Source organism: Desmodus rotundus, chromosome X, assembly GCF_022682495.2.
Source record: "Desmodus rotundus isolate HL8 chromosome X, HLdesRot8A.1, whole genome shotgun sequence".
Classification (NCBI taxonomy): domain Eukaryota; kingdom Metazoa; phylum Chordata; class Mammalia; order Chiroptera; family Phyllostomidae; genus Desmodus; species Desmodus rotundus.
Window position 1 is genome coordinate 8,116,056 of NC_071400.1, and position 139,496 is coordinate 8,255,551.

General features: G+C 49.7%; 6 protein-coding genes and 1 pseudogene across 15 annotated transcripts; 5 read left to right on the forward strand and 2 right to left on the reverse strand.

Moving 5' to 3' along the window:
• The first annotated feature begins 3,693 nt into the window (after positions 1-3,693).
• LOC128780010 (forkhead box protein O4) lies at positions 3,694-6,147 on the forward strand. Its single transcript, XM_053917573.2, has 2 exons — positions 3,694-5,638; positions 5,963-6,147. Exons 1-2 carry the CDS (start codon positions 4,525-4,527, stop codon positions 5,968-5,970), a joined length of 1,122 nt encoding a protein of 373 aa, XP_053773548.1. The 5' UTR covers positions 3,694-4,524; the 3' UTR covers positions 5,971-6,147.
• A 4,033-nt stretch (positions 6,148-10,180) lies between these two features.
• IL2RG (interleukin 2 receptor subunit gamma) lies at positions 10,181-14,155 on the reverse strand. The gene is made up of 8 exons (XM_024555268.3): positions 13,906-14,155; positions 13,556-13,709; positions 13,150-13,331; positions 12,805-12,944; positions 12,006-12,168; positions 11,339-11,453; positions 11,028-11,097; positions 10,181-10,682 (listed from the first exon to the last, which is right to left on the reverse strand). Exons 1-8 carry the CDS (start codon positions 14,033-14,035, stop codon positions 10,518-10,520), a joined length of 1,119 nt encoding a protein of 372 aa, XP_024411036.1. The 5' UTR covers positions 14,036-14,155; the 3' UTR covers positions 10,181-10,517.
• A 2,108-nt stretch (positions 14,156-16,263) lies between these two features.
• Positions 16,264-39,541, forward strand: MED12 (mediator complex subunit 12). 7 transcript variants are annotated; one of them, XM_053917201.2, is made up of 46 exons: positions 16,264-16,571; positions 17,075-17,179; positions 17,389-17,580; positions 17,717-17,876; positions 19,136-19,317; positions 19,499-19,609; positions 19,723-19,977; positions 20,343-20,489; positions 20,652-20,751; positions 20,876-21,012; positions 21,471-21,602; positions 21,965-22,091; positions 22,557-22,786; positions 23,161-23,241; positions 23,581-23,751; positions 23,961-24,105; positions 24,272-24,322; positions 24,638-24,756; positions 24,975-25,118; positions 25,572-25,735; positions 25,958-26,089; positions 26,511-26,738; positions 26,914-27,058; positions 27,238-27,358; positions 27,733-27,834; positions 27,923-28,048; positions 28,300-28,475; positions 28,648-28,827; positions 29,837-29,908; positions 30,352-30,485; positions 30,660-30,821; positions 31,079-31,190; positions 31,321-31,410; positions 32,141-32,250; positions 32,497-32,632; positions 33,238-33,399; positions 34,376-34,750; positions 34,957-35,107; positions 35,260-35,465; positions 35,631-35,708; positions 35,800-35,854; positions 35,930-36,017; positions 38,013-38,253; positions 38,634-38,774; positions 38,989-39,070; positions 39,266-39,541. In XM_053917201.2, exons 1-46 carry the CDS (start codon positions 16,473-16,475, stop codon positions 39,307-39,309), a joined length of 6,501 nt encoding a protein of 2,166 aa, XP_053773176.1. In that variant the 5' UTR covers positions 16,264-16,472; the 3' UTR covers positions 39,310-39,541. The 7 variants fall into 7 exon arrangements, with proteins under 7 accessions (XP_053773176.1, XP_053773177.1, XP_053773171.1 ...); XM_053917202.1 differs by having other exon boundaries at positions 27,935-28,048; XM_053917196.2 differs by having other exon boundaries at positions 35,800-36,017.
• Positions 39,542-41,185: 1,644 nt separating this feature from the next.
• Positions 41,186-63,545, forward strand: NLGN3 (neuroligin 3). 2 transcript variants are annotated; one of them, XM_024555224.4, is made up of 7 exons: positions 41,211-41,307; positions 43,851-44,507; positions 49,115-49,174; positions 50,887-51,036; positions 57,910-58,095; positions 60,391-61,180; positions 61,793-63,545. In XM_024555224.4, the coding sequence occupies exons 2-7, from the start codon at positions 44,051-44,053 to the stop codon at positions 62,634-62,636; spliced, it is 2,487 nt and encodes an 828-aa protein (XP_024410992.1). In that variant the 5' UTR covers positions 41,211-41,307; positions 43,851-44,050; the 3' UTR covers positions 62,637-63,545. The 2 variants fall into 2 exon arrangements, with proteins under 2 accessions (XP_045047226.1, XP_024410992.1); XM_045191291.3 differs by lacking the exon at positions 49,115-49,174 and having other exon boundaries at positions 41,186-41,307.
• Positions 63,546-79,155: 15,610 nt separating this feature from the next.
• Positions 79,156-79,335, forward strand: LOC112300146 (U2 spliceosomal RNA; annotated as a pseudogene).
• A 25,214-nt stretch (positions 79,336-104,549) lies between these two features.
• Positions 104,550-111,773, forward strand: GJB1 (gap junction protein beta 1). The gene is made up of 2 exons (XM_024555306.3): positions 104,550-104,626; positions 110,267-111,773. The coding sequence occupies exon 2, from the start codon at positions 110,283-110,285 to the stop codon at positions 111,132-111,134; it is 852 nt and encodes a 283-aa protein (XP_024411074.1). The 5' UTR covers positions 104,550-104,626; positions 110,267-110,282; the 3' UTR covers positions 111,135-111,773.
• Positions 111,774-122,323: 10,550 nt separating this feature from the next.
• On the reverse strand, positions 122,324-137,849 carry ZMYM3 (zinc finger MYM-type containing 3). Of its 3 annotated transcripts, none has more exons than XM_053917352.1 (25): positions 137,771-137,849; positions 135,699-136,381; positions 134,643-134,686; positions 134,254-134,326; positions 133,565-133,859; positions 133,173-133,350; positions 132,602-132,820; positions 132,158-132,308; positions 131,806-131,921; positions 131,521-131,607; positions 131,240-131,390; positions 130,823-130,995; positions 130,465-130,630; positions 129,549-129,646; positions 129,307-129,469; positions 128,940-129,052; positions 128,651-128,825; positions 128,332-128,478; positions 127,764-127,867; positions 127,256-127,424; positions 126,782-126,933; positions 125,827-125,941; positions 125,048-125,302; positions 123,890-124,007; positions 122,324-123,792 (listed from the first exon to the last, which is right to left on the reverse strand). In XM_053917352.1, exons 2-25 carry the CDS (start codon positions 136,360-136,362, stop codon positions 123,600-123,602), a joined length of 4,119 nt encoding a protein of 1,372 aa, XP_053773327.1. In that variant the 5' UTR covers positions 136,363-136,381; positions 137,771-137,849; the 3' UTR covers positions 122,324-123,599. The 3 variants fall into 3 exon arrangements, with proteins under 3 accessions (XP_053773327.1, XP_053773328.1, XP_053773326.1); XM_053917353.2 differs by lacking the exon at positions 137,771-137,849 and adding an exon at positions 137,139-137,299 and having other exon boundaries at positions 134,254-134,320; XM_053917351.2 differs by lacking the exon at positions 137,771-137,849 and adding an exon at positions 137,139-137,297.
• Between the last annotated feature and the right edge of the window lie 1,647 nt (positions 137,850-139,496).

Consider the following 139,496-nt stretch of genomic DNA (forward strand, 5'->3'; position numbering starts at 1 on the left):
TTCATGAGGACCATCTCTGGCAAGGAGAGAAATTGACTGGTTGGATTTGCCGAATCTTTGACATGTCCTCCAAACGGCTCATTCATCCAGGATCCAACCCCAAATCATTGAACAGACACTTCTCCCTCCATAAGAGGCCTAGCTGCAGAGATTTAGCATGACAAGAAGATACACACAATGTGATGCACTTTTTAGTTAGGGAAAAGAAGGAGCACGGGATGTGGGAATTGACTGAATGGATTTTGATTCACTATTAATGGCCCATGGCACGCTAACTACCTATTCCTAACTGTTTAGTGCACAGAGTTTCCTGGGGAAGAGGCTCCCCACTGTAGACTATTTTCTTTGCTTCATCTTCACATTGTAGCTGACAGAACTCACAAGGGTGGTTTTCTGACCCGGCTCCAAGAGCACAGTAACTGGAGCTTTGAATGAGACAGGAGCGGTGGTGTGCAGGAGCAGTTTCATTTATAGAAAACAGAGGTGAGAGGGGAGCAGGAAACAAAGGCTTCGCTTGCAAAGGGCCCTTCCTCCCCTGAAGGGTGAGCTTGGAGGCCTGAGGCCGCGCCCAGCACCAGCAGTACAGACTGTGCCCTCCTCGCAGTGCCTGGGCTGCCTGCCGTGCAGACGGCTCTGTGGGGAGCTGGTGTGGGCCAGTGCGCCACCCCCAGCCTGGGGCTACAGGCTGCACACCTTTCAGGAGGATGTGGTTGGATTTAGTCATGACTTTGGATTACAGAAATGCTCTCGTTTTTCCAACAGATTGTATCCCACAAGTAAACAACGTGCACAAACACATGATTTGTTTTAACATGGAATCTGCGCAGATGAAGTGCAAGGCAGGGACCATATTGAGTTGTCTTTGTTTTAAGACTCTTTGTCTGGAATGATGCCTTATTTGCATATGAGAAATATGTTCGTTTTTTTGCAGTGGTCTCTTCCCTTTCATTTTTCTTTCAAGAAACAGCTCCGGTTTTCCATTGAGAAGCATAAAATAGAGTAGAGTAGAGAAGAGTAGGGTAGAGGTAGTGGCTGAAAGGGGAGACATCGGGGAAAATTGCACATACTTGTTTAAGGGTGAAGGGGGTCAAATATACGGTAATGGAAGATTTGTTTTGGGGTGGTGAACACACAGTATAGTATACAGATAATGTATTATAGAATCGTACACTTGAAACCTATATAACTTTGTTGGCCAATGTCACTGAAATAAATTTAATAAATTTAATAAAATTAAACAAAAAGTTGAGCTATCTGTTTTCTTATTTCAGGGGGACCCTGAAAGAAGAGTAGGAGCTTCCAAGACAGAAAGGGGTGTATTTATTTTTATTGCTGCCATCCTAATTACTATAAATTTAACAGTTTAAAACCACAGCCGTGTATTATATCGTAGGTCAGCAGCTCAGCAGGACATGGTTGGGTCCTTTGGTTAGGGCCTTTCCACCCTAAAGTCAAGCTGTCAGCTGGGGCTGCAGTTCTTATTTGAGATTCAGGGTTCTGTTCCATGTTCTCTGGTTGTTGGCAGAATTCAGCCCCTGACAGCTATAAGACTGGCTCCTATTTCCTTGACACATGGCTCCTTCATCACTAAGTCAACTGTGCTATGTTGAAACCTTCTCAAGCTTTGTATGGCTCTGACTTTCCTCCCTGTTGCATCTGTCTGACTTCCTTCCCTGCCCTTCTACAACATGCAAGATTTGTTTGGCCACAGGAGGTAACATATTCATGGGTGTGGCTGGGTTGGGGGAATGGGGCAAAATTCTGCCTGCCATGGTGAGGGAGGAGGAGATTCAAGGCAGGAGGCACAGCATGAATAAAGGTATGGGCCTGGCATACATATATATGTATGTAAAGGGAGACATTATTAGTATTTTCAGTGTTTTTATAATCATTAGTATGGTTGTATTTTGGAAAGAACACTGGAGATAAGATTACTAAAGAGTTATGATGGGGATCTACCATTGGCCAGACCCATTATTCATGTTGGCAAGGAAGGGCTCCCCTACTAGAACAGTGTAACGGGTAAGTGCAAACTGACAGAGCAGATGTCTGGTGTTCAAGTTTTGCTTGGCTTTTCCATTTATTCAATTTACTACCTTGGTAAAATTATTTAATTCTGCTAAGCTTGAATTTTCTCACACACATGATGAAGATAATAATACCTAGTTTATAGACATGTGGTAAGGATAAATGAGCTAGGAATATCCTGGCATATAATCAGTGGTCAGTACATGTTTGTAATTTTTTTATTGCCTCCTTCTTTTCCTGTATCAGAAAAAAATGGTTCAGAGTAATTCACATCAAGTTGGCAATGATTTGGATTTATTTTTTCTGTTTTTTTCTCTTCCATTAGCTGTGTGACCCTCCCTTCTTCGTGTCACTGTTTTATCACTTTTAAAATGAAGGTGAGGTTAATTACGCTAATCATGTCAAAAGTAAGTTGGCGATGTCACAGCACTTTGAAATAATCACTGGTTATTTATGAAATGTGTATATTATCTAGAGAAAAGCAATCCTGATTTCTTTGAGTTCATTCTTTATTAGTCACCCTACAATGAACAGAACAGGTCCAGAAAATTTCCTGTCATTCAATCAGATGTAGAGAAAACCAATCACCATGAAGAACATGTTGGAAATGGACACCCCCCATGGGTAGGCAGAGTAACTGTCTGGTTAAGGGATATGAGTTGAATGTGAGTTGAGAGGTGCAAAAACGTCAAGTGTGCCTCCCCCACCCTACAAGTTCTTCTGTCAATCTTCTATCAAATGCCCCAAATACTGATTTCAGAGATTTTTTTTTTTTTTTTTACCGAGAGCAAGAAATCTTCATTCTAGTTTGGTTCTAGGACTAATTAACCATAAATCACGTATCCTTGCTGGGTCCCATTTGTGAATGACAAATGCTGGTCTAGGATGATCTCTGGGGTCCTTTCTTTAAGATTCTATGAACTAGACAGCTGAAGTGGTGGATTTGTAAAATTTTTTATCTTCGTGCATAAAAGTTGGACAATCAGTCTGGTGAGCAACACGTGCTCCAGAAGGACTACTCTGAGGGGCAGGCAGGAAAGGAGGCTGTTGTAGGGTTTCTGCAGGCAACAGTAGGGACTGACCTGGTTGGTTCGGGCTAGGTACGGCTCAAAGTGGTCAGTTTGTATGATATCTTCTAGGTGTAGGCTAGATGCTTTAGGACTTAAGCTACACTTTGGATAGTCCAAGCGCACCTTCCAGTACGCTTACCTTGTTACGACTTGTCTCCTCTAGTAGGTGTAACACGTGTAGAGAGGGTCTGGGTGTGTTGTTGGTATTTGAGGAGGGTGACGGGCGGTGTGTGCGTGCTTCATGGCCTTGTTCAACTGAGCACTTTATTCTCAGTTTACTGCTAAATCCTCCTTTAGTCACCGATTTCACGGGGACTTTCGTGTGGTATCCTGGGTGTAGGAAATGTAGCCCACTGCTTCCCAACCCATGGGCTGCACCTTGACCTAACGTTTTTGCGTACTACTCAAAAGCCAACAGAGACTCAAAGGGAACTTTGCCATCACCTGGGGCCCACCCCAGCAATAAGGCAAGAAATAATTGATTCTGTACCGGGAGCCTGACTAGTACTGTGAGCTTGGTACTCTGAGGAGGGGCAGTACTGGGGGGGTGGGGCACTGCCTGACTAGACGATAGGATCTGTGTCCTGGGCACTTATACTTTATGAGAGTAATTCTGTAAAACTGTAAAGAACACAAGAAATTTGGCTGCAGAAGTCAAGCAACCACTTTCTAAAAAAGAGGAGACTTAAGCTTGGGCTGGCAAAACCAGTAGAATTTAGAGAGGGGAGCTCCTTCCCAGAACAGGGAGGAAGGGAGGGAGGAATGTGCCTTGTGTATCTGAGGCACAGTGAGGAGCCTGGCCCAAATGTGGTTGAGGGTGTGTGTCCGCAAATTGGGAGAAATCAGAACAAAAGGCTTCTTCGAATCCTCTGGAGAGCTGGGGCCCAAATGCCCCGTGGGGAGTGGAGCGCCAGCTGCACAGAAGGTTCCAGCCCCTCAGCATGTTCAGAGAACTGGCTCAGGACAGGGTGGGTCAGTCCTGAGCTGGTGTTGCGCCACTGTCCTGTAAACTCCACCCAAGGCAGCACTCAAGGAAAGGGGTGGAGCTGTGGAATGCTCTTTCCCATCAGAGCCTAGTTCTTGCTGAACCAGGAGTGCGGCGTCCTGATACCCACCCCCCACCAGCCCCAAACAGCCCCCCAGAGACTTGGGAGGAGTTTAATGCTATGAGCTTTTCCAGGGTGGGTGCCCTGCCCTCTGCAGTAGGTTGTTATTCAGGTTGTCTCTGGTGCCCCTGCGCGGGCTTGAATAGCTTGTCTTCTGGGTGGGAACTATGTGTGTGGTCTCCTCCCCAACCTCCTGCCCTACCTTTGCCTTTTCTCCCCCTGTATTGGACTAGCTCTGCGTCTCCAGGAATGCCACAGTTGTGCCCCAGCCTCCCTTTAGACTGGACTGTGGCCCACCGACCCCCTGCTATCCACCACTCATGCCCCCTTTCTGTTGCCTCTGCCCTCTCCAGAACTCGATCCGCCACAACCTGTCCCTGCACAGCAAGTTCATCAAGGTCCACAACGAGGCTACTGGCAAGAGCTCTTGGTGGATGCTGAACCCTGACGGGGGCAAAAGTGGCAAGGCGCCCCGCCGCCGGGCAACCTCCATGGATAGCAGCAACAAGCTGCTCCGGGGCCGCAGCAAGGCGCCCAAGAAGAAACTAGCTGTGCTGCCAGCTCCACCTGAAGGTGCCACTCCGAAGAGCCCTGTTGGCCACTTCGCCAAGTGGTCAGGCAGCCCTTGCTCTCGAAACCGCGAGGAAGCCGATATGTGGACCACCTTCCGTCCACGAAGCAGTTCAAATGCTAGCAGTGTCAGCACCCGGCTCTCCCCACTGAGGCCTGAGTCTGAGGTGCTGGCAGCGGCGGCCGCCGCGGCTGCGGCGGTGGAGGAAATGCCAGCCTCAGTCAGCAGCTTTGCAGGGGGTGTCCCTCCCCCACTAAAGGAAAATCTGGAGCTGTTAGATGGGCTCAATCTAACATCTTCCCATTCCCTGCTCTCTCAGAGTAGTCTGTCTGGCTTCTCTTTGCAGCATCCTAGGGCTCCGGGCCCCTTGCATACCTATAGCACCTCCCTCTTCAGCCCAGCAGAGGGATCACTGTCAGCAGAAGGGTGCTTCTCAAGCTCCCAGTCCCTGGAGGCCCTGCTTACCTCTGACACACCACCCCTCCCTGCTGATGTTCTCATGACCCAGGTAGATCCCATTCTGTCCCAGGCTCCCACACTTCTGTTATTGGGGGGTGTGCCTTCCTCCAGTAACATAGCCACAGGAGTCGGCCTGTGTCCCAAGCCCCCAGAGGCTCCAGGCCCCAGTGGTCTGGTTCTCCCACTTCCAATGGTAGCACCACCTCCAGTCATGGCGGCGGCTCCCGTCCCCAAGAGCCCGGAGACTCCTGTGCCTGCACCCTCTACTGAAGCTACAAGCCAACCCAGAATGCCTCAGGATCTAGATCTTGACATGTATCTGGAGAACCTGGAGTGTGACATGGATAACATCATCAGTGACCTCATGGATGGGGACGGGGGACTGGACTTCAACTTCGAGCCAGGTACTGCACCCCTAATCACCATAGCATCTCACAGCTTAGGCCCACTCCTGGGTGCCCAGCTACTTCTACAGTCTGAGTGAGGGGGAGACTTGGAACAAGGGGGTAGGTGGAGCTCCCCGGGAATTGGAAGGAGGATGTTGTGTGAGAATGGCAGTTTCCAGATAGGACCTCCAAGCCCCTCAGCAGTGCCCATCCCTACCGGGTAACACAGGAAAGGCGGGAGAGGGGCTGTCTCTGTTTTCCTGGGCATGGGCCTTGGTGGTGGGACGTGGTCATGCCCCAGAGTGAGCCTCTTACCTTGTCCTCCATTTCTTCTTTCCACAGATCCCTGAGCCATGGCTGGAAGCTTTGTCCCCTGCCTCAGAGGTGGATCCAGGGGTGCTCATATCCACTTTTTACCCCTGACCTCACCCTGGGAATTTGGGATCCTACTTTAGAGCTAGGATGGGGTCTATTCATACAGGTGTCCAGGAATTTATAAAGATAAAGCTGCCCCATATAGGAGCTGTGGGGGGAGGGAAAAGAAGGGGGTTTATTCTCACTGTGCCAATTAGGGGGTAAGGCCCCCTCTCAGGAGCCCTCCTGGGCTCCCCTATTCCCACCCCCTAGGTTTTGTAGCAGGGGCAAGCAATGCTATTGGAAATGTGAAGTCACCAGTGGCCTTACCTCTGCCTTTGGGAGCAGGATTTTTTGTAGCATCTTATCTGAGCTGGTCCAGGCTAGGTTGAGCCTGGGGTTTGTATGCAGTGGCCTCTTAGGCCAGTGGTGGGGGGTGGGGGTGGGGTAGTGGGGACCTGGAAGGGCCAAGGTCTGAGCACTGGAGTGGCTCACCAGGCTAAATGACCCTTGGAGATCACAGAAAGGCTTTTTATAAACTTTTAAGAACTATAAACACAAATATAGAGATTTTTAATAGTGGCAAGGTGCTAGTGATGGAGAGAATGCTTTTTTTTTTTTTCTTTCTGAAGGCTTTGTCATAGTGACATGTTGCAAACACTACAGACATCACTGGGGGAAACCTGGGGAATGAGGCAGGGTCAGGAGAGCAGCAGTAGGAATCAATCCTGAGTGAGGGGATGCACTCCTATGTGGCCCAGGTCTAGAACAATGTTGGTGCAGAACTAGCTCAGAGTTTCCCTAATGAAAAAGCTAAGCCAGGCTCCCACCTTCAGCCACCTTGTGCCTAGGAGTGTGTGGTATTAGGATGCAGCCACACTCTCCCTTGACCCGCTGTGGGTTAGTGCGGCAGTGGGGGAGCACATTGAAGGCCTGGAATTAGTTTGTGGCCTGGGAAGGGGTGGGAGGGGGAAGAGAAGGAGGGAAGGATTTAGGATGGTAAAGTTAGGCACAGAGACCTCCCTGTTCAAGGCCCCTGACAGCTGTCCCTGCCCTTCTTCCCCCTTGCCTGGCTACAGGGGTTATGTGGAAGTGTGTGTGGCGGCGGGCAGGGGGAGGGGCAGGACAGAGAAGGGGGAGCTGGTGAGCTTGGCTGAGGGTCTGGGAAATGAGCCGGGATGGAGGGGAATGTGGATCAGGTTTACTAGCACCTGCCAGGGAGGCCATCTGGGGCTCCTCCACCCCAGCCCCCAAAGCAGCCCCTCCCCCCGTCCCCTTTGCATTGTCCCCTCCCCCACCCCTGCTGTGGGTTCCCATCATTTCCTGTGTCAGTGCCTGGCCTATCCAGATTGTATCATGTGCTAGATTTGAGTGGGGTAGTGTGTCAAATCAATAAATGAATAAATTCAATAAATGCCTATAACCAGCTCTGGTTTCTGCTGCCTTGCTGCCCACGGACAAGGGGGAGGGAGGGAGAAAGGCAAAGTTTTGGTGGGAGGGACTGCCCAGAGACTGAGAGGTGGGGGTGGGGGAATTTCAGCAGGGGCAGAAGGTGGGGGTAGGAGGAGGGAAGTGGCCCGTCAGCCACCTAACCCAAGCACGAGTAGGCAGGCTTTGATAGGACTCCTTTGGTGGTTTGGCTAGAAAAGACCCCACCCCCCTACTCTGTCCCTCTGTCCCTCAAAGGCTCATTGTACTAAGCTTCCCATTCTTTCCTTACCCCCACCCATGTGCATGCCCCAGCCCTCTCCCGCTACTCCTATCCACCCTCAGAGCCTCCAGGGTGCCCAAGACATACTTAGGCCTCCCTGCAACTACTGGGAGAAGGGCCCTCTTGAAAAAGGAACCTCACATTAAGTTCCAGTAATTTCATACCTAGTATTGCTGCTCTCACTTGGTCACTTTATTTGGTTTTCGTTTCTGCTTTGGAGTGGGAGTTTTAAAGCTTACCCTGAGCTTCTGGCCTGCGCCCTTACGAGTGGTCTTGGTTCCACCTTTTTTGGCCTGGAAAAGGAAAGGGTCAGTCAGATAAAGAGGTTCATGGAAGGAAGCTTTCTACAAACTAGGGCCAAAGGCAGGACAACAGAGGTGAAAGGCAGGTCTTGGGCATGGATGTTGAATTTGGAAAGGGAATTTATCCCAGAGGACCATGGTGGAGGAGTCTGGTTGGCTGGTGGGAAAAAGGGGTGCTGGGACAGACTAGATTTGGGGAGTCTTACTGCCAGGCTCCTAGCAGATTCGGCTTTAGCGAGTTTCTTGGCTTGTTTGAGTGCAAGCATTTTCAGTCGGCTTCTCTCCATTAAGGCACATTGTAAGCGCAAGGCCTCTAGAAACCAGGAAAAGGCGCCCCACGTCTGAGGACTAGTGACCTTACCCACCCATCGTGTCCCTCCCATTGTTGAAATGATCATTTGGAGCAACCCGGCCTAAAGTTAGTCTGAAGAGTGATCTGAAGATGTGTAAGCTTCAACAGAAAAGGAAGAAGGGAAAGATGGAAATGATGGGGTGGTGATAGGGAGAAGATGGGGGGAGCAGTGAATGACACACAATGCACCTGGTTTGAGCTAAGCATCCCTCCTAAAGTGGGCCTAGACCCTATTCCCCTTTTCCTAGGCTCCTGTGATCCCCCTTGCTGTATGACAGCACTCCCACCCTATATTCTCCATCACCAGCTATATATAGAACTCTCCGTGTTCCCCCTTTCTCTGCCATGCTCCTTACCGACTACTGCATGTTCTGGATTCTTCAGGAGAGGTACAAAGGCTAGGAAGGCATTCGCACGTGGGGTTCCTGTGAATACAGCAGTATGCTATCCCCAGCCCATTACCTAGTCTCCACCCTTACAAAGCCCAAGATTTCAGGATCCTACCACTCAACACTAACTTGAGCTGGTTTACCTCATTTCCTCCCCTCAGATCCATCCCTAGGATCAAGGGCGGGGGGGGGGGGGGGGGCGGGGACATGGTATGGTGAGCCTGACTTATTGCTGACTTAATGTCTCAGGCACTGCCCCTTCTTAGGCTGACTAGACATGGTCGATTAGACCTGGTTGAGGGTGCCCTATTTTAAGGACAAAATCCACAATCCCACCTGAGGGCCTTGCTCTATCTCTGGGGAATGCTTCCAACCCTCTACCTGGTTTCCCGCGTATCACCCTACAGACATAGTAGGTGTTTCGAGCTGTAAGGTATTTGTTGGCATAGTCTCCAGGCTTCTTCATCAGGAAAAACAACTTCATTGTTCCTGCTGTATCACACAAATCGATGGAGCCTGGAGGGAGGCCACAGGGGTAATTGGGGCAGCTGAGGAAGGAAAGGGGGGGCAAAAGGGGCCAGGGATCCTATCCAGAAGGGGATTCAAGGAGCTCTGTTCTTGCCAGCAGGAGGCCTTGGGGGCCAGAGATGACCCTCCTGCTTCTGACCCTTGGCCATTAGACCCCTCCCCAAACTCCTCACCTCTTTTAGACAACCCCAGTTTTCTGCGGACGTAATACAGCAGGTGGTAGACAGCACAATTGGTATTGGCAATAAAAATCTGATTATCTGAGAAGAGATGGAATGGGGCATATGACTCTTCCCTGGTTATACTGTCCCTGTGATCACCACTGCCCTCAAACCTTCCCAGCCCTACACATGGACTCCAGTTTCTCCATAATGACCCTCACCTCCATGTTTGATGTAGATGAACATGCTGTCAAGATGTTACTCTTCAGAAAGGGCCTGATGAGTCATGAAGGAGGGTGTTCTGGAGACCTTGGGAAATCCATGGGGTTGGGGGATTGAAGAGGCAGGTGGATTACATGCCGTGGGAAGCGCAGGCCAGGGAAGACAGGAGAGAGCTATGGGCAGTTGTAGATAACCCTCATCGCTAGGGGGTGGGGCCTGAGGTTGCTGTGGAGGGATTATGAGGTCAGAAGTGGGGGGCGGGGGTAGAACTTGGAATAATGATGAGAAGAACCTGGGTGAGGTCTGTAGAAGATGCATTGGGAACAGGGGCAACATGGTAAATCTAACTCTAAAATGGGCCCCGGAAGGATGCCTTAGAGAAAAGTTAAGTTCCTGGAATTGTGCTTTTTTTCTAGTTAATTTGTGGCACTACTGCTTCCACAGCAACAGTCCAGTACTCCTCTTCCCTACTCTCAGCACCATGCCCCCCATTCTTACTGTACCTCATGTTTCCCCTGCACCAACAACAGACATTCTTGATTATTATCAACAGAAACTTTATTTCTCATTGATTTGGGAACAACTGAAGGGTAAATGGAAAAACGGAAGGAGCAGGGAGGGAGGGAGGATTCTGTGAAGAGGAAGGACTGGATTGAGGGAGATGAGAAACATGTACAGGGCAAAGGGGCAATTCTTAAGGAGGAGAATATTGAATGAGGGGACAGTTATAGGGGGTACAAAATTCAAAGTCAGCCACAGTGGGGCTAGAGGAGAATTGGGTCCAAGCTGGTTGGATAAGGGGAAGTTAGTACAATTTAGGGCTCTGCGACCCTGGAGTTCTGCCAGGGTATCAGGGCTCAGGTTTCAGGTTTCAAGGTTTAACATGGGGGAGCCCAGTAGGGGCTATGCTGGCTGCAGGGGGAGCCCCCGGGGCCTTCCCCGAGAGCCCCTCCTTTGGGGGGAATCTCACTGACGTGGCAGAGCCGTTCGCTGTAGTCTGGCTGCAAGCTCTCCGCCAGTCCCTTAGACACACCACTCCAGGCCTAAAGACAGATATCTCCAGGTCAGGGGTCAATAAGGGGCAGGAAACAAAAGACCCAGGCTCTGTGCCAAGGGAGTGCTCACTCCCTCTTCACCACTGTGATTATGGAAGGGACACAAAGACCCCTGGGCTCCCAATACCACTGTTTGATCTGCCTCAACCGATCTATACTCAGCTCTTCCGTAGGTCTCTCTCCATCTCCCCTCTACCCCACAACTGGTTGGCCACATACTGACAGTTAGTAGGGGGGGGGGCCTCCTCCCCTTTGCCCAACCCCTACACTCTGTCATCCTGCAGGAATTCGGCAGTGGACAGACTGCAAGTCCCCCTATGACCATGTTCTCACCAAAAAGTTGCCATGGTATTCCGTAACCAGATCCTCTAGGCTCTTGAGGTGAGGAATTCGTGGCATCACTCTGGGGTAGGGGGAGAAAAAGGAAGCAAGAGCACATTGGCGGCGCTCTTTTATTACCCTTTTTTCCCCAGTTCTTCCATGTGGAATAAAGAGACTCCGTGCTCTCTGTGCCTGCAGCTTCCTTCCCTTCCTACATCCACTTGGGATGACACCCCTCATTCCTTACTGACCTGTAATCATGAACCTCCTCTACTATTCCCAGCCACCCCTGCCTCTTTTTTCTGGGATTCCCGAAGTCTCACCTTTCCAGCCAGCAGTACACACAGATGAGGCTAATACCAATGAGGCTAATAATAATCAGTCCCATGGAGCCAAGGGGGATGATCACGGCTTCCACTTGAAACCACGGCGGGGGCTCTATGGAGAAGAGGAAAGGAAAAGAGCCCTAGTGCTTTTCATGCCCCTACAACACACCAACATTGGTAGAGCCCCAGCTAGGTGCCCGGGACTATGCTAAACACTTTTCCATGTACTTAATCCTCACAACTCCTGATGGGGGGACCAATTAGTATCTCCATTTTACAGATGAGGAAGGACAATCAAGGAGGTTAGTGATGTGCCCAAGATCAAAGAGGCAGTAAATGGCAGAGGCAGGTTTATACCTCAGATGTGGCTGGTCCAAAGCCATCTTCACCATGCTGCTGCCTTCCTGGGAATGCTGTAGGGGTGACTTATACATTCTATCTTCCTTTTGAGGACTCCTTGGCCTTCTTCTCAACCCATCCCCCTACTGTAACAACTCAGTGACCCAACCCTACACAGAAAAACCCTGCTTCCTGGGGGTTGGGGTGGACCAGTGAGGGGAGATGGGCCATCAAATTTGGGAGCTTAGGGATAGGGAGGTAGAGCAAAAGACAGTGGTGCTAGAAAGGCTGGGGTGCTGGGCTCATGGGTTGCAGTCCATTTTACCTTTTGAAGTATGGCCGCCCCACTGGATCGGTTGGCTCCATTCACTCCAACGCTGAGCACTTCCACAGAGTGGGTTATAGCGGCTCCGAACACGAAACGTGTAGAGTTTCTGTGCGTCCACACTAGGCAGAAAGAAGCTTTGTCTGTGGTCCACAGATTGTTCCTTGGGGAGAGAAAGGGTGAGGGAAAGATGGATGTCCATAAAAGAAGGAAGAATTAAAATGGCTGCCCCTCCCCCAACATCATCTTCTGGCTCTTCCCTCCTCTCTTGACTACTCAAGCTACACAGCTCCCTCAACTAACTAGAATCTAATCCTTCTCTCCAGGTCTTCCCCCCTCCCCCAATTAAAAAAAATGATTTCATTTATTTACTTTTAGACAGAGGGGGAGGGAGGGAGAAAGAAAGGGAGAGAAACATCAATGTGTGGTTGCCCCTTGCATGCCCCCTACTGGGCACCTGGCCCTCAACCCAAGCATGCACCCTGATTGGGAATCGAACTGGCAACTCTTTGGTTCACAGGTCGGCGTTCAGTCCATTGAGCCACACCAGCCAGTGGCTCCAGATCTCCTTAAAGGCTTCTTTTGGTTTACTTGTCTGACTGGTGTTGGGAAGACTATAGGTAGGGAAACCCTAATGAAAACTCACTTAAGGAAAGAGTTGGAGAAAGGCAGGGGTGGGCAGAGGAACCGGAAGGCAGAGAACAGGAGCTTGGAATCAAGCTTTCCTGTTGGGCTGATTGAATCCTTTATCCCCACCTGCTTGGTCTTAACTGATACATTTCTATCCCCAGTCACTCACAGTCCAGCTGTGGTCCCGGTCACTCCGGTACTGCACCATGTGCTCCAAACAGTGGTCCAAGTATCTGTTGCTCCAGTTCAGCTGCAGCTGGGATTCACTCAGCTTTTGAACAGTTAGGTTTTCCGGAGCCCAGGGAATCACTGGAGATATGTGTGTGTGAGTGGTCATTCCCCTGACCTAGATAAGTCAGGATCCTGAAGGTAGTGCTCCTGATCCCTCTTCCCTTCCTCACCCCAAACCCTCACCTCCTGTTTTCTGCCCAGGTACCCTAATGGTGTAAGAACACAGCTCTGTATACTTCAATGCCCCACAATCCCTGGGCTCTTGAGCCCCCTGTCAAATTACCCAGATCCTGCAGTTTTAGCGTCTGTATGGTCTGCCTCTTAGGTTTTCGTGGGTCCTGGAGCTGGACAACAAATGTTTCGTAGAGATGGATCTCCTTTTTTTGCAACCAACAGCCAGAAGTGATCTCTGAAGAGTATAGATAGTGGCCACACTCTTGGGCTTTGTCTTTAGAGTTCTTGTACCTAGAGAAGGATTAGAAGGAAGAGGAATGCTGGGGTAAACTTGGGTGCTACAGACATCCACAGCCCAGCCTCATCTCCTCTGAACTAACTTATGACTTACCCCATAAGAAAATATTGGAGTGCCTGGAATGCTGGCCACCCTCTTTCTTGAGTCCCATGCAGTCTCTCACATCCAGCCCGCCTCCTCTTCCACCCCTGTACTATCCCCTCTTCCTTTCTCATACCAATAGCGCAGCGTCAGGTTGTTGGGCTGGGGCTCAGAGCTGCTATTCCAAGTGCAATTCATATACTCGACATTGAATACAAAACACTGAACCTCTGGGAGGGGAAGGGTGGACAAATCGAAGATTCCAGGAGGTGTAGAGGTCAGGGAGAAATCTAGGTTGGGGAGAAAATGAAGTGGGGGAGGGGGAGAGGAGAAATGATGGTCAGAAGAAGCAGCAGCATGAGGCAGGGAACCCTTCCCCCGCCCTCCCTCCAGTACTTTTAAATTCTGCCTATATCCAGTAGCAGGTTCCAGATTTCTGTATGGCCCCTTCCCACAACCTCCCTTATCCCCAAGCCCTTCCAGTACCAGGTTTCCCTCCAGCTGTGATGCTTTCATTCCCATTAGTCGGTGTGAGGAACTCTGTGGTGTGCCCCACACCCAGCAGAGGCAGCTGCAGGAACAAGAGGAATCTGAGTGGCAGTGGTCTCTTCAACATGGCGCTCTTGCTCTTCGTTCCCTGCGTGTACTGTGTCAGGAACCTGGGCCCCTCACCCACTACCCCTCCTCACCCAGACATTTCCTTCTGTCATAGCTTCCGGTGGAAAGAACCTTAGAAACCGGGGCTTTATAGAGGGTGTGGCAAAAGTGTACTATGACACAGGCTAAGTCTTCTGGGAGATTAAGTGGTTGATCTAATCTGTAGGTGTAACACCGCCCAGCCTCGAAGTGGTGTTCAGGAGGCTGAGTGTACAACACTGTCACAGACTTGAGAATCCTTAGATCACCTAGATCCTGGGAAGGATTTTATCACCACCACCACCATTCCCAACCACCTTCTCATTAAAATAATTTCATCCCATATCACGGAGGGTCTGAACTTCTTTCCCATCCTATGCTACACTCCTTCCTTGGCTTAGCCACCCTGAAACTTCTGTCAAAGCTCTACTGTCTTGGCTGGATGGAAAATACAGTCTTGGCTCCTGAGGGCACATAGATAGCTGCCTTTCCTCTGAATGAATCCCAACCGCAATATCCGTCCTTAGCCCCTGGCTGAACTGGGTTTCTGTTGACACTAGTGAGGAGGTCTGACTTAGATGGAGATTCTGGAAATGGAGGATTCCAACTCCTCATCTTCCCCTCAGTCTGCTTCCCTTCCTGTATTCTCCATCTGAGTTAACAGTATCATCCCCCTCTCAGTCACCCAGACCTGAAAGCTCAAAGTCATCTCCAATTCCTCCCTCTCTCTCACCCTGAGAATCCAATCAGCTCTACTTTCTACGGTGTTTCTCCCAGCAGTGCCCTCCTTTCCATGAGCACGGCCACTGTGCTAAATCAGCCTTTCATTCCCTCTAGTCATGATTCTTACTAGAACCCACCAACTGGCCTCCCTTTGTAAAGGCCCCCTGCTCTCTCATCCATTCTTCATCTCGTTTGCCAGATTTATCTTCCCTAAAATACAGAGCTGATTGGAGAAACTATTTACAAAAATTGCTTATTCAGCAAACATTTATTGAACCTTTAATATGTGCCAGATTCTGTGCTTACGTTGTAACCCACCCTAATTTTCTCTGTCTTAAAATTTCTCAGGGTTAGCTCAAATATTACCTCCTCCAAGCAGAATGTTTCCTCTTCGCAATCAGAATTAATGTGTGTCCCCATTGTGATTCAGTAGAATTTTGTTATTATTTTTGTTATTTGCTACTTTTATTTTCATTGTAATTTGTTACTTTTATTACAGTAGTGTGTCTTTTCTCTAAAAGACAATACCGCCATCGAAAGAATATTGGCTCAAGAGTGAAGAAAAAAAATCCTAGTCTCAGCTTTGTGACTTAGTAGTTATCTAATATCCGGCCAGTGAACAGCCAGTGCTCTTTGAAAATTAACCTCCTTGTCCATAAAATGAAAACAGTAATCCCTAACTCATGGGGCTGTGTGCGGATTAAAGGAGATAATGTCTGAAAAGAATCTGACACTTAGTAGGTGCCTCTTTTGCTAGAGCAAGGGTTATTAACCTGAAATTCCTGGAAATTAGGGGATGCATGGATGAGCTTCAGGGGGTGTAAGAATCTTCCTGGAAAGAATCGTAACATTTTGTGTCTGTCTCTACGTTCCTTTTTTGGGGGAGAAGAGCCACAGCTTCCATCAACATCTCAAAGGGATTGTGAATCAGAAAAAGTTAAGAATCTCAGTGCCAGGCCCTGGTGGGGTAGCTCACTTGGTTAAAGCATCATCCCCATACAACCTGAGTTCAATCCCAGTCAGGGCACATACAAAAATCAACCAATTAATGTACAGATAAGTGAGACAACAGATCTCTCTCTCTCTCTCTCTCTCTCTCTCTCTCTCTGCCCCTTCTTCTCTCTAAAATCAATTAAAAAGAAAGAATCTCAGTGCCAGACCATAAAGACCTTAGGGATTAGATTTAGCCTTTCGGGATTTAATAAGTGCTTTCTCAGTATACACAGGCTCTAATCGTCACAACGAGCCTTTGAAGGCTGTATAAGTACACCCATTTTTCCGATGCGGAAACTAACACTATTGAGCACCCATTCTAGGCCAAGAACTGAACGAGGCGCCCGGCAGCCAGCACAAGTCACAGCCCGGCCGCGCGGCTGCCTCCCGCCTCGCAGGTTCGCGTCCCCGCCCACTGCGCGGCTTCGGGACAGATCGCAGCTGCCGGCGGTGTGAAATCGGTCTCCGGGACGCGGAGCTCCGCCCCGCGCCGGCCCGGCCCCGCCCCGCGGAGGTCGGTATTGTCCGACGGTTTCCGGCGTCCCTCGGTTACCCTCGGTAGTTTCCGGCAATGATCGAGAGTTTCTAACGTGCCCCCTGTTGTCTCTCGGCCGCGGTGCTCGCCACCGCCGCCCCCCTGGCGGCTTCCCCTCCCGCGGAGCCGGACCAGCTGGGGCCTCCAGCGGTCCGGGCTGGGCAAGATGGCGGCCTTCGGGATCTTGAGCTACGAACACCGGCCTCTGAAGCGGCCGCGGCTGGGGCCTCCCGATGTGTACCCTCAAGATCCCAAACAGAAGGAGGTACGTCCACAAGCCGGGGTTCTCGCGGGGCCAGGGGCCAACGGTCAGCACGGGTGGAATCACCGAGGGTTTGAAGAAGGGGAGGCGGAGCGGTCTGGTGCGAGCGAAAGTCCCGAAAGGGGAAAGAGTAAAGTGGGTGCAGGAGAGTGGAACCTGGAGGGCACCGGCGTGGGGGGGGCGGTTTCTGGGTGTGACTACCGAACGACGAAGGGGTCACGCAGGCGGCGCCCCCCTCTGCACACACACCCCTCAGAAAGTTGTGTAAGGCAGCTTGTAGGCAAAGAGCGCTGTTGGGTGAGCTCTGGGTGATGGGGAACCTGAGTGACTGGGGGCTGAGGGTCTAAATATCAGGGCCTCGCGCTAAGTAACAATCTGTGCCACTCAGAGTACTCCTCCTACCTTGCCCCCCCTTCTTCCCCCCTTTTTTCCTGCCCCCCTCTCCCACCACTACTACCCCGCTGGGGAAAAAAAAAAAACGCTAAAATGTTGCTTTCCTGCCTCAGGACGAACTGACGGCCTTGAATGTAAAACAAGGTTTCAATAACCAGCCTGCTGTCTCTGGGGATGAACATGGCAGTGCCAAGAATGTCAACTTCAATCCTGCCAAGGTGAGAAAACCCTGCCAGGCTGAAGGAAAAGGCTGGAAGAATCTGAGAAGGAGCAAAGGCCATGGGTTGGGAAGACTTAAAGGGACGATGTCAGTGGCTGAGTTTTCCTTCATAAACTAATGCTACCACCTTGGCAGTTGCCCATCAAAGGCACGACCACCTCTTTCTGCCCTTTCTTCCCACCCTGAGGTATAGTTTTCTTCCCTCAGATCAGTTCCAACTTCAGCAGCATTATTGCAGAGAAGTTACGTTGTAATACCCTCCCCGACACTGGTCGCAGGAAGCCCCAAGTGAACCAGAAGGACAACTTTTGGCTGGTGACCGCACGATCCCAGAGTGCCATTAACACCTGGTTCACTGACCTGGCTGGCACCAAGCCACTCACACAACTAGCCAAGAAGGTGAGATACTGTTTCCTGTTCCTCAAGCCAAGGTGGGGAGCATGGGTACCAAGTACCCTCCTGTTGCCAGATTAAACTACAGGGCTGACAGATTGTGGTGGCAATAGAGGTCTCACTGTTTGTGATCTCCATCCAGGTCCCCATTTTCAGTAAGAAGGAAGAAGTGTTTGGGTACTTAGCCAAATACACAGTGCCTGTGATGCGGGCCGCCTGGCTCATTAAGATGACCTGTGCCTACTATGCAGCAATCACTGAGACCAAGGTTAAGAAGAGACACGTCATTGACCCCTTCATGGGTGAGTAACTCCTAATACCAAGGGTCCGTCCCACCACTGATCGCTTCAAGGAGTGATGGACCTTTGGAATTATTCTCTTTATCAGCATTCCTTCCTTCTGCTTGTATGTTGCATTCCTCAATTTAGTAAACATCCAGTAGCTTGAGTGTCTACTGTGTGCATGTACTGGACTCTAAAGAGGACCAGTACCTAATCCCTGCCCTTGGGGTGGTTATAGTCTACTAGGGATGCCAAGGCATGTGTATGAATCACATAATTACGTAGAGAGTAGTAAGTGTCAAAAGGAGGCAGAGACGTCTTTGAGACTGCAGTGGACAGAACCAGTACTTTCTTTGGAGAACAGTTGATATGAGCCAAAGAGGATGAATAGGATTTAGTATAGTAGCCCTCCCCTGTTATCCGAGGGGTGTATGTTCCAAGACCCTCAGTGGATTCTTTCTGTTTTTTAAGATTTTATTCATTTTTTAGAGAGAGGGGAGGGGAGGGAGAAAGAGGAAGAGAAACATCAATGTGTGAGAGAGAAACAGTCTCTCGTATGTGTCCCAGCTGGGGACCGAACCCACACCTGGGCATGTGCCCCGATCAGGAATTGAACCAGCAACCTTTTGCTTTGTGGGACGGTGCCCAACCAACTGAGCCACACTGGTCAGGCCCCTCAGTGGATTCTTGAAACCGCAGATAGTAACAAACCCAATATATACTGTGTATTTTCCTATACATACATGCCTATTATAAAGTTTAATTTATAAGTTAGGCACAGTAAGAGATTAACAACAGTAACTAAAAATAGAACAATCAGGACAATATACTGGAATAAAAGTTTTGTGAACGTGGTCTCTGTCTCAAAATATCTTGTTGTGTTGTCCCCACCCTTCTTGATTTGATGTGAGATGATAAAATGCCTGCGTGATAAGATGCAGTGAGGTGAATGACGCAGACATTGTGACATGGTCTTAGGCCACTGTTGACCTTCAGACAATACGTCAGAGGGAGGATCATCTACTTTGGGTGATCCTGGGTCACAGAGCCAAGAGTGACCGTGTCGACGGTTGGATATCAGGAACGGATGATGTGGATGGTTGGGAAAACTTACTTATTTTCACACTGCATTTGACTGTGCATAACTGAAAATGCAGAAAGCAAAGCCGCACATAAGGGAGGACTTCCGTGTGGTGATTGGAGTGGAGTGGGGTGGGGAACAGAAGGTTTTCTAAGCAGAGGGACAGTGTCACATAGCTCTTTCCCCGTCTTTCCCTTAGAGTGGACTCAAATCATCACCAAGTACTTATGGGAGCAGCTGCAAAAGATGGCTGAGTACTACCGACCAGGGCCTGCAGGCAGTGGGGGCTGCGGTTCCACTATAGGGCCCTTGCCCCATGATGTAGAGGTGGCAATACGACAGTGGGATTACAACGAGAAGCTGGCCATGTTCATGTTTCAGGTAGGGCATGTGGTGTGGGACATAGGATTGCGCCTGATCTTGCACTCTGCTGGTAGAGAACGGAATCTGCCTGCCACCTTGCCCCAGTTGCGGTTTCTTCAACCTCTCATGGGTTTTCTCTGCCTCATCTCTACCAGCCCCTGGGCTAAACAAATCCTTTCCCCACCCCTGGTACCCACAGGATGGAATGCTGGACAGACATGAGTTCCTGACCTGGGTACTTGAATGTTTTGAGAAAATCCGCCCTGGGGAGGATGAATTGCTTAAACTACTGCTGCCCCTGCTGCTTCGAGTAAGGCCTAGGATTTGGGGAAGGGGGTCTAAGGGAGGGTTTGAGGAGGAATAAGGTATGACAGCAGCGTCTCTTGGAGAGAACCCAGGGAGTTGCTCATCATGTCTTCACAGTACTCTGGGGAGTTTGTTCAGTCTGCATACCTCTCCCGCCGCCTTGCCTACTTCTGTACCCGAAGACTGGCCCTGCAGCTGGACGGCATGAGCAGCCACTCGGCTCACGTTATGTCTGCCCAGTCGACAAGCACCCTGCCCACCACCCCTGCTCCTCAGCCCCCGACTAGCAATACACCCTCTACACCCTTTAGTGACTTGCTTATGTGCCCTCAGCACCGGCCCCTTGTTTTCGGCCTCAGCTGTATCCTTCAGGTAGGTACCGGGTGCCCCAAGGAAGTGTTAAGAGGCATCCTAAGAGGAGTGGGGTGCCTGTCCTGGAGAATGGGTGTGATTTGAAATTGGAGGTGGGAGTCGGCACTGAGTACTTGCTTGGAGATTATTGCTTCTCATGCATGGGCTGTTAGTTCCTTTTCAGTTACTTAGCTCTTTTCCGGGGCTAAATAGGATTCCCAGAGGCTTTTTGGAGAGTGGATGAGGGAAGGGGCTCAGGGATTGAGTGATGCCACCCCAGGGACTTAGAACTTTGCATCGGAACTCTTAAGGGCTGGGTCTTAGAATGGGGTTCCAGAGAGGTCAGCGTGGTAACTGAGTTTGACGCAGCGCTTCTTGTCCGGCAGACCATCCTGCTGTGTTGTCCTAGTGCTCTGGTTTGGCACTACTCACTGACTGACAGCCGAATTAAGACTGGCTCACCTCTTGACCACCTGCCTATTGCCCCCTCCAACCTGCCCATGCCAGAGGGCAACAGTGCCTTCACTCAGCAGGTAAGTCGGGACCCATCGCCTAGTACCCACAGATCGGGAGGTGAGGTCCAATCACTCTTTCAGAAATAGTGATTTGGAGTCCAGCAGTGTTCTTTTAGGCTCAGGGCCTGGTCTTTTGTATGCCTCGGTATGTCCTTAAAGCCTTCCTCATCGATATTGCAGGTCCGTGCAAAGTTGCGGGAGATCGAACAGCAGATCAAGGAGCGCGGACAGGCAGTCGAGGTTCGCTGGTCTTTTGATAAGTGCCAGGAAGCTACGGCAGGTGGGTGCCAGACAACGGGTAGTAAGAAAGATGTTTCAGGAAAGGATGGGGTTGGTGAGGACAAGAGGTCTGAGAGCTGGACTGCATGGGCAGGTAAATCCCCTTTGTCACTTTTCCTCCATAGGCTTCACCATTGGACGGGTGCTCCATACTTTGGAAGTGCTAGACAGCCATAGTTTTGACCGCTCTGACTTTAGCAATTCTCTTGACTCCCTTTGTAACCGAATCTTTGGATTGGGGCCTAGCAAGGATGGGCATGAGGTAAGCAGGAAGGGGAACCAGACGAGCAAGTGACATTGCAAGTGCTACAGTGAATGTGGGGAAGGGATGGTGAGGCATGAAAACTGTGGGACATCTGAAGAGATGATCTTACTGGTCCTGCGATGTTTTAAGATGGGGCCCAGTCTTTTTTTAAAAAAAAATAATTTATTTGTAGAGAGAGGGGAGGGAGGGAGAAAGAGAGGCAGAGAAACCTCGATGTACAAGAGAAACATTGATCTACTGCCTGTCACACACCCCAACTGGGGACCTGACCCACAACCCAGGCACGTGCCCCAACCAGGAATCCATCCCGTGACCTTTTGGTTCGCAGGCTGATGCTCAATCCACTGAGCCACACCACCCAGGGCATAAGATGGGTCCCAGTCTTTAAAAAACTGGAACTGAGTTCTTTGTGCTCAGCCCTATCTTACACGGTCCTGTCTTCCTTTGGTCTCCAGATCTCCTCAGATGATGATGCTGTGGTATCACTACTGTGTGAATGGGCTGTCAGCTGTAAGCGTTCTGGTCGGCACCGTGCTATGGTGGTAGCCAAGCTCCTGGAGAAGAGACAGGCAGAGATTGAAGCTGAGGTTAGGGAGAGAAGAGAATGCGATTGTCCAGCAGGGGCTGTGGCAGCTGGGCTTGGAGACAGGTTGAGTTGGTAGTGGGAGCAAACTTGAGTTGTGAGAATAAAGAAGTGGTAGAGAACCCTACGGGGAAAGTTGAGGACATAAGGCAAAAGTAGAAAGGCGAGTGGGCTGATGTCAAGAGTTCCAGAAGCCATCAAGGTATCGGTTGGGAGGCAGTCAAGAAAATAGAGGTCAAAGCGGGAAGGGAATGATAAAGCTTGGGGTGCAGACAAAACAGGTGGTAGTTTAAGGATTATGCACGGAGGAAGGAGCAAAGCAACAGGTAGAAAACGAAGCCTGCAATGTGTTCTCTCATCTTACAGCGCTGTGGAGAATCAGAAGCTGCAGACGAGAAAGGTTCCATCGCCTCTGGCTCCCTTTCTGCTCCTAGCGCTCCCATTTTCCAGGATGTCCTTCTGCAGTTTCTGGATACACAGGCCCCCATGCTGAGTATGGACCCCCGCCACCCTCTGCTTGCCTTGGCCTGGACTCAGTTACCCGTCACTGCCATCAGAAAGCGTTATTAAGGGCCTTCTAGTATATTTGTGTGGCTCGGTCTCTATGCTGAATCACTTTTGGACATAATTCTAGTCTTTGATCATCTTACAGTTTAACAGAGTAGAGAAATAAAGAGAAGAACAAAACCCAGAAGGAACGATTGAAACACTTGTTAGGTATACTTAGGAGCAGAGATGCTATATTCCTTCATGAGGCGGTGTGTGGGGCCGGAGGTGGGGTAACCAAGCACACTTCCTCCCTTGGCAGTGTGTGTGTGTTCTGTTTTTCATCATTTTTCTTGTCACCCACTTTGGGCACTCTAGGGGGAGCATGCCTGAGGTGTGTCACTTTCTCTTCCTGTACATCTCTTTTTTTGTGCTTCCCCTAACTCATCTTCTCTCATTCCCTCCCTTCCAGCGGACCCCCGCAGCGAGAGCGAGCGGGTGGAATTCTTTAACTTGGTACTGCTGTTCTGTGAACTGATTCGCCACGATGTTTTCTCCCACAACATGTATACTTGTACCCTCATCTCCCGAGGGGACCTTGCCTTTGGAGCCCCGGGTCCCCGGCCTCCGTCTCCCTTTGATGACCCTGCTGACGACCCAGAGCGCAAGGAAGCTGAGGGCAGCAGCAGCAGCAAGCTGGAGGTGAGCGAGCTCTTCCTGACTCTGGGTGGTTTCTTCCCATGTCCCCATCTTCCCTGGCCCACAGAGTCCTCTTGAGAGTCCCTTGCCCAATACTGAGGACAGTACCTGCTGAGCGCTTCGTGGTGTACAAGGCACTCACGCATCCTTCTCTTTCATTGGATCCTGTCAACTACTGGTGAGCTAATATTAGCCCCATTGTACAGCTGAAGGCACCTGATGCCCGTGGTGGTTGAATGAGTAGTCGAGGCTTGAATCCAGGTCCGGTGTTTTGCCCGCTCTGGTCTCCCCTCTCCAGCTCCCCTGTCAACCTTCCTAGATGGTGGCAAGCAGCTCCCTGGGGCTAAAACAGGTCCGCTTATGTTCTGTGCCCTCAGGATCCGGGGCTCTCGGAGTCTATGGACATCGACCCTAGTTCCAGTGTGCTCTTTGAGGATATGGAGAAGCCTGATTTCTCAGTAAGTCAGAGCCTGGTATGCGATCATGCAGCTCCTGAGGGCTTCCCGTGATGCCTCTTGTGGGAACTGTTTCCTGCCCCTTCATCTCCTTTTGTTCCTCTAAACCAAGGGTGTCAAACTCATTTTCACCAGGGCCCACATCAGCCTCGCGGTTGCCTTCAGAGGGCCGAGTGTAATTTTAGGACTGTATAAAGGTACTGTTTAGCTAGGGGCAAGGAGCTCAGCGCTGCCGCTGGGTAGAAACAAGGTGCCAGGCCGGATAAAACAAGGTGGAAGGCCCGCAGGCCTTGGGTTTGCCACCTGTGCCCTAAACATTCTGTGCTTTCGCCTTTCTCTTAGTTGTTCTCCCCGACGATGCCCTGTGAGGGGAAGGGCAGTCCATCCCCTGAGAAGGCAGACGTTGAGAAGGAGGTGAAGCCACCACCCAAGGAGAAGATAGAAGGGACTCTAGGGGTTCTTTATGACCAGCCACGGCATGTGCAGTATGCCACACACTTTCCAATCCCCCAGGTACTCTTTCCCCCGTTCCTTGTGACCATCTGTTTTGAGCCCAGGTTTCCTGTCCCAGGACCGGCGGAGGGGTTGGAGCCATTCTGGAGGGTGCAGCCTGCTGGGAAGGAAGGGCTTGAGCGCTGGGCTGCTGAGGGGCATGGCGCATGCTTTTAAGAGGAGGGAAAGAGCTCCCCGTGCCGGAGTCTGACGGTGCTGCTGGGATGCAGGAGGAGTCATGCAGCCATGAGTGCAACCAGCGGTTGGTCGTACTGTTTGGGGTGGGGAAGCAGCGAGATGATGCCCGCCATGCCATCAAGAAAATTACCAAGGATATCCTGAAGGTTCTGAACCGCAAGGGGACAGCGGAAACTGGTGGGTTTGAGGCTCCTTAACCAGATCTCCCCCAAAGGGTGCCCTAGTCAGTGTTCCCTCCCCCAGCATAGGGCACTCCCAGTCACGCCCCAATGTCCTGTCTCTTGGAGTCTCCTGAGAGCTCTAGTCCTTTTGAAACTTCCCCCCTCATTCCCCTCCTCTGCAGACCAGCTTGCTCCTATTGTGCCTCTGAATCCTGGAGACCTGACATTCTTAGGTACCTCACAGTAAGCCCCATATGCCCGCCCTCCCTCTCCCCTCCCTCCCTCAACCTAGCACCTCCCTGTATGTATTCCTCTAAGGTCCACATAGTCGGTGGTCCTCAAAACCTCACTTTACTGTCCCCTTCATCCCTCCCCGACCCGTCCCTTGGCCCTCCCTTCCCATCTTCCCTGGTCCCTCCCTTCCCTCCCTTCCCCTTTCCTCCCATCCACCCTCCCCCACCCATAGCCCCCTCTCCATTCCCCTCCCCACCCCTGTCAACTAGTTTATCTTCCCTGTCCTGACTGGTCCCTTGCGACTGTCCCTTCAGGTGGGGAGGATGGGCAGAAGCGGAGACGTAACCGGCCTGAAGCCTTCCCCACTGCTGAAGATATCTTTGCTAAGTTCCAGCACCTTTCACATTATGACCAACATCAGGTCACAGCTCAGGTGTGGGCCTAACTCCAGCCCCGCTCCCACATTCTGGCCTCCTGCCCTCTTTCCCTCCAGCCAGGTTAAGCCTTCAGGTCTCATCCCCTTCCACCGCCCTCCTTTCCTGCCTCCCCCCATGCCTCTCTCCCATCCCCTTCCACTGCCCTCCTTTCCAGCTTCCCCCCACGTCTCTCTCTGTCTCTGCACTCCCTTCTCACTCCCACTGCTCTTATCAGGTCTCCCGGAATGTTCTGGAGCAGATTACCAGCTTTGCCCTTGGCATGTCGTACCACTTGCCTCTGGTGCAGCATGTGCAGTTCATCTTCGACCTCATGGAATATTCACTGAGCATCAGTGGCCTCATCGACTTTGCCATTCAGGTGGGGAAGTTGGGGAGATCAGGGTAGAGGTAGGAGTTTGTGCCGTGTAGGGTCACAAGGATAGTAGAGGCTCAAGGCAGAACCCCGGGCTGTTTGGAGGGGCAGAAAGACTAGCACGGGGTAAGGCGTGGGCAGCGGAACACGAGCTAAGATGGCAGGAACAGAGATTCAGATGTTCCCTGGGGAGGCCTGAGACACAGATTAGAGTATCGGGCACACACTATCTATCCTCCCAGCGTGGAGTTCATAGAATTGTATCCTGGAGACTGAGTAGGTCATTGATGTGGCTGACATAGTTAATAGAATAAAGGTCAGTGGCATTTGGCAACAGGGCCCATGTAGACTGATGTGGCTCCGGCAGGGAGGGGCTGGGGCCTGGCCTTGCCAGTTTCTTCGAAGGAAGCAGGGTTCTGTATAACACGTGCTCATTTCTCACCCCTCTCGCTCTGCTAGCTACTGAATGAGCTGAGTGTCGTCGAGGCCGAGTTGCTTCTCAAGTCCTCTGATCTAGTGGGCAGCTACACTACCAGCCTATGCCTGTGCATCGTGGCTGTCCTGCGGCACTATCATGCCTGCCTCATCCTCAACCAGGACCAAATGGCACAGGTCTTTGAGGGGTAAGCAGGGCTTCAGAATCACTGAAACACACGGGGCTCCGGTGAATGCCGGTGGAAGTGGTCGTGAAGCCCATGCGGGGCTCTCATGGTGGGCACATGCATGCCATTCAGGTGGAGTGGGGATAGTATTGCCAAGAGACTTGAACCTGTGTCCAGGGACTTCTGTGCCCTGGGCCCTGCACACTCTGTGCAGACCCTCCTGAACTGGCTTTCTCATGGCAGGCTGTGTGGCGTAGTGAAACATGGGATGAACCGGTCAGATGGCTCCTCTGCAGAACGCTGTATCCTTGCTTATCTCTATGATCTGTACACCTCCTGTAGCCATTTAAAGACCAAGTTTGGGGAGCTGTTCAGGTAAGAGAGGTGGCAAGTGAGGGGTTGAGAGCGGGACCTCATTCTGTCTCCTTCCCATTGTCGCCCACCTCAGGAGCAGAGCACAGCCCAGGACCCCGCTGCTTCCGCAGGGCTGTCTGGGGACTTTGTCCTCCACGTGTTCTTGGTTCCTGAGAGTGGGCCTACTTCCTTGTTGGCCTTAGCTCCAGCCCGTCTCTGTGGGGCCCACAGTTCCCTCCCTGCCTCCAGAGGCCCCCGCACCTTCCCCCCCAACCCCGGGTTCCCTTCTGGCCTAGTCCGCTTTGTCCCATCTCTCTTTTGCTTGTGCCAAGGTTCCCTGGTCCCTCAGTTTCTCATTTTTTTTCTTTTCTCCCCCTTGCTGACCATCCCCCTACCTCACCAGGCCTCCAACACTAGTATCTCCTTTCCCCTCCCCCCGCAGCGACTTCTGCTCCAAGGTGAAGAACACCATCTACTGCAACGTGGAGCCATCGGAATCCAACATGCGCTGGGCACCCGAGTTCATGATTGACACTCTGGAGAACCCTGCCGCGCACACCTTCACCTACACGGGGCTAGGCAAGAGTCTTAGTGAGAACCCCGCTAACCGCTACAGCTTTGTCTGCAATGCCCTTATGCACGTCTGTGTGGGGCACCATGATCCCGATAGGTATGGGGCGTACTGAGTGAGGAATGGGCACTGTGCTCCGGCCCCATATTGGGAGGGGTGAGATGCCCGGGACATACTGCAACCTTGGTTATTGCCGGGGTGGAGAGGAAAAGTGAATGAATCTGAGGTTTGGTGGGGCAAGGCTTTTCCTGAGGGCATTTGTACTTTTCCCCAGGGTGAATGACATCGCCATCCTGTGTGCGGAGCTGACTGGCTATTGCAAGTCGCTGAGCGCGGAATGGCTGGGAGTGCTCAAGGCCTTGTGCTGCTCCTCTAACAATGGCACTTGTGGTTTCAACGACCTCCTCTGCAATGTGGACGTGAGGCTTGGGCGGGTCCTGCTGGGGCCTGGGCCGGTGACCAGGGCAGGGTCTAGCCTCAGTAATCGAGGCAGTACAGGGCCAGAGCTTTGCGGAGCACAGGCATACTGTTCTGAGTTCTGCTTGGGCACCATCTCTCCACCGTGAGTCGTGTGTGATCTGCCCGCTTTTGCCTCCAGGTCAGTGACCTGTCTTTTCATGACTCCCTGGCTACTTTTGTTGCCATCCTCATCGCTCGGCAGTGTTTGCTCCTAGAGGATCTGATTCGCTGTGCTGCCATCCCTTCGCTCCTTAATGCCGGTAAAGTACCAATGCAGAACCCCTAGAATGGCTAAGACCCCAAATTCCAATGCGTATTCTGTGGCCGCACGCTCTATGTGCAGTGTAGCACTCCCTCTCAGTCCAGTGGTGTGCCTCGGGCGGGTGGTGGTGGGGGGTGGCCTCTTCCTAACCCCGCATTTGCAGCACTTATCTGTCCATTTTGTGGCCCTTCGAGGAATGCTCCTTCCACAGCAAACATGTGGCCGCTCCATGTCTCCCTGCAGCATTATCTTGTTTTCTGTCTTTTTGCCTGACCTCCTCTCCCCTTTTACTGCCCACCTCTCCCCTTTTACTGCCCACCTCCGCAAAGCCACAAAAGATCCACCTTCATCCCGTTGTCTCCCTTTCCCTAGCTTGCAGTGAACAGGACTCTGAGCCGGGGGCCCGGCTCACCTGCCGCATACTCCTCCACCTTTTCAAGACACCTCAGCTCAATCCCTGCCAGTCAGATGGAAGTAAGCGATCCCCATCTGAGCCAGCCAGCAGTCCAAAGTGCGGCTACACCCCCACCACCGTTTCTACTTTTGCTTCCCCTGACTTCAGCTCCCTCCCCAGACAAGCCTACTGTAGGAATCCGTTCCTCCTGTGACCGCCACCTGCTGGCTGCCTCCCAGAACCGCATCGTGGATGGAGCTGTGTTTGCTGTTCTCAAGGCTGTGTTTGTACTTGGTATGGGGGTAGGAAGGGAGTGGTGCCAGAAGTGTGTATCGGGTGGAGTGCCAGCTAAACTACAAAGGACACTCTTTCTCCCTCCTGAAGGTGGTCTCCCTGACCTTTAGGGAGGAGAGGAGGGAGAGCAGTATATTTCTGTCCCATAGGGGCGGATTTGGGGAGTTGCTGCCTCTGTGGGACCCGGGTGGGTCTCCACACAGGGTTCGGATCTCACTCCGCCCTCCCTATCTCCTGCCTGTGGACCACAGGGGATGCGGAACTGAAGGGTTCAGGCTTCACTGTGACAGGAGGGACAGAAGAACTTCCAGAGGAGGAGGGAGGAGGGGGCAGTGGTGGTCGGAGGCAGGGTGGCCGCAACATCTCTGTGGAGACAGCCAGTCTGGATGTCTATGCCAAGTACGTGCTGCGCAGCATCTGCCAACAGGTCAGTCTCACCTTCCCCCATGCCTCCTCAATGCCTCTGTGTCATGGAGGCCTGTTTGCAGCCATGAGCACGCCGCCTCTCTCCTATACATCATGGGCCTCACGAACCCCCTTATCCCTGACCCTGCCACCCGCACTGGTTGCCCCAGTCCCTTGATGATGAACTTCCTTAGGAATGGGTAGGAGAACGTTGCCTTAAATCGCTGTGTGAGGACAGCAATGATCTCCAAGACCCAGTGCTGAGTAGTGCCCAGGCCCAGCGCCTCATGCAGCTCATCTGCTACCCGCATCGCCTGCTGGACAACGAGGACGGGGAGAACCCACAGCGGCAGCGCATTAAGCGTATTCTCCAGGTAGGCCCAGGTGGTGGGGGTCTTGGAGGGAGCCGTGGGGCCCAAACCATAGGAACCGTGAGCGAAAACAGAGACGGGAGTTAAGCAGGAAGACAGACAGGGATGTACGTGAGAGGCAGTGAGAGGAACGGCTCCAGTGTCTGTTTCAAAATCAAGTTGAAAGGATCCAGATTCGAGTTAAACTGCTGGGTCAGGGTTCGGCTGTCTGGATGGAATAGGACTCTAGCTTATCCGTGGGAGGCACGGCATCTGGGGGGCCTAGGTTTTGGCCTTGGACATTTGGCATTTTGGCTGTGGCTCGGTAATGAATGGTAATGCTACTCACTAGCTACCATGCCAGAGTGTCTGCCGCCTGCAGGGTACTGCGCTCAGTGCTCTGTAGATTGTCTCATTTAGTCTTTATGGCCCTGTGAAATAGGTATGAGTGTCCCTCATACCATGAGTGTCTCTGGTCAACTCATGAAGAAACTGAGGCTGGAGGAGGTTAAGTAACTTGCCTAAGGTCACACATCTGTACCCTAAACACTTAGCAGCTTTAGACATGCAAATGACTGCAGAGTGGAAAAGTAAAGTCATTGAGGAGGCGCTAAAGGAATGAGGTCTCTTCAGCCCCGAGGAGTTAACAAGATAACATTAGCTAACAGTAGCCTTGGGGTCTCAAAAGGACTTTGAGCAGCTGGTTTGAATGGGGGAAGCAGGCTTCTGCTTTAACACCACGGATTTAGGTGAAGTGTTCAGCAGAACTTCTTTGTGCTAAGGAATGTGAGGCCCTGGAACCAGAACCTGGGGCAAGACAGGAAAGTTTTCCTGAACCACTTTTAAAAAGAGGTTAGATTTTTCTTCAGCCATTTTTGAATTATTTGGGTGTACTCTTTCCTCAAGCTGGGGCCACAGAGCTCCCTCTTAGTATGTGGGTCAAGGATGTAAGTGATCAGGAACTGGCCTCAGGTGCTGAGTGGCCTTGGGTGACTTGAGGATGACCAGCTTGGGGGTGGGGTCTCTGTCCCAGAACTTGGACCAGTGGACTATGCGCCAGTCTTCCTTGGAGCTGCAGCTCATGATCAAGCAGACCCCAAACAACGTGAGTGGTGCCCCTGCCCTCTCTTTCCCCTGCTCACTTCTAGCTCCATGTGTCAGGGAGGTGGGCCACCGTGGAAGAGCCTAGGTCCTACCCTGCAGTTCTTGAGATAAGGGGGGATGGCAGGACAGCCAATGTGTGGAGGTGATGATATGGGAGCTGGGTTGGGAGGCTCTGAGCTGTAGCGGAGGTTGGCAGGGCAGTGGCTGTGGAGGCTGTTTCTGAGGGCCGCAACTGTGAGGAGGTATGTCACGGAGAAGACACTGGGAAACTGGAAAAATATGGACAGACTGGGGGACATGACTCCCCGCAGAGTGCTGTCCCTACCCTCCCATTAATCTCCACAGATGCCTTCATCTGCCCTCATTGCCCAGCTGTGGCACCCTCCATTATCCTTCACCCCCAGCTACCTACTTAGCATCCCTGTGCCTTTCCTCCCCCACCAGGAGATGAACTCCCTCTTAGAGAACATTGCCAAGGCTACAATCGAGGTTTTTCAACAGTCAGCGGAGACAGGGTCGTCTTCTGGAAACACCGCAAGCAACATGACCAGCAGCAACAAAACGAAGCCCGTGCTCAGGTTGGGTAGACATGTGTTAGGATCCGTCCCCTTGTGAGTTTCTCTGCTGGCAGTGTAATTGATTTCAGCCACATGGAGGTAGATGCCAGGCATGCCCATCCAGAAAGGAGAGGCTGGAATCTACCAAGCTTGCCTGGCTCCTCTGTAACCCTGTGGACTCCATCTGTCCTCCAGTTCCATAGAGCGCTCTGGCGTCTGGCTGGTGGCCCCCCTTATTGCTAAACTGCCAACCTCAGTCCAGGGGCACGTGTTAAAGGCCGCTGGGGAAGAACTGGAGAAAGGCCAGCACCTGGGTTCCTCTTCCCGCAAAGAACGTGATCGACAAAAGCAGAAGAGGTAAAGCAGCCAGGAGGGGGCAGGATCAAGGGGTAGAAAGGAGAGGAGGCAGCCCAGTGAAGAAGAAAAGTTGGGGCAGAGGGGTGAGGATAAAACCCACAGAAAAGTGGGAAATCAGTGTAACAGCGGGCATCGTTAAGCAAGCAGCTAGATCTTAACATAGTAGGGTCTAGGGCTTGTGGGGAATGAGATTGGAAGCTGCCTGATCCCTAACCTATGATCCTGTTCTTTTTCTTTCCTTTTACTCTCATCTCTAGCATGTCCCTGTTGAGCCAGCAGCCCTTCTTATCCCTGGTGCTGACATGTCTCAAAGGGCAGGATGAGCAGCGCGAGGGACTCCTCACCTCCCTCTACAGCCAGGTGCATCAGGTATAGATCTTTGGGGCATGTGGCTGGGCAGGAGGGCGGAGAAGTATGTGCCCAAGATGTGAACACCTAGGGTGCTTTGGAATGGAAACAGAGAGATCCATGAGCTGTGTGTTATGCTCGTCTGTCTTAGATTGTGAACAATTGGCGAGATGACCAGTACTTAGATGATTGCAAACCAAAGCAGCTAATGCATGAGGCCCTGAAACTGCGGCTCAACCTGGTAAGAGGGGCAGCTGGGAAGAAGGAAGCAGAAGGAACGGGGTGGGACTAGAACCGTGGAGCGAAGTAGCCCCAGCCCAGGGAGTGTAAGAGTGCGGATGGAGGGCCCAGGATGTTCTGGGTCTTCAAGCATTCACCCAACTCTCCTAAAGGGTGCAGGGCCTGAAAGTGTTGAAGGAGACTGGATCCCGGCAGGGTCCCTGCCTCAGCTATCCTAGATTCTGGCTGGGCCCTAGAAGACCTACAAACCCATTTGGGAATGTTGGATGGCATCCTGTACATCCTTCAGACCAACTCCTGTCATTTTTTTTTTAAAGATTTTATTTACTTACCTTTAGAGAGAGAGGAAGAGAGGGAGAGAAACGTCGATGTGTGAGAGAAACATCGATCAGTTGCCTCTTGCACATCCCCAACTGGGGACCCAGCCTGCAACTCAGGCATGTGCCCCAACTGGGAATTGAACTGGTGACCTTTCAGTTTGCAGGCTGGCACCCAATCCACTGAGCCACACCAGCCAAGGCTAACTCTTGTCATTTAATAAGTACGGAAACTGAGGCCCAGAGATGCCAGTGAATAAAGTCATTGGCCCGAGATCATGTAGCAAGTTATAGGTACAACTGGAACACTGACCTCAGATGTCCCTAGTCCACCCAACCCAGGTTCTGATCTGTTTTCCTTAAATGTTGCACTTCACCCTGAGCCATCTGACTGATTTGCTGTGGTCTTGGCAGGTGGGTGGCATGTTCGACACGGTGCAGCGTAGCACCCAGCAGACCACGGAGTGGGCAGTGCTCCTCCTGGAAATCATCATCAGCGGCACTGTCGACATGCAGTCCAACAAGTAAAAGCACCCACCCCTCCCTGTACTTTTGTGCTCCAAAGCACCCCCCTCCCTCCACACCAGGTGCACCACCCACTTCGATCAGTGTGGCCCATGCTGCGGACTCAGGGGCCTTGGGTTCCCCACCTGGTTTCAATGCCCTCAGGGTAACAACATCTTAAGCACCACTCTCTGGTCCTGTCCAACCCCGAGGCCTTTGCCTTCACCTCTTTCTTCTCTGGTGTTCTCCCTGGCTTCCTGTCATAGCGAGCTCTTCACTACTGTGTTGGACATGCTGAGCGTGCTCATCAATGGGACCCTGGCTGCGGACATGTCCAGCATTTCTCAAGGCAGCATGGAGGAAAACAAACGTGCCTACATGAACCTGGTGAAAAAGCTGCGGGTAAGCAGAGGAGGCGAGGGCGAGGCTTGGGCAACTGCGGTCTTCTCAGCTTCCTGTCCCCTGACCTTGTGGTGGCTGTCCAGCCTCCGGGACTTGGCCAGAGCCCCCAACCTTCCCTTTCGCGGTTATTCTCTCTTTCTTATTCGTACAGCAAAGATGGACTGAGTGTTCCATCCCCCTGATTCTGTATTCTTTTTTTGTAACTTTTAAAAACATTTTTTAAAGATTTTAATTTATTTTTTACAGAGGGAAAGGGAGGGAGAGAAATATCAATGTGTGGTTGTCTCTCGTGCGCCCTCTACTGGGGACCTGGCCTGCAACCCAGGCATGTGCCCTGACTGGGAATGGAACTGGCGACCCTTTGATTTGCAGGCCTGCACTCAACCACCGAGCCACACCAGCCAGGACACTTTTTTTTTTTAATTTCTAAAGATTTTTATTTGTTTTTAGAGAGAGAGAAAGGGACCTGGCCCACAACCTGGGCAGTGCCCTGACAGGGAATCGAACCAGTGACCTTCTGGTTCGCAGACTGGTGCTCAATCCACTGAGTCACACCAACCTGTTTCTGTGTTTCGAACTCTTGTTCTGTCTTTCTGTGCCTACAGAAAGAGTTGGGGGAGCGCCAGTCAGACAGTCTGGAAAAGGTTCGCCAGCTGCTGCCACTGCCCAAGCAGACCCGAGATGTCATCACCTGTGAGCCACAGGGCTCCCTTATTGACACCAAGGGCAACAAGATTGCCGGCTTTGATTCCATCTTCAAGAAGGAGGCACGTTCCATTGTCTTTCTGCCCCCACCCCTGCCTCCCAACTCCCACCCCCGCCTTTGCCCCTTTGCACCAGAACCTTTGCTGCATTAACCTTGTAGCTACAGAGACTGCCAGGCTAGGGCGTCCATTGGGATGTGCGGTGAGAGCCGCCTCTAGGGTGTTGAATTCATCGCTTAACTTTGCTTACACATCTTCTCCCCATCTTGGGAGTCTCACCCTCTTTCCTTGGTCTGTCCCTTCACCCCCATGCACTGCTCACCACTCCTACCCACCTTTTACTGTGCTGTCTGTTTCTCAGCCCTCCACCCTCTTCTTTCCTCTGCCCCACCTGCCTCCTGTCCTCCTTCGCCTCTGCCTGCACCCCACCCGTCCATCTGGCTGACAGCCCATATATCTCCTTCATGCCTGTGTCTTTCTCCCTCCACTCACCCATCTCTGCGGAACTTTCTCTTTTCCCTCTCTGTCAGTCACAATATTTATTGAGTACCCATAATCCATGTGCGTAGTGGAGAGGAAGAAGAGGATGCAGAGTTTGAAATCCAAAGGCAAACCCATTCATGCATACATTCTCATTTCTTTCCCTGGCCTGTGTTTCTGTCTCTATGTGAGAGTATCTGTCTCTCTCTGTCTCTCTCTCTCTCTGTCTCTCTTTAACTCTCAATTTGCCTTTCTCTGTCTCCGCCTGTGTCTTTGTCTCTGTCTGCCTGGTGTCTCCTTGTTTCTACCTCTGTCTTCCTGTGAAGGTCAGTGTTGGTCTCTGTGCTCCACGCACCCATTGCCCTGTCTCCTCTTAACTCTCTCTCCCCCATGTGCACGTGTGTGCCTGTCTTCCTCTGACCATCTCCCCTGAATCTGCCTACGATTTTTTTTAATCTTTGATCGCCTGCAGATATTTCCCCCTTTCCTATAAGTCCTTAAGGTCTGACTTCTGTTTTCCCAGCCTCAGCCGCTCATTGTTTCTCCTTTTCTGGAGCAGGGTCTGCAGGTTTCCACCAAACAAAAGATCTCTCCCTGGGATCTTTTTGAGGGCTTGAAGCCATCAGCACCCTTGTCTTGGGGCTGGTTCGGAACAGTCCGGGTGGACCGGCGCGTGGCTCGGGGTGAGGAGCAGCAGCGTTTGCTGCTCTACCACACGCACCTGCGGCCCAGGCCCCGGGCCTATTACCTGGAGCCACTGCCGCTGCCACCAGAAGATGAGGAGCCCCCTGCTCCCACCCTGCTAGAGCCTGAGAAAAAGGCTCCAGAGCCCCCTAAAACCGACAAACCTGGGGCTGCTCCAGCCAGTACTGAGGAGCGCAAGAAGAAGCCCACCAAGGGCAAGAAACGCAGCCAGCCAGCCACCAAGACAGAGGTTAGCACCACCCCCATGACGCCTCTTCCACAGCCTCTCTCTCCCCATGACTCTGTGCGGTTTCTGGTTTGTGGGAGGGCTGGGGGCACGTGGGGCAGGGTTGCCTCTGAAATTACAGAAATTCACCATGTGGAACCAGCTCCCCATGACCCCTCCTAGCCCACATCACCGCTACCCCTCACCTTTCTCCTCTGCTGTTCCCACAGGACTACGGAATGGGCCCAGGGCGGAGTGGCCCCTACAGTGTGACAGTGCCTCCAGACCTCCTGCACCATGCTAACCCTGGTTCCATAACCCATGTTAGCTACAGGCAGGGCCCCATAGGCCTCTACACCCAGAACCAGCCACTACCTGCAGGTTGGTGCCAGGCCAGGAATGGGAGACTGATCTGGGCTCCTCCCACCTGAGGGAAGATGCCCCTCCTCCTAGGAGCTGTGGGTAAACAGGACACAGAGCCCCGGGACTGAGGGACAAGGAGTCTAGAGAGCTCAGCCTGCTCCCCTTTGCAGGTGGCCCTCGTGTAGACCCGTACCGCCCCGTGCGGTTGCCAATGCAGAAGCTGCCGACCCGACCAACTTACCCTGGAGTGCTGCCCACAGCCATGACTGGCGTCATGGGGCTGGAACCCTCCTCTTACAAGACCTCCGTGTACCGACAGCAGCAGCCTGCGGTGCCCCAAGGACAGCGCCTTCGCCAACAGCTCCAGGCAAAGATAGTGAGAGGGGCAGTGGGGAGGGCCCCCAGGGAGAGGGGCATTTGAGGGTCACAGGACTGAGGAGACACGTGGGATCTTCACAAGGACATGCAGAGTGGGACATACAGGACACAAGGTGGCAGGAAGCATTTCGGGAGCTTGAGTTTGTCCCTTTTTCCCTTTTAGCAAGGTCAGGGGATGTTGGGCCAGTCATCTGTCCACCAGATGACTCCGAGCTCCTCCTACGGTTTGCAGACCTCCCAGGTGAGGGCACGAGGCGGGACGAGCTGGGGAGCTTGAGGCAAGGCGCTCTGCATGCTCTTGGCCCTGACTTTTCTCTCCTCCTTCCCTCCAGGGCTACACTCCTTATGTTTCTCATGTGGGATTGCAGCAACACACAGGCCCCGCAGGTACCATGGTGCCCCCCAGCTACTCCAGCCAGCCTTATCAGAGCACCCACCCTTCTACCAATCCTACTCTTGTAGATCCCACTCGCCACCTGCAACAGCGGCCCAGTGGCTATGTGCACCAGCAGGCCCCGACCTATGGACATGGGCTGACCTCCACTCAAAGGTACCCGAGGGAGCAGGGGGCTGTGAAGGCACTGAGGTACAGAGGCACGTTTGACCTGGGACAACCTGTGTCTGGAGGCGATGGGACTAGTCAGACCCGGAGACATCGAGAATACTTCTCTGGCCACGTAGTCTTATCGCCACAAAATACCAGAGCAGGGAGGGACCCTGGAGACCAGTAGTCAGTCTCACGCCTACGTCCCCTACATTTCTTTGAGGCCCAGAGATGGGAGATCATTTACATGACTACGATAAGGGAAAATCTGGGGTTCGTAGGTACACTGCATGATAAGGAGGCATCAAGCTGATACCAGAACAGTCTTAATGCTGGAATAGACAAATGAACATGTTTGCCCGCTATGCTGAACATTAGTCAAACCTTAGTTAAGACATTGTAATCGTGTCTTGAGGCTCTGCAGCTTAGGATTGAGAACCCCGGGGCGGGGGGGTGGGGGGTGGACCAGAGGCCCTTACTTACTATTAACTGCTCACTGTGTGGTCAGACAAGCGCTCTGACTGGTTGGGATGAGGAAAGATATTTTTTTTTTTTTTAAGATTTTATTTATTTTTAAAGAGAAGGGGAGGGAAGGAGAAAGAGAGGGAGAGAAACATCAATGTGTGGTTGCCTCTCAAGCGCCCCCCACTGGGGACCTGTCCTGCAACCCAGGCACGTGCCCTGACCAGGAATCAAACCGGCAACCCTTTCGTTCGTAGGCCGGCACTCAATCCACTGAGCCACACCAGCCAAGGCAGGAAAGATATTTTTAGAAAAAAAACTATGAAGTTCTTCCCCACAAAGAATTGTCACTCTAGTTGGAGAGATGAGACTTACGCAGAAGAATATTTAGCGAACGCTCTGAGGAAAAACAGGATCAGGTGTGCGGTTGTGTGCTGTGGAATCAAATGGGAATCCAGAGAAAGCGGGTAGTGCCTGTCATCGTGGGCCTGAGTCCTCAGAGGAAGTGTCGTGAAGGGGGTCCAACTTGCGTTGAAGGACAGCTGCAGTCTGGGTTACAGAGAGGAGGAGGAGGAAGGGGGTCCAGATAGAGGACATAGCATGAGGGAAGATGTGGGGACTGGAATGAGGGCAGTGGCTGGGAGAACAGGTAGGAAAAGAGCTCGGATGGAGGTAACATCCGCGCCATGGCGGCAGTAAGGGCAGGCTGGGAGTGGGCAGGTTGAAGAAGGCCTTGAATGCTCATGCAGGACTGAGACCCAGTCCCTGAGAGGCGTTTGGGATCAGGGAAGTGGCAGTATGAGCTGGGCATGTCGAGAGATTAATATGGTACATGGGGGTAGGGTGCATAGGGAAGGCGCCACAAGACTCAAGACGGGCCGGGCGGTAGCCTGGTGCAGTGATGTGAAGATTGGGGTGAGGCAGGGGAAGGAGCAGTATAACTCGGTTGTCTTGGAGCCCCTGGAACGTTCTTGGGGATCACCACTGACAATGAAAACCTCACAGAGTGTTAACAAAATGCCTATCCTGTGCTGAGACTGTTTTTTTTTTTTTTTTTTTTTTTGGTCATTTTTATGAGAAAAAAATAGCAAAAACAGAATTGAAAAATTTTTTTTTAAAGATTATTTATTTTTAGAGAAGGGGAAAGGAGGGAGAAAGAATTGGAGAGAAACATCAGTGTGTAGTTGCCTTTTGTGTGCCCCCTATTGGGGACCTGGCCTGCAACCCAGGCATGTGCCCTGACTGGGAATCAAACCGGCAACCCTTTGGTTCGCAGGCCGGCGCTCAATCCACTGAGCCACACTAGCCAGGGCAGAATTGAAAAATTCTTAACCATGAAGGCTGTGAGACACTGAGATGGGGTATTGTTTTTGCTCCTCATTCCTCTTCTTAGAAAGCTGTCAGGACCCAAGAGGCTCTTCTGGTTAGTGACAGGAGGAGTGAATGAAATAACTTGCTAAAGTGTCAGGTCAGGACATGGGGCTCCTCCTCTGCCTGTCTGCCCACCTCGGGCCTTGATGTCTGGACGTCTCTTCATAGGTTTTCACACCAGGCTCTGCAGCAGACACCTATGATAGGTACTCTGACACCGCTGGGCGCTCAGGGCGTCCAGGCTGCCGTCCGATCGGCTTCCATCCTGCCTGAGCAGCAGCAGCAGCAGCAGCAGCAGCAGCAGCAGCAGCAGCAGCAGCAACAGCAGCAACAGCAGCAACAGCAACAACAGCAACAACAACAGCAGCAATACCATATCCGGCAGCAGCAGCAGCAGCAGATTCTGCGGGTAGGGCCCGGGGAGTTCATAGTTCACTGGAGACCTGGGAGCCCAAGGAGGAGGAGAGGCCCAGGCTGCTCCGGGTTGTATATAGAGACTGACTGAGGCAGTGCACGGAAAGCGCCCGGCAGAGTGGCTGGCGTGCCGTGGGGTCTTAGGAAATTAGTTTACCCTCCTCCCCCATTTTGTTTTCTGGGGGGTCCTAGTGGGAGATAGTTGGGGGTTATCTGCTGGAGACCCTAGATTAGGTGTCTCTCTCTGCAGCCCCCTCAGGAAGGGAGGGCAAGGGACCCAAAGTTCCCTCCCTGCTCCTCTCCCCTATCCCCATCTCTCCATGCCTGGGCTGAGCTGCCTCGCTCTCCTTAGAAGTAGCTCGTATGTTCTCACAGCAGCAGCAGCAGCAACAGCAGCAGCAGCAACAGCAGCAGCAGCAACAACAGCAAGCACACCAGCAACAGCAGCAGCAGCAGCAGCAGCAGCAACAGCAAGCGGCGGCTCCTCCCCAGCCCCAGCCCCAGTCCCAGCCCCAGGTAGCTGCTGGCCTCCAGCCCCAGGCTCAGGGACAGCTGCCCAGATTGGGCAGGCAGCCAGTGAACCAGGTTGGGGACAGTGTGCCATGGTGTAGAGGTAGGAGGCAAGGCATGGCACGCTACAAAGGGATGGGGAGAGGAGGATAGAGAAGGAAGTGAAAGGTTCCAAGTAGAAGGTTCGAGTTCGGTCTTCTACTTCCCATTTCCACCTCAGTTCCAGCGCCAGGGCCTTCAGCAGACCCAGCAACAGCAACAGACCGCAGCTTTGGTCCGGCAGCTCCAGCAACAGCTCTCCAGTAAGCCCGCCTGCCTTCCCAGGAGAGCCCCGAGGAATAAATGGGGTGGGAGGGAACGGGTAACTGAAGCAATTGCTTCTGGGTCAGGTTGTGGGCAGAGAAGCATCCCTTCCCTTGGCACCTGAATAGCTCTCCCCATGCTTGCCCACAGCCCTGCTTGGCCTGCCACCCCTAATCCTCTCTGGTTTTTCACAGATACCCAGCCACAGCCCAGTACCAACATATTTGGACGCTACTGAGCCACCTGGAGGAGCCACTTGTGACTGGATGTGACCCCACCCTTTTCTCTGAATTGTTAATCCCCTTCCCGGGCTAGCACCAGTAGTGGTTGGGGCTCTTCCCTCAGGCTCCATTTTTAATAAGTTTTTAGTATTTTTGTTAATGTGAGCCATTGAGCTGTTGGGTTTTGTATATTATTTATATAGAGACCCCAGAGCTGTTGCACCCAATACACAGAGCTTCTTTGCAAAGGGCACGTGTGAGTTCTGCATGTGTGGGAAGGGTGGGCCCTTGGGAGAGTACCAGAGGCAGGACGGACAAGTCAGAGCCTTCATTCTGTTGAGATCATCTCCCCTGTTTACCCTCCATCCCCTAAATTTCCCAATTTGAATGGGATTGCCACCTGGGTCTCTGAAAAAGGGCATTTCACCTTCTCAGCAAAATGACGCAGCTTCTGGATCACTTATCTCCACGGCGGATGTTCCATTGGGATTGGGCAGTGGCCATCGAGGCAGAAGAAAAATCAATGGAACCCGATTCTTCCACCCATCCCACATGTTGCATTTTAAACAAGCTTCGGCAGGAGGGTGGGGGGGCGTGGTAGACACTGTCTACCCTTTTTGCCACCTTGTGTGATCCCCATTGTGTACCAAGTGGTGTCCTAGACAGAGACCCTCCCTGAGAGTCACACTGGTGGGATGAAAAACCGCCCTCCGTGAGCAAGTGTCCGCATCGAATAGGTGGAGGGAGGTTGGCGTGGTCCCAGGAGGAAGAGACCAGTGAGAGGAAGCACCCTTTTCTTTCTCTGCTCTGTTGTTGGAACTGCTTTCACACGATTCACCTGGGCAGTTACCCAGGATAGTTGGTGGTCACTCCCATTTTAGAGATAACTCAAAATTTGCTGCAGAGTCACAGTTGGTACCATACAGGACAACGCTCAGCCCCCTCGCCTGCAGGTTTCAGGCCCGCGATCTAAGGCTCAACAGGGTAGCCAGCTGGTTTACTACCATGGAGTCTTCTGGTGTGCCCGGCCGGGGCTGGAAGTGGACCAGCTCCAGCCCTATGGGCGGGCATACAGGATGATTTGACAACTTCAGAGTAACATCCAGGACATATTTGCACTATATCAGTGGGAAGTGTTGAGTGTGCTGCTAAAACCAGGGGCAGCAATCCATACCTAAGTCATAAAATACAAACAAACTCCATCTCTGAGGTCCATGAAGTACGGGACTAAAACTTGTGTGCTCAAGGAATGGAACTCCCTGGTAGGGCAAAGGCAAACATGATTGAAGCTTTCTGCTGCTGAGCATTCTGAGGAGCTCCAGGGGTACAGGCTTGACTGGGATAAGGGGCACTCAGAGGGGTTGTGGGGGGCCTGCTAAGCAAACTGGATGGGTGCACCACATACAGCAACACAAGACACAAAGCCGAATCTAGAGGGGTACTCGCTGACAGGCTGACACGTCCCACCAGGAGCAGCAGAAAGGAACCTTACTGACCTTTGGGAGAACGACAGGGTAAGGGCAAAGTGACCCCCCCCATTGGTGCTACTTGACTAGTGTGGTGCTGAGGAAGGATGAGGGATGCTGAGTGAGGTGATGTGTCTTTGGAGAGTACAACTAGAGGACTCCTGCAGGCAGTGCCTCAGTTTCTCCCTTTGTTTCAAGGTCTCAAGCTTTGAAGGTAAAGTTTGGAATAGCTGCCCTGGAAGATCACCTGTTTGTGATCTGAGTAGGGTGTGTAGGGAGAAGAGGGACTGCGTGAGCAATGCGTGCCTGAGCATGGGTGGAATTGGGCCATGCCCCAGGACTTGAGCCATCTCTGGCACAAAAGGAGTTAATGGCAGGGACCGCGCCCCCCGTGTCCAGGCACGCGCAGCGCGCCCCCTCGGTGCGCGGGCACAGCAGCCAGGCAGCCGAAGAGCAGATCTCGGGGATTCGGGTGCAGAGCCCTTGGCCTGGAGGCGATATGGGTGGTCCGCGGCCCGGTTTGGGTGCTCGCAACAGCCGGGGGAACAGGTGAGGCCGCCTGCTCCGGTCTCTCATCCTTTTTAGCTGCCCATACCCTGCTCCAATCCTATCCCTTCCCAAGCTCGGGCTCCTCCACTCCCTAGGCAGTGTTCCCCATCCTTCTCAACACCATGTTCTCCATCAGCACCCCTGACACCCCAATCCTCCCCACTTCACTCCTCCACCTTCCCGAATCCTGCATCCCTGTCATCCTCCTGCCCATGGTCTCTCTATTTCCACAGCCCGGCCCGCATGCTCATCAAAATACCCCTACTGAGGGCCCCCAACCCCATTCGTGTATTGCACGTTGCCAGTCCCCCCTCCCCCGCAGTGCAGCCCCATTCCTTTTCCATCGGAGCATCTCACAACCAGGCTCCCTCCCCCATTCTCTGCAGCCCCCCCCCCAACAGAGGCCTTTATCCTATCCTCCCTGTTTCAATGCAGCTCCATCCCTCAATTCCGTCCGGAGCCCTTGTAGCCCCCAATACTGCGGTTTCCCATGCCATTGCATTCCTGCACAATGTCCCTCGCCCAATCCTGCTCCAGCCTAAAAAGTACCCTCAGATGCCATTCTAATCCCTGGCATTGCCACCTCCCCTTGTCTTCTCCCAAATTGCAAGTTGGACCAAGATGCAGATCTTGGCTTTGGGGACTCACAGTGGGTCCTAGGGTACAGAGGGCATTTGGGGGTCGATTTGTCTAGGTGTTCACGGGGGAGGGGCTGCAGGGAATTGACTCAAAGGGGATCGACATTTGGCACCGAAGGGGTACTGGAGAGGGAGGCATCCAGAAAGGGTTAATAGAATTTGTGGGGAGGGGCAGCACCGAGAGGGTTAGTGGTGGGGGGGGTGCTGGTGGGGAAGCCGTGTGAATGAGCGGTCTGTGCCCCAGAGTTGCCATGGAGATGGTGAATGGGGGGATTGTGTGAACTCAGCTGCGGACTATCCCCCCCATACACACACACACCCACTCCCTCCTGCCCCACCTCCCTACTCCTACCCCTTCCTTCCCCTGCCCCTCCTCCTCCCACCCGGGTACATTATGGGCAGTGCCTGGGATCTAACCCCCCCAATACTTTGCTCCCCATTTCCTCTGAGATCCCACCCCTTTAGTCGCTTTGCCCGCCCTCCCTCCTTCACCTCCTTCTGCGCTCGCGCGCGCCCTCTCTCTCTGTCTCTCCATCTCTGTCTGTCTCTGTCTGTCTGTCTATCTCTCTCTCTCACAGACACACATTCTCATTGCCCTCTCGAGGTGGCCGATTGCCGGGCGGTTCCCAATCTCCCTCCCCCACCCCTTCAGGCAGTTCTTAAAGTCTTAAAGGAGAAGGCCTGCAATCTTGGAACCCAGGAGAAATAGGCAAACATAAAATTGTGTGTATGTGTCCATGCACAAGTGTCTTTGTGTGCCTGTGGATATGTGTTGACCGTGTAACTGTCAGAAGGTCTCTGAGTCTTGCTTGTGTCTCTATTTCTGTCTCCGTCTCCACCTATGTGTCACCCTCACACTGCATGTGTCTTTGGATATTTACTTGAACGGTGTGTGTGATTATATTTTAGTAAGTCTCTGTGTGTCTCAGAATGTATGTCTCTGTCAGTCTCTGGATCAGTGACGCTCTCTGTCTCAGAACGTGGCACTATAGGAGGGGATGTCTGTGAGTTTGGAATGTGTGTCTCTGAGTGAAAATTGCAGTGTCTGTTATCCAGGTTGGTCTCTGTCACTCCCTCTTTGAGACTTTGTGAGTTTATTTCTGTGAGTCTCTAAGTGTGTGTTCCCCGCACTCCGCTGTTTATTTTCCACTGGCTGAGCATCAACAATGCCTAGGGTGCTAGGCAGAAGGGTTTATGCCTCAGTTCTGGCACTCTGTGCCACTCAGAGATAGCTGACAGAAATAACCGTGACCGAGGTTTAAGGATTTGGGAGCAGTAAGCGCTGAGGAGAAATGTACAGGAGGGTCTCTGGCAAATGGCTGCCCTGCCCTTGCCCCTGCCCCTGCCCCTGCCCCCCCCCCCCGCCCCGAACATGAGGGGTCTCTTTGCCGGACCTTTTGCCTGTCTGGGACCCTTTGCCTATCTGCCACTTGCCCTTCTTGTGCCATAAAGTACCAGAGTGAGGTTCCCAATCCTGTCTCCTGATTCAGAGGTCCCTTCGTGGGCTTTGCCCTGGGAGGTGGTGGCTAGAGAGCTCAGTGGTCATGTAGCATGCCCAGGGACCTAAACTCTAGTTCCAGTTCTCCTCGGCCCTGCTGCCCCATGTGACTCTGGCTCCAGCTCGCCCCCATGAGCTCCACTGGCTGAGGATTTCAGGTTGGGCACTGAGAACTTGCAGTGGCAAGCGCTGTCACTCTGTCAATGCCCTTGGGTTTTCCAACCATGGCCAGACATATAGAATGCTTCTGACTGGCAACGGAGATTGTCAAGGGGTTCCCAGACCCATGCACCTGTGAAACCTCTCCAAACTGTGGGAGAAATAGCCCAAGCCCAGCAGGGCCCCGACAACCCACTCCGTAGCCCTCCTGACCATCCTGGATGACGAATACTTCCCTCTTTCCACAGGCCTGTCTGGCCCTGAGGGAGTCCCCTTTCTGAAGCTGTGGTGCTTGGACGACCTGCTCTCTACGTGGCCTGGCACCTGCAGGTGTCCCTCAAGAGCTCAGTTTTGAGGTTCAAGTCAGTGTGGCCATGAAGGGGCTGCCTATTGGGCTGATGCTGTGACCCTGGAGTCTGCCTTTCTTGCCAGTCCCCCTGCCCGGAACATGTGGCTGCGGCTTGGCCTGCCCTCGCTGTCCCTGAGCCCCAAGCCCACAGTTGGCCGGAGCCTGTGCCTCACCCTGTGGTTTCTCAGCTTGGTGCTGAGGGCCAGTACTCAGGCCCCGGCGCCCACAGTCAATACTCACTTTGGGAAGCTAAGGGGTGCCCGGGTACCATTGCCCAGTGAGATCCTGGGGCCTGTGGACCAGTACCTTGGGGTGCCCTACGCAGCTCCTCCGATCGGCGAGAAACGGTTCCTGCCCCCTGAACCACCCCCATCCTGGTCAGGCATCCGGAACGCCACACACTTTCCCCCAGTGTGCCCCCAGAACATCCACACAGCTGTGCCCGAAGTCATGCTTCCCGTCTGGTTCACTGCCAACTTGGATATCGTCGCCACTTATATCCAGGAGCCCAATGAAGACTGCCTCTACCTGAATGTCTATGTGCCCACGGAGGATGGTGAGTGCTGCAGCCAGGCACTGTCCCCGCCCCACCTCCCACCTGCCCCATTGTGTTTCTGGCTTGCATGTGGTTGTGTGCCCTGCAGCATGCATCTGTCTGTCTGTGAAAATGCTTCTAATCATCACTCTGCTTGGCCTCCCCCTTCCTCCTCCCTGTTCTTCCCTCTCCCAGCATTGTCCGAGCTCCCATGTGTGAGTGACACTGTTACCAGGAGGGGCCTGGCCAGGCCTGAGAGCTTTGACGAGTCTAGGGCCAGAGTGCTGGATGGGGGTTCCCCGGGGGAGTATGGGTCACTGCCAGCAGCTGCCCGCGGGAGGATGCTGGCTCGGCCAAGCCCCCTGTCGCCATTCCACCTGCCTTGAAAGGTGGTAGCTGTTTGTAGCCGAGGGAGCTGGGTGCGTGTGTGGGGCGGGGTGTGGGGACGAGCCTGGTGGGCACCGCTTAGGTGCCTCCTCTTTGACTAGCTGGTGCCTCCTCCCGCGGGGGTCACATTAAGGTAAGTGACAGAAATACGGAGGTGGTGGGACAGGCTCTCTGCCACGTGCCACCTGCAGAGCAGCTCTTCAGGCCTGAGGGTGGGGGTTGCATGCCCCTGGGCAGAGGCCTCCTGTTATTTTTTAGTTTTTTATTCATTTTACAGTAAAGCGGATTTCCAAGGAATGCGCCCGAAAGCCCAACAAGAAAATTTGTAGGAAAGGAGGTAGGTAGCGAGCCGGCGGGGAGGGAGAGAGAGAGAGAGAGGGAGGGCTGCCTGCCCACCTGCCCTTGCCCCTGAAGACCCAGCCTTCCTTCGAGTAGCCTAGGCTCAGGGGGCGGTCAGTGAGCAGATTTAAGCTCCACCTCATTCAAGGGCCCTGGCTGCCTTTTTCAGGGAAGATTTGGTGGCCTTAGGCAGGTTCAGAGCAGAAGCAGCAACCCCATTTCTTCCAATCTTCCCAGCCCCCACTTCCACCCTTAAGTGTGTGCCAAAGACAGAGCTGCTGGTTCTCCCCCTGGGCCACCTCAGAAGAGCTCCAGGCAGCCAAGGTGGGGCCAGAGGCTCTGTCCTTTTCCTGGTGGGTGAGCCACGGGCTCATCGCTCCGTGTTCTTTCCTGGGTTGATAGCATAGACTTAACTCTTCAGCCCTGAAACTGAGACCAAACTTGGACACAGGCTTAGTAGTAATCCTGCCACCCAACCCCACCCCACCTCCGGCTAGGGCATCTGGGGGGTCTCTGGGAACTATGGAGTCTAAAGGAGGCACAAGATCGTGCATTTGAAATTGACCTTCTTGCTGGAAGGGATTTGTTCCCCCTGTATGATAAATCTTCGTGTTCGAATAGCGCTTTATGTTTTCTATAAAGTGCTGTCATACTTACCTCATAAGATCATCCCCACATCTCTGGAAGCTTCTAAGGCAGGAATCGGTATCCCCATTTCATGGATGAGGAAACAGGCCCAAGGGAGTGACTTGCTGCTGCTCAAGGCCCCATCGCTGGTCTGTGGCAGAGCTGGGACCAAAACCTGGGTCTCTTGACCCTCAGGGCAGCGATCTTTCCACTGTAGCACGCGAGACAACTCCCGTCTAGGCATCCCCACCTCCCCAACTCTGGAAACTGGTAAAATGTGGATGGGTTGGGCCAAACTGGAAACAGTAACAGCCTAAGGAACTGGTAGAAAATTAGCCTGATCCCTACAATATTTTGGCAAGCTTGGAGTTTGCTTTCTTTTGAAATCCTGGAGCAAGTTTCCCCTAAGTGGGACTGGGTGCTCCCTGCTGAGTGAGAACCTCAGACAGTAGAGCCCAAGATCTCTATGTTGGGCATGCGCACTGAGTGCTTTTGATGACCACTAAGCAGTGAGTGAGGCCTGTTGCCCCAATGATGACAGAGTGTCCCACCCTATCCCCAGGACCCTACACACAGTAGGGTATCAGTAAACCCTTTTATTTTTGGACGAATGAAGAAGCATTGTGGTACTGCAGCAAAAGTGCAGGTCTGGCAGCCACAAAGCCTGACCGAGTGAGTCCCAGCTCTTCTGCTAACTCACAGTAAGACCTTAGGCAAGTGTTTTCCTTTAAGAGCCTCTGTTTCTGCAAGTGAAAGTGGTAGAAGACTGGTCTGTCCTTAACATACCATCAGCTTATCAATGAATTCAGAAAGCGGGGCCCCTTGAACCTACTCCTGTAAGTTATTTACTTGGTGGGGGGAAGGACATGACCTTAACTTTAACCATTTACTACAAGGAATGATCTCCCCAGGGTCCCAGTAAGGGACTAGGGCAGTCCAATCCAGTCCTGACACTTTGGCTAGAGAGCTAGCTGTAAGCACCATCCAGATACATTTATTGATCATATTAGTTGAATGTGGGCAAGGCCAAATGCTAGGTGTTGTTGGGATGTGGAGAAGTATGAATGAGAGAGAGGTAAGATTTAGAAATAACTGAAGGTCTGATTGCTGCTCTGAAGAAGCTCCTAGCTTAGTATTTAGTCTCATCCAGTCTAGCTAGGCCCCACAGGCCGCCTTGGGATGTGGGATTTCAGACCATGGAGGCGATCATTTGGTCATTTGGTCATTAAGCTGCGCAAAGTAGTTCCCTATCCAGGGCCCATTGGCCATTTGGAGGAAACTCATCCGCAGAGGTGGTTAGAGTTGTGTGCTTAAGGAAAGGCACGGCTGGCTGGGCTGGGATCCCGCAGCGGTATGGTATCAGGATGGAAGATGGTGGGTGAGCTGGCCTGGGTGACAGGCACGGCAGCAAGGAGTTGTTCAACAAGTGCTAAGCTGAAGGAACAAAGGCATCTGTGTGGAGGAGGCTGGGACAGTGCAGCAACCCAGGGACACTCCTGGGGGGTGGTGGGACGCATCTTCTAAAACAGGGCCCGTGGGAAGTAAAGGATTTCCTGGGGAAGACCTGCCCCATCCTCACCCCCACCCCCATCAAGTTGGAGGAAATTCATGTTTAGGGATGAGTGATTCCTTTCCTTGTGGGAGGGGGGTGCTGTCCTCTGTTTGGATGGTGATGCCCCGGGTCCTGCAGGGTCTCTGAGGGCAGTCATGGCAGGTGTTAAGATGGTAGACGCCACTGGAAGTTTGGGAAGCTGGAGGTCTCTGCCCCTTGGGCTGGGCTTGTGCCCTGGTTGAAAAGCCATTTTGTATTATGAGGGCGGTTCCTATTTTGATTAATAGCTGGAAGGGAATTCAGTCACCGGAGCCCAGGCCAGCTGAGAAAGAAGGCTCTTTGCTGCCTCCAGGCTAAGAGTATCTGGTGTCCTAGAGAAGAGGGGAAGCCCTGGGTGCCAGCAGAATGACCTCTGTTTGCACACACTGCCCAGCATCCAGGCAGTAGGTCCCCTTTCTCCAGAGCCATTCATTCTCAAGGTGCACTTCTCATGTCCTTACAACAGGAAGAAGAAGATTTGGTGCCAGCTAACCCCCAGGTCCTAAGTGTTTCTCTGTTCCCTTCTGATCTCTTCTTTTCTCTCCTTCCCTTCCCTCCCTTCCCCTCCATGCTCCACCTCTTTTCTCATTTATTTTTTCCCTCTCCTTCCCCTCATCCCCAAGAGATGGCATGGTGCAGTGGAAAGACCATGGGTTTTGGAGTCAAGCAGACCTGGGATTGACTCTCACCTCTAGCACTTTCTAGCTGTGTGATCTTGAGCAAGTCACTTGCCCTCTCTGAACCTCAGTTTCCCCATCAGTAAAACAAGAATAAAGATAGCCACCTCACTGGGGTGTAAGGATCAAACCACATGGCAGAAGCACAGTGTCTGGCACATGATAAATATTCAGTACATAGTAGGAACTATTACCATTATTCCTATCTCTGTCTCTCTCTCTTTGTCTCTTTCCTTCTCTCTCTCTCTCACCCCACCCCCATTTCTCTGTTCCTTCCTCCTTCTTTCCCTCCCTCCTCTGGCTTTCTCTAGATCTCAAAGCAAAGCTTGCTGCTCTTAGGCCTGGTTCCTATGGGCAGGAACCCCATTCACCATTAATCAGAGCAGGGGCCCCAATAAGGAAGACCAGAGGGACAGCTTCTTTTCCCATTTTCTCCTGTGAGAATCAGGGTCAGCTGAGGCTCAGCTTGAGCCTGCTCACTGGGCCTAGGGAGCTCAGGGCTCGGATCCCTGGCACCTTTCTCTGCCCTGATAGCTTGCATCCATATCCACACATGCTAGCAATGCTGCCTCTCACACTCAGTGCCTGCCCCTGCTTTCCAGCTCAGCCTGCCTGTGTACACATGCACAGCCCCTCGCAGATGCAGATGGGAGAAATCCCTTCCCTGAGTGGCTCTCTGGCTCTGTGCCCTGGCCCACCTGCCGCTACCTCCTCCCTAGCTGGGAAGGCGGCTGGTCGGTTGGTCCAGATAGGCTGTCGGGGACAGGGAGGTGGGGCAGGGAGGTGCAGGGAGGCCAGCATAGCAGGGGCCTGCAACACCATCATCCTGATGAAGGTCTGGGCCTCAGCCCACCCATTCCCTCAGTTCTTGCCATCCCTCCTGCCTGTCCTGGGCCCAGGCCCAGAGCTGGCTTGCTGGGCCACACTGCAGTCATGCTGTTTTTGAATTCTCTCTCTGTTTTGTTCTCTGTTCTGTGCTGTTGTGTCTCCCCGTGTCTGGTCCCCAGGATCCGGCGCTAAGAAACAGGGCGAGGACTTAGCGGATAATGACGGGGATGAAGATGAAGGTATTTGGGGGCTGCAGGGCGTGGCGGCTGGTGCATGGCACAGAGCCCCTCCCCCTCTCGATGGGGAGAAGCCCCGTCTGTCTGTCTGTCCGTCCGTTGGTGTGTTTCTGTTTCTGTACAAGGCCGTTGGGCTGTTCATCCATCTTTGGCCTGATTGGCCACTGGGAGATCCAGGGTGATGGACATGGCTGGCAGGGAGCGGGGGACCATAAGCAGAGCCATGAGGAGGTCCTCAGCCCACTCCCCCACCCATTCTCAGTCCCACAGTAGCAAGCGGGGATTGCTGGAGACAGCTTCCTCCCCATCTGCTGTGGTTCATGGGCCCCTGCGCCTACTGAACAGCAGGAAGAGTGGAGAGAAATCAGGGCTGTGGGAGGGTGAGGACTTGCCTGTTTCACTGAGGGGACACCTGTGTTTTCCAGGGAGACTGGCTGCTGAGACAGGGGCTCAGCAGGATGTTGAACTGAGGACTGAGGCAGTGACAAATGAAAGGGGATGGATAACAGCGCTAGCTAGAACCTCCCCAGCCTTCTCCCAGAGTGACAGAGATGGCCTTGGGGCTGCGGGCTGTGGGCTGTGGGCTTCGGGCTACGGGCTGCGGTGGGTGCAGGACAGGGCCAGAAGGACTGGGGACGAAGGCACCAGGCTGAGGCCAGGATACCACAGTGCAGTCAGTAGATGGCATGAGATCCTTAAGTGATGGCTGAAGCAGTCTTCCTTCGTCCTTGGGAAAACAGGGTGTGTTTGCTCGGCGGCACAGAGCTTTCCCTTCTACCTCCATGCCCTGGCCCTGCCCCTCCACCCGTGGAGGGGCCAGACAGCTCAGGGGGCCCACTGGTAGCTGGTGGGGCTGCGCTGGTCTGGCCAAGTGTTGAGAGGCTGCAGGTAGAGGTGATCAGGCCGAGCCTCCTCCTGAACTCCATCCTGTCTCTGCCCCCGGGGCTGCCGGGGTTGGGGGGCAGCCACTTTAAGGTCCCTCACTGTATGGCCTCTGGGAAGCTCCATCTTCATCTTAATGTGGATGGGGGCGGGGTCTCTCCTTCTTAGTTCTGCCCTTTCCTCTTCCACATCCCTCCCCAGTGGCTTCAAATAAGTCTGCCTGTTGCCCCAGGGAGAATGGGGTACACGAGCACATGGCTGAGAGACCATGTCACTAAGGTTCCCCCTACCCCATCTCTGCCATTCACTGCCCTTCCCCCACATTCTTCCTTGTTCTCTCCCTGTGCTACCCCTTATTCCCACCCCTCTTGTTTCTGTCTGCACTGGGGGGCCAGCTGCTGCCAATGGCCGTATTTCCATGGAATTGGTCTAGTCTTGGGGGTTCCAGGGCTCCCCAGCCCCTGCTCTCTAAAGCCATATCAGGTCCCAGGACTCCTGGGTGCCCAGGGCAGGGACTCATTTGATCCAGCCAAGGGGCCAGCCCTTCCTCTTCCTCCTGCCCAGCTCCTGCCTCCACAGCCTACCTAGGCCTCGCTGTATCCGGCGTGCCTGGCTGCTGGGAGGCACTTGAAAACATCTCTGAAGTCCAAATGCCTCTGGCTGATGCTTGAGCTCCAGGCTAAGCAGCCCCATGAGTCCTGCCCTCAGAGATGGCGGTGGTGTCCTGGCACCTGGGATAGCTTTGCTGCCCGCACCCCTCCCCCCCAGGGCTGGCGGGGGTGGGGGAGGAAGGGCATCCTACCCAGCCTGTGTCTCACCCCTTCTCCTTACAGACATCCGGGACAGTGGCGCCAAGCCTGTCATGGTCTACATCCATGGAGGCTCTTACATGGAAGGGACAGGCAACATGATTGACGGCAGCGTCCTCGCCAGTTATGGCAACGTCATCGTCATCACCCTCAACTATCGGGTTGGGGTGCTAGGTATGGTTCCCTGCTAGGCTAGGCTACTGGAAGGAAGCCTGGGTTCTCTAGGAGGGAGGAAAGGATGCTGGGGAGCTAAGACCTGGTGGCCTTGGTTCTCTAGGTGGTGCTAATGAGCACAGTAAAAATGCTGTTGTTCCATTACTCCTACCCAAGTGATGGGAGCTTCCCTACGGCCCCAGGCCCTTTCCTGGATGTTCAATTCAAACTTCACACTTTCTCTTAGGCCTTAGGCCAGGTCTCTGCTCCCAGGCTTTTGCTTCGCTGACTTCTGTAGGGCCCATTAATTTCCTAGTGTCCTGTCCTCATCCCTACCCACCGACATCACACAGCCCCAAACAGCCTACACACACACACACACAGATATCTCTTCTAGTCAATCACATATCCACACACCCACACATCCTCACGTGTTCACACATGCACACCGCCCTCATTCACCGTCGTGCATATGGTGATTCCTCACTCTCTCCACAAGCATAGATACATACCCATATTCGTGTAGACCCCCACATCCATATCTATAGACCCCCTCATATATACACACATTCCCCCAGAATTTTATATATGCTGTAGTCTCCCCCCAATACATATCCACATGCCCATATATCTCTGTACACTCCATATCCCTACCCCACATGTACACAGATTGCTCTCACCTTCTACACACACGCACACACACACACACAGATTCCCATATATCTCTGTCTCCACATATTTATACCCACATCTACACCCATACACATTGCACATAACCACAATCACTTTCCTCTACCCCCATATGTCTGCTCCACACAAAGACCTATACTGTGTACATTCACACACAAACCCTACACATATATACCTTAAATATACATATATATTTCTTCCACACAAACTTATTTCCCCTTACTCACCCCACATCTGCATCCATCCAACACCCACATAGACACATACATCCCTCACTTTCCCTACATAAACACAAACCTATAGTCCTCCTTCCTACACATACACGAGTACACCCATACCTGCATAGCCACACCTCCCCACCCCCCATACACAAATAGTACACACACACACATCTCATATTCCTGCTTCCACATCTACATCTATATTCCCTCACATATACACACACCCATAGACCCCCCTACTCATATACCCACATGCACACACATCCCATACATATCTTACATATATTCATGCAATATATACATACCTTACATATATACATGCAATACATACATACGTACACATTCCCCAGCCTACCCTACAAATATATACACATTCATATACCCACACCTGGCCATTCATGCACACATATCTCCACTCACCCCCACACTCCTGCACACCCACACTTATCTACCCTATATACACACACGTACACATTTCTTCTACTCTGTCCATGTATACATCTCCATTCACACCCACGCATTACACAAACACACTCTTACACATACACTTATTTCTGAAATGCCTCCTCCTACACACCCACATGCCCTTCTCCACTCGCACTCTGTCATCCACATGCTTGTTTCAGTGATTTAGGCTGCCACTCTACCCTGCTCCTTCCTTTGTGACTGTTAATGCCAACATGTGGCAAAGGTCTTGAGGTAAACAAGTGCTTCAGAGAGGATGACTAAGCACACAGGTCTTTGCTCCCTTTTGGATGGTCACCTAGGCCTCAGAGGGCACACGCAGCCCCGTATCCCTGGAGTCAGGAGGGTTTGTGTCCTCAGAGTTGCAGTGGGGGCTGTTTGTTGGGTCCGTAGCCCTGCATGCTGAACCAGCAATTAGGTATGGCTTCCTGCATGGCTAGCTGGCTGACAGGACCTTATTTTAATTTGCTTTTGAGTACATTGCTTTGCCAGTTCTAATCTCAGAGGACCGTGGTACATACAGCCTTTCAATGGTGGGTGCAGTTATGTATGCAAAAAGGCAATTTCCTCTTTTTTTAAATAAAGATTTTATTTATTTATTTCTAGAGAGAGGGGAAGGGAGGGAGAAAGAGAGGGACAGAAACATCAATGTGTGGTTGCCTCTTGCGTGTCCCCCAATGAGGATCTGGCCCTGCAACCCAAGCATGTACCCTGACGGAGAATTGAACCAGCAACGCTTTGGTTCACAGACCAGTGCTCAATCCACTGAGCCTCACCAGCCATGGTGCAATCTCCTCTTCATTTACCCTTAATACTATGTGGGATAGCAAGGCCCTGTTTGGGGGTTCAGACTGGAGAAGTGATATTCCTTGGAAAAAGTGGAGCCTGTGCCCCCTTCAGTGGCATCTGGAGACTGGGAATGGAGCACACAAGGCACCTCCCCAGTCTGTCAACAGTGCTATGTGCTCTGGGTTCCATCATGCTGCTGCTCCTCTGACTCTCTGTATTGCCCCAGACATCATGGCAGGACTCTCCTAGGCTGCACTGTCCTGCTGAGAAAGGGGAGTTGAGTCTCTGACAGTAAAAATGTCCCTTGAAGGTGGCTGCAAACCCACATTCCAGGGCTTCACATTTCCTCAAGAGTGATACATATGCAAATGTCCTCACACACAGATATACAGGTACACTTACCCGGTAGCTTAAGGCCAAAAGAAATTTTGCTACTTAATTTTGTTAGTGATATTAATAGAAAGCATTCAACTCAGACGCTTCTAAAAATTATAAATACAAGGCTTCATTCTCAAAGGTGTATTGGAAAGAATGTGCTTTGGTTCCAGATTATTGCACTGGTTAAGGATGAAGGAAATAGAGACGAGGTGGGGAAAGAGGGGAGAAAGTAAGGAAGACAAGAAAAGGAGAACAAAGAGGAAAAGGTGACACGGAAAGGAGGCAGACGGCAGACAGGAGAGACTCCTATCTGAAGTGTCAGTTGGGCGCTGTGGGCCGCACAAAAGCCTGTTGCTGGGGAGCACTCCCTATGACTTGCCGGTTACTTCACGACCCTTCAGCTCCTCTGACCCTTAAGCTTCTGCAGTGGAAGTTCTTAACCTTTTGGAGAGGCTTGGACCCCTTTGAGATTCTGATGAAAACTATGGACTCTCCCTGGAAACACACACATACATACACACACATGTAGAAATGATTTCATGGATCCCACTGAAGCTCACCCATTAAACCCAGGTTGGAAACCCCCTACTTTACAACCTCCTCTCATTTGCGCACATCTGGGCGCAGAGATATTATTCTTTAGGCATAAGCAGTTAATGATCAAAATAATACTCCCCAAACCTCAGAAGGAGTCATAAACAGATTCGGTCAGAAGTTCTTTATTACTTCCTGGGTGTTCTTCAGTGTCTGCTCTGGAACACAAATGTAATCAGTAAGCCACCGATTGGGTTCTGGATACATACAAGATGGTTTTGTCTCTTCGCTACAGGTGTAGAATATGGGTTTGTCTCTGGCACTTGGGAATTTTCCTCAGTGTAGCTAAGACTTTGTTGTTTTGTTTCCCAAACCATCCCAGAACAGGTAGCCAGTTTTGGACCTCGATTACAGCAAGTCCTCACTTAACATTGTCACTAGATTCTGTGACTGTAAGTGAAACAACATGGAATGATACCAATTTGACCATAGGCTATCAGGGGTGTCCAACCTTTTGGCGTCTCTGGGCCGCACTGGAAGAAGAGTTGTCTTGGGCCACGCATTAAATACATTGTGACACGTAATCACACACACAAAAAAAATCTCATAATGTTTTAAGTAAATTTATGATTTTGTGTTGGGCTGCATTCACAACCATCCTGAGCCGCATGCTGCCCACGGGCCGCAGGTTGGACACCCTGATACAAACGAGTTAAGTTCCTGTGGCATCTCATCAGCATTGTAACATTACAACAAAACGACGTTAAAGGAAACCGCATGATTTGAGGACCTGCTGTATGTGTATTCATTTACCCTCCCTCCCATCCACTTCTCTGGAGCACTGAGCCCAAACAGACTGTTCACTCTGAGGAGCTTCTTTAGACATCCTGGGTAATTCATGTATTTGGACAATGTCCAAGTCAGAGCAGCCACTATTATTTGAGATACCCCCACTGGGCTTGAGACCAACAAAAGCAAGGGACCCCAGCAGGATATAGGATGTGGTTGTCCCTGGGGCTGGGGAAGTAGGGGCTTGCCAAGTTTTACTCGGGGTTCCAGAATTTAATCCTACATCCTTGCTCAGGTACCCTTCAAGCAAACCAAAAGCCTGGTAAACATCAATCATTGTGTGACGCGGATATCTGCTTTTGATACCACGTGCCAGATTCCCCTGTCTTCTGTTGACAAGCAACTTGCCATGTATTGTTCTGTGGTGTAGACTTGGGCCCAAGGAGACTGGCTCAAATTCTGACAGTTTGCGAAGTTTGGTATTTCAGCCTCATTCTCATGTGCTTTGCATGGATGGCTGAGCTGCAGGGGAGCTAGCAGTGGGTGACTGCTGTCCCAGACTGCCAGCTTTTGTGGACTTGTGGTGGGTCATGTTTGCTGTATCATGTTCCTGAGCCTGCTGGATATAGCACTTCAAGCAGGACTCTTGTAGTAGGGAGGGTTGAGTCATCATCCACGTGCTTTAGTGTTTCTTTCTTATCCCAAGTTTCTTGGCAGTGGAGGGAGCCAAGAGTGATGGTTGAACCCCGCACCTCCCAGCCCCTTTCTCTTTTTTTTAGATGGTATTTATTAGTTTTAGAGAGAGGGGAAGGGAGGGAGAAAGAGGAGACAAACATCAAGGTATGGTTGCCTCTTGTGCACCCCCTACTGGGAACCTGGACCAGAACTCAGGCATGTGCCCTGATTGGGAATCGAACCGGCGATCCCTTGGTTCACAGGCTGGCACTCAATCCACTGAGCCACACCAGCCATGGCCTCCACCCACACCCCCACCCCAGCACTTTCAGGCTGTTGTTCCTAACCCAGGAAACTGGTACATGTTGGAGCAATCCACTTTACTTCATCCAAATGCAGGCCCTTCTCCTGATTAGGACAGATGTATTTGACACATTTCACTGAATGACAACTTCCTTGGCCAAGGCTAAGGCCAAGTCTGCTGCTACCCAAATGAGAGAAAGGGGAAAGAGGGTACAGAGAAAGGTTGGGGTGGTGGGGACAGGTGGGCTAAGAGAAGCATGTAGTGATATTTGCCAGAGGATCTCAAGGCTTGGACAGATGGATTGAATCTTGCTCAGCATACTTCTTGAGACCTGCAGGAGCAGCTTCAGTTTGTGAATTGGCCTGGCTAAGGAGAAGTGGGTTCCCCTGTCTAGAGGAACAAGGGCTCCTCCATTCATCCTCATTCAGGCTTTCTCTAATTCCTCCTCATTTCTTCATCGGGAACCTGGGGCTGAAGAGGGCTTGTGACTAGGTCCTGAGAGGAATAACTAAGTACTTTACATACTTAATTGTACCAAAGGTAAATTAATAACACACTTGAAGAGGGTGAAATGAGCTCTCTTGCAGAAGCTAGGAACGGAAGGACTTGAGAAAGACAATGAGGAGGTCTTGTGCCTATTTGAGACTTTTTGAATTCAGCTTCTGCCTGTGGACTTTCAGGACAGTCAGAGAGCTCTCTGTGAGCTTAGGGAGCCTCCTCCAAAATGTCCTCACACAAAGGCAGTGCCAGGTGCTGTGAATGAGCTTTTCACTGTGGGGTCAAAAAATACTGAAGCAGGTATGGGTTTCCAGAGTGTAAGAGCACCATGACTACCCACGTGGAAAGAATCCTCCCGAAAGTGTATGGTGGGAGGAGACAGAGCCTTCCAAGGAGTCTGGGGATCAGGGAAGAGGGATGAAATGAGGCAGCAGGATCCATCTTAAAATGGAAGCAAGGTGGAGTGGGGGGGGGAATATAGGACATCTCTGTGGGATAGCCAGCAGGTGGGTGGGAACGTAGTCTCCATGGCAACAAGTCTCCACAGCAGCAAATCCCAGCAGGTGGGTGGGAAGGTAGTCTCCATGGTGACATGTCTCCTCGGCAGCAAATCCCACTGGGTGGGCGGGGAAGACGTGTTTCTGTGGTAACGCACTGCACTGACTTCCCTATTTCTCCACCAGATGAAAAAGATGGTGTAACCCAGGGTTTTTCCAACTTTAACAGGCATCAGAATCACCTGGAGAGTGTGTTACAAACACCGATTACTGGGCCCTATCCCAGAGTTTCTGATTCGTTAGGTCCTTGGAGGAAGGGAATGAAGATCCGCCCTGAGAACAAGGGGAAGGGGGTGTCCGAAGCCCTGGAAAGAAGTGGAGATGGACTAACTTGTACAGGAAGGGCAAGGAGAGCTTAGGAATTATTGCCTTTTGGGATCTTCACTTTCTTCAGAGAGAGAAGGGAGGGGAAAGAGAAATAGCTATAAATTCACAATGTGCTCAGCATATTGGAGATGTTTATTTATACTCCTTTTATCCTTGTAATAATGCATTGGAGTATTTTTTATCCCTATTTTACAGAGGAGGAAGCTATGGCCCAGAGATTTTAGATAATTTGCCCAAAGCTACATGGTTAGTAAGTAGTAGAGTCAGGACTCGAACCAAGGACTATTTGAATCCAGGGCCCTTGCTTTTTTGCACTCTAGCTTGCCAGGTGCTTGAGTCATGTTGCAGATAATGCATCAGGGCAGAGGATACTGAGTCCTGGCCATGTGCAGTTGCTGCAGGTTAAGTCTCCCAGCTAGACACATCCCCTTCCAATGGTCTGGAGACCCTCTCCTTCCAAACCAAAGAATGGTGGGAGGCAGGGAGCTGATCCTTGCCATACTGATGTTTGCTGGACCTTGCAGAAGGGAGTACTGCTTTATGATAGCTAGGCGGATAGAACTAAGCTGCATGCCCACTGTCCTCACAGCCCTGACTCCTGCTGCCATTGTACCCAGGTCTTCCATTCCTCCATCTTCACTGTCCTCATGTCCTTTGTTGAATCCAGGTTTCCTGAGCACCGGGGATCAGGCTGCCAAGGGCAACTATGGGCTCCTTGACCAAATCCAGGCCCTCCGCTGGGTGAGCGAGAATATTGCCTTTTTTGGTGGCGATCCACGCCGTATTACTGTCTTTGGCTCGGGCATCGGCGCGTCCTGTGTCAGCCTCCTCACGTTATCACATCACTCTGAGGGTGAGTAGCTCTGGGGGCAAAATATGAACGAGCAAAGCACACCAGCTACCCACCCTGCACCTCAGGCCTTGCAGGCTGGAGAGTGCCCTGCTCCATGCCCAGGAACAGCAGGGGAATCAGTCCACCCTCAGCTCAGTATCCATTTGGGGAGAAGCAGAAAGGAGATGTTTCTCTAGGGGAAGAAGGAATTCTCCCAGTTGGGGAGAGAATCCCACCTACAGCTTGAGAAAGTGATCCCATTCACATCTGCTTCTGACATGGGAGTCTTATTTGGGAGAGTGGAGACCCAGTGCCTCTCTCTGAAGGGACAAGGTTTCTTTTTAAGGCAAGGAAATCTTTCGACTGGAGAAGGACATGTGACTGCAAGGTATAGTGCTAGGGTGGCAGATAGTTTTTAGATGTAAGAAACACTCCTTCTGCACCTTTCTCTCTGAAGAACTATCCATGAAAGTATAGTTCTCTGAAGAACTATCCTTGAGCAGAGAGATGGGTGAGGACTGCTAACCTGCAGGACCAGCTTTTTCTGAGGGATGGTCACCTATTGTCAGACTCCTGACCTCCTCCAGTGCAGTGCATCCCTGCTAAGGGAAACTCTCATTTTTAGCCCCAAGGAAGCCCTCTCTCCTGGACATGAGTCCCTCGACTCTTCCAGAGGGGCTGAAGAGGCCCTTTTTGTGCTCACAGGAAATCTTCTTGTCACCTCTGGACTCTAGCATATTTTGTGTCTGAGAGGTAAAGGTGCTCTTCTATGAAGTGAGGACATCTGTGAGAGAAGACATGGTGCTTTTTAAAAATAATATATATTTTTAAAAGATTTTATTTATTTTTAGAGAGAGGGGAAGGGAGGGAGAAAGAAGAGACAAACATCAAGGTGTGGTTGCCTCTTGGGCACCCCCTACTGGGGACCTGGCCCACAACCCAGGTATGTGCCCTGACTGGGAATCGAACCAGCAACCTTTTGCTTTGCAGGCCCATGATCAGTCCACTGAGCCACACCAACCAGGATGAAGACATGGTGTTTTCACTGAAATCAACCCCATGAGTTAGTGATAATCTCACAAGAAGATTTTCAGTATCTCTGAGGAAGGCCCCTCTCTCTGAGAGAGAAAAATAACTTTCTCTGACCTAGAAATTGCATCTCCATCTCTCTAGGGCCTACCATGGTGGGGAAAGACTAGGGTGGGATCTGCATCCCACCTTAGAATGTGTTTCTAGGTGATAGTAATGGGAGCAGGAGCCCCTTTTTCCACAAACGAGGGTAAGGTGACTGGCTGTGAGGGTGCCTCTGTCTGCAAAGAGGGACAAACAGTGTCTCCTCTGACTGGGGACTGTCCCTGGGAGGAGAAGGCTTTTCTTGGCACTCTGCTCTGTCTCATAGGGAGCCCATATCCATGCAGGCTTGGCTGCTTTAAGGATTTGTTCTCTCTGCCTTTCTGTCATTGAGTCCCAGAAAACAATCTCTCAAAAAGTGAGGCCGTCTGTTAAGTCATCATCTGTATTTCCCTCCCTCTTCCTGCTCATGCAAACTGCCTTTCTCTTAGAGGAATGAAATTGTATGCCTGAGACCCAGCTTATCCTTTGGCAATGTTGGGGCCAGGGAGAGAATGATACCCTTTTTTCTTCCCTAAGGAAGAATCATTCACTTTTTGTGTTTGGAGGATGGGCTCCCCTTCAACTAGGGGAAATTCTGGATCCAAGACATCAGTAGCTTCAAGAAAAGGAAAGGGTCTGTGGAGACTATGGACAGGGCACATTCCCTGGAGACTTTCAAACCCCAAGACCTTTGCCCTCAGAATCCTTCCCCAAACTCCCAGAATGTGAGGCTCGCTCCTGCCTGCATTTCTCATCTCTCATGAAAAAGACCCCTTTGTGGTGGAAGCGCCAGCTCCCTGGTGGGGCGCTGGCACAGAACTGGGCCCAGCTGGGCAGGAAGCAAGAGGGGAAGACAAGGAGAGATAAAGAGAGGGAGCATAAGGAAGCTGATGTCTGGGACCCAAGGGGTTAATCCTTCCTGGCAGTCCTTAACCCCCAAGTTACCAACCATTGCCCCAGGACAAGGAAGCAAGAAGCAGGTGGGGGACCAGTCAGGGAAGGGACCCACTGGACCCCTCCTCTGGTCCTCACCAATCATCTCAGCCCAAAGCATTGCTCCTCCTTCCCAGCCCATTCAACCCATAGGGCGTCCCCAGTAACAAAGGAATGAGGAGGTATTTCATTTGTCCCTCAGACAGGCAAGGGGGGCCTGGGCTGTGGGTGACAAGACAGATCTGACCTGGTGCTGCCTGTCTTTCATAGGGCTTTTTCAGAGGGCTATCATCCAAAGTGGTTCTGCTCTGTCCAGCTGGGCTGTGAACTACCAGCCAGTGAAGTATACTAGCCTGCTGGCAGACAAGGTGGGCTGTAATGTACTAGACACCGTGGATATGGTGGACTGTCTTCGGCAAAAGAGTGCCAAGGAGCTGGTAGAGCAGGACATCCAGCCAGCCCGCTACCATGTGGCCTTTGGCCCTGTGATTGATGGCGATGTCATTCCCGATGACCCCGAGATTCTCATGGAACAGGGTGAGTTCCTCAATTATGACATTATGCTAGGTGTCAACCAGGGTGAGGGGCTCAAATTTGTGGAAGGGGTGGTAGACCCTGAGGATGGTGTCTCTGGCACTGACTTTGACTACTCAGTCTCCAACTTTGTGGACAATCTGTATGGATATCCTGAGGGTAAGGACACCCTGCGGGAGACCATCAAGTTTATGTACACAGACTGGGCAGACCGCGACAACCCTGAGACCCGCCGTAAAACCCTGGTGGCACTCTTCACGGACCACCAGTGGGTGGAGCCCTCAGTAGTAACAGCTGATCTGCACGCCCGCTATGGCTCACCTACCTACTTCTACGCCTTCTACCATCACTGCCAGAGCCTCATGAAGCCTGCTTGGTCAGATGCAGCTCATGGGGACGAAGTACCCTATGTATTTGGTGTCCCTATGGTGGGCCCCACTGACCTCTTCCCCTGCAACTTCTCCAAGAATGATGTTATGCTCAGTGCTGTCGTCATGACCTACTGGACCAACTTTGCCAAGACTGGGTAAGGAGAAAGTGGGGGTTCTTCTTTGGGACCCCAGCATGCCGTCCCCTCTGCTCCTCTATCTAAACCTCTGCCATCATTTCCCTTCCTAAGGTATTCCCCAAATCTTGCTTGCTAAGCCTTTCACCGCCCTCCCTACTTCTTCCTTTGGAGTCTTTCATGCCATTTCTTTCCCTCAAAAATTTGACTGAGTCTCAGAACTCAGTTGACATTAGGACTGAGCAGGGGTGAGAGTCATTGGCTGAACTATGGGATTCCAGGTTAAATTGTCAGAGGCCGTGTGAAGTGGAAATAAAGTATATTCAGAAAGAGCCCTTAAAGGGCTTTTGGGAAAATTGGGCAACTGAAAGGATTGATGGATGCTCAGTAGCATGTGAGAAGAAAAAGTGTCACAGCATGGCCTTACAGGATGGGCATAGGGAAGGATGAGATGGTTCCATGAAGCTGTGGGCAATAGGAGTTCAAGGCTGGGGAAGAAGAGTATGGACAAAGGAGGGAGGGAGACCATGAAAAAGATGAAAACAGTGGGAAGTTGGGGATGAGAGGAAGAATGCTGGGCCCTTTTCTCATCTAGGTAGAGTGGTAACCCCAGATTTCCATGTGGTATTGCAGGGATCCCAACAAGCCGGTCCCCCAGGACACCAAGTTTATTCACACCAAGGCCAATCGCTTTGAGGAAGTGGCCTGGTCCAAATACAATCCCCGAGACCAGCTCTACCTTCACATCGGGCTGAAACCGAGGGTCCGCGATCATTACCGGGCCACTAAGGTGGCCTTTTGGAAACACCTGGTGCCCCACCTATACAACCTGCATGACATGTTCCACTATACGTCCACAACCACCAAAGTGCCGCCTCCGGATACCACCCACAGCTCCCACATCACCCGAAGGCCCAACGGCAAGACCTGGAGCACCAAGCGCCCAGCCATTTCCCCTGCCTATAGCAATGAGAATGCCCAAGGGTCCTGGAACGGGGGTCAGGATGCAGGGCCACTCTTGGTGGAGAACCCTCGTGACTACTCCACTGAATTAAGTGTCACCATTGCTGTGGGGGCATCCCTTCTCTTCCTTAATGTTCTGGCCTTTGCTGCCCTCTACTACCGTAAGGACAAACGGCGTCAGGAGCCCCTGCGGCAGCCTAGCCCTCAGAGGGGAGCTGGGGCCCCTGAATTGGGAGCTGCTCCTGAGGAGGAGCTGGCAGCATTACAGCTGGGCCCCACCCACCACGAATGTGAGGCTGGTCCCCCACACGACACACTGCGCCTCACTGCACTTCCCGACTACACACTGACCCTGCGGCGCTCCCCTGATGATATCCCACTCATGACCCCGAACACCATCACTATGATTCCCAATTCCCTGGTAGGGCTGCAGACATTGCACCCCTATAACACATTTGCTGCAGGGTTCAACAGTACTGGGCTGCCCCACTCACACTCCACTACCCGGGTATAGCTCCAGCCCAGAGCACAGCCTATCTCCTGGCTCCCTCCCTCCCAGATCTACGAACACACATGCACACACAGACACACACAGAGACACATACAGACATATATGTATACGCACGCACCCACACCCGACAGCAGACCCACCTGCACAAACATAGACGTGGACATGCGCCCGCATGTACAAAAACACGAATAAGGAAGTAAACCTGAACAAACCCTTCAAATGGGGACGCAAATGAGTCCTTGGGAAGCTGAGGACCCATGGAACAGCAGCTGAAGCCAGCTCCTTGAGCCTGACCAGACACTCCTGGGGGCCTGAGAGCACCAGCTGGATACCCCCTTGGTGCTCGCCCTCCGCCTCTCTTGGAACTGCACCACCAACCTACTCCAGACTTGGGAGCTGTAAAGAGCACAGTAGCTCTTTCTCCCCCAAACTTGGTCTTTTTCTCTGGGTCTTGTTTTTGTTGATTTTTTTAAAAAATGGAACAAGTGTTTTTCCAACCTGTGAGTGCAAAGAGGCTGCTGAAGGGAAAGCCCCAGGCCCAGGTCTTTCCGGCTCTGGGAACCTCAGTGCTCACATGATCCGACCAAGGAATGGGACCCCTGAGAAAGAAACAGATTTGAGTAAGACCATGGAGTGGAAGGAGGAAGGGGCTATCGCTGCATGGGGTTGGAGGGCCATAGGGGAGAACTGTCCAGCCAGCTCTGTGTCCCCATGGTGGGCTGCAGAGTCTGCAGCGTAGATTTGGTGAATGAGGTTCTGTGGAGGCTATGTCATTATTGGGCCCGGGTATAATCTGGGTTCTGCCTCTGCCCTTGGGGTAATGCTATCAGAAATTCACCCCATTTTATTTACAGTCTCTTTTGTGTCTGTCATTTCTCTTTCCAAAAGGCAGTGTTTTTTGTTGTTGTTGGCTTTTTTTTTTTTTTTTTTAAAGAAAAGTTCTTAAAACACTAACGGAAACCCATGGAGTTTGTCCTTTGTAAAAATTTTAAACACAGTGTCTTGTTATAAAAATAAAAAATCCAGTTAGCACTCCCAACTTGCCTCCCTTGCACAGGCCTTGCCCTGACAGACCTCCCAGCTGGGTGCCTCTACAGGCTGGGAACTGGCTGCCGGCTGCCTCCCATGCCTTTAGCTGATGTATGTCTGGGCTGCACTCTGCTGGGCCCGCATCAAGGCCTCTCCAGTCTTCATCAGGTTGCCGTCACCATCCCCAGGACTCTGGGTTCCTGCTGCTGAAGCCTTCTCTTAGTGCCTCGTGGCCTCCTAATGAAATGGCAAAAATAACACTCCTTTCTCTTCTGCGTGCCATCATGCTGCTGCCACCTCCACCTGCGCTGCCACCACCCCCGGGGCCACCACCCTGCCTTCATCCTGGACTAGGGGCTGGGAGGAGGTCTGACCTCTAACATGCTGAGATTCTTGCTTGTATCCAAATCCAGCAAGGTACCAGGCCTGTGGACTCCCTGACCTTGGGTGACTGACAGAGCAGGGGTCCTCTCCTCCCCAGAGATACTTGTGTCCTGTTCTGTGAGTTAGAACTGAAATAATCACTGGGGCCCTGGGAGCAATTTGTCTCCAGGATTATGATCAGTGACTCCCTATAGATCCTCGGGGACAGATTCAGTGGGGTTGCCCAGGGTTAGAATTATGGTATTTCATATTATTCTCAGTGACCTGAAGGGCTAAACCAGTAGTCTGCTCATCAAGTGTGATGGTTGGGTGGGGTTGCTGACACCTCAGAAACCAGGATTAGAATTCTTCAAAGTGACCCTGACAAAATGAGGGAGATGAACCAACACAACAGGAAGATGTTCAGAGGAGACAAACACAAGGTGGTACAAGGATCAAAACCAAGAACCAATCTACTTATATGGTGCATGGGGATAAGAGAGATGCGCACTGATTCATTTGACACAGCATAGTTAACAAAAGAACTGGAGGCAGAGGGTCAGGGTGGGTTACAGCTGAATGAGTCCATAGTGTAGAAATGGTTTCTCCTCCTTTCCTCCCTTTCTGCTTTCCCAAAATAACATGAATACTAGCATATAATAACAAAAATATAGCGTGAACTTACTGGGAAGTAATCAGAGTCTGAGTTATAGAATTAGAAGTCATCTAGTCCAACACACTTATTTTACAACTGGGGAAATGGGCCCAGAAAAGTCCAATATCATGGTTAGCATTAGAAACAGACCTGGAATGCATTCCCGAAATATATGACCTTTCCCAAGGTCCTCAACTTTTTCCACTCTACCTACCATTGGTTATGCCTATTGAAGCATTAATGGGTCTGCCCTTGGTCAATACATTTTCAGCATATGTGGAAAAGTGGGAGAGGGTCTGGAAAAGACCAAAAACAATGTGCCAAAGGACTAGGTTTCTTTTTTTAATTTAGAAAGGAGGGACATGTTGAGGTAACATTCAGTAATCGTAGAGCACATACTATGTGACACGTGTGTTATATCATCTTTAAAAATCTAACTTGTAAATAAGGGCAGGACTGCCATTGCTTCTGAGAATGATAGATGGGAAAAGATTAAGTTAGACACAAGGAAAAACTTTGATGTGGATAACTGATGATGGTACTTCGTAAGTCACTTCGTAAGTCCTCCAAGACAGTTGCCAACTTGAATGAAAGACTACTAAGAAAAACACTGCTGTTCATCTTCCTGGAAGCAGAGGGCTGGATTACATGATCTTTTTAGCTCAATTCAAAGTTGTTCGTGTTATAATCCTTTGGTCGCTCCATCTCAGATATTACCAAGCGGGGACTCCTCCCTTTTGGGGAGGGGTTGTGTGTGTATGTGTGTGTGTCTATCTCCAAACCAGGAGATTCTATTTGGGAAGGATTTAGACATTGCCTCTCCTCTAAGAAGTCAAGGTGCTATAGCAAACCTAGCTCCAATCCTATTTGGGACCCATCAGTGAGAGATTCCAGTTGGTCTTCACATCTTAGAAAGGTCTGGGTAGAAGAGGCAGCCTCCAAGGCAGGCAGAGTTTCGATCTCATTGACAGTCAGTGTTATGCCTGGGTAGCTTGAGTGTTCTTAGCCCAGTTGCTGACAGCCAGCCCTGAGCCCAGCTCAAAAACCCAAGTCCTTGTTTGAAGAGGGGCTGAGGATGTACTTGGATTTTATTTCACATTGCAAAAATCATTAGTGCCTAGACTGGGTCCAGCCTACATTCTTGGACTTATCTGGTTTCTATATTAGTCCTTTGGAGAGCTGGACACAGCTATCCTGGGATCTGAATGCGTGGTGTGTATGAAAGGTTAGAGGTTGGTCACTCTGAAAATATCCATAGAAAGGGAGTATGGTTGTCAAGATGGTAGGCCTGGCCCTGTGCTAATTTATATACTGTGATGGATAGAAGATCTCCCCCCTTGGGATGCATACTATCAGGAAGGCAAAACTGAATTATGATAAAATGAGTGAAATTTTATTAATTTAACGCATAATTTAACGTGTGACTTCAGTTGTATGGTCAAGGTTTAAAAGGCTGGAGAAATTGCAAGAAAAGCTGCAGAGGGGTTGGGATGGATGAGTGGCATAATGCACACTCCAAATTGGGAGAAAAGGCTCAGCCAGACCAATCCCTTGAGAAGGTCTAGGCATGCTTGAGTTGCAGTGAGGGACTGAGTTGTCTGAAATAGAGTGTTCAAATTAAGTGCTTGGGTATCAGATTGAAAAGGCAGGTTGTAGAGGTCTTCATAACAGCAGAAGAGTGAGGGTGTTATTGGATGAGTCATGGGACACTCTGACTTTCCCTTTTGCTAATGGTTTTAAAGAGAGAGAGAAGAAAAACCTCCTCAGCTCCTCTTTTTCTCCTTCTGTTCTGTGAGAAGGATTTCCAGAGTAGAAAGGACAGAGTGAGCACCCTAGAGAGGCTCCTAAAGGCAGTCTATTCCAAAAGAAGCTTTAGCTGCTCTGAGTAACTCCATCTCATAGTCTGGGTCAATAACAGCCCAGAGCAATTTGAGGACTTGCAGCTCAGGTTGTAGGACAGCCGGTGGTGGCTGTAAAACTCCCATAGATCAGGGTCCCCAACCTCTGGGCCATGGATAAGTACTAGTCCAGGCCTGTTAGGAACCAGGCTGCACAGCAGGTGGGCTTGAATGTAATACTCTTGAATCATCCCGAAACCGTAGCCCCCCACCCCGATTCATGGAAAAATTGTCTTCCATGAAACCAGTCCCTGGTGACAAAAAGGTGGGAGACTGCTGCTGTAAAGTAGGAAGAAGATACACAGGGCAGCTTAGAGACAGGCAAACATGGCTCCAGTTTTACAAATGGGAAGAGATGAATTCCATAAATGATAGATCAATAAGTATAATATCGATTGAGGGCAAGAGTCTAGGACAAATGATTAAAAGGATGGTTTGTGAGCACTTACAAAGGGAAGCAAAGATTGCTCAGCCCCTCCAAGGACTACAACTATTTGCACTTCCATGGACTCAGGAAAAACAAATCACCCCCAACGCAGCTCATTGCCTTTGAAGGGTGACTGGATGGGTAGATGAGGAGGATGCTACACCTACAGTGTACCTAGAGTTCAGCAAAGCATTCTGTCATGATACTCTTGGGACAATATGTAGAAATGTAGGGTGGATAAAGATAAACGTGGGCAGATTCTTAACCGATTAACTATACACAAAAGGGTTCTGTTCTAATGCCACTAGATCAAATTCGAAAATTACACATAGCTGGGAGAGAAAGCCAAAGTGGCAGAATCAGAATTCATAGACATGTCGAGAGGCTGGTATGATGGATTCACTATAGCAAAATGAAAGTTAACAGGGACATAACCTTTCTGTGGTACATTTTTCTGCTCTTATATCCAGGCTCCTAGGCATCCAGTAAAAGGTTTAGGGCTAAGGCAAAGAGAGATGTCCCACACAGAGAACTCCCGTTAGAACTCCCGTCTAAGAGAATGCAGTCCAGGAGCTGGAACCCAGAGGAAGACCCTTAGAACAGATATGAAGAATAGGGAAGCTTTCCTCAGAGACCCCCAGAAACACCTGGGAAGGGCAGCCTGGCACAGACTGCAGTTCCAGTGGATCAACTAGGAGAAGAGCTCAACAACTGCAGTGCAATTATTAATGGAAGGTGGAGAACCCCAAGACATGTGGGTAACAATGAACTCACCAGAATTGACTATCAATTCTGTATCCAGGACTAGAAAGACAATAGTGAACAAGATGGCCATGGTCTTGAACCTCAGACATGACAAATATTCAACAAATATGTACAAATATGAAGTTGGTTCCAATAAAGATTACAGTAGTGAAAAAAAGAAAGTTAACAGGGACAAATATAAAGTCACTCGTTTGAACTCCACAATGTAAAAATATCAGTGTAGAATATGACAACTGTGGCTTAGAGGATTTTAGAGTAAATGAAAGCTCATCATAAGCCATGAGTCAAAAGCGTGGTTTAGTTCCTACATAAAGTCTTGTGACCTTGGGCTGTATTAATAAGAGGATAATGTCCAGAATAAAGCAGGTGATCATCTCATGCTACTCTGCACGGACCAGACCACACCTGAGGCCCTCTGTTCAGTTGCGGTCTTCACACTTCAAAGGAGATGTCAACAAAAGTGTGTCCAGAGGAAGAGTGGTGAGAATAGTGAAGGGACTGGCAAATCCCAGGAGAAGTTTGTCCACTGTCAGCAATTCATTACTGGGTTCATGGGGAAAAGGAAGCTATAGATTTGCTCTGTATATATGTCTAAGAGCTCCAAGACATGGATGAAAGTTGTAGGAAAGCAGATTTTAGTTTGATGTAAGGAAGATGTATTTTTTCTTTCTTTTTGATAATGAAAAAATGATAATAAAAGTTTCAGTTCATGATTCCAGCCTCTTGAAGTCCTTTTAAAATTTATTAACCGGGACAACAATAGACAGACCTTTTTTATTTTCCTCTTCACTTTTCTTGTTTATTTTTTTAAACTGAATTTGTCAGGGTGACATTGGTTAATAAAACCATACAGGTCTTAATAAAATGAAATGAAATGAAGTGAAATAAAATATAAATATAAATAAAAAATAAAATTTATTACCAACATTTTCCAAACCACAGAAGAAAATTCCAAATCTCAACTTCTTAATGTAAGCATTTCACTGTGTTTAGGCAGAACTTTCTAATGATTAGAATTCTCTGAAATTAGAATGTACTGCCCATAAAGGTAGGCAGCTCTCCATCACCAGAGATAGTCCAGCAGTGACTGGGCAATCACTTCGTGTGGATGATGCAATGGCAATGAAAGCCTGTGATAAAGGACCAAACCAGATGACCATCTAGGGTTCCTGAAATTCTATGATGCTGGAAGGTCTCATGGTGAAGTATTTAGGAAAATATTTCTGGAACTTAGGTGCTGGTAGGCTGGAGGAGGAGAGACTGGAAGCAGAGATAATAATTCTGATGGTTACAACTATTTTCACCTCCACCCCCTCCTCACCCCACATCCCAAAATTACAGTCAAAAACAGCTTGGATGGCTGTCCAATTCCCCTACCTTGTGATCTGATGCTTGATTCTTTCTGAAACCACCTTGCCAAATAGTTATTTAGTATCTGCTTAAATACCTTCAGTAATGGGAAAATCTTGTCCTTTCAAAGCAAACTATTTCATAATATTTGGTCATCTTGAAGCATGATAAAATTCTTCCCTAAGTTGAGTCAAAATATGTTTTCCCATAGCACCTGTCCTTCACTCGTGATGGCTTCCTCTTACAAAGCAAAACAAAATGAATTCCTCTTCTATATTATGAACCTTCAATATGTGAAAACTGGATTCCGAACCACCACCATCACCATGTTGATCACTTTTCCAGGTTAAACAGCCCAGCAGTTCATAATACAAGGATTTTCAAGTCCTCTCAGATTCCTGGTCTCTCTCCTGTGCGTGCTGCAGGTGGCTGATGCCCCAGTGCCTGTGTGGTATTCAAACTAAAGACAGTCCTCCACTACGGTCTAAGGAGCAGAGAAGAGAGCACCACTGTCATCTCCTTCATCCTAGCCCCAGATGCAATAGCCTCTTGGGCAGTTGGTGCCAAAAATAACCAGCTTACAGGCACCTCAAACCTTTCACACAGATTGTTACAAAGTCGTGTCTCTCTCCTACCTTGTACTCAGGCATTTAGTCTGGACAAACTCAACTATGAAATTTTCCATTTCATTTTCCTGGTTCATTGTGGCCTCTTGGGATCTTCCCAAAACCAGCTTCACATCATTTACAAATTTGATCAGCACGCCATCAGTGTCCTGATCCAAGTTGTTAATTAAATGATTGGACAGGCCGGGGACCTCCCTCCAGGCTGACAAAGATCCATTAGTCACCAGCTGTGAATACACCTTACTGTCCTGTCTTCACCCCACATTTTCCCTTCTTATCCACAAGGACATCTCACACCAGGACATTCTTAAACAAAATAAGATTGTATTCTGAAATCCTCTTTGGAAACAAGGAAGTGGAAGGGAAGGGAGCAGGGAGGGAAGGAGAGAAGTTTGACTTTTAGATCTTTGCTTCCCTTTCCCCCAGTTCGCACAATGAGTCCCATGGCTTCAGTCTTCCAGCCAACAGCTCCGGCATAGAAAATCACAAGAACTGAGTTTAGGGTCAGAAAACTTCATACCCATCTCTGCCTCTTCCTAGCTGTATGACCTTGGGCAAGTTGTTTAACTTCTCTAAGTGTGTTTGCTCTTCTGTAAAATCGGGAGGCTAACACCCACCTCACAGGGCTGTTGTTAGAATTAAATGGGAAAATGGATGTGAATGTGTCTTGTAAACTGTAAGCACCATACAAATGTAAGATATCTTCATTATAATTTATTGACTGCCTACTGTGTTTACCAGTCTAGGGTATAAAAAGAAAAAAAGATAAATAAGCTACAAACAAGAAGAAAAAAGATAACTGAGATATGGTCCTTGTCCTCAGGGAGCTCACAATTTTGCAAAGGAGATATGTTCACAAATAACTATAATAGAAAGTAGAAAATAGGGCAAAGGGCACAAGCTGTTGTGGTAGTTTGGATGAGAGGAAGGTCCGTTCAAACTGGGGGATATCAAGGAAGGCTTCATGGAATTCCAGCTGCCCCTCGACAAGGGGGACAGACCTGACAGACACACAGAAATGGCTGAGAGAGGGCAGCATTCCACATGGAGGAGCCTAGGAATGGAATCCATGGTGCATGCTCGAGGTGCTAGAAGCAATCTTCTTTGCCTGTAAGAGGCCCTGAGGCTGGTCAGCCACACCACGACTTTTGTAGACATAGTCATCCCCAGCACACCATGTGAAAGAATTCAGTCCTTCATGAGGGGACCTGCATTTGAGCAGAACATTTTAGGTCTCAGGTCTCTTATTCTTCAGCTGACCTCCTTGAAGAAAAACAACTCTTCTGGAGGCTGGAGGCATATGGAAAGATCCCAGGAAATCACCTTTTTCCTAATCTGCTGCAGCTGAGAAATAAATAGGGGTGTCCAACCTGCGGCCTGTGGGCCACATGTGGCCCAGGATGGCTATGAATGCAGCCCAACACAAAATAGTAAATTTACTTAAAACATTGTGAGATGTTTTTGTGTGATTACATATCACAATGTGTTTAATGTGTGGCCCAAGACAACTCTTCTTCCAGTGTGGCCCAGAGACGCCAAAAGGTTGGACACCCTTGGTATGGGAAGGGTAGAGACTAAGGCTCCATTTAAATCCTAGAAATCTTCAGCTGGGAATAGCTCTAGCTTAAGGATTCAAGCGTTTTCATCAAAGGGAGTTATCCGCTGCTGCCACTGTATCTGAAAGACTTCTTATTTTTCAATTCCATGTGAGGAGCAGGGAGGGAGGGGAAAATAGTTCAAGGGCTCTCAAGGTCCATTTCCTGCCAATTTCTTCTGACTTAGGTTATAATTTGGTGCCACCTGGTGTCAGAGACAGAACATAACATGCTAGTATAGCTGCTGCCTCCTTCCTAAATTTAGGGCACTATACTGCCACCCAGCATCTAGGGATGGGTTAGCTTCCTGCCAGGAGGGACAGCCAGCCACTCAGAGGCACTCTGAGCTCTGGGTAATGGAAAAGAAGGGGGAGAAAGGGAAAGTGTTTCTCCAGGCCTCATGGGCGTCCTTTCCTTAGAGTACCCCCAGAAATGTGTATTTTCCCCAAGTATTACAGCATTGCTTTGCCATGTCCTCTCCCTCTTCCGCCGACTCACACACACTCTCTTATGATGGCTTGAATATCTGTAACAAATGATATATGAGATCTCCCTTTCTGAAGGGGCCAAGAGAAATTGTTGTGAGCCTCTAGGGTGGCCAAGAGGTCTGGTTCCCCATAAGCTCAGGTTGAAAGTGTTTCCTTCTGAATTCTTACCTTTTGCAACAGCATGGATGGGCCTGAAGAGCATTACGCTAAGTGAAATAACTAGCTGGTGAAAGACCAATACCATATGATCTCACTTATATGTGGAACCTAATGAACAAAATAAACTGAGGAACAAAATCGAAACAGAGGCACAGATACATGGAACAGACTGACAGCTGTCAGAGGGAAGAGGGGTTGGAGAGCTGGATGAAAGAAGGTGAAGGGATTAAGAAAAAAACATATGTACAGACAACAATGTGGTGATACCCAGAGAGAATAGGGGGTGGAGGGAAAGGGGAGGTGGGCAAAAGGGGGAGGGAATGGGGACATCTGTAATACTGTCAACAATAAAAAAAAGTTCTGCTATAAAATGTAAAAAAAAATTAAATAAAGTATTTCCTTCCTTCATACTGTTCTTCAATAACTGAGCCTAAACTCCTCAAGAAATCTGCTCCCTGAGGCTACACTAAGACTTCTACAGTCCTTCTGAAAAGTTAAGGGAGGGAGCCCTGACTGCTGTGGTTCAGTGGGCAAAAGGTCGCCGGTTTGATTCCCGGTCAGGGCACATGCCTGAGTTGCGGGCTAAGTCCCTGGTTGGGGGCATATGAGAGGCAACTGACCAATGTTTCTCTTGCACATTGATGTTTCTCTCTGTCATGAGAGTATGCTCGTGATATAGTCTTTCCTGTAAATCAGCTGGGCAGCTGCTGGATTAGCTGCCTGCTGAGCAGCCTGGCACCAAGGAATAGACAAGAGTAACTATGCTATTCACTCGCCTTTATTGAATGCAGGTTCACTCAAAGTAGAACATCAACATACATTCATAACCTACTCACACTCTAACAATCTAAGAGAACCGTAACGCACACACACAGCAATCAATGGGGATAACAAATCTGAGTCCCAGAGTCTCAGCCTGCAGGTCCAGGAGACAGCACAGTGGGCAAAGGAGGTGTCAGCGTCTTGCAAGGAAGGATCTCTGGAGCCAGGTGGGCAGCAGGGCAGGCAAAGTCCTCGGTCCAGCAGGGCAGCGCCTCCGGCGGTTAACGCCAAGGGAGATCACCGTGGTGTGGGGCAGCACTCTGGGGTGTGGAGGTCGGCTACCTCAGCAGTGGTCTGGAGCCTGCCTCAGTCATACCCTTGAGAGTGGTGGACTCCACCCTTCTGGGCCTCTTAAGGGTCTTGGCACCCCTGCTGGTAAGTGGGGAATTTCCCCAGGAGCCTATTTATGGGTGGTCCCGCTCTGCAGGCATGGCTGTTCTGGTCACGTGTGCAGATGTCTTAGGTGTCTCCTTGCCAGATGTGTCTGCTCTGACTTAGGTAGGTAGTTTCCCTCTTGAGCTAAATTGTCCTGGCTGACTGACAGCCATTTGGTTGACATGAGAGACTCCACTTTGTTTCATATACTTTGCTGTCTTGACTGGACCAGTGCCATTTTATTGGCCCTGCTGTCCACACTCTCCCTCTCTTTCTCCCTCCCTCCCCCTCTCTTCAAAAATAAAAATAAATAAAATCTTTAAGAAGCTAGGGGGGCGAGAAATGGAGCCTTGAAGAATAGAACAGATATGGTGGCCCCTTTTCCCTCTAACCCTCTTCCTGAATAGACTCAAAGTGGTCAGTAAAACTAAAACCAGATTGGTCTGATGATGTTTCACAATGGGGTCATAGCAGAGGGTAGGATGAGGGGATGGCTCGAATTGGGATGGCTGAGTAAGGACAAGACTGTGGTAGTGAAAAAGTTAATCTCTCTTCCACTGCCTCCATGTTAGGTCTGCTTGCAGTGCCTCACCATCTCTGGCATAGCCTTTTCAGGTTCTCCTGAATGCCTGCTCTCAGTTTGGAGTACGGGTGGTAGATGGGAGCATAAAAATGGCTGAAGGGTAAAAGGAAAGAATTAGCTAGATTAGAAGTCTTCAATCCTCAGATCACTACTTATATATGCTCTGGCTCTCCCCTGGTCCCTACTATACCGGCCGCCATGAATGGAGGCCCCCTAACTGGACTGCCTAAGAAGTTAACAGACCCCTTTTTATCCTGTACTGTAGATACAATAGGGTTGCAATTTTTAAAAAGTAACATTTGCTAGAAAATGAAATGATAAGAACACACACACAAAGGGCTCAATGGGTTAATTCACATAAATTTATCTGGTGCAATGTGCAGGCACCCAACCAAGTCCTTTTTGGCCAGGGCAACCTATCAAAACAAGTGAGAGGTCAGAGGTTAGACCAAGCTGTGTACACTTTAGCCTGACATAGATCTGGTGAGACTGGCGGACCCTGGTGCAATCATCTTCTCAGGTGGCCTCTGACCTGGCCCACGCTGCCTTCTATCTTGACCTCTGGGGTCCCCCACTCTCTCCTGCTCCTGGAGAGCAAAGAGCCCCAGTGAAACTCTGCCCCTTCACATATTGATTTGATGATGTTTTGAGGACAGGTGTTCTGACAAATACAAGTGTGTTTACTGTTAAAAAAAAATAGATTTGAGACTGCTTCTGAAAATCTGGATCCTATGGTAGCGCTTTCTATTATTCTCACTAGCATTTCGGTTAGTGCTATAAAGTGGCCATGTGACCTTGATAGCAAACGCCATCTTTCTAACAAACCTGCCTGCGTTGCCTCAGACTCCTCTGACGGATGCTTGCGCTATCTTTTCCTATTTCAAAGCCATGAGACCGCCCACCGAGACCCCTTTTCCGTCTGGGAACAAGGGAAGGCTCTCAAGTCATTTGTGGAACAGATGTGATTGACACGATCTGGGTCTAATGAATGCTCGTCTCCTTCCCAGCTCAGATGACTAGTTCCGCTCCCTTTCCCAGCTTCTTTTTGATGACTCATCCTTGAAATTTTTCGCTCGCACGCCTTTCTCAGGCTCGCCCCGCCCATCTCTTTTCTCTTGGCTCCTAGTTGTTCCCCACCCTTAGGGAAATGGGTTTTGTGAATCCTGTCGGGTACAGTTTTTACAAGGCACTTTAAACATACAGAAGCCAAAAAAAAAAAAAAAAAAGAAAGAAAGAAAGAAAATCGCGCAGGAAAGAGGAGGTTTATTTCCTTATAAGGAGCTTAACCTGTGACTGTGCTTTGAACTCTCCCTTTCACATGATGGGGGTGGGTTAGTGAGAAATGCCAGCAGGGCTCCTGCCTCTGTTTCCAGCCCAACTCCAAACCCCTTGCAGCTCTGAGTACCTAGCAAAGGTCAAGCTGCCCCGCTCCAACGCTGGCCTCAGTAAGGGAGGAGTCCAGGCAGGCACAATTAGGCTTGAAAGTTTCCAAACATTCTTGTGGGTCTCTTGGGCATCTGCATCAGGCATAAATGGCCAGTTTGCAGGGGACTGCAGTCCTGAAAAGGAAACAGACATTGAGTCGTTAATAGAGGAAAGAGAGAAAGGGAAGCAAAACCAAGTAGGGGGCTGAGACTGAACTAAGAAACTGCCCTAGACCCCAGTGCCTTTAAATAGGTGAATGAATGGACTTCTATGGGGACAAGGGTCCAGTTGCCATGCTGTGCCCATGCAGGTCTTCACAGCATGCATTCCTGGACAAGGTCAAGTGAAGCCAATAGATCTATAGAAGGAAGTTGGTGAGGAGCTGGCTAAATTTGTCCCCTTTGGGCACTTGTAGGCCTGAGTTGCTCTTTCACGCTCAGGTAATCATCACCACTTCTATGCCACAGCAAAAGCCTGTGATTGAAAACTTCCAGTTCTGCCTAGGTTTAACACTGCCTTCTTTGTATAGGGTTTGTGCATAGTGGGTGTGCAACAAATCCTGAGTGTCATACCAAAGGCTAAAGACTCAGACACCACCCAGTCTTCAGGCTTCTCATGGGAGGGAGCTTTTGCACTTTGGTATTGTGTCTCTGGGATAAAAAGAGTACTTTGCAGCTTGGGGAAAACAAAGAAGGTGCTGAGAAATGTAGGCACCTTCCTTTGCTATTCCCTCTTAGCCAGCCTCACTGCTCCCCTTTGGAGGCCCCTTGGCTAAGTCCCATCCACAGCTCATTTGCATTGTCCAGGCTTGCCCCTCTGGCCTCTGAGCGGAATGTAGCCAATGACCAGGAAAGAGGTGGCATGCTTTCTGCCCCCATTGGGGTGAACATTAAGTGAAGACACAATCCTCTCCACTTTCCAGCTTCCACTTCCACCTCCTCTCCTTCATCCGCATCATGAGACAATTCTTAAGCATTTCTCTGTGCCAGGGCTCTGTCTATTCTCATTCCTTTACCCACAATCCTTGTCCTGACAGAGGCAACAAGGGTTGAGTGACACCAAAAATGCAGAAAGCATATATACACGTGGGAGGGGGAGTGGGTTCATGTGTAAAGTGTGTAGTTCAGAGATGTTGACACCAGTGACACATCTGGGGGTCAGTGCAATTTGGGGCAAAGGAGTCAGGATAAATGCATGTAATTGCGATGGAAAGTGGGGGTGGGCAATTGGGAGAGTTTTGGGAGATTGGGAGAGTAAAGCTATCTGCTGTCAATAGCAAAGGATTCCTGAAGGAGGTGGGATTTCAGAAAGAGCTGAGTTACAGAACCAAATGGCCATACGGTGTTTGCATCTGAGGTGGGAGTGGAATCAGCAGATCGAGTAGACTTTAATAAGGAACACTTCAGTAACCTGTGACTGTTATTTCTTCTCCTCCTCCCGTCTCAATACACATTTGTTGGGTGTCAGCTCTGTCATAGATATTGGGAACATAAAAATAATAATGATAGCAAATAGCTCTTGAGTACTTACTATGTGCCAGGTACTGTGTTAAGCACATTATCTTATTTAAACCTCATCTTGACCTTATGATATAAGTATCATTATCGGGCCCATCTGGCACATAAACCAACTGTGGTTCAAAGACATGAAGAGACTTGCCCCAAGATCACACAACTGGTTGTGAGTGGAAGAGGTGATATTTGAATTTAGTCAGAGTGTACAGTTCATGAATTTAATCAGTGTTCTCTACCTAATCTTTTAGTTGGACAATGATAGAAATGGGATGACTTTGGTGGCAAGGGAATCTGGAACAGGGAGGGCAGACCAGTGTAAAGCAGAAGATCCCAGAGCAGCAGCACGGCCCCCAGCCAGCTCTGTAGACAGGCAGGTAGAAGAAGCATCTGGGTAACCAGGGTGCAGCAGACACTCACAGGAAGCCCGGACAGGCTGGTGGTGGGCAGCCAGGGTATCTGGCAGCCAGTGACAGATGCTCTGCCATAGGACTGGGGCCTCCAGAGCACAATGCCAGATGTCAAAAGGTCTGGCCAGAGCTAGATGAAGCACTATTCTTGAGAAGACTAAGGTGCCAGACAGGGCATCAAGGTAGGACTAAGGAGCTAGGGACACTAGAAAAAGGGCCTAAGAGACACTTTTATATAAGAAACCAGGGAACAGTCCAGATATCAGAGCTAGGAATCAACTCCATTCATTCATGCTCCTAACTATTCTTTAAATAACATTTTTGAGCTCTCACTATGTTGTCAGTGCTATGGCAGGCACTGGGGTAAAATAGTCTAGTGGGGAAGCCAGATTTGTAAAAAAACAGGCAGCTACAATACTATGTGATTAGTTCCTATTAGAGGTACAAACAGGTTGTGTGTATGGACATGAAGAAACTAACTTTTCTTGGGAGAGTTCACAAAGAATATAAACTCTGAGCTGGGTCTTTAAGGAGGAGGAGAAAGTTCCCAGGCTCTGAGTGGTGCAGAGGATTTCAGGCAGAGGATTTCCGGCAGAGGGAATAACATGGGCCAAGGCATAAAGTTTTGAAAGAGTGGGACACATCTGATGAACAATAAGCAATTCATACTGGGGTATATGGTAGGGAGAGGTACAAACTATGAATCTGAAGGCCAGATTATGAAGGTTTTTATTAAAAGATTTTATTTATTTATTTTTAGAGAGAGGGGAAGGGAGGAAGAAAGAGAGGGAGAGAAACATAGATTGGTTGCCTCTCTTACATACCCTGACCAGGGACTGAACTGCAACCCAGGCACCTGCCCTGACCGGCAATTGAAGCAGCAACCTTTCACTTTGTGAGACGATGCCCAAACAACTGAACTGCACCAGTCAGGGCTATGAAGGCTTTTGTGGGTGCTGCTAAAGAGCTCAGGCATTCTCCCATAAGTAAAGGAGGGCCAGCTATGGTCTTCATGTCCGCAAGTGACTAGGTTGCATTGATGTGTTTTAGGAAGACTATCTGGGAAATAGTACCCAGATGCACTAGAGGCAGGCAGATCATTCAGGCGGTTATTGCAATTGGGCAGGCAAAAAATGATACAAGTTTGCCCTGGTTGGTGTGGCTCAGTGGGTTGGATGTCGTCCCGAAAATTTTTAATTCCCAGTCAGGGCACATGCCTAGGTTGTGGGCCAAGCCCTGGGTTGAGGGCATGCAATCACACATTGATGTTTTATCTCCCTCCCTTCCCCTCTCTCTAAACATAAGGAAATAAAATCTTTTTAAAAAATGATAGAGTTTGAGCTAAGATAGTGACAGGATTAATTCAGGAAAATAGTTCTGAGGGAGACTTGATAAGAATCAATGATGATATGGTGAGTGATGCGGAGAAAGTAGCCATGGACAACTCCAAAATTTCTTACTTGAGCCTGTGGTGACATCATTCACATACAGATTGGGACTCCAGGAGGAATAACAGGTTTGACAGAAGGAGAGGACTTTGGTTTGGAACATATTGAGTTGGAGGTGTCCACTGTGTACTAGTAAATGTTTAACTACCAGCTCTGGCTGATTGGGGGTTGGGGGAGGTAGAGAGAGACATTGATTTGTTGTTCCACTTATTTATGCATTCATCGGTTGATTCTTTTTTTAAAGCTATCATTAAAAAAACACTTTATTTATTTTTAGAGAGGGGGAAGGGAGGGAGAAAAAGTGGGAGAGAAACATCAATGTGTGTTTGCCTCTCACCCCCCACCCCCATTAGGGATGTGGCCTGCAACCCAGGCATGTGCCCTGACTGGGAATCCAACCAGCATCCCTTTGGTTCGCAGGCCAGTGCTCAATCAGCTGAGTCACACCAGCCAGGGCTCCAGAAGGCTTTTAAAAGTTTAATGTGAAATTCCTTATGAAAACTTATAGCAAAAGAAACTTTTAAAGGCCTATGCGGTCAATTATCATTCTTGATGCATTTATGTAAATAATCATGCTAAATCTAATAATACATATTGTTTCTCAGCCTTTTGGCTAAGATCAAGTGTAGTATCTGTTCTTATCTGATACATCTTCTATCTGGGGACATGATATCAAATGTATTTTTGGAGCTGGGAGATGGAATAAGAGCTTGCTCTATCCACTGTGTGCATCAACACCATATTGCAGTACTTCTGGGAATGGCGCATGAGAAAAAAAATAAATCTAATGACACCAGGCTTATTTTGTAAACAGAAACCAGAACGATGGGGGTGGCCCTGGTCAGGTGGTTCAGTTGGTTGGAGCATCGTCCCATACACCAAAAGGATGCAAGTTTGATTCCTGGTTAAGGTGTGTATGGGAGGCAACCAACTGATGTTTCTCTCTCTCTCTCTCTCTCTCTCTCTCTCTCTCTCTCTCTCTCTCTCATCAATAAGCATGTCCTTGGATGAGGATTAAAAAAATAAATTAAATTAAATTAATTATCAGCAAGAAAAATTTATAGCATTGAATGCCTGTCTTAGCAAAAAAATATTTAAAAATCAATAATCTAAGTTTCCATCTTAGGAAACTAGAGAAAAAGAGCAAATTAAATCCAGAGTAAGCAGAAGGAAAAAATTAACAAGAATTAGAGCAGAAATCAATGAAATTAAAAACAGAAAATCAATAGAGAAAATAAAAATAAAAGCAGAGTCTTTGAAAAGGTCAATAAAATTGATAAGCCTCTAGCCAAGCTAAGAAAAAAGAGAGAGGATACAAACTACTAATATCAGAAATGAAAGAGGGATCACCACTACAGATCCACAAACATTAACAGGATAATAAAGCCCTGGATGATGTGGCTCAGTGGATTGAGCACCAGCCTGCCAACTAAAAAGTCGCTTATTTGATTCCCAGTCAGGGCACGTGCCTGGGTTGCGGGCTGAGAGGCAACCACACATGGATGTTTCTCTCCCTCTATTTCTTCCTCCCTTCCCCTTTCTAAAAATAAATAAATAAAATCTTTTTTAAAAAACTCAATAATAAGTATGATTTCTCTCCTGGGTGCATGCCCACAGCTTTCCCTCCCCTGTCTTCCTCCACAGGCACACACTCCTAAATTCTAAGGGTCCCCACAACACCTGCAAGCAGGGGAGCAATGGGCAGCAACATCTCATCCTGGGCTAACCCCCTGAACCTGTCCCCACAGCCCCCTTTTCTATGACTCTCCAGTGAGCTGACAGCAACCCCTCCTTGACTCACTTCTTTCCTATAACATTTCCAGTGAGCCAAAACAGCCCCTCCTACGTTCTCTCCTGTTACTTCTTCTATCCTGGGCCCTTGCTTGTTTCACTGTCCCCAGCTTTAATAAATCTACTCCTCCCCAAAAAATCTACTCCTCCCCCAACCTTAGCCAGTGTGGCTCAGTTGGTTGGAGCATCATCCCATCACTAAAAGGTTGTGGGTTCATGGCCAGAGCACATACTTGGGTAGCAGTTTTGATCCCTGGTCCAGGTGCATACCACAGGCAACCAATCAATGTTTCTCTCTCACTTGAATGTTTTTCTCTCTCTACCTTCCTTTCTTTCTAAAAGCAGTGAAAACAAATGTCTCCAGGTGAGGATAAAAAACAATAACAGTAAGATACCACTATGCACTTATTAGAATGGCCAAACTCTGAACACTGACAATACCAAATGCTAGTGGGCATACAAAATGGAAGACACTTTAGAAGACGTTCTGGTGGTTTCTTACAAAACTAAACATAAGCTGACCATATGATCCAGAAATGTCTCTCCTTGGTATTTACCCAAAGGAGCTGAAAACTTACGTTCAGTCAAAAACCTGTACACACATGTTTATGGTAACTTTACCCATAATTGCCACAACTTGGTAGTAACCACAATGTCCTTCAGTAGGTGAATGTATAAATAAACTTTAGTACATTCAAGCAATGGAATATTATTTGTTTGCTAAAAAGAATGAGGTATCAAACCATAAAAAGACATAGAGGAACCTTAAATGCATATTACTAAATGAAAGAAGTCAATCTGAAAAGACTAAATACTGTATGATTCCAACTATATAACATTCTGGAAAAACTATGTAGACAGTGAAAAGATCAGTGGTTGTCAAGGGTTAGGGGTTCGAGGAGGGATGAATAGGATTATTTTAATCAGGGAAATTTTTATTGAAGGATAATACTTAGGTTGTAGCATCACTTGCTTATATTTTTGCTGAGAGTTTAAATGACATATAAACATCACAAAATATTGTAGACCACCTTATGGTCAATCAATAGAAATACCTTTGGTGGTTTCAGTTGCATTTTAATGGGCAATTTTTCACTTTTGAAGTCTTCTTACCATTTCTAGGAATGAATGTATCATTTTCAAGTGGAACTGTTTATTTCTTTTTTAAATTTTATTTATCTATTTGATCAGGGTTTTTTTTGATCAGTTTTATTTTTAAAAATTAAAAATGTTTCAGTTACAGTTGCCATACAATAACTATTACATTACCTTCAGGTGTACAACACAGTTATTAGACATTTCTATAATCCTTCAAAGTGATCACCCTGATAAGTCTAGTACCCAGTGTACAGAGGATGTTTAGTGCAGCATCATACAGAATACTCTGTATAATACTGTAATGGTGGATACATGCCATTATACATTTATCCAAAACCATAGAATGTACAATGCCAAGAGTGAGTCCTAATGTAAACTAGGGAGTTTGGGGGATGATGATCTGTCAATGCAGGTTCATCAACTGTAACAAATGTGCTGCTCTGAAAGGAGTTGGTGATAATGGGGGAGTCTATTATGTATGGGAGCAGGGATATACGTAACTTCCTCTCAATTTTGCTGTGAACCTAAAGCTGCTCAAAAAAAAGCACATGAAAGAGGCAACAAACTGATGTTTCTCTCACACATCAATATTTCTGTCCTTCTCTTTCTCCCTCCCTTCCCTCTCTCTAAAAATAAATAAATAAAATCTTTTAAAAAAGAAAAAAATAGCCCTGGCTGGTGTAGCTCAGTGGACTGACTGCTGGCCTGCAAGTCAGAGAATCTGCCAGTTCAATTCCCAGTTAGGGCACATGCCTGGGTTGCAGGCCAGGTCCCCAGTAGGGGACGCATGAGAGGCAACCACACATGGATGTTTCTCCCCCTCTCTTTCTCCTTCCCTTCCCCTCTCTCTAAAAATAAATAAATAAAATCTTTAAAACAAATAATAAAAAATTTTAAAAAGAAATAAAATAATTAACAGTATAAGCCAACTCCAGAATACCAATAGAGGTTTCTGAGGAACATCCAGGAGATGTTTAGAAGGCCATTGGAAACACAGGTCTAGAGCTAGCAAGGTTTGGTCTGCTCTGCCCTTGCCTCAGTCCTTGTCCTGACCAGCTCTTCTTGATGGGCCTGACCATGTGCCTGCCCTCTTTGATTAGACACCATCAGCCTTCTCCTAGAGACCAGCAAATCAGGACCAGCAATCCATCCTCCACAAATCCATTGGATTGTAATTTAATCTTTTCTGTAACTCAGTGCAGAGTGTCTTGCTAGACTCTCCCAGGACATAGTTTACCCCAGTTCTCACATGACTACTCTGGCAATATTTCACAAACTTTAATCATTCAAGAATCACTGAGGACCTTACAACCAAGATGGTGACATAGGAAGACATTACTCGCCTCTTCATCAAAATTAAAACTAAAACATAGAACAACCGTCACTCAGAACCATCAGAAATTGAGTTGAATGGAAGTCTGACAACTACGGAATTAAAGAAACCATATCCATCTAGATCAGTAGGAGGGGCACAGATGTGGAATGGTCTTGTCCCACACCCACTTGTGGTGGATAAAAATTCAGGAAGGATATCTTGGGAGGGAGGAGTCCCTGCCCCACACCAGGCTCCCCAGCCCAGGGTTCCAGTGACAGGAAGATAAGTCCCCATAACTTTTGGCTGCAAAAACCAGTGGAGTTTGAATTGGCAGAAGAAACTGCTGGAGCCCCAAGCAGTTCCTCTTAAAGAACCCACACACAGACTCATCTACTCAGACTCACTCCCTCTGAGCTCCATCACTGGGGTGGCAGCTTGAAAGGCACCAGAAGCATACTGGGAGAAACTGAACTGTCTGGCATCAAGGCGAGCAGAGGCTATTGTCCCATTGCTAAACTCTCCCCCCACAGCCACAGAGCCAGCAAGCTGGTGCCATATCCAAGACTCTTTCAACCTGGCTAACACTCTTTGACCCACCTTGGAGATCACCAGAGACTCTGCCCCACCCAAATTACGAGCCCCCCAAGTGGCCTTTCCATATGAATGGCTGTTTTTGGCTCATGCTGCACAACTGCCTAAATCCTATCAAACAAGCAAGAGCTGGCCTCAGTGGGCCCCAGGCCCAGCACTAGCAGCAGCCAGCCTAGATTCACAGCTTGGCTTTGCCTGGAAATCTCCAAGCCCAGCACAAGTAGCAGCCATCTCAGAGTGCTTTATAGCTCAGGTAGGATGGCCCTGGGCAAAACACAGGTGGGGGCTGGCCTTGGCCTGCACCATCTGGGAAATCCAGGGCCAGTGCACCCAGTAGACAGATACCGATGACATCAGTGTACCACCACCTTGCCCCTGCACAGCTGATCATCCATGGAGGGTAGAGGTTTGTGGTATGTGGTCACAGCCCATCCTTGACCCTGACTGGCCTGGATAAATCCCTCTAATTGATCTGCCAACAGCAACCAAGACTCAACTATGAGAGGAGGGTGTACTCAGCCCACAAGAAGGGTGTACCTCGAGTTCCCAGCTTGGGTAATAGGGGATGCTGTGCCACTGGACCCTACAGGACACCTACTACATTAGGCCTCACTACCAAGACACAGAGTCAAAGCACCTCTACCTATTACATAGAAACAAACACAGGAAGGCTGTCAAATGAGGAGACAAAGAAACATGGCCCAAACAAAAGAAGAGATGAAAACTCCAGAAAAAGAGCTAAACAAAATGGAGATAAGCAATCTATCAGATGCAGAGTTCAAAACACTGGTTATAGAGATGCTCAAGGAACTTAGTGAGAAACTCAACATCATAAAAAAGATCCAGTCAGAAACAAAGGATACACAAATTGAAATAAAGAACAATTTACAGGGAAACAACAGTGAAGTGGATGGAGTCAAGAATCACATCAATTATTTGGAACATAAGGAAGAAAAAAAAACAGTCAGAACAACAAGAAGAAAAAAAAAGAGTACAAAAAATGAGGATAATATAAGCAGCCTCTGGGACAACTTCAAGAGGTCCAACATTCCCATCATACGGGTTCCAGAAGGAGAAGAGAAAGAGCAACATATTGGAAATCTATTTGAAAAATAATGAAAGAAAACATCCCCAATTTGGTGAAGGAAGTAGATGTGCAAGTCCAGGAAGCACAGAGAGTCCAAAACAAGATGGATGCAAAGAGGCCCACTCCGAGACATCATAATTAAAATGGCAAAGGTTAAAGATAAAGAGAGAATCTTAAAAGCAGCAAGAGACAAGAAGTTAGTTACCTACAGGGGAGTTCCCATAAGACTGCAGATGATTTCTCAAAGGAAACTTTGCAGGTTACAAGGGATTTGCAAGCAATATTCAAATTCATGAAAAGTAGGGAGTTCCCGTAAGACAGTCACGATGATTTCTCAAAAGAAACTTTGCAGGCTCGAAGGGACTGGCAATAAATATTCAAAGTCATGAAAAGCAGGGACCTACCAGCCAAGATAGCTCTACTCAGCAAAGCTATTGTTTAGAATCAAAGGGCATATAAAGAGCTTCCCAGATAAGAAAAAGCTAAAGGAGTTCATCATCACCAAATCATGACTATATGAAATGTTAAAGGGACTTATTTAAGAAAAAGATAAAAATTATGAACAATAAAATGGCAAAAATACATATCTATCAACAATTGAATCTAAAAAGCAAACAAGAAGAACTAAGATAGAATCATGGATACAGAGAGCATTTTGATGGTTGCCACATGGGAGGGTGTTGTGGAGCAATGGGTGAAGAGGTGAGGGGATTAAGAAGTACATATATGCAGTTACAGAATAGCCATAGGGATGTAAAGTACAGTATAAGAAATGGCGTAGCCACAGAACTTATACACATGACCCACAGACATGAACAGTGGTGGTGGGATTGCGTGAGGGAGTGGGGGGTGCTGGGTGGAGGGGGCAAAGGGTTAAAATCAGGACAACTGTAATAGCATAATCAATACAATATATTTAAAAAAGGAATTTCCTTCACAGGGGTTGGGTGGGGGTGGTGGAGAGGTTGAGCAAGAGAGAGAGAGAGAGAGAGAGCTCACGGACATGGACAACAGTGTGGGGACTGCCAGGAGAGAGGAAGAGAGGGGGGAGGTGAAGGAGAGTATAGGGGGTATAAATAGTGATAGAAGGATACTTGATTTGAGGTGGTGAAAACACAATACAATATACAGATGATGTGTTGTAAAACTGTTCACCTGAAACCTTATAATTTTATTAACCAGTGTCACCCCAAAATTCAATTAAAAAAAAAAAAAAAAGCCCTGGCTGGTGTAGCTCGGTGGACTGAGTGCTGGCCTGCAAGCCAGAAAATCTGCTGGTTCAATTCCCAGTCAGGGCACATGCCTGGCAGGCCAAGTCCCCAGTAGGGGGCACATGAGAGGCAACCACACATGGATGTTTCTCTCCCTCTCTTTCTCCCTCTTTTCCCCTCTCTCTAAAAATAAATAAGTAAAATCTTTATCAAAAAAACGAATCACCTTTATAGTTTTTGCCATATCTGTGACCACTTGTATTATTATTTATTTAACATTTTTCTTTATTTTTTGTATGTAAGGTAATTTATTTTTGGCAAAGAGTTGCTTTGAAAGGTTTTTTTTTTTTTAACAGAAAGTTAGCAGCACTAAAATTTTGAGTTGGGAAATTTTCAGAGTAATTAAGTTGTGACACGAAAATAATGTGTTCCATATTAGTGAGTGTCCTAGATACTTGACACCCTCTTAAGCTATAAAAATTGAAAATATACATGCTAATACATATAACACATAGACACAGACAACAGTGTGATAATAGACAGAGGGAAAGGGGGTGGGGGTAGGTGGAAGAAGGCTAAGAGGGGACGGAAATGGGGACGGAAAGAGACTTTTCTTTGGGCAACAGGGCACGATGCAGTGTGCACATGATGTTTTCTTGAGTTGTACACTTGAAACCTGTATGGTTTTACAAACCAATGTCACCACCAAAAAACTAAAAAAATAAATAAATAAAATGCAAAAAAGAAAATATACATACTAGACTATTTTGATATTATTTTTAAATGGAATATACACTTTCCTAATTTAAAATAAGTTATAAGGAAGAAAAGCAACCTGTAAATAACCACCTATGCCTTCAAATCCTCCTCCCTTTTGTACTTTTGTTTTTTCCCCAAGCTTAAGTTCACAAAAAACAAGCAAGCAAGCAAACAAAAACCATGAGGAAGAACTCACTGTGGAGACAACATAAATTCCTCTCAAAAAATTCAACATAATCAGCTTGGGACAGGTTGCTATTTTTTAAAAGATTTTATTATGTATTTGTTTGTTTATTTGTTTATTTATTTTTGGACAGAGGGAAAAGTGGGGAGAAAGAGAGGGAGAGAAACACTGATTGGTTGCCTCTCACGTGCCCCCAACTGGGGACCTGTCCCGCAACCTAGGCATGTGCCCTGACCAGAATAGATCTGGCCACCTTTTACTTTGCAGGACAATGCCCATCCAACTGAGCCACACCAGTCAGGGCCAGATTACTATGTTCTTGAGTTGAGCCCTTGATGAAATGGTGAACATACAGTTAGGAGCCATGTTATTGAAAACTCTGTAAATCTGAGCCCCACTTGGTGTCATGAGATTCCTATTGTGGTGGAGATCAATTAAGAGAAAACATTGGGTCCATGTTTCCCATGCTACCTTACTACAGGGTACATGCTTATTGATTGGGAATAGTGGTGGGAAGAGGCAAAGGCAGAATATGAACTCTTTAAATATTTTTCTCTTTATATATAAATCTTTAGGTGAATTTATTCATCTCAGTTAAATGTGCTTATGGTAGACACTACCACATGAGGCCTGTCTGAAAAAAAGTCCAGCCATTGTTAATACAACGAGAACAGTTTGCACAACATCGATGTAGCCTGACAGCCAAAGAGAGTGGACTGGAATGCCTGAATGTGCGTGAACAATGACGACTTCACTGTACTAGTCAGTGGGGGTGGTAGAAGTAATTGAGTGAGCACATGTACTGTGTGGGTGTCACATTCAAAATGACTGAGCGAGTAGAGCAACGAATTTGCACCCAATTTTGCATTAAGCTTGAACATTCCTCCACGGAAACTATTCATATGATTCAGAAGGCCACAGCTATGGGCCACTGGTGATCGGCAGCTTCATCATGACAATGTGCCCACTCACACATCATGTCTTGTGCAGAGTTTTTTGGTGAACTCAAATCACCCAGGTGACTCAGCCCCCCTACAGCCCAGACTTGGTGCACTGCCACTTCTGACTTTTCCCCAAACTAAAATCACCTTTGAAAGGGAAGAGATTTCAAATCATCGATGAGATTCAGGAAAATACCACGGGGCAGCTGATGGCGACTGGGAGAACTCTGTAAGGTTCCAAGGTGCGTAGTTTGAAGGGTGCTGAGGCATCATTGTCCTCTCTATAATGTTTCATGTACCTTGTATCTTCTTTAATAAATGTATTTTTCATATTACATGGCTGGGTACCTTCTGGACAGACCTCATCTACCCACAAATGATCACTGTCTGATAACACTCACAGGAGTGTCCAGCACCCTTGCCCTTCACCATAGCATATAAATGGATTAAAAAATCTTTCCAGATGTGAGGTGAACACTGCTGACGTATTCATCTACTGCCCTTGCACAGACTCCAGGAGAGGAGTGGGGCAATCTTCAGATAAATGGATGTTCACACTGGGAATAGCTGCAATGGGCTGGAAGGGTGGAGGTGAGTAGGAGCTATTAAAACCTGAAACAGAGTTATAGGAGTCATCAACATGGAGATAGTACTTGAAATCATGAGAATCAAGAAAATCAATCAGCAAGAGTGTTGGAGCAAGCTCTGGCTGGTGTGGCTCAGTGGATTGAGCATTGGCCTGTCAACCGAAGAGTCATTGGTTTGATTCCTAGTGAGGGCACGTGCCTGGGTTGTAGGCTAGGACCCCAGTTGAGGGTGTGCCATAAGCAACCGATTGATGTCCATCTCCCTCTCTTTCTCCCTCCCCTCCCCTCTCTCTAAAAATAAATAAAATAAAATCTTTTTAAAAAAGAGTCTTGGAGTAAGAAGACACCTGAGGCTAGAATTCTGAGGAACATTACAGAATGAGGAGGAAAATCATAAGTGTGGTATCATGGAAGCCAAAGGTAGAGTAATTCTGTGGAAGTGATATTTGTTCATGGCATCAAACACTACTGTGCAGTTCCCTCTGAAAGATGTCTGTTTGCTTCTCTAATATGGAAGTCACTTATGAGCATAATGAAAATACGTTTAGCAGATGGCTGGGGCAGAGGCCAGATTGCAGTGGATTGAAAGATGATGGGAGGTAAGGAAGTGGTGATAGTCAGTGCAAACTATTTTTTTCCCCTAAGAAACAGAATCTGGGCATTTCCTTTACAAGTAGCAATAGCAGTTACCATATGTTAAATAACAAATGTACAGAAGATGAGTATTAAAATTTCTTTCAATTCCAGCAAATATTTATTGGGTGTCTTGGCTGTTGTAGATATGAAGAAGAAAAAGCTGTGGTCACTATCCTCGAGGTGCTCACAGTGTAGTAGGAGGCGGATATAGGGGTCTGGGAACACAGAAGAGGAAACATCATTTTTTTTTTAATTTTTTATTGTTATTCAATTACAGTTGTGTGCCTTTTCTCCCCATCCCTCCACCCCACCCCAGCCAAACCCCCCTCCCTCCCCCACCTCCACCCTCCCCCTTGATTTGGTCCATGTGTCCTTTAAAGTAGTTCCTGTAAACCCCTCTCCTCACTGTCCCCTCCCCACTCCCCCCTGACCATTGTTAGATTGTTCTTAACTTCAGTGTCTCTGGTTATATTTTGTTTCCTTTTTTCTTCTATTTATTATGGGAAACATCATTTCTGTCAGAAGGGGTTGGGAATCTGAGCAGTCTTGACAGAGGAAATGACATAAGAGCTGGGATTAGAAAGATGAGCAGAAGTTCTCCTGGTAAAGGGTAGGGAAGGAAGGCATTCCAGGTAGAGGGACACACAAGCAAAAAGTCTCGTGGATATAAATGTCTGTGTCATGTTTAGTGATGACTAGTGGTTCAGTGCAGATAAGGTACAGGATTGGACTGTGAAGAGGTCCTTTGGCCATGTTAATGAGTTCAGACTTTAATGCAGATAATGAGGAAGCCTTCAGAATTTTTTTAAGCTAGAATGGTCCCATGTGAATGGGCGCATGTCCAGACTTAGAAGGGCAAGACTGCAAATGGGGAGACCCGTTGAGAGACTTCCCGTAATTGTCTGAGCATGAGGGGATGAGAACGTGTTCTAAGAGAGTGGCAGGACATTGGAGGAGAATGAAACAGAAATAGAGGAGTAAGGTAGTGGAGCTTATTTAGGAAATAAAGATGATGATTTTAAGTTGATTGTAGTGAAGTTATAAAGCTCTTGAACTGTGGAATCAAGAATAATTCTATCTCTGCAACATCCCAGTTGTATGACCTTAGACCAGGGGTGTCGATCTCATTTTCACCGGGGGCCACATCAGCCTTTCGGTGGCCTTCAAAGGGCCGAATGTAACTTGAGGACTGTATACATGTAACTACTCCTGACCAGTTAAGTGAGAGCTCAGCACTGCGGCTGGGTAGAAACAAGGTGCAGGGCTGGATAAAACAAGGTGGAGGGCCGGATTCGGCCCGTGGGCCTTGTGTTTGCCACCTGTGCCTTAGACACATTATTTAACTTTCCTGAGCCTCAGTTTCCTCATCTGTAAAATGGGGATAATAACCTACCTACCTTATTTATAGGACAAAAACAGAATACTCAATATGTATTAGCTATTATTTTTAATATTATTTTTATTTTTACTGCAAACTAAATTTCAGTGACTAGTGGAAATGTCCAATAGGCAGCTGGAAATATAAATTGAGCCCTACCTGATGTGGCTTAGTAGATTGAGTGCCAGCTTGTGAATCAAAAGGTCACTGGTTCAATTCCCAGTCACAGCACATGCCTGGGTTGAGGGTCAGGTCCCCAGTTGGGGGGGTGTGAGAGGCAACCAATCTATGTTTCTCTCTCACACATAGATGTTCTCTCCCTCTCTTTCTCCATCCCTTTCTGTCTGTCTAAAAAGAAATAAAAATAAAATCTTTTTGTGGTGAATACATTCTCTCAGCTTTATTTTTTTTTATTGTTGTTCAAGTACAGTTGTCTCCATTTTTCCCCCATCACACCCCCCCACCCCACCCATCCCCATCTCTCACCCTCAAATCTGCCCCCTTTGGCTTTGTCCATGTGTCCTTTTTACATGTTCCTTGATGGCCCTTCCCCTATTATCCCTCTCCCCCTTCCTCTCTGGTAACTGTCGGTTTGTTCTTTATTTCAATATCTCTGGTTGTATTTTGCTTGCTTGTTTGTTTTGTTAATTAGCAACTAAGTGCCCATCAGTAAATGAGTGGATCAAAAAACTGTGGTACATTTAGAGAATGAAATATCGCGTGGCAGAAAGAAAGAAGGAGCTCCTACCTTTCGCAACAGCATGGATGGAACTGGAGAGCATTATGCTAAGTGAAATAAGCCCAGCAGTGAAAGACAAATACCATATGATTTCACCTGTACGTGGAACCTAAACAATAAAAATAAAATCTTTTAAAAAATGAAGTGCTGGAGAACCAAGATGGCGGCGTAGGTAGACACACTGCGCCTCCTTGCACAACCAGAACTGACAGAAAATCGAACGGCAAGGAAGTCCGACACTGAGTAGATAAAAAAGAAACATACATCCAGACCGGTAGGAGGGGCAGAGATGGGCAGCCGGGGCGGAGAGGACTGGCAGAGAGGACTCGCGTGGCCGTGGCGGGACCGAGACTGGCGGAGTGTGGGATGAATGGGGCAGGCAGTCTGACCACTAGCAGACCCTGCGGCCCCACATTCGCGCACAGATAAACCGAGAGGGCCTGACTCAGAGTGGCGGAGAACAGGGCAGGCAGAGCGGCGGGTAGCACCCCGCGGCCCCACATTAGTGCACAGATAAACCGGACAAACGGCGGGAGCGAAGCGGACCGCGCAACCCAGGGCTCCAGCCTGGGGAAATAGAGCCTCAAACCTCTGATTGAAAACGCCCGTGGGGGTTGAGGCGGCAGGAGGAGAGACTCCCAGCCTCACAGGAGAGGTCGCTGGAGAGACCCACAGGGGCCTAGGGCGTGCACAAGCCCACCCACTCAGGAACCAGCACCAGAGGGGCCCAGTTTGATTGTGGATAGCGGAGTGAAAGATTGAAATTTGGAGGAGAGTGGAGCGGGCGCCATTGCTCCCTCTCGGCCCCTCCCCCGAGTACAGTGTCACAGCACAGCCACCAGCGTTACCCCGCCCTGGTGAACACCTAAGGCTCCGCCCCTTAAACTAACAGATGCGCCAAGACAAAAAAAAAAAAAAATGGCCCAAATGACAGAACACTTCAAAGCTCCAGAAAAAATACAACTAAGCGAGGAAGGGATAGCCAACCTATCGGATGCACAGTTCAAAACACTGGTTATCAAGACGCTCACAGAATTGGTTGAATTTGGTCGAAAACTAGATGAAAAAATGAAGCCTATGCTAAGAGAAACAAAGGAAAATGTACAGCGAACCAATAGCGATGCGAAGGAAACTGGGACTCAAATCAACGGTGTGGACCAGAAGGAAGAAAGAAATATCCAACCAGAAAAGAATGAAGAAACAAGAATTCGGAAAAATGAGGAGAGGCTTAGGAACCTCCAGGACATCTTGAAACGTTCCAACATCCGAATTATAGGGGTGCCAGAAGGAGAAGAGGAAGAACAAAAAATTGAAAACTTATTTGAACAAATAATGAAGGAGAACTTCCCCAGTCTTGCAAAGGAAATAGACTCACAGGAAGTCCAGGAAGCTCAGAGAGTCCCAAAGAAGCTGGACCCAAGGAGGAACACACCAAGGCACATCATAATTACATTAGCCAAGATTAAAGAGGAGGAGAGAATCTTAGAAGCAGCAAGAGAAAAGGACACAGTTACCTACAAAGGGGTTCCCATAAGACTGTCAGCTGATTTCTCCAAAGAGACCTTACAGGCAAGAAGGGACTGGAAAGAAGTATTCCAAGTCATGAAAGGCAAGGACCTACATCCAAGATTACTGTGTCCAGCAAAGCTATCATTTAGAATGGAAGGGCAGATAAAGTGCTTCTCAGATAAGGTCAAGTTAAAGAAGTTCATCATCACCAAGCCCTTATTATATGAAATGTTAAAGGGACTTACCTAAGAAAAAGAAAATAAAAAATATGAACAGTAAAAATGACAGCAAACTCACAGTTATTAACAACCACACCTAAAACAAAAAACAAGAGCAAACTAGGCAAACAACTAGAACAGGAACAGAACCATAGAGATGGAGATCACATGGAGGGTTGTTGATAGGGGAGTGGGAGGGGGAGGGGGGGAAGGTACAGAGAATAAGTAGCATAGATGATAGGTGGAAAATAGACAGGGGGGGAGTAAGAATAGTGTAGGAAATGTAGAAGCCAAAGAACTTATAAGTATGACCCATGGACATGAACTATAGGGGGGGGGGAATGTGGGAGGGAGGGGGGTGGGCAGGATGGAGTGGAGTGGGGGGGAAATGGGACAACTGTAATAGCATAATCAATAAATATATTTTTAAAATGACATGCAAAAAGAAGGTGTGAACTACAGAGTTCTGACTCACCTTGTAGAGACAGTTGAGCTTGGAGAGTGGCTGAGCCTCTCTGTAAAGGGCAGAGAATGGAATTTTGCAGAATGTTCATGTTTACAAGTGGTAGGAGAAGGGGTACAGAAAATTAGTGACCTGTGAGGAAGACAGAGGTTCTTACCTTGGACAGGATTTTTAAATTGGTAAATGCAGTGGCTTCATCTAAGTCTTCAGTCCCTGACCCTCTGCAGTATTGGATACAAGAGACGTCATAAAGTTTCCTTTCAGAAATCCTGTTCTGCAGTTTCCATGGCATTTTGTTCTCTTCTACCTTCTTTGATTATGCGTAAGATGTCTCAGCTGAAAGCCTTACAGCTTACTTGCTCCAACCCCCTCATTCTGCAAATGATGAGATTAAAGAGCCAGAAAATGGAAGTAGCTTGTTCAGGGTTCACAGTCAGTTGTTCCTTCCCTGTCTCTCTCCCTCCCTTTTCTCACTTCCCATGGGTCTTTGCTCTTTGCTCTCCTATACTTACTTCCTCTTTCTATAAAGTCATCTGTTTGCATAGCTTCTAGGATTTCCTTTAGGTTTATGATTGCCAAATTGAAATCTCCCACCCATGTCTCTCTCCAGAGCTGCTATCCTGTCCTTCTAACAGTTAGCTGGATGTTTCACTAACACCTCACACTCACCATGTCTGAAATATCATTTTTCTCCACAAAGAGCTTCCCTCTTTGACTCCACTATTTTATTAATGGCATCTGTGGAGAGTAGGGCCAATAAAATGGCATCGGTCTGGTTAAGATAGCATAAGTATATAAAATGAAATGGAGTCACTCATGTCAACTATGATGGCTGCCAGTCAGTCATGACACTTTGGTTCAAGGAAACTACCTAAATCATGTCAGGTGCTGTGCCAAGTGCCTGCCAGGGTGGCACACCCAAGATATTGGCACATAGACATGTCTTCAGAGAGGACACACCTATTGACACAGCATTGGGGGCTCTTGGCCCTGAGCCACAGAATTTCCCAGCTCAATCAGGTGCCAAGAATATGAATACGATTCAGGTGGTCTTCAGAGCCACCACCAAGACAGCAAATCTCCCACCACAAGATGCTTCTCCACACTACTCTGGGCATGTGCTGCTGGAGGCTCTGCCTAACTGAGCTTTGGAACTGACCTGCTGCCTGAGGTACTGCTCCAATCAGACCGAGACACTCGCTCACTGACACTGTCTGCTGGACCTGGGACTGAGACTCTGAGATTTGGATTCATTAACTCCCCCATTAACTGTTGTGTTTCAACTGTGTGTTGTAATCTAGAGGATAGGGTATTAATGTCATGTTGATGTTCTATCTCATGTGAATCTGCATTTAATAAAAAGTGAGTGTGTACAACAGCTCTTGTAGCTCTCGTCTCATTCCTTGCCACTCCTGGGTATAATCTCAGCTGGGCGATCTACTTCCCTGGAGCCGGAGGTGCGCCCTGACTTATAGGAAAGAGTATAACCTGACCCTCTTCAAGAGGTATGGCCTACAGGGATCATATGCGTGTGCTCACGACAGCACCTCCATTCTCCTAGTCAGCTAATCCCTTATCAAATGTGGTCGATCAATCCTACAGAAATGCGCACATAGCGCAGTGGTCAAGCACACTGCCTCTATGGAGAAAACTGCCTGGGACCAAATCCTGGCTCCGTGACTTTGGGCAAGTGACTTAGTCTAAACAAGAGGCCATTAGAGCTGGCAGAGACTTTAAGGATAATTATTTCTTCAGCTTTACCTTTCTTTTTTTTCAGAAAAGAAAATTGAACCCTGGCTGGTGTGGTTCAGTGCATTGAGTGCCTGCCTCAAACCCAAGGGTCGCTGGATCGATTCCCAGTAGGGGCACATGCCTGCGTTGCGACCCAGGTCCCCAGCGGGGGGTGCTCAACAGGCAACCACACACTGATGTTTCTCTCCCTCTTCCTCCCTCCCTTCCCCTCTCTAAAAATAAATAAATAAAATCTTTTTTAAAAAAGAAAAAACATTGAATTCTTGAAAGGTAAATCACTATAGCCTGTAAATAGGAGTAAGGACTGGAACCCAGGGCTACTGAAGCTCTAGTCCAATGCACTTTGTACTACACTACATTACCTCTTGCAGTCTTATTAGATCTGTCACCACTGATACCTCCCTAGATCAAATATCTATAACTGCATGCCTGGATTATTGAACAAAGCTTGCTACCTATCTTGGAACCTCTGGCCTACCCCCTCCCTGGTTCACCCCACCAGGGTAATCCCCCTAAAGCATCATTTCCATCTTGTCATTCCCCTCATTGGAAAGCTTTTAGTGATTCCTCCTTGCCTACTAAGCAAAATTCAAATGTCCAAGCTAGGCATCAAAACTCCTCCAAAATCTGGTGCCAGCCCACCTTTCCCTGGCTCGTAACCACACTACTCTTTTATACCCCATGACCCAGCCACGCCCAATACTGTGTGTTCCTTGAACAGTTCATGCATTTTCATGCCCTTTGATGTTTTACATATTGTTCTCTCAACTTGGAGTCTCCTTACTTTGATTTTCCTCCTGCCAAATTCTTACTCATATTTCAAGGCCCAAGTCAGATGTCCTAGTGCATGAAGACTTCAGATTCCTCTAGTCAGAATTAACCTCTATGTTATACATGTGACAACAGTTGCCATCACAGATGGGTGTTTAGTAAACATTAGTTCCCGCCTCCCTTCCTTTTCCTCACCTGTGTTCCCACAACATGTTGCTTATACGTCTAACACATATTTGTTTCTTTATATTAGAGCTGGTTATTTAAACAACTAGTGAGACTTGCCTTGTCATCTTTGTATCCTCCACAGCCCCTGAGTTCCTGGCAAGTGATAGGTACTTAACAAATATTTATCGAAATCAGATGAAAAGTGTGCAGCCAAGTCTTCAGACATCACCTCATTAGTAATTCAGCAAGACCAATTCCCGCTGCTGAACACAGAGGGACATGTTGAGAGAAGACAAATCTGGAAAACCTTGTTGGCAAATCTCCAACAACAGGCTTCTGAGCAGCCTTGGTAATTTTCAACCAGTTTGCTTGAGGGTCACAAGGTAGGAAAGGTGACACAACTCAGACAAAGTTCTTACCTACACATTCTTTAAAATAACCTGAGGTCACCCTGGCTGGTGTGGCTCACTGAATCAAGTGCAGGCCTGTGAAACAAAAGGTCACTGGTTCAATTCCCAGTCAGGGCACATGGCTGGGTTGTGGTCCAGGTCCCCAGTTGGGAGCATGTGAAAGGCAACCACAAATTGATGTCTCTCCTTTTCTCGATCCCTTCCCCTCTCTCTAAAAAGTAACTAAATAAAATCTTTTTAAAATCCACTAACAGTTCTGACTCCTTGTATTTGAATAAAAAAAAAAAACTTACAGGGTTTAGTTATTTATCGAGTGGTAGGAGGGTGACCAAGACAGGTTTGCCAACCTGTCCCCAGGTTTTGCCAACTCCCCACGTTTTTGGCTTGGGTAATTGGATGAATATACCATTCACTGGGATAAGGGAACCATTGGAGGAATAGCAGATTTGGGAGTATACATTTCATTGAAACTCTCAGTAGCTGAAGCTGTGGGAGTGGACGGGACTGCTCTAGGGGAGTTTGGGAAGGGACAAGGACCGATGGAGTGGAACTCTGAGGAACGTCAACATTTAAGAGGTAGAGGAAGAGGAAAGCATGGAGCAGTCAGAGACATGAGTGACCCAGTAGAGAAAAGTATAGCAAAAATTAAAGGAGATCATGGAACCACTTGACACCCTGTTTTGGAGAAAGATTTTGTGACATTTAAAAATGGTCATGCTATAACGGCCAGTGAGAGAGGATATGAAATAATATGTATTGCAGAGAACACATTGGTGGTTCAGAGGTGGTGGGTGGATAGTAGGCAAAGTAGGTGAAGGGAGTCAAAAGGTACAAATCAGGGAGATGTAATATACAGCATGGTAAATGCAGTTAGTGGTGTTGTATTGAAGATTTGAAAGTTGCTGAGAGAGTAGGCATTAAAAGTTCTCATCACAAGCCCTGGCTGGTGAGGCTCAGTGGATTGAGTGCCACTCTGCAGACTGAAACGTTGCCAGTTCGATTCCCAGTCAGGGCACATGCCTGGGTTTCAGGCCAGGTCCCCCCAGTAGGGGGCACTCGAGAGGCAACTACATACTGATGTTTCTCTCTCTCCTTTTCCCTCCCTTCCCCTCTCTCTAAAAACAAATAAATAAAATCTTTCAAAAAAATTTTTAAAGGAAAAAAATCAAAGGAGGAGGATGTTTCCAGAAAGTGGGAGTGGTCAAGTGAATCAAACACCTCAGAGTCAGTAAGCCTTATTCTGAGAGATGTCTACTTACTTCAACAACAAAATGATCTTGCTGAAAAAAGTTTCAGTGCAGCAGGGAGTAGGGGCAGAAGCCAGATTGGAGTGGAACTGAAGAGTGAATGGGTGATGAAGTGTAAAGAGCAAATGTAGGCATATCTTTCAATACTTGTTTTAAGAAGGAAAAAAGAGATGGCTTTAATATGTTGTAATAAAAGAAACTCCAGGGTCATTGGAGCAATTAAAAAAAAAAAAGATAGAGCAGGGACCCCGTGTCAGATACCATCCAGTTTGAGAATTTCACACTATGTCTGGTGGTTTTGAGTATCCTGACGAAAGATGAGTTACGAAGGTCTTGTGACATGCAGAATTTCATTCCAAGGGTTTACAGCATACAGTGGCATTAGAAGCAGCAGCCAGCTCAAGGAATCTACATCAGAAATTGCTCTTCTGGGGTCTGAGACAAACTTATCATCATTAAAACTGAGCAAAAACTCCAATGCTACATACATGTCTATATAATTTAGAGTTAGGTTTAATCCTTAAAAAGAGCCCCTTCCCCCCAAAAAGCCTTGTGATGAGGATGAAATTGTTGTGGAAGTTCTTGGGACTTGTGTGATAGCAGTCACACATCTTTATCAAGATGTGTAGCTCAGTTCCACAGACAATATTGTTCTCTAGGATTAATGCCCACCTCGGTGCATTCTATGGTTTAACCCAGCCCCAACACCATGAGATGAAATGTCAATGGTGAGAAAGAGCAGTTAATGTTCATTGTAAAGCACTAACTCAGATTCAGAAATCAATAACTGTTTGACATTCTGACACATGTCCTCATGCTGACAAGCCCAATGCTACCAAAGGCCCACTTCCTATGAGATAGTGAAGCAGGTCCATCACCTGTGTCTTTTGTGGTGGGAGGGACGGGTAACATAACCCAAATAGAGGCTTCTTCAGAGGATCTGAATCTCTTTATGTACGAAGCAGAGGCTCCACAGATTGTCTGCCTTTGGGGTAAACAGAGGGAAGAGGATCCTCAGGACATCCAACTAACAATTGGTTTTCACTTGAGGAGGTTCAGGGCAGAAAAGCCAGAGAGGAGAACTATAATCTTAAAAGATTTTATTTATTTTACTTTTAGAAAGAGGGGAAGGAAGGGAGAAAGAGAGAGAGAAAAACATCAATATGTGGTTGCCTGTGGTTGCCTCTCGCACACCCCAAACTGGGGACCTGGCCTGCAACACAGGCATGTGCCCTGACTGGGAATCGAACCGGTGACCCCTTGGTTCACAGGCCAGTGATCAATCCACTGAGCCACACCAGCCAGGGCCCACAATCTTTAAACAAAAAGCAAGATGATAATGGAAACAGAAGAAAGGAGACAAAATCTTTGTCTGGGAGGCTTGGCAGCAGGATCGTCCTGTTCAGGTGCAAGGATCAGATTAAGGAAAGCAGGTTAGATAGAATGGAGGTTGTGAAGGATGAAAATGTATTAGAGTTCCTCTTTTCATAGAGCACTCAGAGTCTGTTGCAGAGACTGATTTGGCCATTTAAAGAAGGTATACAGGATAGATCCTATCTTCCCCTTGACACACACACACACACACACACACACACACACTGTTGTATTGGCTGGGGCTAGAGGTGAGTTGGCTCTCTGAGAGGCTCAAGGCATTATGGTTGCAGTCAAGCTCTTCTGGATGTCCCTTTGGCCCAGTGCTTTTTCCCTGGACCAGGTGCCAGAATCCACATCGGTGGGTCAGTCCAGGAATCCATGGAGTGCATAATCTGGCTCCCCGTCTCTGACAAGAAGGATGGATATGTGTGAATAGGGAGGTGGGGGTCTTCAGGCAGAAGGCAATGGAGTTGATGATTTGACAGATGAGAATGGGCTTAGAACTCAGTCCTCTAACGTGCAGCAGGGCTGGCTGGGCAGGTGGAGTAGGAGAAATACTGCCTGGGTTTCCTACCTGGATAGCCCACCATCCGTCCTGTGAGTGGTGTGTGGGAGAAGCCTTGGCCTTCAGGGTGTTGTTATCCATCTGACACTCCCCAAAGTGTTGATGTGGTAGTGCTGGGTAGCTCTGGGAAGGGTCAGGGACAGTGGTTGTGATTACTGAGGATGGGGACCCTGGATGAGTCATGCATGGTGTTATTATTGGCAAACTTGGCTAACAGAGGGAAGAACAGAGGAGTCCAAAGATTAGACAGAAATGGTGATCACAAGGGCTTCTATTTAGGGCCTGGTTTATATGTGTTTATTGGGCCCTCAGTTTCAGGGGTGGGTGATAGACCATTAGATTTCTATTTGGAAGACCTGGAAAAGGATCCTGTGGGAAAAATCTTCTGTATATACAGTATGATTTTAATGGTGGGTGTGTATATAAAGAAAGAAAACTGGAAAGAAAGCACTAAATTATTAACAGCCTAATGGGCAGTGCATCAGCTCATCAAGTTGCCTTCCCAAACCTGGGGAATGAGCAGAAATAGATAACTTCTGCATCTTTTTCACTTCACCCTTCAAGCTTGTCACTTAGCCCCAATTTTCTGGCTATGACCCAGGCTCCCCTCTGATTATTCACCCCAACCATGAGACCTCTAGTACCCTTAGGTAAAAGTCCAGGATTGGATTCAACCTGGGAACTTTCAACTTCTGTGCCACTCCTGAGGTCTTACAGTGTGCTATGCACCCCAGAGCACAATGATCAGGAAGCGGTCACCAAACTGTATTGGCTGAATAAAAACAACATTAAGATAGTACCCTGGCCCTGGCTGGTGTGGCTCAGTGGATTGAGTGCTGGCCTACAAACCCAAAGGTCACTGGTTCGATTCCCAGTCAGGGCACGTGCCTGGGTTGCAGGCCAGGTCCCCAGTAGTCAGCACGTGAGAGGCAACCACACATTGATGTTTCTCTCCCTCTCTTTCTCCCTCCCTTCCTTTCTCTGTAAAAATAAATAAATAAAATCTGTAAAAAAAAAAAAAAAAGACAGTGGCTCAAAGGTTCCAATTTTCCATTTCATTTATTTTTACTTGGCCAACTGGTCTAGTGAAAGGGTGTCAAACTTTCTGGAAGCATACCCGCTGTTTCTTTTTGCAAGCATACCCTCTGTTGGTGCAGTGGTCAGACATCAGTGAAATACAGTGTCATTACTCAAGGCCCAGGAATTAAGGTCTTCATAAAACACAAAAACAAGGACAAAATGAATTCCAAATTGCGGGGAGTGGATATGGTGCTGCTGAAGGCTCTTCTTTCCCGGAAATCTATAAGCTCCAAAAAGCACTGCCTCACCTTTAGGTTTTACTCTTGGTAGAATAAACGTACCATCCTGAGAATGTGGGGCAGGTTTTAGGATATTTCATACAATTAAGTTTGGGGTGTGCTAAAAGCACCTTGCTTTTGTTCCCCACTCCAAACTGTTCTCAAAGCAAAAGGTATATGCTTAACTGTCAGGTGAATTGGCGCACTGAGTACAGTACTTCAGAAACCACTTGGAAAAATATTAACTCCCTGTAGTTGACTTCTTCTAAGAATATGAATTCCTGGGACACAGATGCATTCATATAATTATGTGTCTTCTTGAAAAGGATTTGTGAAAACCAATTATCAATTATGAATATAGGACCACCTCCATCTTTCCCTAGCAGCCCTTACATACAGTTTGAGTTTGCATAACCTTCCACAGCTTGTGGGACATTTGAAATGCTCTGCAGATATTCATGGTTCCCCATTTCCTTCATTTTATGGACCCATTTGGGAAGAGGTTTTGCTTGTGTGTCTTAAGCACCATTTATATTGGAAGCTGTCCACTTTGATTTCTGAGTCGTACAGCAATGCTGCCTCATTGATCAAAGGCGTATGCAATGCCACATTTTGCTCAATCATGAGGCCCAGGGACGGGCTGGATGATGGACTCCATATGAGAGGCTGTGCCTCTGCATGCCATGTGAGGAAGCCTCAAGATTGCTGTGATGTCATGAGCAGAGTTCCCACCAGCCTGCTCATTGATTCTGTGGATGGGATCTGAACCTCTGAACTGCAATGATGTCACTGGCAAGACATGCTCTCTTGGTCCTGGGTGGAACAGAAATGGGGAAAGCCCTTGGTGGAGCTGATGTGTGAGCCATGTTTAGTGCCTCTTACTTTGTATGTGTCAAGGTCTAATGAAGGGCTCCCTGAGAGAATCCAAGGAAATAAGCAGCCTGATGTAAAACCTTCCAATATTCCCCCAAAGCTTCCATTGTAAGAAGCAAGTCTGCTTAGGATTCAAGGCAGAAGCTGATTTTATTATTTTCTTAAGATTTTGTTCACTTACTTATTTTTTAAAGAGAGGGAAAGGCAGGGAGAAAAAGGAGAGAAGCATCAATGTGCAACTGCCTCTCGCATGCTCCCAACTGGGGACGTGGCCCACAACCCAGGCATATGCCCTGACTGGGAATCGAACCAGCAACCCTTTGGTTTGCAGTCAGGTGTGCAACCCACTGAGTCACACCAGCCAAGGCAAGGGCAGAGGCTGGTTTTAGCTGCTTACCAGGAGTAAGTAGATTTACATGGCTCAGTGTAGTAGTTTTCCCCTTCTTCCCTCCATTTCCCTCCAACCTTTTCCCTCCCATGCCCTTCCTTCTCTCTACTCGCCTTTCCTGTCTCTCTTGAAGGATCAATACTTCATCAACAAGATGAGTTCAAGTAGAAGTAAACAGGCAGAGGACAAGTCGATTCTACCAACAGGTTTTTTGGGGTTTTTTTTTTAATAGATACAGACTATTCAAATAGACTTCCTGTAGCTTAGAACTGCAATCAACCTAAAGAACCCATGCCAGAACTCCAAGGAACAATGAGTACACACTGATATTGGCCCGTAGTTTCTTTTGTGAGGAGCTCTGCTATAGGAGCTCTCTCTTCTGGTCAAACAGGTCTGCCCACCAGTCCCAAACACATTTCACAGCTTTCTGTCACCCAGAAACTTTGGCCTTCCATCTGAGCCCAGCTCTGCCTCTTCCATGAAACCTACCTTCTTCTCCTCCATCTGAATGCTGTCTGGCACCTCTTATCTACAGATAGCATTTAGGACATACTCCCTTCTTGTAGGTAGAAAGGTACACATCTCTAACACTGCAGGATGTTCATCCAATTTTCAATTTTACTGTATGTGGCTTTTTGAAGTCTTCTCTTGACTCTAGGAAAACATAGTTTGAAACTTATAAACAACTGTGTCTGCCAGAAATATTATTTGCGTGAACTAGGCAAGTTACCTTTTTGCCCTCCTTCTCCTAATGTAATTGTAAACTGGGTCAGCCTGAAGGCCATGGCTGGTATTTACTATCCATTAGGTTCTTTCAAATGCATGTTTACATTCTTTCACAAAAACTGAGGAATAGCTCCGGCTGGTGTGGCTCAGTGGACTGAGTGCCAGCATGCAAGCCAAACGGTTGCTGGTTGACTTTCAGTCAGGGTACATGCCTGGATTGCAGGCCAGGTCTCCAGTAGATGGCACGTGAAAGGCAACTGATCCGTGTATCTCTCACACATCGATGTTCCTCTTCCTCTCTTTTTCCCCTCCCTTCCTCTCTCACTAAAAATAAATAAATAAAATCTTTTTAAAAAAGAGGAATAAATGTCCACTGCTTTGGGTCTTTTTTTTTTTGTTTTTTAAGGTACATGTCTCATTTCTCGTGCTAGCTTAGAACCTTCTAGAGTTAGGGACTGGTCCTTACTCAGATTCTCAATGGGATCCCTAGAGCTCATCGGCTGTGAAGTAGTGTAACAAGTTCTGGAGCCAGACTGCCTGGGTTCAATTCTAGCTTTGTTACTTACTAGCTGGGTGACTTCTATTATGAAAACCTCTGTGTGCCTTAATTCCTCTGTAACATGGGAAATATTAATAATGCCTGCAGCATAGGGTTATTTTGAGGATCAATAAAGTAATACTTGCAAAGTACTTCATATGTTGCCTTAAAAACAGTTGGGTCCCTGGCCAGTGTGGCTTAGTTGGTTAGAGCATCATCCCATAAACCAAAGGGTTGCAGGTTTGATGTCGAGTCAGAGCATATGCATACATTGTGGGTTTGGTCTCTGGTCGGGTCACATGCGAGGCAACCAATCAATGTTTCTCTCTCACATCAATGTTTCTCTCCCCCTCTCTCCCTCTGTTCCCCTCTAAGATCAAGAGGTGAGGATAAAAAATAAAAGAGAAGAGTTAGGATGTTTTCCCTTCTTCTGTCACCTGTCCCCAGAATGTATCCAATATTGAGTACCCAGTAGATGTCCAGTAAAGACTCACCAATTGAGGTGCTCATATGCCCAGGTTTGGTTAAGGGAAGCTGAGGCTCTGGCTCTCTTTCTAGCCGTGAGCTTGAGGTGAGATGGTGTACACAAGGCAAGGAACAAATTTCTGCTGACTTCACTTACTTCTTTGCTGCCATTCAGGCCACAGAATTAGCAGGGTCTTCAGGTACGTCTTCCTTCAAACTGAACTGATCCCACAGTTAATGGTTGACATTCTTTGTTTACTTTAATGATTGCCAAGATCTGTTGCTGGGTATGCATTGCAGTCCAATTGTCTTGGCCCCAAGGGTAGAAGAGCATTTTGAAGTGGTTTCAGGGCTCTAGGGTGGAATTGGGAATACTTTGGTCCATCCCCACCCACTTAAGACATGGCCAATAAGCAGAGAGTCAAAGAACATCCGGGTACTGCAAGGTGAAGGAAGTAGTGTCGTCCTCGCCTTGACCTCAAAGAGCCAGTAAGCCCTGCCCATGCCTTTTTTCCTCCCCAGAGCCATATCCCTTTAAAGGTTGAGAGCTGTAAGGGTTAAAGGAAGAGTAGGAGCCCTCTCTGCAGCTCACCAGTACATGCAGTCTACCTGTGACCAGAGGTAGGGGGAAGGCTGAGGGCTGTTGATGAGCCCAGGTCCATGCAGTTCAGTCTCTCAGATGAGATGGGCTAAACATGGGTACATGGGTGACAATGATGCCTCTCTCCCTCTGGGACATGGTAGTAACTCCAGGCTATGTGATCTGTCTATCCAAACCCATTGGAAGCTCAAGGGATCAGTCTTACTTAATAATTGTGCGTGAGAGGAAGTGGGGTTGGTTAATGTTTGTCTTGGGCCATGAGCCACGTGTGGCCAGGCCCTGGGTTCTTTGCCCCTCCCCTGGGCTGGACTGACAGTTCTTGGTAGCATAGTGCAGACACGTCTGCAGACATTCCCGGGAAAGAGCAGCAGCAGCAGCCAGGTGAGGAAGCCGGGGGCTGAGAGAGGTGGACAAGTGAATGCTGGTGTGGCACAGGGAAAAGGAATGGGGGCTGGGGAGAGGTCCGAGTCTTGTCTTCTCTTGGCCTTGGCTTTCAGCCACTTAGATCCTTTCTTTACTTCCCTCTGAGCTGGAGGGAGGCCCCTCCTGCCAGGTGGCAGGCTTGCTTAGCCTTTCTTTGTAGCCCCCAACTCTTATTCTCTTTCCAGGCTCCAAGTCCTTTCTCCCCATAATCTTTTTCCCCAGCCAAGGATGCCCCTCATCCACAGAGAGCTGAATTCCCAGGAGGACTTGAGGGGCCCACTGGCACCAGTTGGCCACATTTATCTCTTTAAAGCATTTTCTGCCACACAGGGCTAAGGTTCAGTGAGACCATTGGGCACTTCCAGGTGCTCTTTCCCTTCCCTGATTAGAAAGTAAACCAGCCATGCAGCCAACATGGGGGCTGCAGGCAGATAAATACAGTGTGCTCAGCATGTGCAGAGGGCCAGAAAACAGCACTGAGGTATGGGAGCACGCATTTCCATCTTTTTGCGGGAGGCAGGCAGACTTAAGCAGAGCTTGGAGTAAATGATGATTTGGATATCTAAAGGAGGGGTAGCCTTCCAGCTGTTTGAAAGTTTTCCAGCTGTTGGGAATGGCATGGCAGAATGCAGGGACCTAGAAAATAACATAAGGGGAGAATAGAGACAAGAAAGGGATTTGAATGGATAGAAAATAGATGCAGATGCAGCAGAGCAATGGGGAAGGGGCCCAGGCTTTGGTGAGGGACCAACATGAATCCTAACAGGAGTTCCAGCACTTGCTTACCAGCTGTGTGATAAGTTGGTCAGCTTCTTTGAGGCTCCCTTGCCTTATGTGTGAACTGAAGACAATAAATAACCCATAGCTCACAGGGCTGTTGTGAGGATGAGAACTAATAAACCCACCACTCTAGCACACACTAAGTATTCCATAAATGGTGGCTGTGCTAATACACCGAAGTAGAGAGAGACACAGGAAGTCATATAGTTGATGGAGGAGTAAGAAGGTATAGATCCAATGGTGAATCAGTGAGGAAGCTGAAAGTAGCAGGAGTTCTATGAAAAGACCCAGGCAGAGCGAGAAAAGGAGAAATTTGGAATGAGCTACACTGGCCCTGACCCAGGCTTAGCCACAGAATACATATAGCAGGGTAGAGGGGAAAGGCAATGACTGAGGGGCTGCAGAAGCACAGGACTGAGGCAGGGAAGAGAAGCAGGGGAAGAGGAAGAGGGCTGGAGGAGTTTGGCCTCAGCCGTGCCAAATTGATGAAGGCAGCCCAAAACTCAGAAGTTAATCTCGCAGAAAGCCCTCTGTCCTCACCTGGCCAGAAGCTACCTGTGAAATGGTGGGGAAGCAGGGGAAATGTGGAGTCCAAGGCTGAGCGTAACCTCATTCAGCCCAGCCAGGATCCTCTTTACCAAACCAAGAAAACACAAGGATTTCCTGTAGTTGGAAGGAGGGGTGGGGAGGGGGCAGAAAGAAAGAGAGGGACTTGATGAATGTGTATGCACATGCGTGTGTGTGAGCATGTGCTTGTGTGTGTGTGTATGCATGCACCCACACATACAAGCACATGTGGGAAGGAGTACAAGATTTTGACTCTGGGCCTGGTCTCAAAATACAAAGTCTTTAAAGGAACAGAGGCCACCAAAGGCAGTGCAATGTACATACAAAGGCTTTGAGATGCCAGGAAAATAAGCTTGAAACTTGACTCTGCCATTTAGCAGCTGAGCAGTTGTCACCGAGGCAAGTTATTTAACTTCCCTGAGCCTCAACTTCCTTGTCTGAAAAATGGGGGTAATATTACAGGACTGATGTAAGGACTAAGGGCAATCTCCCGATTTTGAGTGTGCTTGAACTGTGCTTTAGTGTTTGGGCAAATCTGAATTTGAGAACAAGGCCAGAGCCTGATGTGGCCAGAGAAGTCTTGTCTGATTAAACACAACAAGGGAATACACGCCCGGAGCAACACAAAGCATATCAATATTGGACTTTCACCCAAAGTCACACCACGAGTTTGGATTTCAAAATCAGGTCACTCTTCTGAATGTTTTTTTTTTAAACCTTGAGGTACAATGTTGACATAAGGATCAGCTTTCTTTCCAAGGGGGAAAGCAAAACTTGGAGATCCAAGTGCCCACACAAGGGTCCTTAGGGGCCCAAAGGGAGCTACTGGCTATGTCCCAGAGGACTCAAGAAGAGAAGAGGCTGAAAGCTACAAGAACCTAGAAACTCAGAGGTGGCCAGGCTGCTTGCGGGGCACCCCGAGGAATAGACAGAAGAGAATAGCTGAAGCTTGCTTTGGAGTTTGAATGAGCGGTGCAAGAATGCTAAGAGAGGGAAAACTAAACAAAATCAGGATGCAGCGGAAAGGCCTGGGAAGGAAGGAGAGGAAAAGAGTTGTCAGTTGCTACAAAAGGGGAGAAGGAACTACAGGACAATAAAAGCCAGGACACTTCTGAGTGTCCCTGTTTCTAAAAACACAGAAAGAAATTTATAATTGCAGCCAAAAGCAGTAGAGCTTATGGGGTAGAGTATGGGCTCTGGACTCACCTTGGCCTGGCTCAAATCCCAGCTCGGTCATGTGCTAACTGTGCAACCCTTGTGACCCTTGTACAAATCCTTTCACTATTCTTTTTTTTTTTTAATGTTTTATTTATTTATTTTTAGAAAAAGGGAAAGGGAAGGAGAAAGAGAGGGAGAGACATATTGTCCAGTTGCCTCTTGCAGGCACCCCAGCTGAGGACCAAACCTGCACCCCAGGCTTGTGCCCTGACTGGGAATAGAACTGGTGACCCTTCACTCTGTGGGACAACTCCCAACCCACTGAGTCCTGACGCTGGCCAGGGCTTCCTTGGCTTTTCTTTGTGGCAACTGCCTCATCTGTGACATGAGGATTCAAAGCAACACCTACCTTGCGGGGTTGTTCTGAGTTTTACAGGAAATAGTGCGCATGCAAAGGACCTGGCACATAACAGGTACTCAGTAAACAATTATTCTCAGTGTTCCTTGACCACGTGTGCTTGAATGTAATGTCTCACCAGACGAAACATTTCTTTACAGCTAACTGGTGCTTCCTGTAGCAGGTCTGCCTTCAGAACCCTAGGCTTGGGGGAAAGGGCCCCCGTGTTCCTGCGTCCCCACGCTGCCTTAGGCCCACGGCATAAACTCATTAATCTCTTGTTTTAAAATATTTTATTTATTTGTTTTTAGACAGAGGGGAAGAGAGCAAGAAAGAGAGGAAGAGAAACATCAATGTGTGGTTGCCTCTCACGTGCCCCCCACTGGGGACATGGCCTGAAACCCAGGCATGTGCCCTAGACTGGGAATCGAAGTGGTGACGTTTTGGTTCGCAGGCATGCGCTCAATCCACTGAGCCACACCAGCCAGGGCAACTCACTGATCATTTTTTAAGTTAAATGAAGAAACCTTGTTCAGAAAAGCAATCTATGTCCTGTGGACCGTCTCTTCATCCCCTAGTCTCTTTCATCCCATTCCTCAACTTTTGCAGTTGCTAATACCCCACCCCTTTCCCCCTGGAACAGAGAGCACCACCCAAAACTGGAGATGGGGCTTCTGCCACAACTACTGCCCCTGCAGTGGGGGCAGGAAATGCCCTTCATTTCCTACAAGTACAGGCTTGTGTTCCCTTTACATCTACTTCCCTGCTTCTAACATGTCCTCCTTACAATTTAATGGCCGAAGTGGTGGGAGGTAGGGGGAGGCTTTCTTGCCCATCTAAGAGATAGAGAAAATTTCTTCCCCAGAGCAATTGGCAAGCTTGAGAAACCAGGAGGTCACAGTGTACATTAGATATTGGAGGCAGGGCAGCAAAGGAACAGCCTGTTCTATCTCAGATGGACACCATAGGTCAACAACAGAACTGGGAAGAAAAAAGAGGGATATTGGGTTTGGCGGCCCACTTAGTCTCCCAAAAGCACATTATTTTTTCTTCCTTGTAAGGTTCTTACTTCCCTTGATCATCAACTATGAAAGTGGAGCTGGGCTAGGAACTTCTGCGAGTTGCTTCATTGAATCTCACAATAACCCTGGATATTAAGGCCATTTGTAGATAAGCAAGCAGGCCCAGAGAAGTTCAGTCACCAGCTCAAGGCCTTATTAGGTTCAGAACCAAGATTCCATCTTCTAACTTTCTATTTCATTGCTTAACTCTTTCTTTCTCCTCCTGGCTTATTCTCTCTCACCATGTGCCCCTCTGTCCATCCTCTGTATGGATTCCCTTTCCAGAAGTTCAAGGAGGGACAGTCACAGTATGCTCCATGACACTGGATTTGGAATTTACTCACAGTTTGACAACTTCCATGTTGCTTGTGCTTTGATGGGTAGCCTTAGCCTTGGCTTTTGTTGTTGTTGTTGTTGTTGTTACTATTGGCTAGCCTTGGCTTTTGCTGACACCATCAGCAAAAGCACAAGTATACTGTGGAAAGAGCCCTGACTTCTGCTTCTGCTCCTTTGGTGTTTCATCTTCCTCTAACACTTTCGAGCTGTGTGACCTTGAGTGAGTGACTTAACTTATCTGAGCTGTAGCTTCCTCAACTGGAAAGAGTAGGGTAACACTCCTTAGAGGCTGGCTAAGTGGGTCAAAAGAAAGAATGCATGGGAAAACGCCGAACACAGTACCTGGCTTGATAAATATGAGCTCCCTTTCCTCTCCTCTAGCTCATCCATACCCTGAAGGGGATCTAAGCCTAGGAAAAATCCCACGGACCCTAAGTTTCCAGAAGGGTCATGGGGAAAGGCCTCAGCAAAGAGCGTCTTGGTTCTCTCAGGTCCCCTCTTACATGTACCTGTCTTTGTTCCATCTCCTCCCCCTCCACCGTGGCCATTCTCCTGGTGGGGCTATGGGGCGGGTGCGGCGATGGACCGGGCGGGCACAGAACAGGTGGGTGCAGGCTGGGTGTCCGGCGCTGGGACACAAGTGCTCTGTGTGTAGGGTGGGCGGAAGTCAGGGCGTTTGATCTGAATTCTAAAGGGCGTTGTTCAGAGCCCCACAAAGGTCCCATTGTGCAGACACTGGGTATAAAGCAGCATATGACTCCCCAGCACCGGGCGGTGATGAATTGGGACGCAGGCGCGGACCCAGGGACCACTCCCCCGGCACAGACATGAGACCATAGGGGACCTGTCTGGGTGGCCTCAGGGATAGGCACTCCCCAAGGTAACAGGGCTGTTTGGGTTTGCCCCAGGTCCAGAGTTAAGGAGCTGGAGGATGGGGAGCTAAAGAGAACGACTAAAGGCAGAACGAGATGGGCGTGGCAAAGAAAGGGGCTAGAAAGGAAAGAATGCTGGATGAAAGGAAAACAGGGAGATGGGGCTTAGGGAAGTCAAGTGGAGTGAGTGAGTGAGGAGGAGGAGGAGGAAGAGAAGGAGGAGGAAGAGAAGGAGGAGGAAGAGAAGGAGGAGGAAGAGGAGGGGGAGTGGCTGGCAAGGGAGATGGGGTGATGAGGAAAGCCATGACTCCTTTTTCCTTCCCTGTCACTGGTTCTTGAAAGGGCTGGGGGCTGTCAGGTGGTGTTATGGTGACCAGCCTTCTGCCCCAGCTCTCTCACAGCTTGCTTTGTGGCTCATGTGTTGCAGGTGTGAATGAGGCAGGATGAACTGGACGGGCTTGTACACCTTGCTCAGTGGCGTGAACCGGCATTCTACCGCCATTGGCCGAGTATGGCTCTCAGTCATCTTCATCTTCAGAATCATGGTGCTGGTGGTGGCTGCAGAGAGCGTGTGGGGTGACGAGAAGTCTTCCTTCATCTGCAACACCCTCCAGCCCGGCTGCAACAGCGTCTGCTACGACCAGTTTTTCCCCATTTCCCACGTGCGTCTGTGGTCTCTGCAGCTCATCTTGGTTTCCACCCCAGCTCTCCTCGTGGCCATGCACGTGGCTCATCAGCAGCACATAGAAAAGAAAATGCTGCGACTTGAGGGCCATGGGGACCCCCTCCACATGGAGGAGGTGAAGAGGCACAAGTTCCACATCTCAGGGACACTGTGGTGGACCTATGTCATCAGTGTGGTCTTCCGGCTGCTGTTTGAGGCCGCCTTCATGTACGTCTTTTATCTGCTCTACCCAGGCTATGCCATGATGCGGCTTGTCAAGTGTGACATCTACCCCTGCCCCAACACAGTGGACTGTTTCGTGTCCCGCCCCACGGAGAAAACAGTCTTCACCGTCTTCATGCTGGTCGCCTCCGGCATCTGCATCATCCTCAATGTGGCTGAAGTGGTGTACCTCATCATCCGGGCCTGTGCCCGCCGAGCCCGGCAACGTTCCAATCCACCTTCCCGCAAGGGCTCGGGCTTCGGCCACCGCCTCTCACCTGAATACAAGCAGAATGAGATCAACAAGCTGCTGAGTGAGCAGGACGGCTCCCTGAAAGACATACTGCGACGCAGCCCAGGCACTGGGGCCGGGCTGGCTGAGAAGAGCGACCGTTGCTCTGCCTGCTGATGCCACATACCAAGCAACGTCCCATCCCGCCCCCCACCCTGCCCTGGGCCTGTGCCCCCTTCTCCCTTTCTGGCACACAGGCCGCTGCCTGCCAAGGAGAGCTCCATCAAAACCTCCCTTCCCTCCCAACTCCCCGTCCTCCCCAGGGCATTCTGTCTGAGGTGCTGAAGGGGTGGGGAGCCTGAGGCCACGTAAGTCAGTGCTCAAGGTTATTGGGGGTGTGGGCAGCTCTTGTGGTCTGCTCTCCTTCCTCTTCCCTCTCCATCTCCCTGGGACCACTGAGGACAAGACATAGGATGCTCTGACAGCATCTCCAATGATGAAACTAATCTTAACCCTGTGCTGTCAGATATCCTATTTCTGGAGTCACATCGGTGGAGAGGGAATCAAGCAAGTGTGGTGCAGGGAGGGTGCTGTGGGCCTGTGGGTGGAGAAGGGAGGGTAGCAAGAAAAGGAGGAGCAGTGCTTACGGCCTCAAGGAAAAGGAGGACGAGTCTGGGGTGGAGGAGTTAGGGAGGGAGAAAGAAGCAGGCAGATAAATTGGAGTGGGGGTTGGGCTGGGCTGCCTCTGCCTCTAGTCCCCAAGGCCTCTCTCTGCCTGAAATGTTACACATTAAACAGGATTTTACAGGAAATGAAGAGGTGGTTTGTGTGTTTGTCCAGTTCTTTCTCCTGCAACTTCTGACCTCCCCCGGGCGAGCTGGCCTTGGCTGTTGCTGATCAAGAAAGGAGTGGGCTAAAGACGCAGGGGTTTGGGAAGCCAAAGTTGCAAATAAGGAGCCCCCGCCCGCCTGGCCCGCAAAACCAGACCTTGAGCTGTTCTCTCCTGGATTCTGTTGTTTTGACTTGTTGGGGGGTTGTTTTTCTGTTTTTTAATAACAGCTTTATTGGGGTCTAAGTCACTCCCGCACTCTGAGTTTATTTATTTTGTATCCATTTTAACTACACAGCTTATTGAGTTTTGGTAATTGTGTACAGTTTTGTAAACGTGACCATAATATATTAGAAAACATTACCATTACCTCAGAAAGTTCCCTTGGGCCCCCTCCCCTGATTTTGAAAAGATTAAAATGACAACTCCCTCTGGAGAAACAGCAAATGATAAACTTTGCAGGTCTTGGAGAGGAGCACACATTTACTCGGTATCTTGGTGAAGCCCCCTCCTCTGCACTCCTAGGAGAAATAGTCCCCTCCCTCGCTTGAAATTCAGCATTCTAGGCGAAGTAATGCCCCACAAGCCACCCATACAATTGTGCAGTGACCTTGACCCCTTTTCTCTGGACCTAGCCCCTAATTCTCCCCTCCTCCTCAGTTCCCTTCCCATAGGGATCAATGCCACCCATCCCAGAGACGTCTCCACCACAAATCAAACAGCATAGCAACAGTCTCCTCAATGGCATCACTCTCCAAAGCAGCAGGTGAACTCCCCTTCCCTTGTCAGCTGTGCTGGGAAAAGTCCCAGGCTAGGACTTGACAAAGCTGGGTTCTAGTCCTGCTTCTGTCACTTCTTAGCAAGGCATTGCCTTCCCCAAGCCTCAGTTTCCTTGTGAGCAAATAGGGGTGGCCTCACACATCTCGAAGCTCTCTTAAACACGGTGTGCTTCAGGGATTCTGAAAAGTCTTCCCCAGCCTCACCCGTGGCCCCTCAGAGTAAAAGTTTCCCCCACAGCAAATTTCTCTCCTCAGCTTTCCTACCTCCTAGTGGGAAAAAAAATAATGATTTGCCACTCCCTCTCAGAGGGAGCTGACTCTACGTAGGAAGTGTACAAAGGAAGAGAACATCTGATCACAATTGCTCTGTTCTAGAAACAGTCTCTCCTTCCTACAGAAAGCATGGAAGATTTCCTCATTGGAGGCTGTTCCTCCTTTAAAAAAGAAAAGAGAGCCCTGGCTAGTGTGGCTTAGTGGATTGAGCACCGGTGTATAAACCAAAGTCGCCTGTTCGATTCCCAGTCAGGGCACATGTCTGGGTTTTGGGCCAGGTCCCTGGTTGGGGGCATGTGAGAGGCAACCACACATTGCTGTTTCTCTCCCTCACTTTCTCTCTCCCTTCTGCCTTATCTAAAAATAAATAAATAAAAATCTTTTTTAAAAACTTTGAATAAAAAAAAGAGAGAGTAAGTAGTCTTTTCCCCCACATTCAGCAATCTGAAAGAGGGCTTCCCCCTCTCTTAAAAGAGATACATTCCTTTCCTGCCAGAAATTTCCTTGCTCCTTGGAAACTGCCATTGTACCCTGTTAGGGGAGAGGTTCACACCCCCTCGTGATGGGAGAGATGTTTTTTCCTCTTAAAACCCATCCTGTCCCCACCCACAACACAACACAACACAATACACACAGAGCATCTCCGCTCGGTCGAAAATGCCATCAAGAGAAAGTTTTTCTTTTCTTAAATTCGACCGTGAGCCCTGGCTGATGTAGCTCAGTGGATTGAGCGCGTGCCTGTGAACCAAAGCGTCACCACTGCGATTCCCAGTCAGGGCACATGCCTGAGGTGCGGGCCAGGTTCCCCGTAGAGGGCACGTGAGAGGCAACCACACACTGATGTTTCTCTCCCTTTCTTTCTCCTTCCCTTCCCCTCTGAAAATAAATAAAATCTTCACACAAAAAGAAATGTCTGTTTAAAAAATAATTCCACCCTGGTTCCACAGAGGGACTTCATGCCCTCCCCACACTAAGAAATGCTAAATCCACCATCACCCCAGAAATCTCCCCTCTTTTCAAAAGATTCTCTAAATCCCTTTTGGAAAGAGGCTCCAACTCCAGATCAGGGCTTTCCTTTCCAGGGGGCAGTGGTGGGACAATAAAGCTACCCAGATGGGGGTTTCAGCCCAAAGGACACTTACTCTTGTGTCCCTCTAACCAGGTGGGAGCCAGTGTCTCGGGGCGGGGGGCGAGGGCAGGAAGAGTAGGTGTAACCCCGGGAATGGTGTCTTTATTTGAGGCTCTGGTGTAAAAAGACAAGAGCGTAAAGAAGAAAACCAGGAGGCAAGTGGGGCTTAATCCCTGCCACCCAGCAGGCAAAGTATTGAGTGACAGGGGTAGTGAAGAGGACATTGGAATTGGTTCACCTGAGTCTCCGTTTATTAGCTCTGTCCCCTCAGACACATTATACTTACCCTCTCTGAGTCTCAGTTTCCTTATCTGCAATACAGGGTTGAAAGGGGCCTTTCCACCTCTCTCACAGAGCTTCTGTGAGAGTTGAAGGAGACTGCACAGAAGCTGGTTAGAAACTGGAAAGTAAGGTAAGATAGCATCAGAAGCACTAAAGACCTTGGCCTTGAGGCATGCTAAAACTTGCAACAAACCAGAAAGGAGGGAGGCTGGTTCAGCTAGGCTGGAGCTAGTGGAAAGAACTTGGCAATAATAGGGTTGCCTCCCCCAGGGAACAGCCAGCAGTCCAAATAGCAAAGTCCAGGAGGTATTACAAACTTCTCTTGAGCATGATCCATCTAAGGGTCAATATTCTAGGGGTTAGAAAAAGCCTAATATTAACAGAAGTTTCTAACACACCCTTGTACATGGCCCTGGTGCTTTTAGGGACATTTATGTCCTTTTAGAGGCACCTGTGTGCAGAACTATCAGGAGCTGGGAGCAGAGGGACAGAGTCAGCTCCTGGATGAAGAGACAGACTGAACTAGGCGAGTAGTTAAGGTCCCAGCCAGCTGAGATGGGATTTCAAAGCAGGCTGCAGTATCCATAGAGAATTGGCATGGCAACCATGAACTGATTCAGAGGCCCAATCAGATAGCCTGGGTGCACACAGTGGCAGCTAGAGGGGAACGCTGGTTCCATTTACTTATTCCATGCTACCTAAATGCCAGTCCTAACCTATGGTAGGGAAGGGGCTGTAAATACCCACCTAGCTGGGCCTCCTTTGATCCCTGGACTAGCCCAGGCAGAACCTGTCAGGTGGGAAAAAGAATTGGGCCATTCTAGGGAAGGAGAATAAAGTGGGCAAAAAACACATGGTATCTGAAAGGGTGTGATGTTGTCTTCAGATTTAGACCAATAATCTGCAATAGAAAGTTTAAGGAGTGGAATGGCTAGAGTGGAGGTGGGAAAGATAAACTATGGCCAGTTTATCATGGGCCTTATATGTCATTATAAGGGGTTAAGACTGTCCTATAGGTAGCAGAAACCATTAAAGGTTTTTTTTTAACGATTTTATTTATTTTTAGAGAGAGGAGAAGGGAGGGAGAAAGAGAGGGAAGGAAACATTGATCAGCTGTCTCTCAAACGCCCCCAACCCCAGACCTGGCCCACAACCCAGGCATGTGCCCTGACCGGGAATCAAACTGGTGACACTTTGCTTTGTGGGATGGCACTCAACCCACTGAGCCACTCTGGTCAGGACCCATTAAGGATTTTCAGTGGGGGAGTGCTGGTTTCAGATTTGTGGTTTCAGAGCTCACTCCCGGCAGCCACACAGGAAAGTAGATTAGGAATTGGGAATAGAAAAGGCAGAATGACCAGTTCTGTATAGCCCAATAAGACTATAAGACTAGGACAATGCCCTGGCTGGTGTGACTCAGTGGATTGAGTGCCGGCCTGTGGGCTAAAAGCTCACTGGTTCGATTCCCAGTCAGGGCACGTGCCTGGGTTGTGAGCCAGGTCTGCAGTAGGGGGTGTGCGAGAGGCAACCACACATTGGTGTTTCTCTCCCTTTCTTTCTCCCTCCCTTCCCCTCTCTCTAAAAATAAATAAATGAAATCTTTACAAAAAAAAAAAAAGACTAGGACAGTGGCACAAGGAATAAAACAAGACAGATGTGAGAGGCACTTTGGATGTAGAATCTACAACAGGACTTGATGTGCGAGTGTGGGGAGGTAAAGGAACCAAAGAAAATTTGCACGTTTCCTTCCCCTTCCTTGACTGGCGGATTCCTAATCATTCAAGACTGAGCTCAAACGTCATTTACTGTGTGAAGCTTTCAAGTCTTTCCTCTCTGCCACCCTCCCCGCCCCGCAGTTCCTCAGCAAAAATGAGTCTCCCTCCCCTTCGGAATTTCTGCTGTACATTGTAGTGTATGGTGATTAGAGTGCTTATCAAATTGCATGGTAATTATTTGCATAACCTTAATAGGTAGGGGGTGCTTAGCCTGATCAAATAAGGGCAGTCGGGAGAGGTTATAGGCATGTGCCGAGGTTCAGCATCTTGAAAGAGAAGTGTGCCCAGCGTGACTAGAGCAGAGAATGGGGGCAGTGGGTGGTCATACTGTGTGAGACCGGCAAGGTAAGGGCCAGTTCGTGAAGGGTCTCATATACTGTGCACAGAAGTTTGCACAGCAGTTTGAGCTCTCAGCTATCCCATGCAGGAACGCTTGTGACTTCAAAGCTAGGCCCTTTACTGGACTTACAGGCAATTCTGTACTCAGAATTATAGACGGACTGTGGAGGTTTTCAGGAGATCCAGCTCAGGGCAGACCTTCGCACAAATGGATGCATTAAAGTTGATGGTCAACTATGGAAGAAAGAGCAGCGGTTTGACAGTAGACTTCAAGGACAAAGTGGAATTACACAGGATGGTGACAACGGTTCTCCATTCCAACTGAAGTCCCTCTGAAAAGTCCATATAGTATAGTGATTAGGGGCATGGTCCGCTGCCTACCTGTGTGACTTCAGTTAAGTTCCTCAGCCACTCTGCCTGCGTTGACCTCATCGGTCATACAAAGGCAATGGTAGTCCCTACGTCACGGGGGCTGCAGTGAGGATTAACTGTGCTAATTGTATACAAAGCGCTTGGAAGAGTGCCCAGTTGGAGGTAAGTTCTGTGCAGGTGTGTGCTGTTAGGGTTTCATCTCGCTATCTTTGCCGCCCTGCAGCTTTTCACCACCTTTCTCCAACACTGAGCTAAACTCTTTGCCGCGAGTAATTAACATGCTTTCTTGACTGTTTAGTTGTCAATTGCCACGTGTGTGAGCTTAAGGTAAGCAAGTCTGAATGTTTGCATACATCTGTCACGATACATAGGACCACATGTGTGTATCTATGTGGCAGGATGGCTGTGAAGAGCGTCTTAATTCTTAATGCAGTTTTCATGAAAAAGGTGTGTCTTAATCATCCTATAGTCTGAAACCTCATTATCAGACGTAGAAGTCACTTCGGTGGATGAAAGGAAAAGAGATTGTTTATGGAGCACACAGTATGGACCAGATTTGGTGCTAAACGAAGCACTTACATACATAATCTCAGTAATGGCAAGGTAGCTATTGCTGCACCCCCACCTGTAGAGGGTGGAATGGAGGTTCAGAGAGGGCAGGTGATAGGTCCAAAGCTGCAGAGCTGGAATTGAAACATAGACCTGTGCTAAGCCACAATCTGTGCTGTCTCCTCTATACCAAAGTAACCAGTCTATGTTGTTGTTAGGGAGTGTTTCAGGACATGCAGGTGGGGTGGCGTGGGAGAAGCTCACTTTGAAACAATATCCCTAAATGTTAACCTCCTGGAAAACAAACCGTGCATTTGGGGATCCCTAAAGTCAAGAGTGAGAAACAGTGGAGGTTTCAAAAGCTCGTCTTGATTTAGGGGTTTGGAGGGTAGCAGTTCTGAATAACTCTCTCCCTGCTGCCCTTCACTCCCCAAATTGCCTTGCTTCATGGGGACACACAATTTCTGGATCCTGCTCCAGGCAGAGATCTCTGGAGATGCTATCTCGCTTCCAGAGTGCCCTGTGCTGTGTGAGCACAAAGCAGCTCCTTCCTCAACTTCCACCAGCTTTCAAAGACATGCCTGGTTTTCCAGCCCTCACCCCTTGCCCCTTGCCCCTCCCCCACCTTCCTTTCAAGGGACAAAGCCTTTCATTGCACAATTAGAGATAAAAGTCCTGAAATGCAGATGCCTTGGAGAATGTATGCCAACTAAAACGCATTCCCACTAAAATATGATCAGTAAGCCAGCAAACAAGGCCTGATAATGCTGCCTTCCAAGTCTTCAGCACATTGTGTGCCTTCCTTCAGGCCTTGCTGATAATGTGGACAATAAAAGCTAATGTTTGGATTTTGTTTGTTAAATTGTTGACACCATTACAGATGTCCTCATCCCTCCCCTTTTGCCCACTCCCACCTACCCCCCACCTCTCCTTCCCTCTGGCCTTCACCTCACTGATCTCTGTGTCTATGAGTTATGAATATCTGTTCTTTGGCTAATCCTTCACCTTCTTTCATCCAGCACCCCCACCCCTCTCTCCTCTGACAGCTGTCAGTCTGTTTCATGTGTCCATGCCTCTGCTTCCATTTTGTTCCTCAGTTTATTTTGTTCATTAGATGCCACAAGTAAGTCAGATCATATGGTACTGGTCTTTCTCTAGCTGGAAAAGCTAATGTTTATTAAGTGCTGGCTGTGTGCTGGATAACCAGTCGTTCCCTTAATCGTCACCGCTGGTTGAGGTAAGCACCGTTATTGTCCCCATTTAAAGATGAGGGAACATAGGTCCACATAGGTTAAGTAACTGGTCCAGGCCACACAGCTAGGAAAGAAGGGGCTGAGCTGGGGAACTGGAACTCGTGTCTGCCAGGTGCCGAAGGCAAAGCATGGAACATGTCTGCTCCCCCGAGTCTCTGTAACTTGCCTCCTGGATTTCCTCAGCACCCAATTCTCCCCCACCTCACCCAGACATGCTAGAGTCACTTTAAAACATGAAGCATAGCCTGCCAAGTCATTGTGAAAATCCTTTACTGGTTTTCCACCGCTTTGAGGATAAAGCATGACTGCTCTGCTTGGCGAAGATGGAGGGCTTTCCAGGATGCTGGGTTTTCATTGCTAAACTTGGGAAGGACCTGGGCAAACTGAGATGGCCGGTCCCCCAACAGGGTTGGCTGTGGAATTCAATGCCTGTCACAACCTGATCCCTATTTTCCCAGCAACACCTCCCACCACTGCTCACCCTTTTCACCGCACCCTCTCCACCTCCTCTACAGCCCAACCACTCTTCCCTGAAGGCACTCCATGTTCTCACATCCCTCCATGCCTTTGTGCACACTGCTCCCTGTACCTCTGGTGTGCCTGACAAACTCTGCCCACTCTTCATGAAAACCCAGCTCCCGCGTCACCTCTGTGGTCTTGCTTTCCTGGTCGAGAAGGAGTGACAATCACATCCTACCCAGGGTCAAGACAATTGAGGCAATTGAAGCACCGAGGGTGCAACATCTCAGGAGGCATTCACTCTCAGGCTGTGCAAACGCCGACCCTGTACTTGCATGACCCCGGCAGTGAGCACCTCCTTCCATTTGGCACCCTAGATATTTTGATTGCCCTGCCCTCGTCCTAGCCCTGGTCCTCCCTATCAGACTAGGGACTTCTCAAGAGCAGACTCTAAGTTCTTACTCATCTTTACATCCCCAGTGACTAGCACAAGGCTGGGCATGGAGTAGAAATCTAGTTGAACGAATGACATCAAAACCTTCTCTGTTCCAGCAGGGGAAGGAGGTAGGAGAGCCAGGTAGTTTGGGGCCCTGTTGAGGATGGGAGTGGGAGAAGGCAAATTTAATACACTCCATCTTGCCCTGGCCAGTGTGGCTCAGTGAATTGAATGCCGGCCTGAGGACTGAAAGTTTGCTGGTTCGATTCCCAGTCAGGGCACTGTCTGCGTTGTGGGCCAGGTCCCCAGTTGGGGACGTGCGAGAGCAACCAGTTGATGTATCTCTGGCACACTGATGTTTCCTTCCCTCTCTTCCTCCCTCCCTTCCCTTTACTCTAAAAATAAATAAATAAAATCTTTAAACAAATAAAAAACTAGACTTCATCTTGGTCTGGGGTATGAGGACAGCTTTTCATCAGGCAATTCTGCCTTGGGCTTCTGGCAAGTTTGGGGCTTCTCCCACTTCTCTGGCTCTCCCTCTCACTTCCTTTCTCTGGTTAACTGGAGATATACTTCAAGATACCTTTTTTTTTTTTTGTCTTCTTCTCCATTCTACTCCCCACCCCCCACCTCAGTGATCTTGTCCACTCCCAGAGCTTCGGCTAGGAGCTTTTTGGAGCAGACTTCTAAAATGACACCTCATGTATTATGGTAAGTGAAAGAAGTCAGACAGAAAAAGACAAATACTGTGTGATCTCATTTATACGTGGGGTCCAAAATAGCTGAACTCATAGAAACAGAGAGTAAAACGGTGGTTTCCAGAGGCTGGGGGGGATATAGGTTAAATCGGGAGGTGTCGATCAAAGGGTACAAACGTGCAATTACAAGATGAATAAGTTCTAGGGAGCTTACGTGCACCATGGTGACTATAGTTAACAATACTGTATTATATACTGAAAAGTTGCTAAGAAAGTAGACCTAACATGTTCTCACCACAAAAAAGGAAATGGTAATTACACGATAGGAGGATGGAGATGTTAGCTGATGTTACTAGGTGGTCATCATTTTGCAACGTGTGTATCAAATCAACACGGCATAAACTTAGGCAGTATTATGTCAATTATATGTCAATAAATCCAGGAAAAATAGATACCTTCTCTCTCTTCTATGCCTCAGGCCCACATTTCTAACTGCCTAGTACATATGGTAACAGCTAGCATCAATATCACTTTTCATATGTATTTTCTCATCTGGCCTTTGCGACAATTCTGTGAGAAAGTCAGGGTAGAATATAGATGCATTTTTAGGTAAGGCACAAAGAGGTGGGCTTGCCCAAGTTTTAGTGGCAGGGTTATGATTAAAAACTGAAGTTTGTCTGGGAATTTATCCGAAGAAACCTGAAACACTAATTCAAAAGAATGGATGCACACCCCTATGTTCATTGCAGCGTTATTTACAATCGCCGAGATCTGGAAGCAGCCCAAGTGCCCGTCAGTAGATGAGTGGATAGAACAGCTGTGGTACATATACACAATGAATTCTATGCAGCTGTAAAAAACAAGAAAATGTTGCCCTTTGCAATAGTATGGATGGACCTGGAGAACATGATGCTAAGTGAAATAAGCCAGTCAGAGAAAGACAAATACCATAGGATTTCACTTATACGTGGAATCTCATGAACAAAATAAACTAACGAGCATAATAGAAACAGACTCATAGATGGAGAGTGAGCAGGCTGACAGCTATTGGGGTGGTTAGGGGGTGGAGGGATCAAGCAAAAAAGAAAAAAGAGAAAGAACTCATGGACATGGACAATAGTGTGTTGACTGTAGGGGGTGAGGCGGGTGGGTGGAGGTGTAAGAGGGGATGAGGGGATAAATGGCAATGGAAAAACACAAATAAAAAAGCGAAAAACAAAAACTCAGGTTTGGCTGTTCTTTCTGCTATGCCATGTCGCTCGGCCCACCATGTGGATGGTTCTCAATGGAGTCTTGAACCCAAAATGACCAAACCATCAACTTGTTATGAACCTCTTCCCACTTGCCAGCCCCCCAAAAAACAAAACAAAAACCCAAAAACAAAAAACAAAACCCTGCCCATTTTCCAACTTACATCTCTCTCCCAATGAAAACATGGGATTCAGACTTCCGGTACAATTCCTCCCTCTCCCCCAGATCCTGCAGACTGGAACGGCAATGTCTGAAACTCATCTGAAGCTATTCTCTTTTCCCCACAGCCCCACCGAAACCCCCACCCCGTCTCAGCCACACTCCTTTCAATGATCTCCTAGCCTTCAGTCCTTCACATTGTTCTAGGGATCTCCTCTCTGAAGCAACACAATCCAGTCCTGTAATTAATTCCCTGGTTGGAAAATCTCAGCCTTTAATTTTGTTGGTCCCCACCCACTTCCACTTACTCTGAGGCCCAGGTCAAATGCCACCTCCCTCAGAGAACTCGCACAAAACCTCCCTATAAACTTAAAATGAGTTTCTTATCCTCTGTTCTCCCACAGCACTAGAGAATTTCTTTCTGCCTCTTACAACTGACCTCGTACCAGCCCATCTCCCCCCTAGCCTGGGAACCTGCTGGGGATAGTATCATGGTCTAATTAACCTTTGTCTTCTCTGAATCTAGGTCCTTAAACATAGTAGGTCCTTAACAGAGAGCTGTGGAAGACTTTTTTCCCTTAGCTGGCTGGAAACTTTATAAAAAGGACCCTATTCCTAATGGATTCATTCAGTGAGGTAGGTAAAAAAATGACTGTCAAATGGAGGTGGGACATTTCACTTCTTCACGTCTTACGAGGTCTGAGGTCTGAAGTCATTTAGAATGGCTCCCACATATCCCTCCGCCCTCCAAACACTGTTCTCCCTCCCCCAGGAGAGGCAGAAGACAATTTTTAACTCTTTATTTGAAACAAACAATTCCAGAGACAGAAGGTTAGTCGTGACAACAGCTTCTCACTACAACACAAGGGCGGGCATGGCTCACTGAAGGGACGGGCCAGGCACCTCAGAACAATATATACAATTTAAACAGTGGCTAAACTGGTGACAGTTATAAAAACACAAAAAGGAGGCTGGGGAACAGCAAAGCCAACAGGAAAAGAACTGGGCACCCTTTTTGCCGGACACTAATAGTTTTCTGAAACTATGAAGGCAAGATGGAGAAGAGAGAAAACCCATGTAGGTAGTGGGGGGCAGGCAGGACCCAGGCCCACAGCTCCTCTCTATCCTCAAACCACAGACCCCCACCCTGCATGACCCAGGGCCCCCCTAGGCTTGGCCTGGCTCTGATGATGGGGGAAGGACAAGAGTGGGGAACCCAGCCCCAACCCAAGTCAGAAGGTAGTTTTTGCCTTGGGAACTGCGTCCATTGAACTAAAGGGAAGCAGAGACGGAAGGGGGATAAGCATGTTGACACATGGCTCATGCCAACCTAGGATGGCAGAGAGAGACAAACACATAAACCAAGGGGACAGAAGTCTGCTCTCCATACTTAGTCATTCTCTGCCTCTGAAGAAAAGAAAGCATTTGGAAGTTGATCTGGTGCTTGCAGGAGTGGGGAGGGGGAACGAGGTGGCCAGGGGGTTCCAACAACCAGTTATCTCACGGGAGGGGAAGAGTGTCTCAGCTGTGTGTTTTAGGTAAATGGTCCACCTCATTACTTTCCGAGTTTCTTTCACATCTTTCATACAAGCCCCTTTAGCATGGTACTGGGGAAGCGTAGAGAAGGGAGCGGGCACAGGGCAGAGAAGGCAGCTGGGTTCTTCCCCTGGCCAAACCTAGGAACAAGGGGCTTTACCTATGTGGGATGGGTCAGGAAACCCAAAGCCAACAGGATCACCAGAGCTATTAACGCTCCATCCAGAGTCTGGCCCCAGGAGAAGGGGTTCACTCTGAAGCATCAAGAAAATGGCCTCACTGGTTTTTGCCTATCACTGGGAGTCCAGCCCCCGAGTACAGACGACTGGGGCCCCGTGGTTGTCAAGTGGTATGGAAGAAGGTAGAAGCCGGGGGTTCCTAGGGACGGCAGGGAATGGATGAGTAGAAAAGGGCAGTCGCGGCCCTTCAGAATGAGTAGCATTGGTGCCTGGGCCAGTCGCCCTGGGGACGTGGTCACAGGCCAGACATTGGTGTGAAAGATGGATACCGAGGGCACGTGGGATCAGTCCAGGTCTTCATCCCCAGTACGTCCCAGCTCCTCATAAATCTCACGCACAGCCAGAATGCGATTGAGCATACTCTCCAACATGCTTCGGTCCATGGGGATCACAGAGTACCAGAGAGGCGACTCGGCGATGCAAGACCGCTCAGGTTGCAAGTAGAACACATCGTTGCGAGTCCGGAGGCTTTCAGGACTGCAATGGTGGTGGGGGTGGGACAGGTCACTACCAAGTCAAAGTAGATCCCTAGGGTCCCCATGCGAATGCCACCCTTGCTCACCTACCCACTCACCATTTTGAGAGATAGAATTCATAGAACTTGACAGGGCAGCGGAGGGGATTCATGCGGTTCTCACGCTGCTCTAAGACTGGGGTTTCGTCTTCTCTCTTCCGTTTCCCGGGACCCATGTCTGTGAGGAGGCAAACAAGCCAGACTAGCTAAAGGCACAGCCTCAACAAGCCACTCTAAATGCACAGTTCAGGGCACAGTGGGAAGGCTTCAGGACATACAATACAGGCTCATAAATAAAAAAAGGCAACAGCCCTGGCTGGTGTGGCTCAGTGGATTGAGCACCAGCCTGCAAACCAAAGGGTCATCGGTTCGATTCCCACTCAGGGCACATGCCTGGGTTGTGGGCTAGGTCCCCAGGTGGGAGTGCATGAGACACAACCACACATTGATGTTTCTCTCCCTCTCTTTCTCCCTCCCTCCCTGTCTCTAAAAATAAATAAATAAAATCTTAAAGGCAACAGAAGAGCCAGTCAGTCTCCCCACCCCCACCAACCAGGGCTGTTGCTCTGCATCGTGCCCTCCCCCACTCCATTCACACTGTTAAAAAGTCTGGCTTTACAATCCTCCCCAAGTTGATCTCCTAAAGGTGATGTCAGAAGTTGTGCACACACCAAGTGACAGAACAGACCCGGGTGCCTTCTGGGATAGAGAAACCACAATGGCCTCAAACCCCCAGTACACTAACCACACTAATCCAGGCAGAGGCTCAAGTCCAGAGAAGGGGGTCCTGGGAACTGCACTCAGATGGGTCAGGATTTCAGGGCCAGAACGGAAACCCAGGTGCAGTTCCTGTTACGTCCAACAGCAAAGACCCACGGAAAGACTGTTCTTCATCCTGTCAGCTCTCTCCCTCAGCTCTCTCCCACAGCCTGGAACACGCCCAACAGCCTCCCACCTGTCCACTCCCAAAGTGCCTTGCAATGAGGAAAGGAGGGAAGCAGACAGCTGGGTGACCTTCTGTTTACGCAACAGCCACTGCCCATCAGATTGAAGGACTGGCTGTTTTTACCTGTTCTGCAAACACAGGAATGGAAGGAATGGAAGGAATGGAAGGAGAGGGAAGGAAAAAGACAAAGGAGAGGGCCAACCTGGCAGTTAGCGTGGGACATGGGAGGGGACAGCAGAGGAGGGCAAGGAAAGGAGGGAGCGGCCTCATACCTCGCCCTTTCCTCTGGCGGACGGGAGCGTAGTAGCGGATGCTCACCACCTTGGTGGTGCCCCGGGGCGTGGTGCACTTGCGGGACTGCCGCACCACGTTGGTGAACGAGAGCTGCATGTGTTCCTCCGCTGTCTGCAGCCCAAAAAACTTAGTGTTGAAGAACATGAGGGTGTTGAGAAGGACAAAGGGGGAGTAGACCCCCAGCTGCTTACACTCCCAGAGGTGCTCTTCCTCCACGCGGGAGAACACCGTGTCTGCAATGGTGAAGCAGGAGAGGCTGGTCAGGAGCGAGCCCCTCCCCGAGCCCAGCTACTTCTGATCCCAGACCTCCGCCCACACATCAGCACCTCCGTTCAGTAAGTGACCATTGTGTATGAAACCCTGGCACACAGTAGGACTGGATGGGTTTTTTTTTTATATATATATATATAGTTCCCATCTGCATTTGGAGCTTCCCTCGGCACCCTGAGGTCACAGGCAGGTAGATATAAACTTGGGGGAGTCCCACAACTTTTGTTTTGCAATTACCACTCAAACTCGGGCCAACTTTTGTGGTCCCAGAAATACTGTTCAGACCCAAGTCTGGATTCCCCCTCCTCATATTCGAGGACAAGGGCTCTGCGTCCTCCAGCTCTAAACCTCGAGGTTCCCAGGTACATGCTCCTGCCCTTGGACCCTTTGTGAAGAGTGTCCAGACCGACCAGCCTGGGACTCTTGGGATGGTGTGTCTGAAGAATGGAGGAAAGGGCGTGGGGTTCGCAAAGTCCCTGTGCCTTACTGTTGGGGAGGAGTGTGGGCTGCCAGGTGCTCAGAGATTTGTTGAGTTCTTGAACGAAAGTCAGGTAGTAAAGGTCCGTGAAAATGTTCACCATTCGATTATTTTCCAGCAAGTACTGGAGGAGGAAAAAGAGACACACATAAAGCTAGACTCTAGGCCCTAGAGGGGGGGCGGGGAAAGACAGTAATGTCAAAGGCCCTGGGCAAGGCGACCTTGGCAATTCGGAGATGGTGAGAAACAGCTGCTTGAGTGCATGACCCAGAGTGCTTCCCCCCAGGTATGCCTGCAAGTGGGCGGTGCCAAGGCCTCGCTGGAAGAGGAGGAGGCTTGGAGGAGATGTGTCACAGCTGGTTCTCCACAAGCCCAGAGCCCTTGTCAGATAACAATGCATGGCTGACCTCTCCCAGTGAGAACTACACGTAGCCCCACCACCCAAGGAGCCCAGCTCTACCCATCCATCCCTGTCTAGAACGGGTTTGAGGATTACAAAGGAGACCCAGAGACCCGGCTGGTGTGGTTCAGTGGATTGAGCACCGGCCTGCAACCCAACGGGTTGCTGGTTCGATTCCCAGTCAGGGCACATGCCTGGGTTGTGGGCCGGGTCCCCACCTGGGGATGCACGACAGGCAACCACACATGGATGTTTCTCTCCCTCTCTTTCTCCCTCCCTTCTCCTATGTCTAAAAATAAATAAATACATCTTTTTTAAAAAGGGGGCCCCAGAGAGGGTGCAATGAAGACTGCTCCTTGGCCAAGGGTCCTGGCACACAGCTTTGATTCTAGAGGAATATCGACATAAGTTGTCCTGCCTGGAGGAGGAGATGAAAGGCTGCCCGCTCAGGGTGGCACACAAGATGAGGAACAGGGAGTAGGACAGAATCAATTCTGGTGGGACCTTGCCTGCTACGCTAATGTGTTGCGAGTGATGGCACGTGAGGTGGTGTGCAAGGCGTACCTGTTGGATGCCGAGACACAGATAGTAGATACTGTCAGGTTCATATCGTTCACCGTTGGGCCGAGTGATTTCCCTCACAAACTGGGCCAGGCCATAGTTGAGCTCAGCAGCTGAGCACGCCAGAATGTCTTCTTTGATACGCATAGGTTTGGCTGCAGTGATATGTAGCGGAGGTGGACAGGGTTACGAAAACTTCACACAGACATTTTCATTTAGCTCCACCACTAACTCCTTCATCCCCCAGTGATGTCCCGCCCTGGAACACACCACCAATGACCGAAAGAGCCCTAAGCCTGGAAACCTAGACAGCATCGGCCCTTATTCCGCAACTCCTCCCCGTGTTCACAGGACACCCTTAAGTGATCACAGCCTTATCACTCCCAGACATCTTCAGCTGAATCACTGCCCTGGCCCCCCTTCCCCTACCCCACCCCCTCCTCCCCCATCCCTCCCCTTCCTTCCCTGGGTACATACGGCCAAAGCGCAGCTCATCACCCTTGCTGGTTTCCCCATTGGCATATTTCGACTGCACCCAGCACTTCCAAGCATTGACACCGTATGAATAGTTGAGTCCAGTGCAGCTTGGCTGGCTGCTCATGGAGTCCCGGGAACAGCTCTCTGAAAGTACCAGGCGCTTTTGACCCTACAGAGGAAAAGGAAGTAGGGAGGGGTGGATGGTGGAGGTAAGGCCAGGGACACCATGAAAATGAGTCAGGACAGCGTTTACCACCAGGGGACAGGGGACTGCTGTCAGAGCGCAGTGAGCTTCTGTAACCCAGAGCCCCCGGAAGGGCTCTGATGACTTCGGGAACTGGGAAAAGAGCAAAGTTTAGCTGTATCTTCCTACTCACGGAGGTGGGAAAAGGAGGTGGGTCACGGAAGGTCAGTTTAAAGCTGCTGACTTGGCTCTAAAAGTGCCCCTCCCCTGTGGGCCTTTGAGCCTCCATCCCTGTTTGGTGGACACAGCGGCCCCAGTCCTCACCTTCCTCATGGTCCGGGGAAGGTCTTGTTCTGTAGACACGTCCTCAGGCCCTACCAGGCCACAGTCAAAGAGGAAGTCTACGCTGGGGTTAATGTCCAAAGGATCTGTTAGAGGGGAAAGGAATCAGACCAATGTTTAAGATCCCAGCCCTGTAGGCCGCCCGCCCCACCCCTGCCACTTGCACACCTGACTGGAGAGCCTCCCAGACAGCTTCAATCGCACTCAGTGGGAACCAGCAAAGCCAGACCCAGAACGTGCTCGGAGGCACATACACGCCAAAACTCACAAGCATGACAAAGTTCCAATCACTATCGAGTTGCACACTCCAGTGTGGTCAAAACAGTAAATTTCATGTTATGTGTTTTCCCACAGTTAAGACAAAACAAGGCTCAAGTGTCAAATCATGCACCTGCCCTGGTACCTCTGCCACTACTCCCCCGTGCGAGCCTTTTGTCGCTGGGTCACAAGAAGCACTTGTCAGTGGCATGCTCAGGGTCACCACAAACACTCCTTGCCTTATGGCACCAATGCTACTGTACTCAGTGGGCACGCCTCGAACACCACTCACTCTTGGGGAAGTCCGCCTCCAAGTCTTGCCCAGGCTCATCCAAGACGTTGGCCATCTTGACAGCCATGGCCAGGACGTCATCTCGAGCTGGCCCAAACAGGTCACAGTCTTCCAGAAGTCCCTCTGCACTCTGGTTGCTCACAAGATCTGGGAGGCAGAGAAATTGGCTGCTCCCACCTGGCTCCCTCACAGGCTTTCGGGGGCCGATTCCCACTATTCCCCCAGCCCACTGGGTCCCAAGGTCACCCCTCTCCACCCCCTTAGGCAGACACAGACTAGTAGAGCCCTGATTCCCTCATCGCCGCTGTCCCTGGCGTACCACAAAGGTCAGATGAGGCCTTGTCTAACTCTTCAGCCTCTGCTATCATTTCTGCCATCGCCAGGATGTCGGCCTCCAAGGGGTTGGAAGGGATCTTCACCTTCAGCTCCTCAATGGTCTCCACAATCTTGTCTGTGCTCTCCAAGGTAGTGGGCAGGAACATGGGCACAGGCACCTGGAGACATGAGGCCCAGCTCAATGCCAAGACCAAAGCAGGAGGACGAGAGGGGCAGGTGGTGAGAGGAAGGGGGAGGGGCAGGGGCAGGGTGGTCCTGGAAGGGAAACTTACCGGGATGGGCATGGAGAAAGGCACCGGGACTTTCTGGCAGTACAGATGCATAGGCACTGGCACAAAGATGGGCACTGGGATGGGCAGCACGATCACCTGTGGCTTCCACTCTTCTGCCAACAAGAAAGGGGTCTTCTCAGAGCCCCGTGACCCGATGCTTGCCTGTCCTCCCCAATGCACTAACACGTGCTCAGTGTCACGAAACCACTCTTGCATCAAAGAGGGAGAGTCACTTCTGTGATTCTAGGACAACCATATCCATGATACTCCAGCCATCGAAGAAATGCCCCCTGCTAGCTCCCAGGCACAGGGCCGGAGGCCCAGAACTGCGGAATACAGCCTGTGGTGTCCAGGCACCCTGGCTCACCTGTCTGACTCCCTTTGGACTTCATCTCCACTTTGCATGAGACCCCTCGATTCTGCATCAGAGGCTTACACATGGCAGCTTTGTTTTTGCGGGGTGTGGCTGGGGGCGGTGTGGGGGGAGGAGGGGTAGAAGCATTGGGAGCCAAGCGGATCTTCACAGGGATCTGCAGACAAGGGATGTGAGTGCCACCAACTGTTAGACCCTCCTCTGGGACCATCCTCCCCCTTGGCTTTTGCCCTGACCTTGCCCAGATTCCCACTTTCCTCGGGGGTCTTCACCGTACTGCTGTTCTCCACTTTGGTTTGAGAGGGTGTCTGGGGCTTCGACTCAGAAGACTGACCTATAGATTGAAACAAATGAATGTTTCCCTCTGTGGAACCAGCTCTGTTTTCATCAGCCTGTTCCAGGCAAGCTTCCTTAAGAGGGACATCCAATGGGAATGGGAAGTCTATAATCTGTCCTCCTTACCACCCCAGGTCTAGTCTTCTCTAGGCCCCAGAAACAGTGGTCAAAAAGACCCTTTGCTCCTGGCTACCACGGACAATGAAAAAGATTAAGTTGCCCCAATAACCCATCATCCGAGCTCTTCCATTGAACGGCCCTCGGGAGGTTCGCACCCCTGGAGCGGCAGAGGGGCCAGGGTGACATTCTTGAAATGACAATGGTCTTCAGTATCACTGAAGGTAGAGCTTCTGCTGATGCTTCCTTCCCTCCGAAAACTAACTGCAGCCCCAACATGCCCCATCCCACCTGGGTGGGTACCTATCCCCTAGCTCTGGAAACCTTTATTTTTTAAAAGATTTTATTTATTGATTTTTAGAGAGAAGGGAAGGGAGGGAGAAAGAGAGGGAGAGAAACATCAGTATGTGGTTGCCTGTCGTGCACCCCCAACTGGGGACCTGGCCCACAACCCACACACGTGCTCTGACTGGGAATTGAACCGGCGACCCTTCGGTTTGCAGGCTGGTGCTCAATCCACTGAGCCACACCAGCTAGGGCTGGAAACCTTTAAACAAGACTCCCCCACCTAGTACCTGCACAGTACCAGCAGCTCTGGCCAGAGATGAAATGACAGCAAGAGAGGAAGAGAGGGCCCAAGCCCAGGATTAGAGAATCCAGGCCAATTCTAACAGAGTGCACCCTGTGTCTGAGACTCACTGTTCAGGAGGCTCTCAGGCCCGCTCTGGGTGTCCAGGTTGGGTTGGTTCTGCTGGCTGTAGAAGCGCAGCAGACACTGTTGGTTGCAGAAATGACGGATCTGTCCACGCCAGTGGATGGTCTCCAGCAGCTTTCCCTGGCGCTTACAGGCATGGCACCGGGCAGCCTGAGGGCGTCAACAGGAAGGTCAGACCAGCCTGCCTCATGCACGCTGGGCCCTTTGCTCGGGATAAGTCACGGTGCTCCCCTTGGAAGCTGGATCACCTGGAGCCCCCTCCCTGGAGATCAGCCTACATCTGACCACGGCCCACCAGCCCGTGCTCCCTGCCGCCCTCTGCACCCTTTCTGCCCCCCTTACCTTGCAGTACCACAGCAGGTACTTGCTCTTACAGTCCTCGCTGCAGAAGTCCCAGGTGCTACCATCCAACTGCTCAGTGACTCCGCGCTGGCAGGTCTGGGAGCAGTAAGTACAAGTGATACAGCACAATCCCAGCTTCTTAGTGAAGTCCTGTTTGTACAGCAGCACGCAGCCTGGAAAGAGTGCAGAGACACAGAGACCTCCATGGTCATGAGACCCCCTACCTTTTCAAGGCGGTCCACCTGAAACCTCTCTCCCACACCCCAGGGCCCCAAAGCCTTAGGGTGGACAAGGACACAGCATCCTGAGCCCAAGGCCCTGGCCCCAAGGACCGCATCCCGAGCACTCTTCCTTTCTCTGCCATTGTCTCCATGGCAGCAAGGTCCAGGGCCTCTGGCCCCTTCTGCATTTCCTTACCTTCGCTGCAGAAGCTCTTCTCCACCCCGCTGAACCGGAGCTTCTCATGCAGGAGTTTCTCCTGCCGGCAATGCTCACACTGGGACACCACACCCCGAAGCCGCTTGAAGTCCTCACAGCAATCCCGGCAGCAGAACTGGAACACCTGGTCCTGGGTTGGGGTCACAGGGCAGGGAGGAGAGTGCTGTTGACATCTGGCTCAGGCGAGAGCTAAGCTGGAAGGACCCCTTCAGACAGATGTCTGGTCATGTGGCAACATGTGGGCAGGGTGGGGGTCTTACCTGCCAGTCCAAGACCTCGGGCTTGCCACTGAAGAGGCTGTGGCAGTAGTGACAGCTCAGGTGAATACCCCCCTCAGGGCTTGTGCGCTGGAGGGAAGGAAGACAAGTAAGGGAGGGGGTAGAGGGGTGTGTGGTGGTGGTGGTGGTGGTGGTGGTGGTGGTGGTGGTAGTAGTGGGGAGGGGCAGTCGGGCTTGTTCTTTGCTGCACCCAGGCCTATCTACCCCAATTCTCATACCCTCTCTACGGCGCCACACCCTTTGTCCCTGGTCCAGGGTCTGAAGTACCTGGAACTTGGTCCAGCAGCTGGGGCTGCAGAATTGGTAGACTGTGCGATCGACCTTGTTGTAGTAACAGGGGTCAGAGAGGCTGCGGCGGCAGAAGCTGCAGGGTCGGGGAGGGCCTGGGGCATAGAGAGAAAAGGGGGGGGAGAGAGAGAGAGAGAGAGAGAGAGAGAGAGAGAGAAAGTGGGGGTCGCACACAGAAGGTGTAAGGCAGTGCAGAGATGGAACAGGAAATCCACGGGAAGATGTGGTTGGGGCTGAGGTCGGGCAGCAGGGATTACTTTAAAAGAGGGGAGCGTGGGAGGGGTAGAAGGAAGGCCAGCAGGGGTCTCAGAGAAGAGGGCTTTGCACCTACCAGTGAGCCCTGCCTGCTTCACTTTGTAAGAGGTGGTGCAGCAGAGGGAACAGAACAAGCTCGTCTTGCCATTACGATCCACATGTGATAGCATCTCAAAGTTCTTACACAGGGTCTTGCACCAGACACAGGGGTACACACGTGTGTTTTTCTGTGAGGATGGGGAAGGAGAGGCTGAGGCGGGATTTGTCCCTTCACCTTTATTTTTTAAATTTTGAAAACATGAAAGATTTCAAGCATACAAAAAAAGCGTAGATGATGATATAACAAAGGCTTGTGTATCCACCAGCCAAACTTCGAAAAATAAAACATAACAGATACAATTGAAACCCCCTTTATTTGTTTTATTCCTCCCAGCCCTCGACCCGTCCGGCACCTTTATTTATCACCCAGGAACCGCACCCCCTTCCACAGCCCTCTAACGCACTACTCCCTCGGCCCCACCTTCTTGTACGCCCCCAAGCAGGTTGTGTTGCAGAACCGCTTTTGTTGGCCCTCATGGAAGAGCAGCTCGGGGCCAGGGCTCCCGGTCTTGGCGTAGATGTAGGCCCCGCACTGGTCACAACAGTTGGTTTTCAGTCCCTTGTTGGCCCGGAATTTGGAGAAGCAAGAATCGCTGCAGAGCCGGTGCACCACGCTGCCATTGCTGACCTCATGCTGGACCTGCCACACACACGCGCACACACCCTGAGCCGAGGCCTGGCCACCACCACCCCACCCCGGTGCAAGGATGGCCCGCCCCACCTCACCCTAGACCTTCACAGCAGACACTGTGCCCAGGGACCCCCCAACCTGCACATCAGGCTGCCGACTTGATGGTGAGGTCCTGGGAGGCAAGGAAGGCCAGCTGCACACATCCTGGAGACGCTCTAACCTTGAATACACTCCCTCGCAATGGCTGCCTTTCCTCCCCACTCCCCTCCTCCACAGGGCCTGGCCCCCGCAGCCCCGGGAGGGCAGGGGCAGGCCAGGGCTGGCCAGGCTCTGTAAATCAGCCCCCATCCAGCTTCCTCACCTCTCCGGTCTTCTGGCATATGCTGCAGCGAGTGGCGTCGGCAGGATCCCCAGACTGGGGGATTGGGCGCTGCTGCTGGGCCTCATACAGGGAGAGGCAGACGGACGTGCAGAACTCGTGGAAGGAGCCTCCTGAACCAGTCTGCGCCACAACCAGGTCCTTGGTGTTCCAGATTTCCCTGCAAGTGGGAACAGGTTTGAATGTTCACTCATTTCATCAGCTTCCACCCCTCCCCTGGGATCAGTGTCCACACAGCCAAATGCTCTCAGACCCCCTACCCAAATCACCTCTCTCTCCCAGTTCCACTAGGTTCTTGCCAAACGTAGTCTCTGTCTCCCCCTTTATTCCCGGCCTGGTGCCAGCCCTCCCCACACTCCAGGACCCTCACGTACTTCTTGCAGAAGGTGCAGGTCTTTTTGCCCGATGGCTTCTTGGAGAAAGTGGTGAGACAGGATGAGGAGCAAAAGAGCTGAGGCAGCCCCTTGCGCTGGTAGGCCGTCTGCCCCTTCTGCAGCGGCGTCCGGCAATGCGCGCAAGTCATCTTGGTGCCCACTGCGGAGCGCCCAGCCCTTTGGGCCACGCTGGAACGTAGGGACATGCGAGGAGAGCGCCGGGGCCGGAATGGCACAAAGTCCTCATCGTTGGGGTCATCTACCATGGCATCAGAATCCTCATCTGACACTGGAACTGAGGAAGGGGGGAGGGGCCTTGAGAAAAGGCTCTGGGACCAGGTCTCTAGCCATCCCCTGACCAACAGGTAGCTCTGCTGCTCCTGGGATCCCCCGAGTTCTTACCTGTACTCTCCCTGCCCCCACCCCATCACACCGGTATCTCAAACCACTGATGTCACTCTCCCTCAGGGAGGGCTCTAAGTGGGGAGATTCTTCAGGACAGGGATGGCAGAGCTGAAACAGGAAACTCCATTCTCACTGCTCTTGTTTTCAATCTCCCCCACTGCCCCTGGTTCCCATGCCAACCCAGAGCAGAAAGAGGCACGTCACACTCTGCACGGAGCCAGGAGATCCATGGCGGCCACTTCCCACTCATCCCACTGGGTCACACTTCCTCAGGTCCTACTCACTGCTCTCAGTGGAATCCACAACCTCAGGTTTTGGAGGTTCTACTCTTCTAACGCGCTCGCTTCTCTTCTGCACCTTGGAAACATGGGGAGGGAAGGAAAGCTGACACCAGGGGCAGGCTGAAGGGCCAGCTGCACTCGCACAGCCTTTAGGGGGGTACAGAGATGGGAGGGGGAAGGGAGACTAGGGACCCTTGGCCCAGCCCGTAGGAGGAGGGGAGAAAAGGAGGCTGGACGTCGCTTTAAGCAGGAGACACAAGAGCTCCCTCCCTCCTCCTAACCCTCCTCACACACCCCCTCCATAGAACAACATCTGGGAGGGAAAATGAAGGGTCTGTCCTTCCCGGAGCTATAGGGGGAACCAGACTCCTTGCCCTCCCCTCCCCCCTCACCCTCTCAGGCGGCTTCTCACTCGCCTTCCCAGTCAGGCCATCTCCTGCAAAGGAAGCAGAAAGCAGCCTGAATCTTCAGCCTGCCCTCACACCCCCTCCCCTCCCCGGCCTAACCTCCGCCTCCATTCCTGGGGAAGAACTTACTCAAAACTGAAAGGGAAAACTCGAGTGCCTGTGGCTTCTTGGGGCCCCTCTCAGGGTTACCTCAAGCTTCTGCACTAAGGGGAGGTTGGTGGTGCAGCTACTCTCCAGGGGCGGGGGGTGGGGGGGGGCGGGGATCCCACCCTTCCCACCAGCTTTCTGTCCCAATCCCCCGGGAGTTGAGGAGACAGGTGACACACCTTTCATTGAGAATGTCTAGCTTTGCAACAAAAAACCAATGCAATTCCCCAAAGGTAGTAGCTAGGGGACAGGGTACATCCCCTGGACTCAGGTGGTTATGTAAGTGCTAAGACCCCGGTCATAGCCTGGCAGAGGCACACTGCTGGGCAAAACGGAGCGGGGGCGGGGGAGGGGGGAATGAGAGCCTCTCCAAGTCTAGGCTGTCCCTCTCCGATCAGAGACTCAATCCCAGGCCCTGCATTGCCACCATTCCCCTGAATTCGCGATGCTGTTGCTGGCTCCACAACCTAGTCATCATTCATCAAACCCAGAACCCCCGCTCTTGTTTAAAACAAAACAGCTGGAAAAATCTTAGAACCAAGAAGCCTGGAGTCCTCCTCAAATCCTGAAGGAAGGACCTGGTACCAAAAACCCACCTGGGTTAAAAAATAAATAAATAAAGGAACCTCTCCCACCAAACCCACTAACCTACCCCCTGAAACCTCACCCTTATTCCTCCCCCACAGCAGCTAAGCTTCCCCCACTCCCACCTCCCCTCATCTTCTTCACCACCCGCACTTCTCCCTTCCAAACCCCCAACTCCTTCTGCATACACATCCCTCCTATCTCTCCACCCTCACCTTCCTTCCCCACTTCTTCCCCAAACCCACACAGGAGCCCCTCCTCACCCCCACCCTCTCCAGCCTTGATTCTCCAGCTGAGTAGGCAACCTACCTGGTAAGGAAGGGTGTGCAGGGGGGCTAGGGCCCCCAGGTTTGGTCTGAGAACTGTTGATTCCATCCCCCAGAGTCTCTCCCACTGAAGGGCTGGGGGGGCCATTTGGGCTCTGTGGCTGCCCTTGGGGAAGCTCTTCCTCCTGCCCAGGGGAGCCCCTTCTCCCTGTAGCTATGGAGGTGGTTTCCTCCTCTTCAATATGTGGGGACTGAAGGGTTATTGGAGAATCTGGAGCCAAAGGTTCTAGTAGCCCCTCAGGTGAAGAGGAATTTGCCCCAGTCCCTGGGTCAGGTGGCACCACCTCTGGGGTCTGGCCCCCCGGTCCAGGCTCTAGGGTCTGATCTGCATCCCATGCAAGGGTCTCCTCAGGACCATGGTCCACCTCTGGAGGGGAGGGGGCCTTATAGAGCAGCCCCCCCAGCCCCAGCAGCTCAGTGGCTCCATCCAGGACTCCAGGGTCTTTTTCCAGGCCAGCAGGGGTATCAAGCAGGTCCAGGGCTCCTGAGGATGGAGAAGGGCCAGGGGGGGCCCATCCTCGAGTTGGGGCAGTCTGGGATTCCAGCAGATCTTCTCCAAATTCCATGTCTACTGGAAGGTCTCCAGCCAGGGGCTTCTCTGGCAGTGTCAATGGGTCAAACGGACTGGGGAAATCACTGGGGTCCATGAGGATGGCTGGATATGGGCTGTAGATTAGGGGTAGAAGAAGGGGCAGAAGAGGCGGTCTTTGCCAGAATTCCTTCTTATATAGGCTCTGGGACACACCCCATCATTCACTTGGATTTCTCGTGAACAGCCCCCACCGCAAACGACAAGCACTTCCACAGGCTTTGGTCCAAATGACCACTCCCCCCACCACCACCACAAACAGCGCCCCCTGTGGGGAGAGGCGTTCCCCACCCTGGCCCTGCGCCCACACTCACCGGGCAGTCGTGGGCTCTACCCACCCGTCTGCCCCCGCCACCCCACTGCAACTCCTAGTTTCCCTCCCTCCTTACCTGTAGGCCCCCCCAACTCGGGCTGAACGCCCCATTAGAGTCTCCAAGGGCCCTTGCCACCAGGCGCCTTTCCCGCCCCCGCGGTCTCAGTTTCTACCCCCTCCGCTCGCTACTAGCGCCCCCTCAGCTCCCCAGTCTCTACCCACCCTGTCTGGCCCCACTCCCCCTCCCCGCGCTGCACTGTCCCCTCAGCCCTTCCCTCGCCCCCACAAATTGCCTTCCCTAACCCCTCCCCCCAGTTACCTTTCAGGGTCGCCCACTTCCTCAGCCCCGTCACCCTTTCCTATCGCTCCCTCAGTCCTCCTTCTCCTGTTGCCCACCCCCCACCTCAGGCATTTACAGGAAGACATTTTGGAGCTACGATCTCTCCTTAGACCCCCCTCTCCCGGCTACTGCGAGATCCCGCCTGCAGGTTCGGTTCGGCTTGATGAGGCCCGACCCCTACCTGCGGCAGGGTTAGTGTAACGGCTATAAGCCTAGAACTGCAGACAGAGACGGCCCCGCGCTCCTTCTCCACCTCCCTCCCCAGCAGCCGGGACAGGGGTCGCGGCCCCTTTAAATGGCAGCGCTCCTCACGGTGCCTAGCGCTCTGCACCAGGCGGGCGGGCGGTGCCAGAAACCAACCCCATTGGCTGACTCCGGGTGGGGGCTCGCGAGACAGCGCCGGCCCCCGGCGCGAGACTCCCAGCCCAGTGGCCGCCTGGAAATTGCGGAGTGGAGCCTAGTTGTTGGAGATGGAGCCTGAGCCCCCGCCCGGGGCCCCGTTAGTTGAAGAGGAAAAGACAGGCTCTGGAGCTTTGAAGCCCGCCCCCGGGAAAGGCGGCACCCCCTTCCCACCGAGGGGCCGAGTACACTAACCCACAAAAAAACAGATCTACGCACCTGCTTCCCTTACCTGGCTCAAGAGTCTGCCCTCCCCCCTCACACCCGTGCCCGCCCTACCTCCTGGAGCCCACTCTACCCGTGATCCCCTCCTCTCATTCAAATGGTTCCCGGTCCCCTCCCCCTCCCCGTGTCTCCCTTCGCTTCCCACTCGTGTTCTACCCCCCGGCGTCCGCCCCCCTCAACAGTCCCTACCTACGCCATGCAGCAAGCGCCTGCCAAGATTACCCTTCCCCCAACCCCACCTCTCCGGGGCCCGCCCCCTGGGCGACTGTTGGGGTAATGAGTGACAGCAGAGGGTGGGGGGAGGCAGGGACCCAGCCCTCACGTGCCCCTCCTCCCCTTGTCTGCAGCCTCGGGCCCCCCCAACCATTCTGAGAGTCATAGTTGTGGGGTGTCTTAAGATTGCACTCCAGCTACCCAGGGCGGGTTAAATGGCTCTGGCTCAGTGACAACGCCTCTGCAGTAACCGTTACTGCCCGACGACTCCAAAACCAGGTCCTGCAAAGACACCCCCCCCCTCACTCCCTCAAGGGTCTTAGGGTAAGTTCTGGGATCTTCTCCATGAGTCTTCCTGCAGGGGCACCCTGCGTTATCTCTTCAGTAGTTTTCCTCACCAAGGCTGGTAGGTCTCCTTCCTCCTTTCTCTCTCTGCCTCTCCCTGCCTCTTTCTCTCTCCCTCCCTCTTTCTTTCCGTCCCGGTCGATCCCTTCCCCCCCCCCCCCCCACCGCCAACCCACCCTCTCCCAGGCGCGTAATCTCTCTCTCTGGGTCTCTTTTTGTCTTGGTCTCAGTCTCTCTGCCTCTCATATGCACGAGCACGCACGCGCACGCACACACTCGCGTCCCTCCTGGAAGGTCCTTAGCATGTGGGTGTGGCTGAGGTTGAGGCTAAAGTGGGATGGGAGGGTAGGGGCACCAGCATTAGGCCTACTGGCTTTAAAAAATGTGTGTCAGGATCCAGTCTCAGTCCCCATTGTAGTTTGAGCACTTTACAATCCCCGCACCCCAGCTTCCTCCTCCAACGCCTAAGGGCTGACGAGCATTTAGTATCTGAGGTACTAGTGGAGACTCAGGCTAGAGTGGAGTCTTGGAACAGATTTAGGAACAAGAAGGTTTGGTGTCCAGTGCTTACTTGAGCCTGCCTCTTTGCTCTGGGCCTTTCTTCCTTCCCACACTAAGCCTTTCCTAGCCTTACAGTCCTGGGAGTTGTATCCTCCCTTGTCTCATTCACTTTCCCAGAAACCTTATCCTCCCTAACTCCCCACAAGGCCTTGAGGTTATCTTTGCTCTCTTCTTATACACAAAGATAAAACCAAGAGTTTTCCCAAACTCAGCTTTCTCTTTATCTTTTTTCTTTATTTTTTATTGTTGACACTACTGCAGATGTCCCCATTAGCTTTCTCTTTATCTTAACCGGTATTCTGTGTACCTATCTCCCACCTTCTGCTTATTTCTGTGTCCCTGTTTCTCCCTTTGCGTTTTCAATTTATTCCTTCACAGTTGGAATACCTCTTTCTTTTGTATATTGCCTACCCTTCTCAACACATGCTTGGATCCTTGGACACTCTGATTATGGAGAATGCCTGGTTTCAAGTTGAGGTGAGACGGTCTAAGGGGGGTTTAATGGTATATTAATAATTCAGAGTAGCGTGGTTGCATGAAACTGGCTGGGTCCTGGAGAGAAAACCCAGGATTCTAGTCTCAGTTCTGCCCACTTTTTAGCCAGTTGACTTTGGACAAGTCACTTGTCAAGTCACCAGGTCTTAGTTTTCTCATCTTTAAAAAGAGATAAGAAAACAGCCCTGGCCCTGGCTGGTGTAGCTCAGTGGATTGAGCCTGGGCCTGCAAACCAAAATTTTTCTGGTTCCATTCCCAGTTTAGGGCACCTGCCTGAGTTGCTGGCCAGGTCCCCAATAGA

Bases quoted from the DNA above. Each gene is read 5' to 3' on its own strand.
- LOC128780010 (XM_053917573.2), top strand. From the start codon at position 4,525: ATGCCCCCTTTCTGTTGCCTCTGCCCTCTCCAGAACTCGATCCGCCAC.
- IL2RG (XM_024555268.3), bottom strand. From the start codon at position 14,035: ATGTTGAAGAGACCACTGCCACTCAGATTCCTCTTGTTCCTGCAGCTG. The intron at 13,710-13,905 runs GTACTGGAAGGG...TCCCCAACCTAG, and splicing joins CACAGCTGGAGGGAAACCTG to ATTTCTCCCTGACCTCTACA. The intron at 13,332-13,555 runs GTATGAGAAAGG...ATCCTTCTCTAG, and splicing joins AACCTGACGCTGCGCTATTG to GTACAAGAACTCTAAAGACA.
- MED12 (XM_053917196.2), top strand. From the start codon at position 16,473: ATGGCGGCCTTCGGGATCTTGAGCTACGAACACCGGCCTCTGAAGCGG. The intron at 19,610-19,722 runs GTAAGGCCTAGG...ATGTCTTCACAG, and splicing joins TGCTGCCCCTGCTGCTTCGA to TACTCTGGGGAGTTTGTTCA. The intron at 24,106-24,271 runs GTGGGTTTGAGG...CCTCCTCTGCAG, and splicing joins CAAGGGGACAGCGGAAACTG to ACCAGCTTGCTCCTATTGTG.
- NLGN3 (XM_024555224.4), top strand. From the start codon at position 44,051: ATGTGGCTGCGGCTTGGCCTGCCCTCGCTGTCCCTGAGCCCCAAGCCC. The intron at 51,037-57,909 runs GTATGGTTCCCT...TGTTGAATCCAG, and splicing joins CTATCGGGTTGGGGTGCTAG to GTTTCCTGAGCACCGGGGAT. The intron at 61,181-61,792 runs GTAAGGAGAAAG...GTGGTATTGCAG, and splicing joins ACCAACTTTGCCAAGACTGG to GGATCCCAACAAGCCGGTCC.
- GJB1 (XM_024555306.3), top strand. From the start codon at position 110,283: ATGAACTGGACGGGCTTGTACACCTTGCTCAGTGGCGTGAACCGGCAT.
- ZMYM3 (XM_053917352.1), bottom strand. From the start codon at position 136,362: ATGGACCCCAGTGATTTCCCCAGTCCGTTTGACCCATTGACACTGCCA. The intron at 134,687-135,698 runs GTAGGTTGCCTA...CTTCCTTTGCAG, and splicing joins TGCACACCCTTCCTTACCAG to GAGATGGCCTGACTGGGAAG. The intron at 129,470-129,548 runs GTCAGGGCAAAA...CCTTGTCTGCAG, and splicing joins AAAGTGGGAATCTGGGCAAG to ATCCCTGTGAAGATCCGCTT.